This window comes from Xiphophorus hellerii, chromosome 8, assembly GCF_003331165.1.
Source record: "Xiphophorus hellerii strain 12219 chromosome 8, Xiphophorus_hellerii-4.1, whole genome shotgun sequence".
Lineage (NCBI taxonomy): Eukaryota > Metazoa > Chordata > Actinopteri > Cyprinodontiformes > Poeciliidae > Xiphophorus > Xiphophorus hellerii.
The window spans coordinates 12,033,399-12,173,324 of NC_045679.1; the positions used below are offsets into that span (position 1 = coordinate 12,033,399).

The 139,926-nt window shown below is 36.4% G+C and overlaps 5 protein-coding genes across 9 annotated transcripts; 2 read left to right on the plus strand and 3 right to left on the minus strand.

Moving 5' to 3' along the window:
• Nucleotides 1-17,147: 17,147 nt before the first annotated feature.
• On the minus strand, nucleotides 17,148-69,239 carry trabd2a (TraB domain containing 2A). Its single transcript, XM_032568901.1, has 7 exons — nucleotides 68,594-69,239; nucleotides 66,513-67,073; nucleotides 40,943-41,089; nucleotides 40,562-40,736; nucleotides 22,629-22,719; nucleotides 20,042-20,314; nucleotides 17,148-18,479 (listed from the first exon to the last, which is right to left on the minus strand). The coding sequence occupies exons 1-7, from the start codon at nucleotides 68,696-68,698 to the stop codon at nucleotides 18,275-18,277; spliced, it is 1,557 nt and encodes a 518-aa protein (XP_032424792.1). The 5' UTR covers nucleotides 68,699-69,239; the 3' UTR covers nucleotides 17,148-18,274.
• A 15,779-nt stretch (nucleotides 69,240-85,018) lies between these two features.
• Nucleotides 85,019-105,831, minus strand: hook3 (hook microtubule-tethering protein 3). Of its 4 annotated transcripts, XM_032569737.1 has the most exons (26): nucleotides 105,660-105,831; nucleotides 101,201-101,286; nucleotides 101,012-101,084; nucleotides 100,877-100,927; nucleotides 100,626-100,758; nucleotides 100,450-100,517; nucleotides 100,285-100,350; nucleotides 99,364-99,447; nucleotides 98,841-98,903; nucleotides 97,334-97,497; nucleotides 97,105-97,245; nucleotides 96,156-96,243; nucleotides 95,934-96,047; nucleotides 95,692-95,802; nucleotides 95,495-95,579; nucleotides 95,332-95,401; nucleotides 92,678-92,818; nucleotides 92,357-92,444; nucleotides 92,105-92,139; nucleotides 91,900-91,982; nucleotides 91,437-91,537; nucleotides 91,225-91,329; nucleotides 91,060-91,131; nucleotides 89,929-90,065; nucleotides 89,769-89,777; nucleotides 85,019-88,135 (listed from the first exon to the last, which is right to left on the minus strand). In XM_032569737.1, exons 1-26 carry the CDS (start codon nucleotides 105,774-105,776, stop codon nucleotides 88,120-88,122), a joined length of 2,301 nt encoding a protein of 766 aa, XP_032425628.1. In that variant the 5' UTR covers nucleotides 105,777-105,831; the 3' UTR covers nucleotides 85,019-88,119. The 4 variants fall into 4 exon arrangements, with proteins under 4 accessions (XP_032425628.1, XP_032425630.1, XP_032425629.1 ...); XM_032569739.1 differs by lacking the exon at nucleotides 98,841-98,903 and having other exon boundaries at nucleotides 105,660-105,830; XM_032569738.1 differs by lacking the exon at nucleotides 89,769-89,777 and having other exon boundaries at nucleotides 105,660-105,830.
• A 1,453-nt stretch (nucleotides 105,832-107,284) lies between these two features.
• Nucleotides 107,285-113,475, minus strand: rnf170 (ring finger protein 170). 2 transcript variants are annotated; one of them, XM_032570671.1, is made up of 7 exons: nucleotides 113,291-113,475; nucleotides 112,066-112,221; nucleotides 111,684-111,759; nucleotides 111,159-111,273; nucleotides 110,913-110,986; nucleotides 110,442-110,573; nucleotides 107,285-109,575 (listed from the first exon to the last, which is right to left on the minus strand). In XM_032570671.1, the coding sequence occupies exons 2-7, from the start codon at nucleotides 112,203-112,205 to the stop codon at nucleotides 109,306-109,308; spliced, it is 807 nt and encodes a 268-aa protein (XP_032426562.1). In that variant the 5' UTR covers nucleotides 112,206-112,221; nucleotides 113,291-113,475; the 3' UTR covers nucleotides 107,285-109,305. The 2 variants fall into 2 exon arrangements, with proteins under 2 accessions (XP_032426562.1, XP_032426563.1); XM_032570672.1 differs by lacking the exon at nucleotides 112,066-112,221 and having other exon boundaries at nucleotides 113,291-113,471.
• A 250-nt stretch (nucleotides 113,476-113,725) lies between these two features.
• On the plus strand, nucleotides 113,726-116,872 carry gpn3 (GPN-loop GTPase 3). The gene is made up of 8 exons (XM_032568880.1): nucleotides 113,726-113,910; nucleotides 114,065-114,173; nucleotides 114,315-114,482; nucleotides 115,125-115,249; nucleotides 115,362-115,477; nucleotides 115,636-115,732; nucleotides 115,813-115,941; nucleotides 116,518-116,872. The coding sequence occupies exons 1-8, from the start codon at nucleotides 113,863-113,865 to the stop codon at nucleotides 116,581-116,583; spliced, it is 858 nt and encodes a 285-aa protein (XP_032424771.1). The 5' UTR covers nucleotides 113,726-113,862; the 3' UTR covers nucleotides 116,584-116,872.
• Nucleotides 116,873-116,976: 104 nt separating this feature from the next.
• arpc3 (actin related protein 2/3 complex, subunit 3) lies at nucleotides 116,977-120,873 on the plus strand. Its single transcript, XM_032570987.1, has 7 exons — nucleotides 116,977-117,109; nucleotides 117,473-117,572; nucleotides 117,906-117,982; nucleotides 118,982-119,050; nucleotides 119,265-119,391; nucleotides 119,610-119,704; nucleotides 120,651-120,873. Exons 1-7 carry the CDS (start codon nucleotides 117,104-117,106, stop codon nucleotides 120,711-120,713), a joined length of 537 nt encoding a protein of 178 aa, XP_032426878.1. The 5' UTR covers nucleotides 116,977-117,103; the 3' UTR covers nucleotides 120,714-120,873.
• Nucleotides 120,874-139,926: the final 19,053 nt, after the last annotated feature.

The window sequence follows — 139,926 nt, forward strand, 5'->3', positions numbered from 1 at the left end:
GAAGACAGAGAGGGAATAAACAATAGTTCCTGTATTTGTGACTTTCAAGCATAAGAAAATTTTATATATATGGAAGCTCATTTAGTTTTATGGTAATCAGTTTGTATCCATAAATCTCAAAGCTCATTTTTAGCATACCACTTCCTACCAGGGCTCCCAAATGATAATAATCTCTGTTTTCTACATAAACATTAGTAAAATGGCTTTTGCATGACACATTGTGGCAATTTTGATTTTATAGATCTTTCAATATAATCATTTAACTAAAGAGTATTTATAGAATTTGGTTTTAAAACTTTCCTTTTGATTTAGTTTAGTATTTTATCTTAAATTTTTCTGTAACCTTTTTTAACTACTTGGGCATTTTTGAGTTTGTGTGTATATGTTACCACTGTGGGATCCCAGCCAGGGTTTTTCACATAGCTTACATCCTTAGACTCTGAGCAGGTCCTCCTAATGCTAGAGTGTTATTGTGATCTCAGAACACTGAGGGGCAAGTGAACAATAAGTATTGCAACATTATTGATTCAGTCTCTAAAAATGATTTTGAAAAGAGCATTATTCCCTCGGCCTAGGGCTGGGGGATATGAGGAAAATCTAATATCCTGATATATTTTTGCTATATCACAATATACAATATATATCATGATATTCTTAAATGTCGTGATGTTATTTTAAACTAGACTCCTTGCAGCATGTCACCCACGCAAGTTCCTGCCCCCATTTTCCTGCTAGACTTAAATGTAAGCTCATATAAAAAGGGATGCAATGTTTTTCTATGAACTGTCTACACTATGACTAGATAACAAGGTGAGAAATAAGTTTTAACTAAGAAACAAATAGCGAGGGAAAGGAAAGTAGGTCAGTTACGCTTGACTTTGACAAACTTAACAAATAGATGTTCTGTCGAATAAGGTGTGTTTTGGTTCAGCTTAAAAATAAAAAAGGCGACCTACACTAAACTGACAGATCAACAGTAGAGCAGGTGTTTAAATTAGTTAATAAGCCACTGCTGTGTTAGCGTGGCTAATAGCAGCGGTGGCTAATCTACTTACTAATAAAAGCAAAATACACACCAAGTCTAAAAGCATAAAACTGTAACGAACTGAATGTTCTTTTCTAAGTGGGGGTATTGTTTGAGTGTTTTTGGTGCTGAATCCTGATACATAAAGTTGCGTTGTTGTCAGTTGCTATGACAAAGAGTCTGCGTGTATCGTAAAGCCGACAGAGACCGAGAAAAAAAAAAGAATGAGTAGTTTTGAATTATTTTTCCCATTGCATAGCACTAAATGAATCATTTCCAGGTTTCACTTTAACGGACTAGTTCTACCGCGGCGGCGCGGCTATGAACGGCATGTAAAAGAATAGTCTGATTGGGCGGTGAAATAAATTTGTGGTACAACCATTGTGGCAATAGTTTTATAACATGTTTCGCAAATTACCTCATTTTGTTCGACATCCTCCATATAAAATCTGAACCATTGCCAAATTATTGATCCAGCGCTGTTTCTCTTCGGAACTAGACTAGTTCATCTGATTCGTCTTGAGCTACCGTCTCATTCACGTATCACCTCAAACTCTCGCGTTCATCATGTTTGTTTTCTTTACGCAGCGTGATTGGTAGAAAATTTTCAGGCTGGGAGGGGTGGGAGGAACTAGTGATGCATTCATAGGGTGTCGGATAAACCATACTCGCAGTGAATTTGAAGGCGAAAGTTTTTTATTTGAACAATAATTTATACTCTATGGTTGCAATATAGTCATTTTACCAATCGTAAATTGAAAATATCGCGATACATCGAGTATGCTCGATACATCGCTCAGCCCTACCTCGGCCTTCACAGAAGTTGAAAGCAGAAGAATTAAAGTAATATAATATTATGACCCACATTATCTGATTTTATTGAAGAATGTGAATGTGTGAAAAATTGACTTTCAACATGAGAGGCTAGTTCTGAATGTTCTGTCTGCAAACTGAAATGCAGATGACTGCTGTTACATAATAAACTAACAAATGACATGAATTGCAGAGAAGTTGTTGATGGGAATATTCAACCAGTATCAAAAACCCGTCTATACAGTTAATGTTTTGTTTTTGTTTGTTTGTTTTTTCCAAAAAATACACAAGTATAACTGAATTATAGTTATTATTAGTGTTTTTATACTTGCTGGGGGACACACAGGGTGATTGACCCTGGCCCATCTCACAATGACACAGATGAGCAAGGATATTGTAGAAGTCGATTTGATTCCTTAATAACTCTTATTACAGCAAGTGATTGATACTCAAAACTGAATCAACGACTTGGGGATTTGATCAGCAGCACATCAAGTAAACAATGCATTTAGTTGCATTAGATGTTCTTCTTTATTCCCTGCTTCATTGTGTACTAGAGTGACAAATTGATCTTGCAAGTTCTGGATTCACCACCATGAAATAAAAAGGTTTCCGCACCCCTGAATCAATTCAGCTTAAAGCCCCCCATTCAGCCTTGGGCAGTACTGTTTTGTCCTTATCATTTATCAGAGCGGACATGTGTGTGGTAGAAGTTCAACAGAGCACAGCTTCACGCCGGAGCTGGAAGCTTCAACACTGCCACCAACAGGTCACAATACAGAAGCATTTCTAATTCCTCTTGCTAAACATCTCATTCTATTCAAACTGAAACTTTTTTGATTGTACTGTGTACAGTTTGCTGATAAAGAAGTACCCAGGATTTTAAATTTACTTCAGTGCAAACATTTTCAACTGTGTAATCTTGGTTTTAACATATTTTGTGAGAATTTGGTGTCTTATTGATTCGGTGTCCTATTGTGTCAATGCTACTGATGGTAAAATTGACAAACTTTTTAATTAATTTTAAATCCAAAGTGAAGCACTTTCAATTTATATTATTAGAAAGCTTGCCCCTTAATACTTTTTGTATGTCCATTTAGTAATTCCCAATGTTCTGGGTGCATAACATATATAGTCTATAAACAATATTCAACCCCTTGGATGTTTTACTCTTTACCTTTGACGAAACAAAATTATAAAAAAAAAAGTTTAAATATCAAAGTGGAAACTGATTTTAACAAAATGACACTTAAATAACAATATTTACATTAAAAAAAATAAATGCTTAAATATTCACCAGGGTTTAGTAGATTCACTTTACTCAGCATAGTAGGGTACAGAAAGGTTTTTCTAAGACTTGGATGTCTACACAGTGCAGCTTTACTCCATTCTTCCTTTTAAAACTGTTCAACCTCTGACAGGTTGCATGTGGATCCTGCCCTGGGAGTTCAGTACCTTTTTAGACACTGTAGATGTAGATATTATGTGACACAAAGACACATTTCCTTTAGCCACTGGTCACCTGACTGAATGAGAACCCATATTTATCTAGCCACACACACAGTGAGCAGGATGGTAAAGGACCTTAAAAAAGATGTTCAAAGCTCACTGTTGGAGAATTGCAGCACATAGTGTGTGGGCCTGTGTGGGCGTGTGTGTGTGTGTGTAGAGGGGCGGGGGTACAGCCAGAGGTACTTGCAGACTCTTTGGCAGGTTTTTGGTCCTTGATGGCCTGGACACCTCCAAGAAAAAGTGATTTCACACAATATGAATTATCAAATGCATTAGTTATAATATATGTATACTATATGTTTACAGACAAAACATTATTGTATGAAATTTGCTGTAAGATAGTCACTAAGCTGGCAAAATAAGGAGTTGCTTATTAGTACAAAACAAGTTCTTGTAAACAGATTAGTCAGACTTTTTTGTGGCCAACTTGGCTCCTCATGCAAACTCTTTCATTAATCACATAACAGCAAATGAGTAAATCAAATACAGGTCCATGTTTTTTTCGTCATGGTCACTTTTTATTGACTTTGTAAAGTAGCTCATTAAATGTACCGCTTTTATGGCCCAATGAATAAATTGAGGAAGACTAATCAATACTGTTGAGTGCATCTCAGATTCTTCACAAATGTGATCTTACTGACAAGTGTGACTGATATTTGCACAATGAATTGTATGAAAAGCTGAATAAAGAATGTTTAGATTAATAAATGTACCATTTAATGTTTTACTCACTAGCTGACAATTTGTTTGTAATGTGGGGAACTTAACTGGAGTTGGACCCCGAACCTCAGATTGATTCTGCTCCACAGCTACCATCTGACTGTACCAGCATGCAAACCAATTGCATTTGTACAACGTAAAATGTCACAATTTGTTGTTAGAACTCAAAGTAGTGAGGCAAGGTAAAGGCTAAATTATGTTTATAGCATAATAAAAGTTAGTAGCTAATAAAAGACTGAGTTAAAATGGAAGAAGGAAAGTCTAGTTAACTAAATGAATTGTTGCTGAGTGGGGATACAAACTGTAGAGCCGAAGGCAATCAGTAAACAGAGCACGAAATGAGCTCGTCAAAGAGAACCTAAAAATTACAATACAAATCAGAATTTTAATATGTGAAATACTAAAGAACAGAACACCAGAAAACACCTGAAATCTAAAAAGTAAGAAATGATCTCAATATTGAACATCAGGTATGCCAAAACCAAAAGTAATCAGATAAAACAAAATAAAAAACCAAAGTAAACTACAGATCATGACACAAAGAATGTAATTTTCTGTCCCAGCAAAACACAATTTGTGGAAAGAATTTATTAAACACTACAGGAGTTTTCCATTAAGCTGTGTGACTGTGTCAGATGAGTTGAAAATTAACTTTTCATCAGCAACCACCCAATCTGGATCAGGTGTAAAACAAAACAAAACAGAAGCAATATGTAGAAAATAAGAAAAAGTGGCATGATGTTCTGTGTCTTTTCCAAAGATCCAAGGAAACCTATTAGAGAACATTGCATCATAAACAGTTTGAAATATCAAACAGTTCAACATCACATTTTCAATTAAAATTTAACAGCATTTGCCAGTTAACTGAAATTGGTATTTAGCAGATCTTTCACCAGGGTAATGACTTAAAACATACTTTCACTCTGCAGCGATTTACCAAAAATCAAAATGAACTCCTTTCATCATCTCACTTCTTAGACTAAAAAGTAAGAGAAAACCTGTAGGGTGCTGAAGAGAAGACAGCATGACAGGGGTCCAGATTTTTAAAAGATCAGAAACATTTTGCAAAAAGTAATAGTTAAATTTACCTTACTTTATATTCTCCAACCTTGAGTGCAAAATATCGACAAAAGGGTTACCAGTTTTTTTTCTCCCACGTTGTAGCATTTTGCCAAAAAATGCTACTGTACACATATTATTTGCTTTACTATTTGTTTCAAATTGACTCTTTTTATATGTATAAGAACATTGAAGTATCTGGTGAGCACAACAAGAGAAGAAGGCAAAAATAATTTATGTAGATATATTAAGAACAGTAAAATTGTACATCTCTCGTTGTAACATAAATAGGTCAGATCAATATTGGATACTCATATTTTAAGGAAATCACCTTTTAATTTGTGCAATAATAGAAGTAAAAAAGATGAACAACCCACTTAAAAAATTGCAGATTTTTTTTAGCTTGAATGGAAATGCATCTAATTTTGAACAAACTAAAAAGTAGAAACAAAATTAAATTATCTGAAATTATACTGAGCAGACTGTCCTTGAATTTCCACAATTGCACCTCCTCATTGGATTTTATTAGTGCAATTTTAAAAATATATCAGTATTTTCTTTTTGTCATACTCCCTGCATTGCTTTTAAGCAGACTTAGATAAATTGTGTAACTGTTGGCCAGAAACATAAAGAGCTATTCGGTGAGTGGCAAACATGAGGGGACAGCCAATGAGAGGCTAAAACTTGTAATATCTGGAAATGTAACCATTTCTTACTGAAATTAAATGGTTCCACTTGAGTGCTTAAAGGAAAAATAGCTTACTTTGTATACACAGCCATCCCTCTAATTTTTCAATATTGATGTCCCATTTACAGCTTCTATTATCAAACCTCTGAGTTTACAATGAAAGTGTATTAAAGGTTACCCAGTTCTCAGAGTGTTTTAAATTCTCATAGTTCAGTTCAGCTGATTATGTTGCTTTTGAGTGTTTCTCTAAAGGGTCTGTTGTAAAACTGAGGCAGTACCTCAGTGTAGGTCTTTTAATCTGTTGTTTTGAATCCAAAATGCATAACAAATCAAGGTTATAGATCTTTACTTACACTCTGCGACATTGTTGCAGATATGGGTTGAATAAAAATGCATGAGTCCTCTTAGATTTAACTGATAACGCAACTTTAATGCTTGGATTTATAGGAGGCTACGCAATGATAAGATCAAATCGAATACTATTTGACATGTTATTGTGAAATCTTGTGTTGCCTGGAAACAGAGCGAAAGAAAAATGATATAAAGCTTGCATCCATAGACACTCAGTGGTGGCAACATACTGTAAATGCATTAGAACTTTTTGTAAAATCTACAGAGATAGTAAGGCTGTACTATTGCTACACTAAATCTAAAGTACATTGGAAACCGAAGTTCTTGTGAATACCTTTGTTTGTTTCTGCTTATCCAATAATGGGAAGATTGAATCATGAGGTTAAGAGACTAAACCAAGACATTCCTCACCCCAACAACTCTAGTTTACTCAAATGTATCCCAAAATATTCCTAGGCCAGAAGAGATAAAATAGGTAATAGGTAATAGGCAGGTAAATTATGTCTCCCTTAGTACAGATGGTCAGGACTTGAAGAAGCTAACAGAACCACATGCTGTGGAAAAAGGTTGCCAAACCTGACGCCCTCCTCTCCATAAGTTTGACAATCAGGTTTGTGAACACCAAAAACGGGATGGATGATAAGGAGCTGCCCTGGAGTAGTCCAATGTGACTGAATGCAGTCAGACAGCGGTACACATATTCAGAAATAAAGAAATTAGTTATTGCGATTGAGGAGGCAAAGAAAAAACAAAGTGCTTTTGTCGGGGTATTTCAAACTTTACATTAACTTGAGCAGAAGTCCTTGAAACTCCTCATAGGTCAGTCTCACTGCAGCATCCATCATTGTAGTAACCATGACCCCTTACATTTTTTCACCAGTCACACCACCACATTCGGAGACACAAGAAAATTGATTTGCCCAGAACAGCTTTTTATCACAAATAAGCTTTTCCCAAAGAAAATCTTAGATATGTGCAGATAAACATTAAGAAGTTTGAGTTCTCAACAACACTTTTAGGAACACTCTTAGGGTGATTATGAGGGTCTTTGTAGCTGTTCAGAGAAAAGTAACAGTGAGAATACAAAATCAGACAATTTTATATTTAATCATGTAAACACTTTGAATTGCTCTGTTGATGACTAAATTGTCTTGCCTTGCCTTACAATCTGCAAAAAACATTAAAGTAAAAGATGAAAACAATGTTGTTGTTTTGTTTCTCGATTGAAGTAAACTAACCTCACACTTTTTTCAACAGTTTTTAGGTTGAAAGTATACATCGGCATTATTACTCAGTGCTTTCATCATTTACATTCACTAACTGAGGCAATGTTTATATCCCAGAGAGAGAACCTAAAATCAATTGTGGGTTACGTCAATCAAGGCTCAGTGATAATTTAGACGGTAATATTATCCCAATCAGCATCACCAAACAACAGCAATTACCATGACAGCTGGGAAAGTAATTTCAGGTCTGAAGTTTCCAGCAGAAACATAGTGTCAGAGTCCCTTCTAGCATTCAAATCCCTCCACAAGTAAAAACCACCGAAGCCTTTCTTTATATTAAGAGATCATTCTTCTCCCCTTTGCCTTGTTGACATAAATCAAGATGTCATAAACCATACAAGTCAGGTTGTAAAGTAATAATAAATTCTGGACAGAGGTAGCCCTACCTGATTCACACATTCTATCAGTTCTGACATGCATTTCCAAATGCCCTCTGTCAGTGTTCCTCCTTCCTCTCCAGCTCTGCAATGGTTTTGATCAGCGGCTCTTTGGGGAGTCAATGAGCTTCATCTGCTCCAGCTTTTCCTTGTCAGTGTCAGTTATCTGAACCTCAGTCTAGAATACCAGAAAAGCCTCGAGCAAGCAGCTTAATCATACGCATAGCCATGGAAGCTCTAAATAAAGAATCAGTCTTGTTTAAAAGTTAATCTTAGTGTGCATGAGAAGAAAACGATTAAACTATTAGGAGAGTGACATTTTCTTTTTCTTTCTAAATAATTTCTTTTGGAATTATGTACTCTGTATGATACTTTCAGTTCAGAAGTAAAATGGAAATATTTTCTTCTCTGCTTCATTGTTCAAATTCCCATGGAGTATGACCGTCACTTTGAGGTTAACAGGTCAGAATCCTCTCTTTGTGAAATTAATTGAACATATCTTCAGGCATGACAATTTGATAAATTATGGTTTACACATTCTCAAAATCTTAAACATATTCTGGATTTTGGAAATGAAAATGCATTCTCATATTTTAGATTTGAACTGTATTGGTTCTTGTAACAGAGAAAAGAAAATGGCATTCCTGTGTAGATGACAGAAATACATCATTTAGGAACGACAACATCCACTGTGCTAAAAGCCTTTTTTTCCCCATTTCAGCTGCTCTGGATGCCAATCTGGTCAGGTCACGAGAGGTTAGCTCTCTTCATTTCTCCGTTTGCAGTATTGTGCACTCTGTCCTCCACTCACAAATTATCACAATGCCTTAAAATGGAATCTTCTTCCCAACATCATATTTCAATCTTTTCACTCCATTTGGACAATAGTACTGCAATGATTTTTTTTCTACAATTCTCTGAAACAGTAAAAGTCGATAAAAGATATAAAAAAAGATAAATCTCTCCAGATAACATTCATAGCTGGCCCAAGGTTGAATTCGGGCACCGAACAGAATTTGATTTGGGAACCAACTTGCAGATAAGATCTTCCATCAGTCACCACAGTGGCAACCTGCTTAATTGTTTGCACAAGACGATATGTCTTAGCGTTAAATAGTGAACTAATACTGATTTATTTGCCTTGTCTGTATGTCAGTTTACATTACATTTTACATAGAGGCCCTTGTGCTGTAAATAAAGTGTGAAGATTGGGTTATTTCTCCAATTTTGTGCTTTTTTCTTGCAGTCATGCACAGCACAGTACTTTCATACAGAATAAAAGACAGAAAGTATATGTAGAGTGTATTTGATTGTGCTAACAAACACATCAAAGCAATTGCCACTTACTATATATATATCCCATTTAAGTTGTTGATCCCAGTTAGGCTAGTGGTGACCTGTGATCAAACCAAAGTTAAACATAGGAAACATTCTGGTGGATATTAATGGGAATTACATAACCGCATCTCTTCTTTACAGGCAAATAGCATATAGAAAATTAGTTAAAATCAATTGTTGTCAAAGTGGGTATGAAAAATCCCACTTGATGCATGGCCGGTAGATGATTCCATTTGGTACACGAATAAACCTTCAAAGATGCTTGATAATAATCACCTGATTTGCACTGTCTAAGAATGAGGGCTCTTGGACTCCCTCTGTTGACCCGAATGTCCAAGGCAGTAGCTCAGTTTTCTTATGACTTGATGGAGGTCTGATACCATTTAATTAAAAAGAGGCACTTTCTCGTGAAAGAGATAAGATTAATTTCAATACTTTAGATATGACAGTGTCACATCAAAGATATTGGTTTTCATCTCATAGCACATATTAAGAAGCTGCACTGTATTTTGGTCACGATTTGGGAGCTGAAAAACACTTCAGACTAAAAAAGCGGAACTAGCTTTTGTCTCATTTGCAGCAGGATGATAAGATGAATGCTGTTGTAAGCTTTCATTCATCTAGAGTGTGTTACTTTCAAATGCCAAGAAGTGGGAGAGACTCAGAATAGGCTTAATCTGAATCACTGTTTCAAAGCTGTGACGTCTGATGGGCATGCTAACACAGACCATTTCTTTACAAGATAGATTTTGGCACCTATTTAGCAACGCTATGGTTTAGACAACATTTAGCCACAGGATTCTTTTTAAATCTTTTAAATAAATTGCACTCTGAGAATTTGCAGAAGCAAAACCACTATTTAAACTTTGGAAACTTTCTGCCATCTGGTACTTCCTACTTCATAATCTGAGTGACATTGCAAAGATTTGAAGACACGTTGATGAGTTAAATTCTGGTAAAGGACTATGAAGAGTAAGCTTACCAAACACTATCCAGACAATTGCTTTATTTACTGTATTCCATCACAAATTAAATGTTGTGTGCATTATGATAATTTGACATGAGTGTTGCGGAAGGAAGAAATTTACATTTTCCTCCCTGTTCAGAGATATTTTACTTGACTGAAAGATTTTTACATGTTTGTAAAATACTAATTAAATGTGCCTCATTTATAATATAATGAACAAAATTATGTCAGTTACATTGGTGTCTTATATGGTGTTATCACCATCGATATTGATCTTTATAAGCAAAAATAAAACAAAATAAAGTAATATTAAGTTGATTTAAATTTACAACATTAGTTTCATTAAACCTTAATGAGTTTGATTAAACCTGCAACTTAATAAACACTTCATTTATATGTTAATGTTTTCCAACATAAGCAATGACTACTCCTTATTTTCTACTTGTTTATTCAATTTTGAAAGCAGGCACTGGTTTGTTACGTTTTTCTGGAGCGCTTTCATACATTTGTCAATTCAAATGCCGCATTTTCAAAACATTTAACACGCAGGCCTAAACATCAGTACTCATGATCTAAGGGATACATCGTATTTGCAAAAGGCACTAACCATGCCAAAACTTTTAAAATATGATACAAAAGCAAATATTGCCTTCAAACAACCCATTGTAAGCATTCACCTTACAATGAAGTGAGTGACTTCTTCTTATCAGTCATTACATAATGGACAACAAAATACAATTCTTGGTGCACTGCTGCTTGTCTTTGTAGTGTATTGTATCACTTCCATGCCAGGGCCATAGACTGTATTACATTTTCCTTCTCACAAAAAAATTGGATCTAGAATCAAAAATAAACTGGTGTAAATTTTATTGATTCCATTTTTAAGCTACAGTTAAAAACTGAAGTATTTTCAATATTAATGAAAATTCTGTAGACATAAACCAAAATAAAATTCATCAAAATAAGAAATGCAATATCTATCTTCAGACTGGAGCTTTCAACTCTGGAAATGGCTTAAAGGTGATTTCATTAAATTTTGTACTACCTTTGCCATCCTCAATCTAAAAGCCTTATTCTGGTCAAAGCCGGACCAGTTTGTTTTACCCATATACTAGAATAACTCAAACCCAGTTTGAGAACCTTTATTTGTTTTGTGAAAAGTTCAACAAAGGGTAACTTTAGTGTTTGTCTTGCATCTGTACCACCTTAGACCTGGTCTTAGGAACTACAATACATTAACTCTGGACTAGATTATTCTATACTAACAGCAGAATTTGTATCTACATAATCTGTTTTCTGTGTGTTTTAATTCTCCTTTTATAACTTTCTTTAGTTTTGCATACTACTGTAAGCAAAATGCTGAAATCTACACAATTTATATCTGCAGAATTCCAGCACAGCCTCTTTGTTTTTCAGTTGTAGTTGAAGCAAAAACAACCTTCCTGCAGAAATCAGCAGGTCATTAGAGGTGGAATAAATTACATTAAAAGCACAAGTATGAAACGGTGAACAACTCTTAATAGTTCAGGTGCTATTAAGATGAAGGAGGCCTCAATCTTTGTCCTTGCCTCGATGCCACATGGGTGTAAATAACTGCAGGGTTAATGAGGTGTTCCACATGTGGGAGCTTACATTTACTTTCTGATAAACTCCTTGCAGGCAGAACATCATTCCTTGCTTCGTCTAATGGCATTTTAATAGTTATCAGTTCATAATATCGCTTTGCCATCCGTGCATGGGGGGATGACAGGTATTAGGACCATGAGGTGTATATACCTTTGTATGAGTGTTTATGGGGAATGCCAAGTAATTGCCTCTAATGATAGGAGGAATAAAATGAGCTAATAAAAGAAAACACAGAGGGCAGACACAAGATTAATATGAGGGTAGGACAAAACTTGACACGACTTCTATACCTCTTTAAAAAAAATTTTTTTGTTGTTTTCCTGGTGTTGAAGTGACCACAAATTCAGTCTTTTCTTAGACATGAAAACAAAGAGGTTAAATTCCTCAAGGTGTCATGCATTTTGATATTTGAATGCCATAGCAATGCAAGGAGAACAACGCACTGCATTGTGAAGCAATTAGGATATGAGGAACAGCTGGAAAGGGAGGTACACTGGCAAGCTGAGGAAAAGTGAAAGGGACAAAGCTCACAGCTGAGAGAGAGAACATAGAACTAAAAGGAAATAACCTGTAACTAAAAAAAAAAACTTTAAACAAGGAACACTAAAGAACCTCAATCTAAATGTACAAATGAAAAAAACCCTGAAAATAACTAGCACTAGTGTGCAATTTTTTAAATGTTTTTTTTAAAACATGCTATTTTTTTGTTGTTGTTGATTTTACTTCTAAAAGGGAGCTGAGTATACAGCAACATGGCGGACTTCTGCCAAAACAAGCAAAAGAAAGTCAGATATGTTCTTCAATCAAACAAATCAAATGATAGGAAATTACCTGCCTAACTTGGCTAAACAGGAAAAGAAGAGGATCAAAATAAAAATAAAAAAGCAGTCCACCCCTACAAACTCCTCCAAATCACATGCAAATTGTGAAGGTGAATACTGTCTGCACTTCAAATGTAAAGGTATGGCAGCGTCATAAGAATCTAACTTACAAGTTAGATTCTTGTGGGTAGCCAAAACTTTCTCAGAGTGACTGATTTGGCTGAATGACAGTTCCTGACTTTGCAGCCAGAGGGAGGCATTTGACACAGTTTGACTGATGTTTGCTGCCAGGCATATTTCTTTATAGAGATGTCTTATCTTGATCTACATTTTCTTTTAGGATAAATAACAGTGGAAAACATGTAAAGTTATGAGCAAAGCAATATGTTTTTTTTCTAAAGCAGTTCCCTCACACTCTACTTGATTGAGACAATCAGCATATTCTTTAAAAATCCAAACTTTTTAGCTACAAATGTTTTCTCTTCTATTTAGATACTGGGTCTGAAGTTAACTTTAAGAAACTTTAAGGGAAGCAGTTTTTAGTCTTTATAAGGTAGAGTACAGAAAGAGTAAAACTGCAAATAAAATTTTCAAACTATGCATGAAAAATTGGTGGCTTTAGATTGCATCCATTAAGAGCCCAGAGACTCACTTCTGGTATGACGTGAGAGTGTGTGCTTGACTTTTTGGACTAACAGTGCAGTTATAATCATCTATGATTGTACATTTCTTGAGTTTGAGTTTGAATTGTGGGTTTTCTTCTCTTCGTAGCACGTCTCAGAAAAAAAGTCATTCTCGTGAATGGGATCCATTGACCCAAGCTGGAACTGAGTGACACCCTGTGGTGACGTGCCAGCACAAAACCAGCTCATTTGTTTATAAACTGACAATCAAAGGCAGGCCAACCTTGAGAAGCACTGAGAGACACAAAACATGGTTTTGTTCTGAAACCCCAACAAAACCAGAAAATTGATGTTTTAACTGTGCATGAATGACATTTCTTTTGGGTAAGTACTGTTATTTTTTCTACAAGAAAGACGTCCAATATTTGATTACAGAGAGAAATCTTGATTTTAGTTATTCTCTCTAAGGTTTTCCTTTGAGCCTACTCTAAAGAAAAAAGCCTTTCGACTGTGTAAAGACAATAATTTTTGAGGTAACAGAATCCTTCCCCTGGTTGCATCCTTCAATTTTGACAATAAACAAACTCATCAGACTGATTTTCAAGTTTTTTTTTTAAACAGATATGAAATGTATTCTTTTTAATCAATACTCATATTGTTTATCAGTTTATCAGTATGCAATGTTTTGTATTATTTTACATTTTACTACTTCTCTATTGGCTAGTCAGCAGTCAGGGCTGTTTTGACAGCAGCTCTATTTCCCTCCTGTACCGCCAGATCGATAGCCCTCAACTTAAAGGCTGCATCATATAAATTTGAAGAAATTTCTCCGTCGTCCCTGCTGCTAGCATGTGCTTGTTCTAAATGAAAATTAACGCTTTCTTCTTTGATTTCCAATTTTGACTTCCAATGATCACTTCCTGTTAAAGAGTCCCCAGGCGGTTGAAGAAAAATCCAGAGAAAAGCCGCACCGGGCTATAAGCCGCATGATTCAAAGTGTAGGAAAAAAGTAGCGCCTCATAGTCCGAAAAATACGGTACTCTTTATGTAAGATTCAGAGAACTTACAAAGTAAGTTTCACCAAAGTAATCATTAGTTCTATCAAAGTCCAATGAAAGGTGATGAGTTTCAAAAAATAGCTTCTAAGTTTTGAAGTAATTAGTTTGTTTCATTAAAGTTTCATAAAAGTATCTGATAAGTATCAGAAAGTCCTTTGTAAGTTCCGAAAGGTCATCAATATGTTCCAGAAAAGTAACTTCTAGGGTCAGAGAAATATTGCACTAGAGTACTAATTTTTTTGTAAAACAAAAAGACTATTCAACAAAAGCCAGTTTGTTCTGAGGTTTATAAAATAGCTTCACTCTGTTAAAGGTTTTAAACTCTGTTGTTGAGCTGTTATAAAAACTTCACTGAATAAAATTCAACCAACAGTAATTTATTGGGATTTTTTCATCACAAGTTATTGACTTTTAGATTACCATTTCTTTAGGTGAATGCAGTAAAGTATAACCATTAAGGCATTTCTTAAACACACTGTTGATGTACAGGACCAGAGACACAGAAGTTAAACAGAAACACACTGAAGAACTTTGTGCAAAAAAAAAAACAAAAAAAAAAACGACCTTGTGCAGCAAAAATCTACAGTAAGATTGGTAGATTTTATGACCTGGGCTGATGGCATGTCTTTATTTTTGTCTATAGTTTCATGTTTTACAGGAAACAGGAGTCTGCAGAGACATCTGCTTTTAATTTCTCCAGTTTCAGTTGGCCACCCAACCTCCAGTCCAATGTGGTGTGCTTCTGTAGGAACCGAGTTTCTGATTATATTTTCTTGCCAAAATAAGATTTACGCAAAAAAGGAAAATAAATATATATTTTTAAATATTTTTATTTAATTTGGACAAATTAATGAAGTTCTGTTGGTAAAAAAAAATTATTCCATGTGTTGTCTGTGTTTGCTTGAGTTTAATGTGGCTATGAGGTGACTCAATGTGCATTACCCTATAAATTGGACAGTATTTGAAGTGAATACAGTAAATATAATTTCCTCCAGCTAGTTTACTTCCATCATATTAGTGTCCACTGAGCTCTCGACTTTCAGAAAGGTATTAGTTTCCCATGGTATTGAGTTGAATATTTCAACCATCATTGTTTGTTAATAGTTGCAAAAGCATCAAAGTGAAAATATGTCAAAGAAAAGAAGAATCCATCAGTCAAGAGGTCAGCTGATGATTACCAATCTTCCTGTTTGAAGGTAAGACTTTGGTTTAAATTTTAAAGGATTTTTTTATTCTCTACTGCAGGTAACTATTGTGGCTTGACTCCTGACATTCCCGCTGTTCTTCAAGCTGTGTTTCAAATAGTAAATGAGCTATAACATCTGTCAGCAAGAGCACTCAACAGGAGGTAATTAGGGGAGTGACCTGCAACTTTGTTTGTTTGCTCTTTTATGGAATGACTGAGTGACTTACATGGTTTGTTGTTTTTAAGACGTTTTGAGTTACATGGAACAGATCGAAACCGTCATTTAGCATTGCATGCTTCTTTAACATGATGTAAGTTTAATGCCTTGGAGCCATAAGACTGACTTACTGAAGTGACTTAAGCAATACAACTAAAGGTCAGTTTTACCCTTCACAATCACCCAATGAAATGTTCCAGTATTTGATTTCAATGTACTTGTAATTTCAGTGGCAAATGTTTGTAATTAATTACAAGATACAAACAGTATGAAAAGTTATACCTGTCATTTGTATGTTGAATATCAAATTATCATTAGTGTCGAATATAACCAGGCTATGATGGTTCAGCTGCAACCGTGAGGGAATGTTCAGTGAATTATTTTTATTTTAATAAAAGAAACATTCACATAAAACACTTTCTGTGGGGCTCATTCCAGCATTTATCTCTGTGATGAAAATAGCTAAATGTTCAGTGATGTAATTCAAGAAATAAACACACTTTAGTGGTCTATCTCTTAAATCTCCTTATTATCCTGCACACGTAGATAAACCCGTAAAAAGCGCAGCTCCACCTTAAATAAAAGCACAAGCTAAATAGTCAATTAGCTATCTTTTCCTGTTGACAGAACAAATCTATTAACTTTCATTTCCTGTACACCGAAAAGATTCCTTGCTGTTCCAGTTTCCTGTTTGCTCCAGTTTGTTCCCTTGTTGCTACAGCTTCTTTAGTTTGTTTAGCTTGTCTCAGATCTTAAACAACTTATAATATCAGCTTTTATTAGAGAATATGTGAACAACCGGTTAACATGCCATGAATTATCAATAGTAGAACAATGGCAGCAATGTTTACAATCCCATTTACAGGGTTGAATGAGTTTATAATGGAATGCTTAATGGAAATAGTATAACATTAAAAAGTAGTTCCATCATATTTCTGCTATTCAAAATCTAACACTTTTAATTTTGATAGACCAAAATCAAAAGATTTCTGACAGTGATAGAAATAAACATCCCAGAATTTAAATGTCAAACTTTGCTGCATAAATGAATTAAAGACATTAAAAATAAACATTGTCCGACATGTTAAAAAGCTATGCAGTTGTTATAATAGCATAAATTATATCTGTTACCTGAACAAAAACTAATATGAACTATTGGACTTGGATTCAACAGTTATCTTTGTTTTTACTTGTATTTAACTGCTGCTGAATAATAATGTTTAGTTTCCAACCAGCCTTCCTCACATATCTTGGTTTTGTTCCCTCAAGGTTGTTTTCTGTTGTCTCTTGTGTTTTTTCCCTTCCTTACTCCATTTGTTTGTTATGGATTAGAGTCACTGAAAACAAAAGATTTTAATCTCAGAATTCAGATTTATTTTCCTCAGAATTCTGACTTCCGTTGTTCTACATACAAAACATAATAACAGTACCAACTTTCTTTCATTTTAATTACAGTCAAAAAATGGCAATAAACAAAAGAGTGTGTCTAAATAAATATTTTATTGTTGATACTATTACAATTATCTTATTCCATAGATGACATGTGACTGTCCTAAAATACTACACTGTACATGTTCTACATGTGTGGACAGGCTTTATTATAACTGTAATATTATCACTATAATTATCTTGAAAATATAAAAACACACTTGGATACTGTAGTAACAAAAATATTTATAAAAAGTCTGAAAATGTTCTGTATGCTTTACAGGAAAGCTAATGTAGTTAAATAATTTAAACCTAATAATAAACAAAAGTGAGTTTTTTCAACAAACACATCAAAGCAAGAAATAACACTGATAGATTAGATACAATACAATCATCTGTCCATATCACAACTTTAATTTCAGTGTGAAACATGACATGGGCTGTGGTGGTTAGTTCCTGATGTCCTTTAAGAAATATGATGCTCATTTATTTATCAACTCATATAAAAACAATGTTTCTCATATTTTTATAGCCCTAAAATACAACTGTAGCATAAAAAAAAACAATGTACAATTTCCCCAACCAACACATTTTACAACATCAAAGAGATTGTAAATGAAAGAATAAATTAAGTTGTGAAGAACACTTCTGGTTGCAAACACAAGGCGTATAAGAGCTGACAAACTCACCCACACAAGCAAACACAGCATAAACACGCTAACTCATACAAGCACACTAGATACAAATGGTTCAAGTTGTGTCTATGAAGAATTTTTAATGTTCAAGAATGCTCTGAATGATATGCATGTTGCATGCACTAATGGGTAGCTAACATCTGGCAAAAACGCAAATGAGACATGAGAAAATATTCCGGATTTTATTTCTTTCACTCGCATTTTCTTTTGCATTCTTTGTGCAAAGTGTTATCGCAAAGTGACAAAAAAAACAAACCTGTATTGTTCCAAGAAAACATGTAAAATGTTTTATTATTTATTTTTTTATTCATTTATTTATTTTTATCAGAGCATCAGTCCATTGACATCAGTTCCAACCCAGGTTGCTCAAGCCTGACAGTTACATGGAAAATATTTTCTGGTGGGCCTCAGGTTCTAATTAGACCTCATGTTGAAGTGAATTTAAACTCTTTAATGCTTTTATTACTAAAATAATTGATGTCCTGCTAGAGGAGTGCAGACCCTTTCTGAAATACCAAAGCTATAAGTGTGAAGAGCAAAATGAGTAAAACGTAGGGAAAGGAGGTGATGGGTGATGAAGACTGTAAGTGATGGTAGTTGTGCTGGCTGTAGACTTTGTTTGGTGGCTCCACTGTGATGTAGCCATTGATGATACGAACCAAAGGAGGAGGCGGAGACTGAACCATGGAACTGCAGGAGGAAATAACAAGATAACAAGATGAATATATAATGTAACAACACTAGTTTTCCAACTCATTTTCTTACAAAAGTTGGTTAAATGGATTTGTCCTAATTGACTTTATGGTTTAAACACCAACAAACAGTAATTGTAAAGACTAATCTCACATGTTTGAAATGAAAAACCATGTCACACTTCTGAAAAATGTTGGGGGGGTTTCCAGCAAAACTTAGCTATACTGTAGAAAGGAAGTCTGTGCAGACAGGTTCTTTTACTGCATAACTATGCAAGGACTGCATCAGAAAGTCCCTGCTCTGCAATGAACCTGCCTGTGTGTATACTCTGACCATTTCTCCTTTTCAGACATTAAAATACACAGACATGTTTAGAGAGTGCACTTTGTAGCAAGCATAAGCAAACAGTCTGTTTCTTTTCCCATTTAAAATTCAGAGTCTTGCATAAAGAAAGAAAAATAATTTCTACTGACATTATGTAAAGAGCACTTTATATGACGTTTTCATCCTCTGCATGTATTTGTTTTTTCTTTGGGTTTTCATATTTAATTCACACAGTCCAGCTTTGTGTATGTCAGATGAAACTGGAAACTCTAAATGGCCCATAAGTGCTATTTATTGTGGACTGTATTGGTTGACCCCATGATAAATGACTGGAAATGGAGACACTCTGAACAAATGGTTCTTCCAGATAAATGACTCTAGGAAATGGAAGAACAGAGTCTTACCCTTTTCGACAACTAAAATGAAAGCAAAATCTTGCTGTGACAAAACATACAGAAGTTTTTTCACATGGCAGGCAACTCCTTTTTGTCAAAAAGGCGAGCTTGTTTTGTTCTGCGGTTAGTCCCTGCCTAGAGCTATGGTGAGAACCAAGTCGGGTATAATTGTCAGGTAGCTATTTTTACATGTAAGACACTGATACCAGCTCCAGAGAAGCGTGGATCTAATGTTTGTGTTCTGTAACTAAAAGAAGAGGATGTGATTTGATATGTTGGCTGTTTGTTTGGTGATATGTTGGCTGTTTGAGCCCCCAGCATCACATCAGGAAGTTCCCCACAGTCTTCTCACATACTTGATGAAGTAATGTGTTTAACTTCATTCGTTTATAACTTTTTCTTAAACAACTATTACAATTATCAACTATACTGCTGTGGTCAGAAGTTGATATACAATTATCATGCATAAATGTCATGTTAATACAAGGCTTTTGATTAGTATTTGGATTACTCTATTTTTAGGAGATAATTAAACAACTTTAAAGGTTTTTAAAAAGAAAAGATGGATGGACGGATGGGCGGATGGATAGATGGTAGCAGAGGTTCCTTACTTGGTCTGCATCCTGTTAGTCTATGGCCGTATAAAACTTGCTTTGTTGTGGACAGTGATATTAGCTTTCATGTTTGACCTCTTTTTAAAATGAATTCAAACCAATGCACCAATTGTTGTCTTGAAAAACCACAAAAGCTATATGCTGTACATTTTCTCACCCTTTAAATCAGTTTGTAAAAGTCCAAAATAAAGTTGTCATCTTATCTTTCAGCTTTTTGTCTCCTTACCTCTCTTCTATGCGTACCCAGAGATCATTGAAATGTCGATTTTGTTGTTTCTTTTGCTTGTTCCGCCTCTTTTTCTTTAGCATCTTCTTCTCTGCTTTCTCTAGAAGATCCAGGCTGTCTGCAGGAAGGAGCATGTGGGGTAGTGGGTCCTCTTCCAGGAGAACTCCCTGGTCCTCCTCCTTGTGTGGGAGCTCATGGAGGAAGGGTTCCAGAAGAGTAAAGTCATCCTGGTGACCCTCCAGTGCTGGGGAAGCAGGTTTTGATGATGATCTCCTAAGTGACACAAAAACATTAATAAGTTGAAGAACATAAATGGGAAATGTGTTTTAAGCCTTTTATGAAGAGGTTCCTAATACACTTTGATTCTTCTCTGTTTGCTTTGGCTCTCTTTGTGACGCATCAGCTTTGAATAGGTTCACAAATATTTAATTACTTTTCACATCTTTGCAGTTAAAGACTGCAAACACTAGAAAACAAAAATCAGAGACATATTCTTTTTTTCCTCCTGGGAACATGTGGACCTTTGGAAAGTTGACACACCCTGGGAGGAAGTTTTTCCTTTTCTTAGATTTTAGTCAGCCGTGACAAAATGAAGATGGAGAAAAGCAAGACTGAAGAGAGAAGAGATGAATTTTGGAAGTATTGGAAAAGGGTGTGGAGATAATATAGTAAACAAGATCAAGTTTGATAGAAAATACATGTGCATATGTCTGTGCGCATGTATGCAAATACAAATTAAAGCATTTTGTACAGTGTGTATGGGTGTAGTGAAGTCTACACACTTGATCTTCATAACATTTATTGACAGCTTTTCAGTTCCACATGGATCTTTGTCAGGTTAAACATTTGCCAAGTTGTGGACATGTCTCATTGCTTTCTAAATGTTTGACCTGTTGAAGCATTGGAGCATAAGCAATGATAACTACCACATCTGTGGACACATCTTTAACAATGAATGATATCCACATACTGTAGAGCAGTGTGTTCTGCCATCCAGATGTTGTCTTTGTCAAGAAGAACCTATTTAGTTAAGCAGAAACACATTCTGTACATATTACAAATGATGTCCTCGCTGTAAATTAGGCTTAAAGTGGTCCAGAGGTGTCATCCACAGTCAGTAGTTAATGTGTTACGAGCAAAACGTTTTGCAAAAGACAAAAAGTTTTAAAGTCCCCTTTAAGAAGCAAACCATGAAAAGTATTTATCTTAAACTACTCTCCTCAATCCTTATCACCTACAAACTTTTACAAAAGCTGATATGATGCAAATGTTATTTTATTTCAATCTACATAATAAATCGCTCAGTTTCATTTCATTTGCGTTATTACACATAAACAGAGTAGTCAAATTTTTCGGACTCGCGTTAACCCAGTGATACGGGTCAGGTGCTGGTTCATTTCAGGCTCATAATCCCATATCAAACACAGGCTCTTGTGTGTGAAAGTAGATTTACTCATTCATTCGAACACACACAGGAACAAGAACGCAGATTGAAAGTGAGATAGCCACCCGCAGTGCTCCATGCTCGACTGGCTGCACTACATGCTTCGCAGCAGGAGGTACGAGTCAAACTTAGGTTGGACTTTTCAACAATGCTTCATTGGTGGGCCACTGGGGAATTTGTCAGACTTATCAGCTGTGCAATCTAAAACACAGAAGCAGTCCGCAACATGCAAAATCCCTTAAAGAATGAGAGCTGTCAATGAGAATTATTTCTGCTGAAACAGTAAAATGTAAACATTGCATCTACGATATCATGCAGTCCAATTAGGGGACAACCTTTAGCCATATGTGTTATTCTGATGACTTTGGGGGCATGGAGGGTGTGAAGAAAGTGCAACACAATATATAGTAGTTACTATAGCAAAATCTAGTTGTATAGTTGCAGACTGCAGACAACTGAACCACGTATCTTTTTTAGTCAAAATTAAACATAAAAACAATAAACAGCTCGGGAGAACAGGTCTGATTGCTAAGTTTAATGGATATTCTAGTCTTGAACAAATCATGGCAAAAAAAGATCCTACTAACTATTTTCTCCTAACACCTCAACAATTTGTGATTTTATGCAAAAGACAAAACACAAAATTATTCATTTTCTACTAGTCAATTCAAGTTGGTTATTTATATATTCAGTTCATATTCCATTTTTCATCTTGTCTACTTTGATACCAGAGGCAACTATGATTTTAAAAGAGTCAGTGATGCAATTATGAAAATGTTATTAGTTATCATGATACCCTTAGTTATTGTTTTTATATAGGAAATAATGTCCTGGCACAATTATACTAAAAAACAGGATGAGTCAAACTCATAAAGGTTGATGGGAAAATTAATGGGCCAGAATAGAGGGCAATCCAGGAAGAAGACCTATTAGAGGATGCAACAGACTGGAAACATCGGACAGTGACCCTAAACATACAATATTGAGCTTGTTACATAACATTTTCCGTTCATTAGAATGGCCTTGTCCAAGTACTGACCTGAATGCAACTGAAAACTTTCTATCGGTCTATCATATAAAATCTCTGTGAGACACTTTGTAGTGTGTGGTTGTGTTTAACTTGCTTACTACCAGTGTCGTTACCTCTTTATGGGTTGTCCAGCAGGCGTGTGTTCCACCTCATATCCCTGGCGGCGAAGCACATCGATAACTGTGTTGTTGCCAAGAAAGTGACCTGCAATCAAGAAATTAAACTCATGACTCCCCTTTTCCAAAGCTAATGGTGATGCATTAAAGCTAACAGAAGCAGGACATTTGATATAAATGGCTCCAGAATACAGTAGAGTAGAGCAGGAATAAAGCAATTAGGTCTGGAAGACTCAAGACTGCAAGGATGTAACATGGAAGGAGACAGGAAGGACCCAAGGTGGAGGAGACGTTACAGTCATGCAACAGTAATAATATCCAATATAAACACAGTAAATTCAAAATAAAGGGCATGATTCTTAATGTCCATGTCTTTGTTACTTTGAAAATGATAAAACAAAAAGTTTCAGTGGGTTATAGTGTCCAATTAGCTACAATTTGCCTCCGATTTTGAAAAACAAAACAAAAATACTTGAAGGTTAGGGTTATATTTAAAGTTCTCCTCTCTACACCTTCTTCTTTTCTTCACCAACCATTTTGATCTCTCCATTCACAACCGTACTAATCTTTTCCATCCCCTCTACTTGCCTGTCCTCTCTTTCTCGCTGTGACCCTCTCAGCTAGGTGAAGTGGGGCCATTGAGGCTTCAGGTTGCCATGTCAAGAGGTCTCCATTCTTCCTCTCATTCTGACAAAAGGGAGCAGTGGCCTATTGTTTAGGTCTGCTCAGCCGTGGCACCATGGAGCTGTGTAAACAATGAACCCCAGCACTTTAATCTGGGCCAGAGCCACCGATAGAAACAGGCTAGCCTAGATGCACTATAGGTGCCATGTTGCTGCCACCATGGCTTGGAAAAAATGTTTTCACATATGAATGAATATGCAATGTTTAAATATGCATCAGTTGGAATTAGTCTATAAGATATATATATACTGTATCCACACCAAGCTCACAAATAAAAATAGAGATCAGAATGAATCAAAGGGACAAAGTTTCACAGCTTGCTTTAATTTAGAAACAGCTTAACTCTTATTCAAGCTCAAGATTTATTCAAGTCTACATCACAGGACTGAGGTGGGATAAATTGTGCTGCTCGACACAATGTAGGGGAATGGAAAGGTTTGTGGACTTCAAAACTTCAGAGACTCATTAGTATACACATAACAACATGCCTACATAAAAATACAGACATATGCAAACTTTCAGGATGTACCACGACAAAGTATCTTTAGTGGGAGAGCAGCAAAAATAAGTGTCCTTTAAATCTTTGAAAAAAAAAAATATTTTTTTTTTATCTTTTGAGAAAAATAAATGAATGTAAAGTATAATTTCAAAATAGTGATAGGGTTTTATGTGCCCAAGACATCACAAAAGCAAGCAAATTCAAACTTAGTAAGACACTAAATGGCAATGTGAAACTAAAAGACGTTACAGAAAGAGTTCTATAGCTGTAGTCTGCAAATATTTTTTAGATTCACAGAAACTGATGAATTGTTATAAGTCCAAGTATAAATCTGATTCATTGTATATACTAAATTTAGAATTTAACAATACTTTCTCAAACAGATAATCTGCATTTATTTTAATGCAAGATTACATAACCTCTGTGAGAAAGTCAGTACCTTGCTCCTAATTTGTGGCTAACTGAAATTGTGCACTGCTGATTTCACATATGGCTTCATTACAGAGCCATTTTTAGAATCATTAAGTCTAACAGACAGCAGATAAAAATGAAAAAAATAAATAAAAATTCAACATTCAATATTATCTAATGTGAAATCGGAAAGCTATTTTTTATCTGAAGTTTAATGCATTAGTTACAGAAATTTTCCACCTTAAGCTAAAAAACGTGTTTCTCTGGCCCTGCTTTGGGCTCATGGCATAACTTGCACTTGATATTTATTTACAGCCTCTCACTGGAAACAGACCTGCAGTCCTGCAATTTACAGCCCTGCACAGTTTTGGGCGTCCACATCTGGAGTAATCTGGAGCAACATCTGACATGTATTTCCACTGATTATTTACTTAGGCTTATTTCATACATCTTAAATCGATGAAATTGGCCAGGGATATTTGCACCAATGCACAATATGTTCACTGTATGCCTTTTAAGTTGCACCAAGAGAAGGGAGATGGTGGAGATAAAGATACGAGACAGACCTGAAAGCCTTCATTCACCGTGGACTCTCTTCATCCAGAAACATGAAATGGACCACTTAGTAAGAGAGGCACAGATTAGGTCATGTGTTGCTTGGAAAAGCTTAATTTTAATAATGTTTGGTCCAATTTCCTCTAACGCGACAGCTTTGAAAGCAGGCCAAAAAAGGAAAAAACTATAAATAAGTTTTACACAAACACACTATGGTTTGAGAAAGTCTTTATCCTCATTGCCTCTAATATTGAAAGCCAATTACTGATTAAGTCAAATATATTTTAGAGGCAAGTGTTGTTTTAGAAAAGACCTATAAGTGTGGATTAGTCATAAATAAGCAAGGCAATTTAGCAGTGCAAGAAAATTTAAGAAATTGCAAACCAGTCTTAAAAAAATATGTTAACAGGACTAATAAAAGCCAAAAATATTAAAAGTCCAATATTACGATTTATTTTAGACAGAGTGGTATTACATGCTCCGCCAAGATACTTGTTTCAACTCAAACACTAAAGAGGAATGCCATTAGGACTTAAAAGACATTAAACAAAAAAAACCAAACATACTGGCTCATCATGATGTTGGGGAACATATTAAAAAACCTTTTATGCCTAGAAACGATCTCAGTTCATCCACTGGCTTTACCTGAGATTGCATTGTGGATTGTACAGGTTCAAGAGTAAAGTCAAACACACCTTGTCTGTCTTTAAATTGAGCAAACTATGTTTTACTACTCCTCACACCTGTACTTAGAGCTGTGCAAGAGGAGAACCACAGAGGTTCTTCTTGTCAGGAAGATGTGGAATTGCTGCAATCACAGGCTCATATTATTAGAACATATGGAAAGTCTTAAATAGTGTTCCTTTTCCATAGTCTTCAATATTTACACTACAGCTTGAAACCAAGGCCAGAGCAGCAGTTCTCATAGCATTACAGCATGCTGGATAAACAAACGCTATAGTCAGTACTGAGGCCTTTCCACCCCATACAGACTTTTCTTGCTGTTTATGTACACATTATGTTCTGCTAGTCAGTAGACTTCAGCAGCCTGTAGTCATCACCTCTGTCCACAAAACGAAACCTTCTATTGCGGTAGATAACCATGAGGTGTCACCATGCTGTGGAGCATAAAAAGACAAATTAAGCCTAAGTAAACTATTGTCAAAGCTAAAAAGAAAAAAAAAGGACAGAGACATTTGTGATCCACTGTTTCAGAAATTATGTAACAACACATTTTTTTTCTGGAAAACCCCAACACTGGCTTGTAACAGCCAAGTAAAACCTCAGGGTGTTCAACTGTCAAAGAGCGTCAACCATCCATAAAAGTGACAGTCATGACAAAGACAATTACTGGTTATTCACTGGCACAAAAACAACACAGCTTTCTTTGTGTTTATCAAACAAGGCCAGCTCTGTCTAGAAATACAAGCTTTGATAATATGACTCTTTTTTTTTTTCAATTATCCATGATTTACTTATAACGTTATTTGTACTTGATGGGCACAGAATTCCTTCAAACAATAAACATAACCATCATCAATAATCATTTTAGAGATTGTTTGAAAAGAACACAAGAAACAGTGTGAAAGATTAAAGACTTGTAGGATAGCGGGGGGCTTACCCATATGGGGTGATATATCTAAGTACAACTTCACTTTACAAATAGTTCATATTTGGCCAGAAAAATTCTCAGACTTATTCATATAGAGTGGCAATAAACACACAGATATGGTTTGGTCATCAGACTGGTATGACTGCCCACATGTCAAGAGAGTTATTTATTACAAAAGCATCAAACTGGCTCTGGCATGCTCTTGCTATTTCTACCCAGGCAACTATGACAAACAATCTACAATAATGCCACTAATAAAAACAATGCCATGGCCATCCCTTGCAAATAAAGGTATATATGTGATGTATGTATTTAGAGGGGGGTTGAAATATATAGTGTTATATAGTGTTTCTCGTTGTCAGCATGAGCTGGCGGAGAAGTCCCGGGCTTCTTACATAGCCATGAGGAGGAGCAGGAGGGAAACTTGTAAGCAGTGTCTTGAAGAGTTTATTGTTTTACAATAGTTGTAGTGCCAGACATAAAAACCCGCTTAATGACTTGCAGTGAACAGAGGAAAACATGCAGGTTTTAGATTTCTGAGAATAATCTCTTTTGATTGAACTCACAGTGACCGCAGGACATAGTGTTGCACCTGGATTAATCCTCAATAAAATACAAATGTATTTTCAACATACTGCGATACCACATGAAATAGTTTTAGAGCTAATTCAGACTAGACACACACACACACACGCCCACACACAAATGTATATGTAGCCTAATGTTTCTCATAACTAAGGATCAGGGCAGATTGAGAAAGGAGCCAAAAAGCAAGTTTTTCATAATAAGACGCAAAAGCCACAATTCAATCACTGTTCAAGAGTACGTGGAGTCGTTTCATCTTGCATTTGTCCTTCATTTTTGTAAAAATGTCAACTTGTGGTCTATAGACTGCAAAAAGGGTAGCACATGTTTGCTATTACAGGCACCAACAATCTTTACAACTAAACAGAAGATGAACAAATCTTGTAGAAAATAAAAGGATTTGCCTGGAACCCATTTATGATGATGTAACTTGTTGTCATTTTGGTCTTTATTTAAGAGTCCTCAGCATTTTAAATTCACTTAATATATGTGTAAGGATATGGAAGTTCAACCAAACCACTGTCTAAGCTTCAGTAAAACCGTTTTTGAAACACCGACATAAACAGGACATGGTTTTGAAAGTAAGATGCCAATGATAAGCATAAGTCCCAATAAAATATGGCTTTGACATGACTGTGAGAGTTTAAAAGATAAGCTGTGCTGATTATAAAAAGCACACATAACCTATGCCTCAGTTCTACAAAATAAGGATCCTTTATTCTAAAGAATGATAATATTTCAACCAACACCAAAACTATCTTTCAGTGTATTTCTCTCAAGCAGACCGTGACTCAGAAACTGGCCACCTTCAATGGGGTATTGCTTTTCTATAATATTGATACCGATCTCCATTTGCTCCATTTTGAAAGCAGATGGAAAATCTGAGAAGCACTAAGAAGGCAGGCAAGAGGGTGAAAAAAGCAGCAGACAGAATAAAGATAAACCCATAAACAGACGGGATAAGATGAACACAGATTTCTAAACTCAAGACAGGAAAAAACAGAAGTGGAGACAATCGAGATACCAAAACAAGCAAAGGAATGCTAAGTTCTCAGATGACAAACTTTGATAAAACAGGACAAGAGCATCTTGGCTCCAACTTTAAAAATAAACAGTTAAGATTATTTAGTAAGTTTCTGTGTGCCATTGAAAACACAGCTTAAAAAGGTTGTATTGTTAACTTGCACTCCTTACAATAATTTTAACTAATATATTTCTTTGTCTAAATCTTTGCTACATGAATTATAAATCCCCAAAATAAGGAGCACAACAACATGAACAACTCATTGTTAAAATACATTTTTGGCATAACATCTGTAACTATAAAGTTTTTCATCTTACCCTTTATTTGTTTGCAATTTACATAAAGCTGAAAATGTAAACAAATATTCCAGACTAATGTATTTTTAAAATCTACCTTTTTGCAATACATTATGGATTCAGAGAGCATATATTACCAATTTTTTTCCCTTGCAAAACAGAATTAAGCTAAACTATACTGTCTAACACAATGCATTACAGGAAAAGGCAGGTTACCAATACCAGATAATTTAAAGTTTCTAAACTTTAGTCATCAAGTATTGCCAAAATATTTCTTAAAATCACACCAAAATGATTGACGAGTTACTTCCAAAGCTAATAAATGTTATGCTGAGCCATTCAGCTGTTTGCCATTTTGATGAGATGTCAGAGAAAGTGAGAAAGTGTACTGAAGAAATGACTTTAAAATGATTGTTTGGAATAAATGAGAAACAAGGAGCATGAGAGGTCTGTGGTATGAGGTTGTTTTCAAATAAGTTCACATGGAAAATTTGCGGTGGCTCACAGCACTTTGGAGCCGTGTTAGGGATTACATCTGCCAGCCTAAAGTAGACTCTGCGCTCTCTGTCAGTGCAGTCTTCGCTTTTTCTCCCGTTGGTTGCAAGGAAATTATTGTCCTTGACTGCGCACACAGCAGCTGAGACATGACTGCTGTACGAAAAGTTTGACAATTAAAAGTGAGCCGATCTGATGTATTGAAATGGATCTTTGCCAACTCTTAGCCGCTAAAGTAATTACAGCAAGTACACCGAGGGACAGTCAATAAAACTAAGGCAATTCCAACGAAATATAAACAGTGTGAGAGCAAACTTTTCTTATTATCATTTAGGGTCATTTTTTTATCTGCTAACCAATGCTTGTGTTTTACCTTTACACATTCAAAAGTGTAAACCTGGGCTTTCAGAAATTTCTACCTTACTTTGGAAGCGCAGTCTTTAGAATTTATAATTAGGGATGTCCAAATCTGATTCCCAAAATTTTGAAACAATATATAAATCATAGTCAGCCATCTAACTTCACCCTTGATGTCTTTTGTTGACAAACTGACTGATATTTGCCTTTCTATCTGTTTGCTGTACACCTAGTTTTAGCCAAAAGTTGTAGGGCTACATTATGTGATGCCATGTTTTAGAAATCACAGCAAAGTTTTGCACTAACAGTATTCAAAAGTGTGTGGTAGGAAATGCATTACTTTGTCAATTTAGCAAATCTGGGGTTTCCCTGATAATCTGTTTTGTTGTCCTTTACACTGATATTTGTACTGAGAAAAATGAAAAATCAAACTCTTTCATTCTAAAGATATGGGTTTCTCTAGTTGCTTTTGCTTTAAATCAGAGCTCTGCATCTATATCTCACCTTTCATCCTAAATAAGTGACAATGGGAATTATGCAAAGCTTAAGTGTCTCACATTATCAAACTACTTTTAAAAAGAGACAAAGCTAACATTAATAGATACCAAATACAGTTTTAAAAAAAGAGTATTTACTGGGGTAAAATCATATACCTATCTTTATTGAGAAAATTACACAGAAGAAACACATAGAGAGGCAAAAAACTTTCCACACCAATGCATAGTTTGATGTGATGGATTGCCTTGCATGTCTTTGCTAAGTGCTTCAAAACACACAAGTAAAGACACTAATGGAGAACAAGCTCAATCATATGATATTCAATCTTCATGTAGGACAAATTCACATTCAAAATTATTTAAAATACAAAATAAACGGGCACGGATGAATTATGTCTGTAGGCATGGATTCCATTGGCAACAAGGTTTGTAACTCGCACTAAAGTTTGATTAGGTTCATAATATTCCATGTGTTCATGCCAAAGAAAAATAAATCTTGACTCTAGTGTTGCTATATACTGTAGCTGGCGTAATACTGAGCAAGTTATGCTCTACAAACAAAGACTATGTTCTTATACCTTCAGTATGTACAGTTATAACATCAGGATTACCCTGTCAATAGGTGATTAACCATCTATACACTTGAGTAGAAGTGATGGTGGTTGGCTCTAGGATGATTAACGGGGGAGAAATGTAAAACAACACGTTTTTGGTGCACATCATTATTTTTGGCTTTTCAAATGCTGTTTCTTATCTTTGCTTGTGTCTGCTGGCTAATCTCACATCTTTAAACCCAAATAAAACAGCTTGAATATTTGTTTGAGCTGGCGACGCTACACAGACACAATGTAGTCTACAAGCCAGTACAGCAATGTTTAGAGGGGTCATGAGCCAAGATATCAATTTGTCAAATGGGTCTGGGTAGCAAACACAACACAGACAGGGCAGGGATACAAATGAGGGTTATTCTGAGGCAACTAAATAATGCTTCACTAATTTTTACCAAAATCAATTTTTGGCATCATTTAAATTAGGATTAGGCTGTCAGTTGCAAATTTCTTGATGATGATAACTCTTGTTTTGTTTTTTTTTTCTTTATATGATGTGTTTGAATGTATTTCTGCAGTTTAATACTGTAGCCACAAAAATGTCTTCCTTTAAAATAACTTGCATATCTCTGCAGGCCTCAGATCCTGCTGCGAGTTCCTCCTCAGCCTGTCAACTGTCTCCATCCCGAAAAAAGGATAGCAATGGGAGTCGGATGCCCTCTCACTTTTTTAAAAAGCATTCCACACAGCGCTTCCATCTAAAACATGTGGCTTAGAGAGCAATTTTGTGCCTGTTTAGTTTGATTAATCTGCAAGCAATCTTGTTGTCGTCCCAGAAGGCCTGGATATCATCTGTGTTTTAGGTCTAGGTCATAAGTAAAAGCAGATCCTTACAAAGGAGTCTTGTAAATTCCCACAGGCTCTGTTTTTGATGGTCAATCTACCCCTATTTAGTGTTCTGTCAATGATTTTCTTATTCACCAGGCAGATTTTGCTGCTAGACAACTACCTTTGTCAGTTAACCATGTGTTATCCCAGCTACGTTTCTCATCAGTTGTTTATTTGCCAACTAAACAAATCCATCCAACTTATTCCTTGGTGCAAATATATTAATATCATGGTGGAAAGTGGTCATTTCTAAACAACCTAAGTATCTGAAAAAGCTTTAAAGAAGAGAAAGCTGCATTGTTTTAATGACGTGTTGCAATCATCTCAAAAGACCGTTCATAATTTCATCATGATGCCATAACAAACCAAATCATTACCTACCAGCAAGTACAAAACACTGTAGCAACATGTTCTTCCCAAATCATCAGATGTCAAATGAGACATCATGCAGCCATCACTTTGCTTTACACCATTTACCACAGATTCCCAACTTCAGGTGTTATTTCGGTGATTTGACTGTACACTCCCAAAGTTTGACTTCTGAGTCCAGATGTTTGCCTGAGTAATAAAACGTCTAATTTCCTACACTATGCAGGCACAATATAACTGCAAATGAGTTTGAAATCGCACAGCAGTAATATGAAATGGAATGAAAATGGAGTTAAATCCAGATAGTTTTTGTGTTCTGTCCAAACAGTCAATTAAATCAAACTCATTGTTCATGGGTGGTTAGAGTAACATGTTGAGTTTTAGGAGGTTTTACGTAACCATTTACAGTGCAACAATAGTCTTTCCATACAGTAGAAGGTACACTTGTCCTATTTTTTGAGTTTGGATGCCTCTTTCCTGGAAGGATTCATTCATAGAGTTATTGCTACCATTACATACAGTATGAACTCTTACATAAAGCCATTATTGTAGCTACAGCTGACATTGGGTTTGTTTCTGTTTCTGTTAAAAAACATAATTCCTGACTCAATGTTTCAGAGTTTAGTTGTGTCTTTTCTGAACAAAACCATCAAGAAAGCAATTGCTGCCATTTCGTTTGTGGACTAATTCTTTGAGTTCTCATAGAAGGTAGCCCTGTCTCAGTCCTCTTGTATTTTATCTGTGTGTTTTCTATTCTCCCAATCTTCAGTTGGTCGTGGCAGGTTGTAGCTCATATGGAGCTTGATTACCAAATAGGTTTCTTCCTGTTAAAAACAAGCTGTTCCTCTCTATTGACAACACCTACATGTTCAAGAAAAGGAAATTCTATGAAGTCCACAACTCAGTCAGATGGGTCCCTCCTGTTTCTACAAACAGACAATAAATGATCGGTTGAACTGTATTGCATCACATTATACCTTGGATTGAATTTGACTGTGTATAATTATATCTGAATCTGACTTAATGATTTGATTTTACTGGAATGGACTGAATAGACCAAAAGTGAAACTGGACTTAATTTCTTTTTATTTATTTTTTTTATGGTTGACTTAATGTATATATGCACTTAATTTGGGGAATGAAAAACAAAATAAATGCATCTCATAAAAATATACATAATACTTTATGGAACAATAAAATTTGATATGTGAATAAACCTCCATAAAAGCACAAATACTTAAGTATCAGAGAACTAAGGGATAATATATTTCTTCGTATCTCCTTCCCCTCCGGGCAGAACATAAGTCCACTTTATGTTTCATCCTCAAAATGAAAGAGGACAACCTCTTCATAACAAGCCCCATTTCAAATCATCAATAGATGGACGGCTGCTCTCCTGCTTAATATATAATTTTCCTTCTCCTTTTCCCTTTCATATAGTAGTTTGGTATTTCTGGTCCAAATGAAAGTTGGGCCTCTGGGCAGGCACATAAAGAGCATGTTCCAGGTGGATGAGGAAATACTGCGGGGTTTGAATAGGGTCAGGGGTGAGGAGTTCAACTCTTTCAATAAATCACAGCAAGATGTTGTGACAACTGAGAGAAGAAGTGTGGGCTGTATGAAATATGTCTTTTGCGAACAGACACTGTGGCCTCAAACCATATGAGAGCAGAGAAATGTATATATTTAGGAGCTTTTCACTCAGGAGCTTTACAGGCAGTTAGTTATCCAAAGTGGCTGACAGGTTTATCTTCCTTTTATCCCTCTTTAAGGAGGAAGTGGTAGGCTGATGACACATTACAGATGCTCCTGACTTCTTATCTTTCTGGTCAAAGTTTTTCAGCTTTATCTGAGCTGCATTTGGGATTGTGAATATGACTAAAACTAAGATTAAAGACTCCAGAAGAAAAACAAATCTGCTTTACATACAGTACCTTGCAAAACCCTTCATGCCTCCTATACCACCTTGGGTTAATAATTGTCCAAACAGTGCAAGTCTTGTTGGTTATGTTTTCACTAGCTTTACATATCTAGGGACTGAAACATTTGATGATTCCCATGCAGGATAGATCAAGTTCATTCAAAGAGTTTCTTGAAAACCCATTTTTCAAATCTCACAATTAATGGGATTTAGGTCTAGAAAAGGACTGGACAAGGGCTTTCATCTAGACTATTGCATTTTTGCTTTGACTGTAGATTCTTTAACTTGAGTTGTGATTTCTGCAGCTCCTCCAGAGTTCTTGGGTGGTCCTGGGATTAACACTTTCCTTGCCCAGACGGACGATTCAGGTGAATGGCCATGTCTTGGTAGGTTTGTAGTTTTGTTAACGTCTTTCAATTTACTGATGATTGATTGAATAGTGACTGAGAAATCTTCAAAGTTCAGGATGTTGTTTGATAAATGAACTCTGGTTGCTTTAAACGTTCCCACAACTTTATCCCGGACCTGTCTAGTTTGTGTCTTGGTCTTCAAGATGCTGTTTGTTCAGTAATGTTGTCTAACCAACATCAAAGGCCTTCACACAACAGCTGAATTTATACTGACATTAAATTTCACACTGCTGGACTCTGGTAGCTAATGGCTGACTTTTCAGGGCAGTTGGTTGTATTGGATTTTATTTGGTATGTCAAATTAAAAGGGGCTTAATAATAATTATGCAGACATTTATTTTTAAATGGTTTCCCAACTTCCAAATGTGCATGTGGAGCTCTGCATTGGTCTATAGCAAAAAAACAAAATAAAACATCTTAAAGTTTGTAGTTGTAACAGGACAAAATATTTTTTAAAGTATAAGGGGTATGAATAATTTTCCAAGACACTATAATATAGATTATTCTATCATATTGGTTTGGATGTGGCAAAACTTGATTGCTCTGTTTTGTAAGATATGAATTCCATTCTTGAATAGCCAATTGAATTTACAATTTGCCATTAGGCGGCACAAAAACAGATAAAAAAAATAGAGTAACAACAAAATGGATTGTCCTCCAGTTGCAAAAATTCCCTTTGCTACAGTAATAAAAGTAAAATAAGTCTCTTGAAATAAAACATTCGAACATAAAGGTGTCATTCAAACTTAAATCTGGGAGGCAATCCAGGTTTGGCAGACGCTTCAGTCCCTGCCTGTCGCTGTTTCCCCACCCAGTGTGTATGTGTGTGTGGTGGGTCTGGTCTGCATGTTAATAGCGCTGGATGACATGTGTGTACTCGTGTCAGCGACTACCCCAAACAGTTGTAAACTGGCTGTTTATGAGGGTGAGGTGCTGCGGAAAAACAGCACTTTTTTGAGTTTCACACCATCTGGGAAAGAAAAAACACGAGAGAGACGGAGCACAGCAGCTACAGACAGGAGGGATTCGGGCCAGGCATGAAGCAAATTCAGACTGGAAATTACGCTTGGAAATTTAATTAAGAATGCCTATTTATTAAATAATGACTGTCTCGCATACAATGAAGACAGAAGCTAATGCGTCATAGTTTGTTTATTTTTTTTAAATATGTATGTTGACTGGTCTAAGAAACTGACTCTGTACCAGCTGTTCACGAATATTCAAAATGCTGCATGATATCCTCAAAGTCTTGGAAATCCTACTGACTTATGACCAGAGCAAAAGAAACACTTAAATTATTTAAAATAATTCCAATTGTGAATGAATGTTTTAAAATTTAAACATTCAAAAAGAAATCCGAATATGTACATTTATTTCAAGCCTGTTTAAATAAAAACAAATAAAAAGTGACTTTAAGGTGTTCTAAAAAGTTGTTTCCAGAGTTTCTATGCCGGTGTTGGTTTTTGCATTGCTCTGCGTACATAATTAACCTGAAATCTATTTTTCTTATCCTAAGATTGATGATACACTCATATTGCATAGATTAAGAGAAATATATAGCTTTCCACCAGCTTTCCACCAGCTGTTGTACTGGTGGAAATAAAGCAAGTAAAAATCATTCTCATGTGTTTATCTCAACACAAAACAAAATTAAATATCTTCATAACTGTTTTCATAATTTATCTTGTTAATAAATACTGACAAGGAAATAGCTACTCACCTAAACCTTTCCATGTATACTAAAATAATTAAAAATGTTTAGAAAATAAAAGGATTCTAATCTCCATAGAGAAAAGTGGCACATTTTCAGTGTGACTGTACGTCTTTAAGGTAAAAGAATAATTTAGAGTGGGATCTATTACTTATATTAAATTACCAAAGACAAAAAGGGGAATTTCAACATATCTCAAAAATAAATAAACAATGCATAGTACTTGGATTTTAATGTAATTATCCAACATAGTATTAGAAAAATGTACGTGACTAGGGACAATACTTTTAATTTCCATGTTTCACTTTAATGTGCTCTTCCAAGGAAATTTCTTTGAAGCATACTACTGTTACAAAACACATGGTTAGATTTTTTTTTTCTTCTGGCAAGCATTATTTTTTAGTTCCAAACCCCTCCAAATTTTTGATTTATTTATTTTTTTTCACTTGTACCATAGTTTTCATTTTAATTATGGTCATGCCTGTGTGGCTTGATGTTTCACATTTTAGGTAAGTATTTTCCCACTCTCCTGTGCAGAGTTGCACACCAGAAGTCAGAGAGCTCTGGGAAATTTCATGTCATCTTCTGCCTAGAGCCAGGTCAAAGTCCAAGACATCCATCTGCTACAGTCGACCCGAAGCACTAAACAGCTCACCAACCAAGAAGTATTCACTTTAGAGAGCTCCAACCAAGCTAAATAGTGGAAGATCCAAAGGCAAACCCTAATTGTCTGTGAAAGGACTCAAACATTTCAGTGCATAGTAACTGTTACAGCATGTCAGCCACACTGGCAATTACGCTGCCGCAAACATTTAAATTTGTGGTTTTGGAGCAGAGTTTTTAGGAGAAGCATGGTGTGCTAAGCATATTCAGTCAAAACATGAATAGATTCACACTTTTAAACTGGATTTTTAAAAATCAACTTCACCAACATGTAAACACACTCATTCTCTACTCCACAGTCACAGGGTATAGAAGAGAATATGATTATAACATAATGGACTGAATCACAGTACAGGTTAGGTTCTAACATGATACAGAAAATTCTATCAGTTTTCTGTATTTTGTCCTTGTACAGTATTGTATCAGTGGACCATTGACAAGAACTACATCATAATTCAAGTTCACCTGGGTTGAAATTAAATAATTTATGTTAGTAGTTCACCTTAAAACTGAGTTGTGAACTAGTACATGTTTATTTATCATATTTTGCATGAAAGAAAAAGTAAAGATATTTATCTAGGTCATGATGTCATTTCCTCCTTCACTTGGAATGTCTTGCAATCTGAACTAAAACTGTCGGAACTTGCTTTTAAGGGCTGCACAATATATTGTGAATATATCCCCATTGCAATGTCAGTGTTTTCAATATTTACATTGTAAAAGGACTGTTTGGAGTGCAATAATTGTTGACTGAAACATTCTAGGTCTTATGAACTTGCATTTTTCATGGTAATGCAATATTCAGCCAGTTGGATAGAGTGTTATGGCTGCGGATGTTCACGTTGGACACTAATTATGTTTTCCAAAATGCTAAAGATGACAGAGTGATGGAAGCACAGATGAGAAAGAGAGAAGAACAGAAAAATACATACGCTATATAGCAACTGATATTGTCATAACAATATTTACCAGTATTATTCCCAGCCCAAGATTTTCTAATATTGTGCAGCCCTTATAACTTTCAAATAGAGACACAAACCATACTAACATTCACACAAAGAGGTAAGATGACTGTTGGTGATCATCTTTGGTCAGCAAGATGGTAGGAGTGCAGCATAAGTTTAGATGCTATTCAAGTCGCCTGTAATGTTTCATAACACAATTTATGATGCAGGGTTAGAAAAATCTAAGTTTTTTTTTTTCCCAATATCAGTTTAATTTTAAGAAACCAACGACAGAGATACTTTTAACTGTGTTGTATTTAAAATTTTGAATTGTTACTGTAATAATAAGAACTGCATTTTATTGTCAACTTGTTTGCACTCTATATACTTATAGAGTCTATGTTTGTTATTGTCTATTTGTCTTGCCCATTATGATGTGTGCTGTGTCCCTTCTTGGCCAGGAAACTCTTGTAAAATAAATCTGGATCTCAATGGTTAAATACAGGCTCAATAAACATAAATACACAAATAGAATAATATCAAAGGCAAGCCTTATAGTCTTTCTTTTCCAAAACATGTTGCAGCACTTCTGTCGTAAAATAGCAAAGCCTGCAATTTTGATTAAAAGAGAGCATAGCACAGCTGGCTAACAGTAGATAACTTGTTTTATGTATTCAGTGGGACTCTTTCTTTTTTGGTAGTGGCATGTAATGAAAATATATGAAAAGAAAACAGAAATTACTATAGCATAAACACTGCAGGCATTGGGGTCAAGTTTCATAAACACAGATAAGCAGGACATCCAGACCTATTTATATATTTAGTTTTCTTTGGCAAAGTCTGGTCAGTATGAAACTGTGTGCTCTGTCGAGAATTAAATTATCATTTATAAACTGTTTTGTTGAGTTGTTGTGGCAATAAAGCTTACTGCAGGCAAAAATGAAAGCCCACAGTTATTTTCCACGGAGCATCAGTCAATATGCTTTGGCAGCTTCTGCACACTGACTGGATCATTACTTGGGAAGAGAAATATGCTCCATATGCCGCTGGTCCTTAAGCAACACAACTCCAAATTCCACTGACTCAAATGTGGAGTCCAATATTGAGTACATTTCAGCTAATTATGGATTAGCATAAGCTTGAAAATGCATTGCAGAAAGTGGCTAAACCTTTAACCTGTTGAAACATCCTTTTATACTAATTCAACTGAACAAGAGATGGTGACTGATACGTTTCACAGCTGATGGCAACAGAAAAGTGGGTATGCTGACATAATGGGCTCTATTGTATTAGGTGTATGTATGTGTGTGTCCTTTGACCCTTCTATATAATTAAGGACACATTTTAGCCAGGTTAGTTTTGGAAATGACTTCTGGCTGGGGTTTCTGTGTGTATGGGTAGAGCTCACCATACATTTTATGTGTGTTCTCAGTGTGTTTGCGTGCTGCGTGTGTGTGAGTACCCTAATGTGCCCCATCCCATTGCTTGTACATGTCGACCTAACCTGCCCCCTGTATGTCTACGACTAGTGCTTCTGGGCTGATTGGCCGTATCAGTTTCACTCAGCAGCTCACGCACACACACACACACGCACACGCCCCAACACACCCAACCACACACCTTAAGAGACCAAGCCCTTCTAAAGGCACCTCCTTAGGGACACACTGTGAAATATACTCCTTGTTAGGACTTGTGTGTGCGTGTGTGTGTTCGGGTGTGTGTGCCTGCTTTTCTTCAGCTGTTTCCTGCCAGTTCAGAGAGCAGCAGACTGTGAAGGTCTCTCTTTCTGCAAAATTCCCATTGATTTTCTGCTTGGAAATGACCAGGGAAAGATAATAAATGTGATGATATCATTGCAGGAAAATTCGAATTTTGTTTTTAGCCACTAGAACATGATACCCTCTTCTAAAATAGCAGATGCTGCAAAAACCATTAGTTATTCTGTGCAGTTCACATAAGATGTACTTTGCAAACAGTCGTCTCCCCATTCAATGGTATGCCTGATAATCCAATTTTTGAATACAATTATTCCTCAGGGAAAGCAATTCAACACTTAGATTTATATATAAATCTTTTGATAACTGTTACACATTTTGTAGAATAAATACAAATTTCAATAGGTAATAGTAAGTCATTCTCAAATACCTATGCCCGACTGCTGTATTCGGTGGGATGGATGCTTTAATTAGCCAGTCAAAGGTCTCACACAAAGCCACTAGGAAAAAGGGCTGCTTGCCAAAGATATAAAGTTTCTAACCAGAGAGAATGAATAGAATCCACTGAAGGTAGTGGATCTGAACGACAGATACACATCTGTGATTTAGAGGAAAACTATATCACATATTTGAGTCTCTTATACTGACAGAAGAATTTAAAGAATTCTGCTGGTATTTATAATTGATAAAACCTAAATATCCTCTAATTTCTTAGATTAAATTAGGTTTTACAAATTACAAAAAATGATCTGATTAAAGTATTTGGATAAAGAACTGAAAAAGATTGAGATCCAAACCTAAAGCCACTTTTTATCATGATATATTTAAATATAACTCTCTTTAAATTAAGGTTAAATTTAACAATCAATTTTTGTCCAGAACTAAGTAAGCACTATATCACACTTAGATATGTTTAGGTTTTGTAAAAACACATTTTATTTGTCAACTATTCATATAATAATTTAGCTATTTTTTTTACTTATTTGAAATGGGAACAAGCCATGCTTTACTTCTTTTTATAATAATACATGAAGTTAAAACAAATAATTTTATGAGGGTGTAGAGTGAAACTATTGTTTATGTGCAAAATTTGTATACTGAAGTGGCAAAAACTCTGGATTGTTCTTTTTTACAGAAACATATCCAATATTTTTTAAATATTCAAACTGATACAGAAATAGATGAGATGGGACATGTTTGACATAATTTATATTGCTAAAATCATTGGGCGACTTACTTTCACACACCTGGCTTTGTATTCCTAATCTGTAGGGTTTAACATGACATAAGCCCCACCCTTTGCAGTGATATCATCTTCAGTTCTACTGGGAAATCCTTCCACTATATTTACTAATGTTTATTAGGAGATGGGTCTGAAGGGAGGTTTACAAAAATCAATGTCAGTTCTAGAACAAGATGTAAAAACTTTAAACTTTTTGCCAGTTCTAATGATTGTGATCAGGTGCTTATGTAGATAGTGTTCACATTTATCACTGATCAGTTCATCTAACCCACTTGATTTTAAATGTCCAGACTTGGCACTTCCTGGAGACACTGAATGTTAAAAGTGCAGTAAAAGCGAAATACTGTAAATCCCACATGTCTCCTCTAATGTTGGATAGGTCTAATTTTATATCGAGCAATGTCTCAAAAGCAACCATTACATATCTGGAATCACTGCAGTCCATTCACTTGTGTGATCACATTTTGAATCCACATTAGTTTTTATAATAATCAAAGACCAACCTGCACCAAAGGCAAAGAAGAAGCTCTTGTCTGGGTGTTCCTCCAGCAGGGCTTTCACCCTCTTGCCCATCCTCTCATTCCTCTTGTAAATCAGTTCCTGTCGGAAGTAGGCATCGATTTCCTGGGCAGTCACCTGCTCGCTTGGTCGCAGGGTCACATTGTTGAAGTTAGGCACCTTTGACAGGGAATAAAAAATGCCATTCATTTCATAATGATTAAAAAATAGAGATTTTTGAACTTTGACTTGAACTGTAAAGAAAGCAAGGATAATGGCCATGTCAGTAAGATAAACTAAATGTTGATAGGTGAAAATGTTACATGTATTAAGCAGGGTGTTATTAGTAGAAGGGTAGCACAAGTTATGAGATTCACTGGACAGACCTGTGATGTGTCATGATTGAAGATGATGGAATTGAGATCCCCACAGTTGTAGTGTCTGATTAGGTCCTCGGTTGTGTACGGGACCCGAAGGCTTCCTGCTCTCAGTGACTCCTGCTGCAATAATGTCTGGTTCAGGGCAAAGATCACCTAGAGCAAAGCAACCAAATATTGATTTGTTTTTTGTTTGTTTTTTCATTCAAATTTACACCCAAAGTCTTCCTTCTCACAAATACAATTTCAACACACAAATGTTTAACTGTGTTATGCTTTAGCTTTTATATTCCATCATGGGAGTGTAGAAGGACAGTGGCCTGGCTTCAGGCAGGTTGAAAACACTGACCTTTTCTCTTTTAAAACTGAAACTGCATTTAGAAAATAAATGTTTTGGTTTCAGTACAGTAAACTACAGTAAGAAAGCGTTCCCACCAAAATATTTATATAGGAAAAAAAATATTTAAGAAGTTTAGGCAAAAGACTTTTACTTTTTCAGCACACATAAGTCTGTAACGTTAATACAAGTTGGATTTATCTTAAGTTTTGAGGGTAGTTAAAGTAGATGATGCCCAACATTACAACTTTAAACTGATATACTTGCATTTACTTGCATTTAAATTGATATACTTGCAGTTGCCCTGAGACAACATGGCTGTAATTGAATGGGGTTTTTTTGTGCATGTCTGTACAGTTTGTCTTTTTCTGCAACTGAGAAGAAAACTATGTAACACAATTCTTTTTTACTGTAATACTTTCAATGCTTGTGGTTTAAATACTGATCTTGATTGAGCTTAATAACAACTTCACTTGTGGCCATGAGAAAAAAAAAAAAAACTTCTTTGAATTACTAGTAAAAAATATTTAGCAACATATTTTTCTAATTTAGTGCAAACTTGTGCTCTATATGTATTCTTAGTGGATTGTAAGAGATTTTCAGTCAAATACATGTTGGCTTAATACAAAAATGGTGATGCTAATAAGGCAGACCAAAGCAACAGTCCCTTTTTTTTTCTGCGTTCAGTATTCTAAGGTGCTCCGCAGACACTTTTTTATTGGGCCGTCCCATTATGGGACCCTCTATGTTGCCAAAGAGAGCGGGGCAGCAGAGAGCAGATGCCTTCTTGTTACGGGACAAAGAAGCCCTCCATCACCCTCTTTTCTGCGCTCCTTCCAGCTTTCATCAGCCGCGCATCAAAGTGGTGCTCTGCATATGAAAAGTACCCTGTCTTTATTCTTCTCAAATTAGCCTATCACTGCCCCTCCCCAGCTCATTTCACAAAAAACACCCTCACATCTGTGCCACGTCCGTGAAGGAAGGCCCTCATCTGCAGGGTCTCCCCTTTTTCTCCGCTCCCTACTCTTCTCTTTCTCCGCTCACCATGCCTTTCAGCCCCTTAAATTATGGCAGCAAAGAGAAGAGGAGGAGGAAGGCAATGTGGTGGGGGTGAGGATCAGTCAAATTTCTGTATTTTAAAATCTAATCAATAAAAAGGAAAGAAATTTATAAAACTACTGCAAAAATGTAAGGAAAGGAAGGAAAAACAAACTTTAAAACAATTTGGTTTTGTGTTTTCTCTGTTATCTTCCAGTCCTATTAGTGCACTTAGGGTCAGTGGGTGCATTTTCCCACTCGGCTCCTTTCATCAGGTCCCTGCGTTTCTTCTCCTCCGCTGCTGTCCTCTAACTCGCCGCCCCTCTTGCACACACAGAGAGAAACACAGACACACCCCTAGCTGATATCAAAGCGAGCGGAGCCAATGAAAGTCAATAATTGTCCTTTGTCATGGAAATGTCCCCTCTTGTTGAAATGGAGTGGGGTGGGTGTGTGTGTCTAGAGCAAACATCATCACAGTTAGATTCCCACATGTGGAGATTTGGAGTGTTCAGCGGCTCAGTTGAAAGCTCTCGCTCTGGAGTGTGTTAGCTTAGTGTTGGATTTGCCAAAAAGACTGGGGAGAAAGCTTTGTAGAGTGTCTTTAAAGAGACACTGCATCAATTACGGTTAGAAAAATATTATACTGGGATCACCGATTACGAAGAGAAATAGTAACAATTTTTTGTTGAAATCTCATACAGATTTGGCAGCAAAAGCCCTGAATGCAGCTGAGTGCTGGAGGAGCGAACACAATGCACTGACAACGATGGACTTGTTTTGGCGTAACAAAAGCTAACACGCCAACTGGCCAATGGAACATTTTTCCATCAAGTAAAATAAACAATCGCAGACGTTCTGCTCAGATCATTTCAAATGACAGGTAATCAAAGGAAAATAATGAAAAGGCAAGAGGAAAGTTAAAACATATGTGCAATAACATCTCAATCATGTGATTTCCAACTGTACTTCTTTCTAAGACACAGAAATGAAAAACAATTGCTGTCAGTCCATTACGTCACTTTTCTGTCTCCCTGGAAATACTTTGATCATTTTTTAAAGTGTCTTTAATCTGAGTTTCTGCACTTGCAGTTTATGAGCTTTACACCATTACTGTGTGTGCATATTTGCGGCACATAGGTTGACAAAACAGGTCATTTTTGTTGTACAAAAGTTAGGTCACCATAACTGTTTTCATGTGAACTTTTTGTTTATCCAGATCTTGTAAAACTGGTTTGCGTTGTATATAGCACGTTAAGCTGTTACCCACTAACTATTACATGAAATAAAACTGCATGTTCAGTCTGATCATTTACATTCAAGTTGTAATTCTTGAATACAAACTGGACTCCATTTTCCAGAAACTGAGCACATTGTTTAAACTTCTGCAAGTAAATATTTAGGGTTGTGTCTTCTTAAAAACTCTGCATTGTGTATAAATTTTTCTTTTGTTAGCAAAAACCAACATTTCTTAAACTAACTTGCATTTGTCTCTGTTTATCCATGCACTGGCTGCATAGGAATCATGTGAAACAGCACAGTATCAGCATGTGACTGATTTTATAAGATAAAGACCCTCAGAAGAGTATGAACTGTGTAGTAAAATAGCAACAATGTCTTTCTACAAGTCCTTTAATATAATATGTTATCTAGCTAAGCAAATACACAGATTGCTCAGACGTCAAAAAAGTGTGTGGCACGAGTGCCACCACATATTCACTTCTTCTGCACAATGTACATACCTGAACATTGCAACAAATACTTGATAAGGTTACTTTGTCTCTTTCTATACTATGTAGCCACTGTCTGCTATGATAAAGATTCACACACAGTGGCATGCCAAATGATTTCAAGTAACTCTCTGTGACTGTGTAAAGAGCATTAAGTTTTCATCCCCAGAATGACAGTGTAGAATCAGAATATGACTTCACAAATAAAATACCCTAGATGCAAATTCTGAATCATACACCCTTTATCCCAATACACATACACAGTACAGAGTTGAAATGCATCCTAGGTAACCTGCAAACATTCAGTGACAGAACTTGATGTTTCAGGAAATGTTCATTTTGTCACACTTAAACTCATAAAAATTTAGTTTTCGGATACATCAGAATACATGGCATGACAAGAAACAATACGATAGCAACTTAGATGACGAGGTACATAAACAGTATTTAGGCTAAATATTGTCGGCAACACATATACTCTGCACCCAAAAGTACAGAAAATAAAAAGTGAGTGAGGGTTCCTATCAATGAGTGAGTGTGCTGTAATGTGAACAACATGCAAACATAATGATATGCTCCTTGCATGGTAAGGCCTTTGGCTAGCACCGGATTTTCTAATTGCAAGTGCTGGCATTGGCTTTAGAGCACTCCAGTAACTTAATTTCCAATGCAGTTTTAATGAGATTCTAAAGAGGAGCATGTGTGTGCCTGCATGCAGCACATCTTTCTGCGTGGGTGTTTTTCTTTGTCTTATGACTGATAGTGTGTCTGCGTATGAGTAGAAAACCATGTGTTGTAACAAGTGTATCAAAGTATATATACACGCACACACACGTGCACACACCCACACACGCACACACACGCTACTGCAGCCGATTCAATGAGCCTTGGCTTTCTCCCAAGTACAAATGAAGTCTTCCGAACATTGCTCTGTTTCCCTCTGTCTTTCTGATGTTATCACAGTAACACAACTCTTACTTCTATCTTGCACATGCATGAAGATGTTTCAGGCAAAGGGAAGTCCAATGATTTCTACCAGAAACCAGTAGTGCAAAAAAAGTCAAATCAATTATACCGAAAGAAAGGGTAACGAAAAAGGAAAGAGAAAGACTCCCCTTTAAAGTTACTATCGAAGCTTCACGGGACAACACGACAGGATGTTAAATCATCTGCATATTCGTGTCATGCACAAGTTGATGTACACATAATTTTTATCTTCTGAACATGCTTGTCTCTACCTAAAACGATGCAGTTGATCTTTTAAAGAATAAGGACTTTCAAACTTACAATGGCTCATGCATAAAATCTGTCTAGACAAAGAAAGCAGAGAACCCAGCAGTGAATGCATCAATCTTTGTTAAACATGTCAAACCCAAACAGTGTACACGTTGTATTTAATGTTTGCACAGGCAAACATTAAAAAGTCAACGAGCATTAGATCATCATCCAATTATATCTATTAACAGCCTTGTGTGGTGAAACTAATGAGTAAATTCTTAACTCAGAGACATAGTTTAGGGTATAAAATAGTTTATATTCTGACCCATGAAAAACAACCATAATCCCTAACTTTTGAGAGCAAAAACTGTTTTGGTTTTTACTCCTTTGGCAAATATCTTTCTAGCTTTATAGATAACATTGACATGTCTTGGTAATGGAATTTTAAAGTGGAAATTGTCTGAACAGGGTAGAAAGGGATTAAGAAATATTATTTTTGGATCACTGTTCTGACTCTCGGTAGCAGTGGTGGATGTAAGATGAAGATGCTTCCACAGAAGTTTTATGTCATGTCCAAAAATGTCTATTAGCTTGGCTCAGCTGGTATGATCATTATTAACTGTATCAGATGCATAGTAAGATGAAGTTGGATTATTTTGCTAAAACCATATCACCCATCCATAAAAATGGACCAAGTCATATCTACAATAATGTGAGTGAAATATTAGAACATTTATTTTATTCATGAGGCAGTTTTTCAACAGATGTTGTGCTATCCTAAGATGAGAAGTTTCATTGAGCTTTAGTATTTTTCTCTGATTTGGTGTGGTGAAATGTGGTAAAAACGATTTCCTATTGTAGATATGAAAACCCAAATGATTTTCTTTTTTTCCACATTTTGAAAGAAATGACTCCAATAACTTGTGGGTTTTGTGGCTTCTAAAATGCACTCAGTCTTATTTAGCAGGAATCCGCAGACACACAGACACACACACGCACCACATGCATAAATCTCTCATCACTGCAGAAGCTTTCACTTTCAGGCTGAAAACCTACCATTTAAACACAAATACACACACCTGTCAAGTTGAGTTATCTGTATTGTTTCTACACTCCATACCTCCACCCTCAGCCCCCTTTCTTTCTTTATACCTTTCCTCAACACTTTCTTTTTACGTTTCCTCCTTCTGCACCACACCTCCGCTTTCATTCACAAACTCATCTTTCTCTTATTCCTCTCCCTCTCTCTTCTGATCCTATTTATCCTATGCTTCTTTTCCATCCATCTCTCCCTCTCTCTCTCCTCTTCTTCTCCTTTGATCTTATACATCCCCTCTATCAACCAGGTCTTTTAAGATTTGACCTCTACATTCCTCGGGTCACTAATGACCTCCTCACTGCATTTCTGTGTTTCCGTGCATGTAAGTGTGCACACACCTGTACAAGATTAGGTCTTTTCTGTATGCGTCTCCATGCTGGTGTGTATGTGTATGCATTCGTGTGTGAGGATATATTTAAATGTTTCATCATCATAGATTATGGCAGCTTTCACAGAGCTCAAAGTCGCCCTTTGAAGATAAGTTTATTAATATTTTCCAATACGATGCAAAAGAAAGGAAGTATGGGGCCATGATTTCCTCCACAGGAGAGAAAAAAGGGAAAGTAAAACGGAGAAACTGCCAAGCCACATAGGGAAAACTCCCCAGGCCCATAGCTTTGAAAGTAATGATGGCCAAAAATTGTTTCCCCCTCAGTTTGAAAGGAAAATCTATCCCTAGACATAATTGATATATCCTATTCCTTTTGATCGTCAACATTTCAATCTATGAATGTTGACAGGAGCCACTTTCTCCGGCAGGCAAACTTCTTAAGTCTGTGTGCACACACAAAGTTTCTTTCTTTAAGAAAAATGTAAAAAAAAAAAAAAAAAACATTGACTGGAATGGAAATTTATTTTCAACTCTACAATAGCACAGCAGCAACCCTTGATTGCTTTATGGCTTACTACTGTGACAATTTAGATGTTCAATGAAATAAGTGTTAAAAAATTTCAAACTCTACACTGGCAAAAAAGTACATATTTATGATAAGTATTAACATGCTTTGCTCAATAATTTGTCTTATATCTTTCAGGGTATGTTTCTACAAATTAGACACACTTGTTTCTGTTTTTTTTCTATCATGATTTTCTATGGATCTTCTGAAGCAAAGTCAGAGTGGATGGACAGTGTCAGTAGAGAGTCATCTTTCATTCTTTCCAATCACTAGATTGACCCACCGAGTTATCCAAGCAGCTATTTCCATCCACTTAAGTGTACCGCAAAGTGCTAGGTCATCTCCACACCACCAATTCAGGCACTGGAGACGTGTATATGGCCATATGAAATGCACTATGATTGAAGATATATATGTCTAAAATTGATTAATATTGGGGTTGTGGCTGAGATGCAAGACATCCCATATTGTGGCTGGGTGTATAACACCCCAGTGCTTGCTGACAGCAAACTCTCCACCATCCAAATCCAAAATCTCTTAATGTGTTTCTAGTGTCCAAACATAGTAAAGGGGAGAGCACTGCGTAATGCTCCCCCGATGCCTGCAAGGTCCATCATCCCACACCTCAAGATCCTTCTGATGTATGGTGTTGCTTAGGGAGGAGGGTAACATGTGAGGACATTGGGAAGCAGCTCCACAACTGGCCCCTTGCTTGTCCCGTCCATACCCACACATATGTTGCTGACCGGAGCCATGGAACCCTCCACAGATCCCCAAAGATGCCGGGGGGCCAGAGGGGCAGAGAGTAGAGTGGAACCCAACCAAGCACAGCAAGCCCACTGGATCAGAGCAGGTGCACCCAGCCTCCAGATCTCTAGTGTCCACCTGGATGTCTCCCGCATCTCTTCATCTCCTAATCACCTTCACCCTCCTAATCTCACATCTTATTCAGGTATTCAGGTGAAACTTTTCAATTTTTCTGCATTTAATCTGCTAGACTCTGATCAGCTGGTAAGAGTTGCAAAAACAATGGTTGATTTTGTTAACAGTTTCTTGATTGGGGAATAACTTCTTAAAACGGAATCTTAGATATTCACTTTATAAGTTTTATGTCAGAACATGTAAAATATATGTTTTATATACTGTTTTCTTTAAAACATCCATGTCAAAGTGCATCATGTAGTTTCATCCTAACACGACTTTAAAATAAATTAATTTAATGTCAGACCCACTGATATCTTTAAAAGCAGGAACTGTCACTTACACCACATTTATATCCAAGTTAAAAAGCTCTCTTCATCTCTTTTTTACTGTGTGTTCTTCCATTTCTCTCACTTTGCATCTATCCTAAGCCTACCTCTCTCACTCCCCTTTTTGGTCTTCCCCTTGTGCCCTATAAAAACATTCTTGTGGGGTGCATTTACCTTGGTGCCTGGACACAGCCAAATATTTAGGCTGTCACAGGGAATCAGTCTCAAACCAAATAGCCCGATGGTTTGAGGCGGTGTTTTTGTGTGTGCATAGTGGGGATTGTGGTGATTGAAATGCCAACTTCTGAACCTTTCACACTTTCCTACTTCACTACACCCTAAGCAAGCTGGGAACACACCCCAACCAACTTGTAGATATCTGCCAATATGAAGTACTCTGTAATAGTCTATAAAAAACAGGTGGCTACCAAGAGCTTTGAGAAAATCATGAACTATATGGTGATATTTTAGTAATATCATCTTCAAACTATGAATTGACAGAGTGAGGGTGTATATGACACTTCACCTATCCTCACAACCTACTGTAACTGTGACCAAACACACGTGTTTGTAAGAGGAGTGGGAAACCACAAACATTCACAGCACAGTTTCCTTTATTTCTAAATCTTCCTTTTATTCTCGCTCTTATATGCACATGTAAATGGCACAGGCCAGCTTCACAGTCTGGATCTAACAAATGAAGCAAGTTATAAGATATAGTGACCACCTTAATGGCTGGCTGTTGACTGAAGAGACAGTGAATTTATGCTTAAAAACACAGAGAAAAATATAGTAAACCATTCAGTAAACATATACCAACCATATGTGTACATGCCTGTTATACTTTCAAGATATTTCAAGGTATCATGGTTGAGACATCCATAATAATTATTATAAAATAAGTGGACAAATATGTTTCTTCAGCCCAAAAATAAGTACTGCTCTTGTAATAATTAAACTGCACATGCAAATGTGTTTCCAGGAAATATGACAGATCTATGGTAGCAATGCGTATTATATAAATAAGATAAAAATGTTGTGGGCTAAAAAATTATAACGAGATGGTTTACAGCCCAACTGATTTAATGCTCCAAACCATGTTTTCCATCTCTCATTTTAATTGAAGAACATTTTTATATTTCATAAATTAAACCCTTGTTTTTCATTTGGAGTCCAGAATCCAAGATGAAATGTCTCCTACAGCTGAAAATGAGTGCAGTTCCATTCAGACAAGTTCTTGTCAGAAACCAATTCCAAAAATAAGCATCCAACTTTTGGCTCTGCTGAAATCAGAAAGATGCAACAGGAAACTAAAATCTGCAGTGGTGGTTCTGAATATCTGCAATTTGTTTAAACCACTGCCCTGACTAAAAAGACCAATTCTTGAAACAAACAAACACAAATATGTATGTAGTCATTCATATCAATTTGCATGTAAACCCTTTGAGGTAGTTTGTACCATTTCTATTGCTCTAAATGAAAACACTGAAAACACAATATACTTTCATGTACAACAAGCGGTACCTACACACACAGCAACACATATTAAGATCATATTTTCCATGTAATGGAAAATAGTATGAAGTATCCAAACCATCTGAGAAATGGATTTGGTTGTTTTGCTGATGGGCAACAGAGACAAGGGGCCGACAGAGATAAACAGAGGGTGAAAAACAGTTTTGAGAGACAAACAGAGTGACAAAGTTATAGACCGTGACTGCAAACCAAAAAATCAACAGCTGAGAAGCCGAAAACTAAGAAAAGAAACAGAAAGGTGGGGTTATGACTGTGAAGACATTCGTTTGGCCTGCTGCCTGACCACAGACACAAAAAGAGTCAAGAAAGTATGAAAAACATCCAAACTTTGTCATTGTGCATGCTGCTAGGTTTTTATAGATGCAACAATTTGTATTCAATGAAGACGTTGCATGCATAAACAAAAATGTATCATGTGAAGTGAAGACCAAAATAACAGCTGACAGAGCCACAACATAAAAAGCAGCTCACTAAGAAAGAAACTATTAAGAAGGTCTGTGGACAGAGAATCAGTTAGACAAACAAAATTATGGGAGTATGCAAGACATTTTAAAGATTTGCAGCTTCTCAAAGAACAATTGGCTATTTCACCATGAATAACGTCATATTTAGAGATTTTATATGACTTAACCTCCAGTGGGTGTTTTCCTCTTAACCTATCTCTTAGTTGGACATGGAGCGGGTGAAGGAAGGAAACAAATGTGAATTTTCTTTTAAAAATGCTATTAACATTGTTTCATTCTTCCTAATGACCAACTGGTTTCACACCGTTGAAGTGGCGGTTTCAGGGTGCAGACATTACCAACCTTCAGCACTGACATGCAGGCACATGCAGTTCTAATGGAATCTGTGTGTGTTACAATCTCCCAGCGGCGCCTCAATACAACTTTGTAGGTATTATATTTTCGATTAAACCAAGCTGCAAACTTCTTAAACAGACTTAAAGATTAGGGGGTAAAACTGCATTTTGATTGCATTAATAGTTAAAAGATAAATGCAACATTTTTAAAAGCACAGTTCTTGAATGCAAGTACACATCTAAAAACATATGGTTTAAGGTAATAGTCTCTTTTAAAACTTTTTCTTATTGGGTTAGTTGCTATTGTAAGGTGGGAGTAATTGGGGTTGGCAGTAATTACACATCAATCTTATACTTGCTCCACCATGTTTTTCCACCATTTTTGGGGAACCAGAGGATGTCGCTATCATACACTAACCATTTCAAATGGCTTAAGCAAACCTGATTTATAACTTCTATGTCAGGGCCAAATTATGGACAAAATATGAAATGTGACCTAAAAGGAAGTCTAATATTCAAAATATTTATCTCTAGGTAAATTCAAGAACTGGCCAACTCAAAATAGCAAGGTATGTAGTTACAGAAAAGTAGTTATGTGGCACAGTCAAACCAAACAATCGAAACATTAGAAGTGTGACTTCTACCTGTTATTCAATGTGGGGATTTTTTTGTTTTCTTTTTACATCTGTTTCAAACAGTTCTGCTAAGTTGACAGTTAATTTCCTTTCTACACACTTCACCCGGAAAGTCAACATGTATTTTGGTTTCTGATAGTTACCTCATCTTATTTGTTAATGTTCTCCATAGTTATGGTCAAATTTCTTGACACGATGGTACAATTTCACAGATATAAATCTCACAAACAGTAATCTGGTGACAGACAGAAAAAATGCTATGCACATATGCAAACATATACAGTGCTATGCACACAACAGGATTATGCAACATCTCTTCCCTGTATGAATTAAAAACAAGTCAGAGCAACAGACCATCACATTTCCAGTTGTGTTTAGAACAACATCTCTCATACTTCCAAAAGGCAAGAAGTACTAATCATAGAGGGTCTTTCGCTAACAAGATCTTATCAAAAATGTACGACTTCTGACTGCTGAAAATGACAATGAAGGTATTGTCTTTTTGTCCACATAAAGAGGAAAAACTGTGTGGATTAACTGAAAATTTAATTACCGTTTTCAAAAGATCCTGTTAAAGCTTTAAGTGGAGAAAAACGCCTATTTTTTAGGTGAGTCAAGTCTCAATGTATGTTTCCTGAAAGAAAACACAATATCAAATTGTCTCACATGAGAGCTTAAAATTGCAAAACGCTAATGAAGATCAAAATTAGCATGCTGTACCACTTTGCACTGAAACAAGTCTCAGGGAGAAATGTATGCAATCGGTATGCTCGAATATGAAATCTCAACCGTTTGCGGACAGTGTGTGCAGAATCTCCGCAGTTCACAGAATATAACCATCATGCGTGAATATATGGGGGCAGTTTCTTGATTCGGTCCAAAGCCCCTTAAAAATAAAATAGGACAAGGTTGAGTCAAAATAAGTGCAACAGGTGGAAGAGGAAATGGTGGATGAAAGTTTAAATTGTACCTTACCAGAATAGCTGTAGTGTGGATATTTAAAACAAAAAACTAATCAACGATTATTGATATCAACTGATATTGTAATATGTTTTTCAGTCATAATGCCAAGCCCTATTCCCTACACTTCACTTCTGATCCCTAAATTGTTCCTCGTGCAACCACATGAGCTAATGTTTGACTAAATCACTTGCATAATACTTGATGTTAAAAAACAAAATCATTGGTTTACTGTAAGATGAACTCTCACACATTGCCAACTACAAATATATATATTATTTTGAATGTTTTGCTAATTTCCACAAAATCAGTTTGTCTATTGTACATTCACATTAACAATAATTTTTGTATAGCGCAATTTATCATAAGATCAAAATCAAGTACATATTGAATAATAGAGATGCACAATTACACACATTTTCCATCTCTCATAATTGCCTACATAATTGCCTTCATGTTTCTATCGATTACTGCAAATCATTGAAGTCCTAAAGCAAGAAAGCAACTCCAGAGCATCACAATTTTTGCCTGTGCTGTTGATGGCATTTTTACCCAGTTTATGTTTTATTATTACATTAAGAAGACTGTCTTTAATTAAAGCAAGTGAGGCCTGCAGTGTTTTAGATGTCATTATTATAATAAACAGTTGCCTGATACAAAAGTGGTTTCAGTAAGAAAATCCATACCAGTAAATCATTGCACTTCTTACTCACATGAATTGATGCATCTATAAATGAAGTACATGACAAAAAACTAATTGTGGACATGCATAATTTCTCCTTATTTAAAGCCAAAATGTAGTCAAGTTGAAGACTTGAACACCAAAGTGTAACTCCTGTCTCAGAGGTAAGCAATGACCACTTGGCAGTGTAGAATGAAACTTCCTGTTGATGTACAGGACACCTATTCATCAGATTTTTGTTGAAAGTAAGAACATCATGACATTTGCTTGTCTGACTCCGACTCTGGTCAAAACATCTGCAGAGTCTGACAGACCCTCCTGTGTGGTGCCCACCTGTGAAATTCCACTAAAGCCACAAAAACGCAGACTGGAACTGGAGAGACACAAGTGGATTTATGGTCATGTTGGTTCAAAACCATAACTTGCTTTTTTATTGGGTTATTAAATGAATTTACTGAAACATTTTATTAGCATCAACTAACATCAGTGTGAGATCTACTTTAGCCTCACCTTCTCAGCTTAAAAGCTACATTCACAACATTTTTGGAAAAGTTTTATAGGCCACGGAGGATATCTAAAACATGTGCTGTACATTTTAAATCAACTACAAAGAGAATCCATTGTGGAAAAAAGAAAGAGACAAATAATCAATAATAATTCCTTCCAGATTCATATTTGGCAGCAGAAACAAGGCCTTTCAACACTTTATAAGGAGGCAGAAACTATTAATGCTCTGTGCTAGAGCTTGTGGACAGGTTTGGCACTGGGTTGCTCGGCCCAAGTCCAGCCAGGTTTGGCAAGTTACTAGAAGTGCTGGATTGAATTCATATCTGCCACAACTTGCACCAGTATAAAGAAAGCATTAGCACAGGGTTCCCCATGTCCAACCTTTGAGAACTAGTATCCTGCAACCTTTGGATGTATCACTGCTGCAATACACCTTAATAAAATGGCTGAATGCCCTCGTAAGTACGTCATTAAGCACTATAGAGATCTGGTAATGAGCCACTCATTTGATTCAGGTGTGTTGGAAACAGGAAAGTTTCAGAGTATTAGCTAACAAGGAAGTTAGGTACCCCACATTGGCATAACAGTCAAAATTGCAAGTACTGTGCATATTTTTATCACAAAATGTCCATTTAATTTCAATAATATTCCATCACGGCTATTGTTCGCTGTTGTGTTCCCTAACTGACTTAACTTTGGCAAAGCTCTAGGCCAGAGGTGTCAAACTTCAGACCTGGAGGACCACTGCCCTGCAACTTTTAGATGTGCATCTGCTGCACCACACCTGAATAGAATAATTAGGTCATTAGCAAGGCTCTGGAGAATTGATCTACACAAGGAGGAGGTAATTAAGCCATTTCAATCCAGCGTTTTGTACCTGTGGCACATCTACAAACTGCAAGAGAGTGGCCTTTGAGGACTGGAGTTGACACCCCTGCTCTAGCCACAGTAAGAAAAGCCTTACTGTGTAAGGCTTAGACTACTCTTTGGTAACAAGAGCCCTTTCTCCACTGTCAATTGTCACGTTAGCTAGTCGGTTTCTGTTCTAGCCAAGTTGGATGCATCTCCATTGCAGGATGCTAGTATGGGAAGGAACATATTGCTCTGATCATCTAATTTGTAGAGACACTCAGCAATAGAGAACCTCGAGGTTGTGGTTTTGATAAGTTACAATCTGGAAATCCGGCGCCTGCAGTGACTGCATGCAGTGACATCAAGAGTTAAAGTACTGCTGAAGATATTTATTTTTTATTCATTTGTTTTTTCAATAGATTCAAAAGACAAAAAAATTGTTTTGGCTTAGAATAATAAAAGTAAATTTTTCATTTGGAGTCCAGAAACCAAGATGAAATGTCTCCTACAGCTGAAAATGAGTGCAGTTCCATTCAGGTAAGTTTTTGTCAGAAACCAATTCCAAAAATAAGCATCCAACTTTTGACTGTGCTGAAATCAGAAAGATGCAACAGAAAACTAAAATCTGCAGTGGTGGTTCTGAATATCTGCAATTTGTTCAAACCGCTGCCCTGACTGAAAAGACTCATTCTTGAAGCAAACGCGCACAAAGCTGTAGTCATTCATATTAAGTAAAATGTGGCTAATTATCTGTTATTTAAAGCAAGCAAAGCCTAGAGACATAAATACTTTGTTCAAGAGCCTGAAAAGCAAAATATTAAAAAAATGGGATGGGTTAATAGAGCAAAATCTGTACTTATTTAACATTGATTTAAATTTTTATAAAGGACAAGATAAATTAGTACACTGTAGATGCTGAGCTTTTTTTTACTTAAATTACAATGGTTGAACACAGAGAGACAGCAGAATGTGTTTTCGGTGATTTTCCATGAGCTGTTTATCCGTAGCAAGGTTTCCTAATCAGATGCTGGATCAGTGGATGGAAACTGCCTGCTAAAAAAAGCAGTGGCAAAGATATCTGCTATTTCATCTGCAACTACATTCAGGGTTGGTTTCACTTGAGTTGTTTTCTTCCTTGTAGAAAAAAAACTGATAAACCAGAAATTGAGTCATAAAGAGCGAGTACTAATTCTAAAATACTTCTACATCCTTTGGTTTATTAACTGACCTATGTTATAATGGCAGAAAATGCAGAGAAGGAATAGAAGTTGAATGCTGCTTCTCCATCTTTGGTTCTGGGGATGCAGAGCAGTCTACAACCAGAAGACCTAAGTGGTCTGTAAGGTTGATGTTTTTAGGGAGACCTGTGAGGACACTGTTGCAGTAATCAATGCGACTAATGACAAATGCATGCATGACTTTCCCTAGCTCTTGCTGAAACAACCTAAGCATTTGTTCAGTGCTTGGATGGGTTCAGAGTCACCTGGTGATATGGTAATGCAGAGCTGTGCATCATCTACATCATTATGATAGCTAATCTTATTTTCTGCTATAACCTGAGCAAGTAGGATCATATAGATAGCGAATCAGAGGATTTAGCCATGGGGGACCCCACATGTGACTTCTGTCTGCTTTCATGAGAAATAACCTATCAAAACAAAGAAATTCTTGTTCTTTAGGTCAAATTTGAACCAACTGAATGCTGAACCAGATATTCCTACCCAACTCCCCTGTTGTTTCAGTAATATGTCATGGTCAAAAGTGTCAAATTCTGCGCTGAGGTCCAACAAAACCAGCAATGCGGTTCTTCCACTGTCTGCATTTATGTGGATGTCATTAAACACTTTGACGAGGCCAGTCTAAGTATTGTGGTGAGCACGGAAACCAGACTGAAAGACATCAAAGCGGTTGGTTATCGTTAGAAAGCTATTTAACTGTTCAAACATTGCTTTTCAATAATTTTGATGATGAATGGAAGATTAGAAATAATGGTGGAAAGAGTGTGCATGCAGCAAAAATTTTCATGTTTAAGAATCCAAGTTTTATATTTACAGCTGAAGATGAATATTTATTTAAAATTAGACTTAGTGAAACAGATATTCTATACACGTATGTCTGCAACATATTGTGTAATATCTGTCTAATCAGTATTATATAGCCTCAAGAAGTAAAGACATCTCAATCTGTCATCTCATCATCTCAAGCAAACTTGTCATTCTATGATATATATGTTTGGTTTTTAATTCAAATATATAAAGAGAGCTAAATGTAATTTGAAAAGAAATGAGCAAGTAAAATGTATGGATAGTTAAACATATTTTTCTGCTTCATGACAGGAAATAAGGATCAGAATAATATTTCCATAGTGCTAAAGAAAATTCAAAATGAAGATTAAGTCAAAATGGAAACTTTTTAAGCATATCATCAAATACATAAAATCCCATAATTTACAGGGGGTGTACTTTATTCTCACCAAAGCTGTTAACCACTTTGTAGGGTTTTTTTCTAATCAGTTTATAGCTAAACAAATTTGTCTGCTGCCAGTTGAAATTCAGTGACTGTTGCCACAAGCATGTATTGAAAAGGATTTAATGCATAGTAAATGATTCAATCCCATTGACTGGGCTTGCTTACACATTTATTTATTTTTTTTGCAGTCAGTATTGCAAACATAATTTAACTGCATTGTAGTATAACTTGGATAGAACTGGAATGCAACTGAATTTCGATCTCTTTAGAGACTAACTAAGCAGACATGCCAACAGCGCAGACTTCAAAAAAATATGTAAAGTGAAAACACAATAATTTAGTCACTGGCTGTCATGCTAAAATCAAAGATTACATAAAAACATCAAAACCTTTAAACTTTAAAAGTAAAACAGTCAGAATCTGTAACTAATATAAAATGTTGTTAAGAAGTGATGCAAATGAAAAAGTGACATTTTGAATATTTTTGAAAAATTGCATTTTTATAGAATTGTATGCTGACATTATTATTATTATTATTATTATTTTATTTTTATGCAAGTCTTGATTCAAGATTGGATTGTGCTTATATAATATATAATAGACTTTTTTTTTCTCTTGCTTAAATATTTCAAAGCCTGTTTGTGACACAACAATTGTATATCGTCAATATTTTGGCTTGTTTTTATTTTTGCAATTCCAGGTTTTACAAAGCCTAATTGCTCGGTAGGTCACTCAAACCATGAAACATTTGTATGAGCACAATGTTGCTTCTATGAGCTTGCACACATTTTCATGAGCTGGTGTTAAGTCTGAGAAACAAGCTATTCAATCCCCTTTTGAGCTGCAGGAGCTTGCATTACACAACCAGGAAAAGCCTGAGGCACTCTCTACTCCAAGGGAGACATTTACTATGTGTACTTTTGGGCATCTAAAACCTTTTTCTTGCCGCACAATTGGCACCATCCAGTGGTATTAGATTCTACCTTCAATCAAATATCTTGGAAAAACAAAGGAACGCAAACTGTGTCCTGCATAGCAATGGAAAATCTAATTTGCGACATCAATATATCATCGTAAGATTGACAGTGGGAAAGAAAAGGGTACTGTGATTAAATAAACCCAACATTTTGAAAATAAACTGAAGCTAAATATTTAAAGAAATGGAAGACTAATAAACTTACAAATGTTTCACACATGAGATTGCAGAGGTTGGTTTATCGGTCAAACTTAAAACTTGAATTATTAGAATTTATATTGACTATCTTCTTGGTTGTGCTAAAAAAAAGTTGATTCTACATAAAATTCTAACCCACAGGTGTCAAACTCCAGTCCTCAAGGGCCGGTCTCCTGCAGTTATTAGATGTGCCACAGGTACGAAACGCTGGAATGAAATGGCTTAATTACCTTCTCGTGTAGATCAGTTCTCCAGAGCCTTGCTAATGACCTACAGTAATTATTCTATTCAGCTGTGGTGCAGCAGGGGCACATCTAAAAATTGCAGGACATGGGGCCTTGAGGACTGGAGTTTGACACCCCTGCTAACCCCACCATGCCACAGTCCACATATACAGTATATTGTTAGTGATGTCCATTGTCAGTGGGGAACAGAATATTTGCATAATGGGTGTGCAGCTGCTGTTGCAATTAGGATACTGTGTACCAAAATCTCAGAGGAATGTGTCTAACTTCTATGAATCTATGCCATCTCTGCAAAAGTTCTTAAGATAAAAGTGGATGGATGGATAGATGGCAATCAAATTTTGAAAAAGCAAGCACTGATTTTAAAAGTAGCAGGTACATATTTAGCTCACAAAAGAGACATTTATTACACGTGGAATGATTTTATTTCTGTTTACATGAAGCCTTTTGGAAAAGTACAAAGTAAAACTAGGAGGAACTCCGTGTCTTTTTCTCTGGTGTCACATATCCAGACAGATGGACAGATAATGTCGAAGGAAATGCCAGACATAGAATACGCAACTGTTTGGTCAACAGTGGAGAGGAAATAAAGCACTTTGGTGTGACATGAGAACAGAGAAAGGCAGTTGTAAGAACATGTTGGAAATTCAATGATAGAGCTGAATATGCTCATTAAAATATGCATAACCACAGAAAGAACTCATTCATACCCAGGCATGACCTCTTGGAGAGAAGAACAGAAATGCACATATGCATGGAAACATTCATACACACATGCAAACAATATTAAACAGTAATTACATGAGCCAGTACACACTGGACAAATATGTTCCATGCTGTAATTACACATGGAAAGTTTATTTCTACTGATCAAATGCAGTGTGATGCAAAATGAATTATCTCATAACCACAGATAAGACAAAAGAGAAGTAAATATAGACCTAAGATGATAAATAATTTCCTACCACATCAGTGAGAATGACAACACAGCTGTACTAGGAGTCATCAACATAACCTTGGTGTGTATGGTACAATTTTTGTTTTTAAATTACTGCGTTATTCCACTAAACATCTGTTTTCTTGGGTATTGAAAAATACACATTTTCTGTTAATATCTCACATGATGATATTTTCTTGGCATTACCTATTTAAATGTCCACATGATTCATAATTTGTCCCAATAAGGAATGTGTATCTTTTATACCAACGCAATTACTTGGCAGTGTATTTAGCTTTTGCCTGAAGAATACTGTAATAAGAATAATAAATTCAAGCACAGGTCATAATGTATAGCTACCTTAGTCAAATCTTTGGTCACAAGGCCATTAAAGTATGCTGTATATTTCATCACTGCAGGCATTTTGCTCTGACTCTTGCTGAATGGAGGGTCTGGATGGCAGCAGTTCTCTCCTGACTCAGTCTGTTTATTACGGTGTAATACTGTTTTTTCCTGTACAAACTCAATTACCCATTCAGTCATGTACACAAACAAAAGTAATGTTCAAAGTTGGAATGCATTTTTGAGGAATGGTTCACCATTTTCTGGAGAAGAGGATGGAAAAAATCACATTCTGAATCACATTGTATAAATATGTAGCAGTAGCAAACAGCCTGGTTGCAAAAATATGCAGCAAAAGTTTGAATAACAGTGTAGTACAATATTTATTTTTGAAAGGCTGTTATGATTCATAGTGTATTAGAAATTTAAAGATTTGAAATTAGGGTTTGCATCTAACTCATGAAATAATACTTTTTGCAGCAGCTGTCCTTTAAAAGTAATCTTCCACATAACTAGTTGCATGTGAAAGTCACTATTTTCATCTTTTAAGCAAGCCACTCTCAATGGTCCATGTAAACATGTTACTTTGGTATCTCCCTCTCTCTCTCTCTCCTCCCCCTACCTTCTGTTCTCTCCCATCACACCTGCAATTCATTTCTAATCAGCCATCTGGTCTTTGTTCAGTAATCAACCTCCCCAGTATATATACAACTCATTTTCAGTTTTTCACTGCTGGTTCCACCTGTTTAATCATGTCTAGTCATGTTTCTTCCCTGTTATTCCTGGTTCCTGTTATTATTCTGCTCAGTCTCCCTGCCTTTTCTGTGTGTTTTTTTGGGGGGGGAAATTTTTGTTTTTTCATTCTTTATTAAAACTTTAACATCTACTAAATGTCTCAGCGTGCTGCATTTAGGTGCTATACCAGCACACACCATGCCAGGCACATCTAAAAAAAAATTGAATCGTAATCGTTCAGCACTTTCATCACTCATTTCACAAAATAAAACGTATATAAATTTGTTATACATGGAGTGAAATATTTCAACCATTTATCTTATGTAATTTTGATGAACATGGTTTATATAGAATGAAAACTGACAATTTGAACAGACACTAAAATTTGGGTTTTCATTATTTACAAGCTACATTCATCAAAATCTCAAGAAATAAATGCTTGAAATATTTCACTCTCTGCATAATGTATCTGTGAAGGCAGTAGTCACTGGTTCAACACACCTGTATCTAATTATTTTTAATTAGCAGACCTCTACACAACTTTGACATGCTGAGGAGGTAACTGCACCATTTGAGTCAGCTAGAGCAGAGACGCATCTAGAACTTGAGGACAGTTGGACGCCCATAATCTATGTGAAACATTTCTCTGTCTGAAATGAGCAATAAAAAATACTGAACGTTTTCCATAATATTCTAATTTCTTGAGATGCCCCTGTAGTTGTTTCATCAAAAACAGATACTTTGCATTCTTTCAGAATGGCATGCTGTAAATGTGGCTTTGTTTGAGTTTCATCAGACCTTGCATTGTTTGACCAAGCAGATTAAAAGCCCTGTTGTCTGTCAGTTTAAGTAAAAAAAAAAAGTACAGGGGTTTCAACGTTGTCAAACAGAGGTAACATCATCATACCTTTAATGGAGGGGGAGAAAAGCCTTTCTCCTTTAATGCCCCATCTACTGATCTCAGTCGGTATCTCAGCTCTCCTTGTTCTCCAAGTAATGAATGAACTAAATGGGCTTCAAACATTCCTTCTTTGCTCTCACAAACTTACACTGAGACTTGCATTCATCACATTTCCATGCACCATTACACCCAGTGATGGGAGGAAAGAAACAACACTTTCATTAGCAGGTCTGCGCCACTGAGGTGTGGAATGTCCCGTGGGTTTCCAACAACAGTGACAGAGAAAGCAGGCCTTCATGCAGCCATTGTTGTCCTGGAAAAGCTCACTTAGTGTAATGGGCAAGGCTGAGCCCACTCTTCAAAAGACAGAGGGCACTATCCAATAATAAGAGCAGTCATGCTTAGCCAGATTAGAGAACTGACTAAAGAAAGTAAAAATCTTTGTGCTTTGGTAATAGTGAGCTAAATGGGCTTAATTTGTATTGACAAGCAAACGCTTAAATTAACAAATCACTTCGAAAGGCAATACCGCTCACTTTTAAACCAATGAAATTATGTAGTTGAAGACATGATTGAAAATTCACCTCTAAATCTAAATATTTTGGGCCATTTTTACTCTAAGTTAGGACAGTGATGATCCAAAACAATGAAATGTTCATCTAAGACCAGTGATGAGTTAAGTCAGTTTTTATGAAAGAAAAAATAAATTAGGCTTTTAAACTCAGTCCTGCATGTCCCTTTGATAGAATGTAATATACAATATTTTTAACTGACTCAAAACGATTAACATTAATAGTGATAAAACCTGAAGAATATTATGTTGCCAACTGATGAAGGAAGAGAATTGCTTTGCACCATGTACATCTGCCTGAAAAATCTGAAATTAACAAAAAGAAATCATAGGATTTTAGTGAATGCAAGTCATTTATAAAGCTCAGTTTTTGAAATTGAACATTTTGAATCATGCCCATAGAGCCATACCTGCACTTCTATATATAGATGATGACAAAGTGTGTCGCAGTGCCATTGAGAAATCTTACACGGGCATCATAAAATGAACTGTTTTCTTGACAAAGAAGATGTTTCATATTTGAATATATTGCAAGGAACGTCCCAACAGTTACTCTACATCCAGAATAAAAGGATGTAGTGAGTGATTTTGAAGCTAAGATCATTTACATAAGAAACATCGGTGAGCTTCGTGGAGGTCAAGAAGTGAAAACAAGAGATTTCGCCAAGCCCACAAAAAATAGCTTCTAAGATTCAAGATTATAAAACGATAAATTCTTGAATAAGGAGGAAGAGGACCAACTCAAGACTCCGACAGTTAATTCTACAACAGGGGTAGATAAATGGAGCAGGGAATCAGCAGCCCTGAGGCTTCTATGAGTATTGTTTGTGAGGAAAAGGTTTCTCATGCCAGAAAGTATTGCTTTGTATGTGGTTTTTATTTTTAAGCTGTTGCAAAAGGTATGTTGATGTATGGAGATTGCATGATTGAAAAATAAATTACCCCTCACGTATGTTTACCCAACAATAATTAACTTAAGCAAAGAATCAGTTTTTATTCTTTCATATTTGATGTACACATACTGTCTGAGTATTTTTCCTTCTTTTCCATCCATTAGACAGAATTAGCTGCTAATGACGTTTTACCATTGGGAGACTAACTGTAGAAAGAATTACAGAGTGCAAGTGTGGTGACAGATGGTCTGTTCAGAATAACATTTTGACTACTGTAGTGCAGCTTTACCTAAACAAGGAATGGGCTTTGTGTAGAAAAGTGACACTCTGACAAACACTGTTTGTCATAGTTTGAGAAAATAAAATAGGCTTTTTTTTGTGGTGTAATTGTTTAGAGTAATTGGAGTGCTGACACATAGGCATATCAGAGTAACAACGATAGTCAGAACAAGAGCAGAAATTGCAACATTTAATCTGAAAGCTGAGTTTTTGTCACAGACGTCCTTTAATCACGATGATGAAATACAAGCACACTGGGCTCACAACTGAGAAATTTTAAATGCCTAATGAGGTGCTGATTTCTCCAAGCTACTGGGCTCAGATAACATTTATTCTCACTTTCTGCTCTTCAACAGATACATTGCCATAGAAATTGTCATCTCAGTAGCTTACATTGCTTTCACTATTTTGTCTTTAGTGTCTGCAATTTTATATAATAGTGCAAAACTAGATGTTTTAAACCAAGGCTTTTCAAAGTGTGGGGTGTCATCCCCTATCCCCATAAGGGGCGCCAGAGCACTTCAGGAGGAGCGCGACATGAGGGGGAAAAAATTAAGCACCAAAAGTAACTGCAAACATTTAGCCAACTTCACCACGACAATGCCGAAAACAAAATGGATAGATTTTAACTACCTAAAGGTATGGTAAGTAAGGAGACAGAGTCTGGGCCAAGGAAAATAAAAAAGAAGGAAGTATGACCATGATTATTTATGGTTAAGATTTTCAGTTGTTTATTTGCTTTCTGAAGGGAAGGCTAGCTCTCCCACACTTTGAAACCCCCTGTCCCAGACGTAATGCGAGTACAAAAGTTGTGTTCACAGCTGCCTTTCTGTCATGCTTTTTGAAATAAGCCTGAAGACAACTGCAAAAATTGTGATATATGCCCTTTACTTTCCATATCTTAAGCTCACTTTAAGTGGGTGCTGTACATGAAAATATAAAAATGAAACGTAACTACAGGGCCAGCTTGTCTAAAACTTTGTCAGAACTTTATTTCAGAACCCTAAAGGAAAATGGAAAGGAATTACCAAGTGTGGAAATCTAACTCAGCTATCAAGTGATTATCTAACCAACTATGCAGATTTTTGTTGATGTTTTGCAAAACATAACAAATTATGGTTCAATAGTGGCCCCAATTTTTTTTTAAATTGCACATCATAACCCAGCTATGTAACTATGCATGATATAATTCTAGATATATCCTTAATGCACCCATGTGTTTTTAAGAGTGTCAAATATTTTCATTTTTCATTTTTAGCCAGTAAAAACATATCAGAGGCTATAAAAATGTAGAAATGGGGCTTCCCTCTCTTTCTTTGCAGCCTGATAAAACGTTTTGTTTCAGTCAAGAATGACGATGGGGCAATACCTTTTCACCAAGCATGTCTGTCACTCATCACTCTCTGCATAGACGTTTTACAGTTGAGTTAAACCAAAAGGCTTTTAATGGAACTGGCCCTTTCAACTATAATATGAAAGTGGGAGATAGAGGTTTACTGGAATATAGAGACAGCAGGGTGAATGTGTCTGCTGAGCTGCTGGTAATAAGATGGAAACTGAGTGTGAATATTGTGAAGTTTCAAGCTGTGCCGTATTTTTATGCAGCGTTAGGACAGAGGCTTGTTATGTGGTAGTGAAATTTATTGTTGAGCCTGGGGAGCTTTGTATGCCTTATTGAAGCAAAGCAATGATGATGCAAGGTATGTTCTTTTTTTTCTGCTGGCAATCTCTATTAACCCGAGTTATACTTCTAATAGCCAGTCTCATGTGTCAACGCAACAAAACACACAAACCCTTTGAAGAAAATTGGTAAAAAAAAAAAATACAAATGACATTTGAATTTTTTTGCACATTACTAATCTAAAAAAGCTTGTTAGATAAAGGTCAGTGAGGATGTTTCTAACGTTTCATCTAAGACTATTTGGATCATAAACTTTTTTCCCATGGAAGAAATTACATCCATTCAAAAAGCTGTGCAAAATTAAAACAAGATCTCTATTTCTGATTTTATCTCTGAAGGATTATACTGCACTGTTGAGATATCTGTTGAGGGTCCAGTAAGACCTACTTTAAAATAATTCTATTCGAAGCTTTTAGGGGTTGTGCTAAATGGCCAGCAACTCCTTAACTCATGACCAGCACAGCAGAAACTCCTCAGTAATATGGAACATGATTTCATAGTGATGGCTACCACTGAAATATGTTTATAAAGCCTGAGAAGGTCACAAGGGCACAGAGTAACAGACAGACAGGTAGTCAAGGGTACTTAAGTGTAGCCATCCGAGGAACAAGGCTGCTTTTCTGTGGTTCTGACTGGAGTTGTTAGGATCAATTTTTACTTAATACTAAAGAACATAAAGGAGCAAGTTGTTGAATGTTTATACAACTGATTATTAACAGCACACCTTCTACCACTTTAATAATACGAAAAACAGCCTCTGTTGGATCTGTCTATCTATACTCTCATCTGATCTGCATCAGTTTTCAGACTTAACAATTGTTTTGTTTTGTTTTTTTCAATATGAGCAAGAGATTGATTTAATAGTTACATTTCAACAGGCACAATATATAATCTCCACAATTAAGTGAAATGAGAAAGACCTGTAATTACATATGTGTGTTAATGAATAAGAATATAACACACTGTATGCTTATTAATTATGATGAAAAAGTACATCAATTGAATTAAGATAAAACTAATGAAGCTGATGTGTTCAGTGCTTTATACTTAATTGTCAATACTGTTTCAGCATGCTTGACAACACATTCGGGTGTATAAATAGTGATGCACAGACAAATCATCTGGTGAACAGAATCAGTCGATTATTTGTTTTGAAGGCTTTTTGAATAAGGAGCTCAAGAGAAAGGAAAACATATATATTTTGTTCACATCAGTGAATGACTCATTTATTGGTGCTACCAGGTACTTTGGGTAGGAGGTACAGTTTTGTTGGCTATAACAAAAATGCACATGAGAGAAAGTTGTTACTGAGGGAGGAAATCTTAAGCTTATCTGCTTTCTGTATCAGTGAGCTGTTTAAATGAACTTAGATGGAACATGTGGATGAAAGACGCAAATTAAAAAAAGAAATTGTACTTTTTACTAAATGTGTGAGATTCATTTAGGTTGAGAGATCAACTCTCAGCAGATAACAGGAAGGCAAAAGCAAACTTACACAGTTTTATTGTTTTGAGCTTTCAATTCAGCTGTCGTTTTATTGTCAATTTCACCTTTTTCCTCATCTACTCAAGAAGCCAATTAAAGAGATCTCCCTCTATCCTGGTGGTTTTATTAGCAAAACACATTCAGCTCAGTTACACTTTAAGGCTTTTTTCAATTTCTTAAAGCTCTGTGTACATTATGTAAAGAATAAAAGCAAGAGATCTATCCTTTGTAAGATGAACAACATAGTCCTAAATATTCACTCTGCTAAAGACATGCATGTTCAGGAGAAGTAGCTTTAAAATCAACGCTCAGAAAGTATCAAACTCACCTGGGAGAAATTGAGACCGTTGAGTGGATGGCATTGTTCCTCCACCTTCTCTACTGCTCCTGTTCTTTTCCTCATCCTCTCCGCCTCCTGGGCCAAGTACAGGTCCAGGACAGGCACCCCTCGCGTCTTGATGTCTGCCTCAGTTAACGAGTTCACCATCAGCATCACCCACACAGGACGCTTCCTTTCCCAATTCCCAGCTATTGCATTAAAGAGGTAGTCAGCGTAGAGTCCCTTCCCTCTTTGATCAGGGGTCATCCAAGAGGGCATCATCAGTTTTACGTACTCGAGGTGTCTTTTAAGTCTCTTGTAGATGTCTCTTGGTAGGACATCCTGTAGGTTTTCCCCATGGGGGAGCAGCTGACAGCTGGTCAGGGCCGAGATGGTGTACGGGTCAGTCAGGTCCAGCTCAAAGTAAACAATGTTGCTCTCCTGGAACGCTTGCTTGGAATTTTCAGGGATGAAGTCCCAAACACGGGTGTAGGGAACATGGATTGTACCATAAAAATAGGAAGGGGGATCCCGTTTGATTGTCCAGAGAAAGGAGTTTAGGTCAGCTTGCTGAGGGAAAAATGAAAAATATATGTTGATGTTTTCAATTTGTACACAATGAGACAAACCATTTATTAATTAGCCTTTTCATAGGAATAAACTCAAAATATTCAATGTGGAAATAAATCCCCAGATATATGTGAACTGGATTCAGTAGTTCCTCGTCATTAAACTTGATGCCATTTCACATTGGCCAATTAATTTACGAGGTTCTCAAATGTAAGTTAGGAACACATAAATCCTATAAGAGAGGCAAGGTTTGAATTTGCAATTACTTTACAACCAACACCGAAATTGTCTGACACCTAGAACCTCTTTGTCTGCCTGTTAGTCTGCTAACAGACTGATAATGACTTTTTAACAGGCCACTTAGAAGCCGGGTGCCAAAGAAACAATACACATGTGGGTAATTGTCTGACTAAAGGGCTGTTGCCCATAATGTTTTGCCTTCCTGTTGCCACTGAATAAAACTCCCTGAAAGGTCAAGGAAACTGTGCAAAAACAGACGTACTGTTAAAGTGACTAATGGGTAATCAGCAAAGAGCAGATAAAATAATTAGAAATAGAGAAAAGACGTCTTAATTTGAAACCTGTTTCCTCAAGGCTAATAATTAAAGCATAATGTATTTAAGTATCTCAACTGACACAACACTGACCACAAAAATTGCGCTCCCTTTGCACTGGCTGTATGTCTTTGAAAGTTGGCTGCCACACATGTAAAATGTGATGAGAACTGCAGGCTTTAGTTATATACTTGTAATTCTGACAGCCTGTAGCTCAATAAATTTACTATGTAACTTTCATAAATGTTCATTTACTTTGTGAACATATAACATGGAAGAAAAAAAAACATAGTTTTTGGCTTTTAATGAAAGTTACCACTACAACAAATAGCAAATTCCTATATTTTCCCACTTGCAACTAGAATTTACTCAACTCAGTTGCGGTGTTATTCCTCAGAGATAAATCTAACATATCATTACCACAATCTCAATTAAATCAACTCTTACCAATTTCGCTTCACCCACAGAAAATAAGCAACCACACAGCATCATGCTGCCAACACCATGTTTCACTATGGAGATAGCATATGCTTAGCATGAAGTGCAGGGCAACTTTTTAACCACAGTGTTTAGCTGTGTTACTATAGAGAGTAATGGAGGCTAAATACATATATACACTATTTTTATTTTGTTTTATAATATTCTTTGCACTAGATGAAATACTTTGTCTTGAACAATCACATCAAATACCCATAAAATTGCATTGCTTTATGTGACTTAAATAGTGCAAAAGCTAATTTGTACTTTAGCAGTCTTTGTTATAATTATTCTTAGGCTACTCAGATTTTCTTGCACGTCTAATGTGATGAGTAAACAAAATATTAAAAGTTCATACAATGAAAACAACATTCGGAATAAAAAAATAGTGAATAATTATAGTCAAGGAGGAGTTCAGGTGGCGCTTTCAGATTCATTAAATTACAAATTTTAATCAAAACAGACTAATTCATGTTATAAAACACTTACCTTCCTATTTAACTCGCAGCTGGAGGAATCCTTCAACCTCCACTGGTCTGCACGTACCAGCAGGATGAGACAGGACTGAATGAATGCGCCCAAAGTGCCCTGCATTGTAGCAAACTTGTCCAAGACAGCTCCAACAACGTGTTTGCAACAGCTCTGTTTATTTCTCCAGCATACATGGAGAGCGGTCCTTTATTTCCGCAGCCCCGGCACCATGCGGTCACGTAAAATGAGCTGACAAGTATCCGACAAAACCGCCGGACATGGTCATGTTGACTGAAGCCTCCTGGACGCTGCTGCTTCTGTTGCCGTTTCACGTGTTGTTCTGGGTGAGGGAAGAGAGATATCCTCCGGGGCTTTACGCAGGGTCAGATCATCCTTCCACCGCTCCGCTATAAGCAGATTTCTTCACTTCTAAAAAGCTCTGTAATGTTTCTTTTGAAAGACAATTTGATCACAGGCAGAAGTTGCAAGTGAGTTTGATCCAACAGGTCCGAATTGAGTACGCGATTCAAAGTAAAAAATATACAAAGTAAAAGTCTGTGTTGCAACTGTTCGGTTGCAAGCCCAAAGTAAGTGAGAAAAGTTCTTAGACCAAACTTCTTTGCAGTTTGCGCTGCAGGCTCGCTGCTCAACGTTTGTGCGTCTCTGTGTCAGTGTGAGAGCACGCAGCTCCACTACCCCCTTAGTTTACCCGCATAATCCCACCATCACGACCCCCATTCCACCCTCTCTCACACACACGCACACTCTCAGAGGCAATAATCTGATTAAACATCACCTTGTGCGCATCATTCATATAAACTATGTAAACACACCACAAGCGCATTGTCCACATATTTTGCATTTACCCTTGGTTTAATCAACACCAATATTGGCAAGTTATTCCAAGTTAGACTGATCTCTTGTTGTGAGGAGGGCCAAGACAATCATGGGTGACAGAAAATCCCGGGGATTACTTACAAACTACAGGCATTATTAACATGAGAAAACCTGCAATGACAATGTTTTATTCTGGGGGTCTGAGGACAAAGATCCACCTTTTCAGACGGTATAGGCTTCTGCTCCTTCGTCATGTTGGACATCTTTCTTGGACACAATCATGAGATGTTTAAACATTAAAAAGAAAAAAATATATATTGAAGAATGTGCTTTAAAAGCAATGGTTTAGCACTGATTGAGAATTTGGATTTCATGGAATAGGATTAGAACCAGATGAGCAATATGTTTCTTATTTGAAAAATGGCCTTAGATCATTGAGGGGCAGTGACGTCAGATGTATGAATAAACACACAGCGAGTTGCTAACGTGAAATTATTCAGCACACCCAAATTAGTTTGACCAATTATGGAAAGAAAATGTTACTTTTAAAATGCCATCAATTGGCATTGCCAGCGATGTTAGTCTATTCTCAATTTTTGCATACTCTAGATGACTACCTCTTATTGTATGTTTTAAATTATTTTGAATTATCCCTATAATTAAATTAAAAACAATAGTTATAATGAGCACACCTGATTACATCAACTGGTGTTTTGAACACGAATCTTACCAGGTAAAGTGCCACCTAGGGTGAACCGTTTTTCTAGCATAAATTTAAATCAATATATGACTGAATTTTTTTTTACATAAAATAAAGTATAATATATATGGTGAGGGAAGAAAAGGAAAGTTGTGTTTACTAAATGTTTTGTGCTATATGGTCCACTCCCCATGCATCATGTGAAATGTTTGTGTTAGTAGTCCTTTGTCTTGGAATATAAATACTTGTTCTTGTGGCTGCTCTTCAAAATGGGAAACACAATTACGTGCCTCTGCCTGTTTCCTTAACACATAAAACGTCGCTAAAATCCATTGCTATTCTTTTCAAATATACTATGTTGGTCCCCTAATAAATTGTTTACAAAGTCCTAAAATTTATGTGTCTTTTACTGCAGTATTATTATCTATCACCAGTTCATGGATTAAAAATCTAAACGTTTTGTCCAGAAATGGTCTCTGGACACTTGACTTCTTTATGGATAAAAATACAATTTAAAAATAAAAGGGTTGGTTTTTTAAACATAAGAAATATAATTATTTTATTGATTAAGAAATTGGTCCTTTACTTTCTGCGTTGCAACCCTCTCCACATTTATAGGCTGCCCTTATAAAAATATGTAACAATCATTTATTTACTTATTCTGCAGCAACATATTCTCATATTTTTTATAAAAAGCTAAAAATGCAACTTTTAACTGCTGTCATTGAGTAAGCAAGGCAAAAATAATAAGTCCAACATTGATGATGATGATTATTATTATTATTTATATTTATTTTTTTTTAATTATTGGTGCTAAAGAAAATAAGCCACAACCTAAATATATTTATCTGAAGCAATTTTGGAGGCCTGCCTCTGCCAACTATTCTTCAAAATGGAAAAAAAAACGAGAGAACGCATCAGTTAAGAAAAGCAGATGTGTGTCAGGAAATGACATCACAAAAGCGGCTTCTCATCTAATCTAACAAGGCTGGACAAGAACCCAAGTGTATCTCATCAACACACACAGTGAGGTGGATGGTAGGAAAGGTAATGACGATTTGTGGGAGAGTGGCAGCAAATGCTACAGAAATATATGATACATTTATTTAAGGCTTTTTGCAAATTTTTCCAATAAGTGAACAGTGACTGCTATCACAGCAGAGATACCTTTTGACTTGTACATCTGCAATATGTTGAAACATTAGAAGTAGACAGACATAAAACAAAATCGGAGTCTATAGTTTTTGAAGACACTGCATGCCAAGTTAATTCATAGCAGCTGTTAGAAGCTCACACAAAAAAACAGAACTACAAAAATGTACAAGTGTGTTGATGATGGTCTTTTTTTTTCCTATGCTGTTCAGGATTAAAAGATGACCATCTGTGCATCTGCTGCTACAAACACGCACCTGGTCTTCATCTCCTCTGTCAGGCGGCTCTGTCATCCTCCTCATGCTCTGTTAAGAATCATAGGCAGTACGGTTTGATGGAGAACCTGCTGATTGATGTTTTATTCACAAATATCATGTATGATTCTGGACTACAGAGAAGCAAAACCTTATGCTTTACTTTTCACTCAGGGTTTGGTTTGTGGCTCATAACTCCTTGACCAAAGAAAATCTATGAAGAAAAATGAGACTATTAGTGAGCTTTGACCCAATGGACTATCTTTAAATCTTAAACTAAACTTAGATTATTGAAAGGCCGGTGAATAATAAAAGAAAAAAATAATTTTATCTTATATTTTGCTGGGGTGGCTGTATACTTATGATTGTTAGTGATCAAATTTAGGCTTACTTAAGACAAGTAAACCAAAATTCTAGTTTGTATTTTTGAGAAAATGGCAGCAAAATCGCATTAATTTATTTAATTCTTGTAATAACTTTAAAATAAAATATTTTAAATAAAGCCTTTGCAGTTGTTTCCTATGTCAAAACTGCTTTCCATAGTGCTGTACATTTTCACATTGGAACATCAAACAGGAGGAGGGTTTTCCAAGTGTTCCCTATCAAATATCTGATTCTGCCTCAGTAGAAGAATAGTCAAAAGGATTCTGCAATATGAAAATGACTACATATTCGTCATCCTATAAACACTGTGTGGTGAATGTCTTTTATCCTGTGTGGTGAGTCCTACTCCTGTCTTTTTGACTTGTCCCCGAAAATAACATTGTGACAAAAAAAAAAATTGTAACCTTTTTTGTGACAAAGTGAAGACATCCAAAGTCACTCTTAAAGTTATAAATATGGTCAATAGAATCCATCCATCCATTTTCTGTACACTCTTTGGTAGAGTAGTCGTCTTGCGATCGGAAGGTTGTAGGTTCGATTCCAGCTTCTTAACAAGGCAAGGCACTTAACCCCAAATTGCCTACCGATCTGCATATCGGTGTATAAATGTGTGTGTTTGTGAGTGCAACTGGGTGAATGTGACTCTAGTGTAATGCGCTTTGAGTGGTCAAAATGACTGGAAAAGCGCTATATAAGTTCAGTCCATTTACCATTTACTGGGGTCTGGAGGGGTGCTGGTGCCTATCTCCAGTGAACGTTTCGGGTGAGAGGCGGGGTCACCCTGGATAGGTCGCCAGTCTGTCGCAAGGCAACACAGAGACATACGGGACAAACAACCATCCGCACACACCTAGAGAGAATTTAGAGAGACCGATTTACCTGACAGTCATGTTTTTGGACTGTGGGAGGAAGCCGGAGTACCCGGAGAAAACACACAAGTAGAACATGCAAACTCCATGCAGAAAAACCCTGGGCTGGGAATTGAACCCAAGGCAACAGTGCTACCAACTGTGCCACTGCGCAGCCCGGTCAATAAAATAATTTATTTAATCATACTGTGTTGAGCATGTTTGCCATCACTGTTAAAGATTTTAAGATGCATTTATCATTTATCAGTCGGACTACTTAACTATGACAAATTTGGAAAAATCCAACCTTTAGTTTAAGTACGTTTACAGAGTCAGGGGAATTGTCTAATAATTATCCCAAACAATCCATTTAAAATAAATCAATTTAAGTATAACCAATAATGTTTTGTAGGAACATTATTAAAAAATAAATTAGTTTATGGAAAATTGGATTTCCTATTCTGTTAATTGTTCCACCGTGTGGCTCTAAGTAATGGAAATGGACTATTTGGGAACATTAACTTTTCAAACACAGTGAAGACAATTCTGGTTTCCCCCCTGCAGTGTTGTGTGTCTGATATGACGACACTACTTCTTCCATCAAGGCACACAGTCAAAGTAGCCATTGAGAAGGTGAAATTCCTGGAAGCACTTGGAGTACGCTTAGTCATATTTGACATGCATATATGAGCTACCAATACTTCTGTCTTGTCCCCGAGCATACTCCATATGCTTCTTACTACGTCTTTTCAGTCTTCCTGAGTTATTGTGGGGCTCCTCCTGATACCAAACAATATCCTTTGTCATGCCAAACAGTTGACCTATCAGACTGAGTACAGTAGAAATCGAAGGACAGTTGAATAGAACTTCCTCAAAATCAACATGACTCGTCTGTCGGCAACTTGCTCCACAGGCCATTTTGGTCAGATTAACTGTAGTTTTCAGAAACTACAGCCAGAAGTTGTAAAAATTTAACAATTCTGCTTAAAACTTCTTGAAATTGACATGAAATGTAGAGGTAGGAGATAAAGATTTAATAGACTACGTTTCACTTATCAATTCACTCTCAAAAAGATTTGTTTCCCCCATGCTTACTGACCTAAGTCATATGAGAAATCCAGCTTTCCAACAGCCGGTTTATTACAACTAAACCAGAACAAAAAACTGTAACACGGTTGCATTCAGGCTTGAAGAATACAGACAATTGCTACAAAACCAGACAGATCAGTTTTATATCATGCAAAATACCAGAACAGCATAATGTGGTTTTGGTGCTCAGACAAAGGTCTGATTATGATTACATGGATCCAGCTGTTTTCACCAAGTTATAAACATTAAAAGGCTCTCTAAAAGGCATTTGATTTTCAGAAATCATATAGTAATAGAATGCCTCTTCATTCCCTCCAAAAAAACTGCCTGGCTCAGTAAGAGGACATTGGTCTTGCTAATTCCAGCTGGCTACAAATGTGGCTTAGTTATACAGTGTTGGCCATAGTTAATGACACCCCTAGGAAAGACGGGTAAAAAGGCAGAAAATTAATTAATCTTTTATTTCAAACCACTTCTGGTCATTGTGCAACATAATTGGTGCAATTATCCCATCTAATGTCTATTTAGTTTATATGCCTGCATAATATCTATTTATATATATTTTTGTCCTCACACTCAAACTCTCTATTTTAGAATCAGGTTCTTATATATACAGTACATTGTCTTGCCCTTTAACAGGAACAGGCCCACAGCATCACAGAACCTCCACCATCAACAGTGAGCACGAGACACTTTCCCATTTATTCATTGTTAATTTAGTTTTGTTTCGTGCAAAACTCTCCAGCATTGTTTTTTTTTTTGCCAAAAAGCTCAATCTAAGTCTCATCTGACCAAAGCACACAGTTCTAGTTAAAGTCTTAGTAGAGTTCAGATACACTCACATATGCACGCTTTTGATGGTAGGACAGAAAGGCTCCCAGCACCACCACCAAAACCATCAGTTGGTATATAAATAGTATGTGTTTGTCATACAGACTTAGTGAGCCCAAGATCCCACTAATTTCTTTAACCTCACTTACAATCCTGCCCACAGTCTGTGGTGACAAAACAAATCCAGCCTGTGGCTAGAAATAAGGGAATGTCTGATCTAGTGCAGGCAGTCAACTCACAAAGTATTGCTATTTCCCAAGTTGATATTTCTCTAGCTATACAGAATATGTCAAGCATACCCTAATAATTTGAGCAATCTATAGTATTTAAGCTGCAAAACATTCTGCTGTGCTCTGCGTATCATGTGCTCTTATGCCTGCTGTTGGCTTCTGAGTGGGTCTCTTCAGACCATGTATGGTCAGAAACCCTCTCCTCAAACTCTGACCAGCAGTAGCAGACAGGTTCACAGATGGAGATGCACTCATCTATGATATTTCAAGATGCATTTATATTTATATGTGAGATATCCAACTAAACATGCTGAGCTTTTTGTTGTGCCACAAAGTTGCATACTTTATTTCCACATATTCTGGATGTTTTCAGGTTTAAAATAACACTATTTGTCTAGTACACATAAATACCAAACAGGTGTTGCACTTAAAAATAGAGAAAATTACTTGTCAAGATATTTTTTTAATATACACTACCAAAATACTGAATATAATCATTAGCATCCACTGTAAACCTTTGGTTTGACTCCTAATTCAAGTCAAGTGGAAATGAAAGAAGAAATAATCACATCCAGTGTCCGGTGTCTTTCAGGATACAAAAGTTTTTATCAGGTTGCTTCCTGCTGAAGGAAATTTTAGTAAGCTCTCACTATCAAAACAGTGACTCAGACGTAATTCTGGTCACGGAAACTTCACAAAACTTCCTTGTTTGGAGTGCACTGTACAAATCTTAATCTATGCAATTTCAGGAAACTCAGATTTCCCTGAATATTTTTAAATTAAGTTGGGAGTTAGACTCCTTGCTACAAAATCTTGATCTGATTAGAACATTCAGAAATGCTTGGCTGGTTGACTTTAACAAGCCTGTCCATCGTTGTTCTGTGATTTCATAATTTTGAGGCAACCATAGATATTTTCCTTGTGTAAAAAGATAACTTAATTGTTTTTATGTTGCTTATTATAGCTGCCACTTTTTGTAATTTGTGCCTACCCAACAGGAACAAAAAACTGTCCATATGGCTCAGGTCCAGTATCATTTGTGCGCTGACTTTCTGGTTTTAGCAGGAAGACAAACCGCATGATTGTTGTTGCTGATATTTACGACACATTGAATTATCTGGTTCTTGTAAACATCCACAGTTTTGCATTTCCAAACCAAACATGACATAAATTAGAAGTGGCACACAGGGCAGAAAAATGCGTGCCTGCATGAGTAGTTATGATGGAAGTGGTTGTGTGACAGAGGCATTAGTCACAGCATCAAAGCACAAATGGTGTTCAGGGGGAAAAACATTTACTGGAATCCGGAGTGTCCTGGCGGCTCTGTGGCCAAGCGTGCATTCCATGATCTGAAGCTCTGATCCCAACTTTATGGCCTCAATTAGTTCACCACTACCTTCCTCCCATTCTTGTCTGACTCCAGGAATATATTTGAACAATTTCTAAGTTGAATTTTAAGCCATTTGCGATATAGAAAAAAAAGTATTGCCTGACAATAAATGGTAACTGGACTGGATAAAGTGGCTTGACTGGAGGGTTGCTGTGATATCTGACTTAAAGGATCATTAACAGATCCTTTAAGTCCCGGTATTTAAAAAAAAAAGCTCTTTAGTGAAGGTCTCAGATCTTTATTAGAGAACATAAGTAACAAAACAGCATCGTAAAGACCAAGGGAGACGGTAAAAAATCAAGAATGAAGAGTTCAAATGGGGTTAGGCTACGAAAGAATATGGTGAAACAATCTGTTGTGCACTTTCTATATATTGCTTTTATGGAAGAGAAACAGGGAAAAATCCATTAGAAGTCCCATCTAAAGTTTTCCACAAACAATGTAAAGGACATAGCAAATGTGGAAGAAGCTGCTCCAATAAGTTCAAACCAAACACATCACACTGAAAACCTCATCACTACAGTAAAACATGGTGGTAGCATCATGTTGTTCGGATGTTCGTCTTCAGGAACGATAAGGAAGCAAGTTAGAATGAATTGAGCTGATCACAGTGCAATGCTGGAAGAAAATATTTACCTTTACCTTTAAGTTTGTATATTTGCAGGGTAGCAACCCTAAACCTAAAGCCGGAGCCGTAATAGCTTATTTCAAACTGTAGAATGATTAAATCAAAGTCCAAACCAGAATCCAATTAAGAACTTGTAGCAAAATATGACAGTTGTTGTTCACAGTGCTCTCCATCCAATATAACCAAGCCATAAGCAATAAGTAATGGTAAATCCTTCAATAACTGGATGTGCAAACCTGATAGAAAGCTTGTCCCAAACATTTCAAGGTATGACTGGAGCAACATTTAAGTGAATATAGATGCATGACAAAGTTTTGGGGGTGACGGTGACTCAGGGTACGAATTTGTCATGTCATACAGTAGGTAGCCAGTTTGAACACACCAACATAACAAAATATGAAACCACTGGCCTGACATCTACATATAGCATTGAGAAAGAACAATGAAAGTATAAAACATTTTAACAGTTTAAAATACAGTACCTTTTTCAGACAACTTATTGTTTTGTTGAAAAATACTTGATGCAAAATAAAAGTCTACTAAAGTAGTTGCATTCCACTAGCATCTGTGTGTCAAAACAAGCTAACACTCCTTTTTTACCCTTTCATTGCTCCTCCAATGAAATAATAGTAGGTCATGATTACTGCAGGAAAAATGTTTGGCTTGACCACTGCAGAGTGGGGACATACCACAGGCCTGTTGACAGGTGCCAATCAAGTCTTCATAGTTACAAAGTTCTTCTGATTCCAATTCTTTGCTTCAAAGACTTCACAAAATTTAAACTTGTCTTTTTTTTTTTTTTTATTTATATATTTTTGTGTTACGTAGCCTACACTAAAAGTGGGGAAAATATGCAACTCAGAGAAATAAATGTTTCAATGAGGTCAAAAGTTGACAATAAAAAAAAGATAATTACTTTCCCGTGAATCATAATCCCAGCTCCACCCTGAGTTACTAACAGAGTTCAAGATGCTTAGCATACTTGTCTTCACATAAGTCGCTTCAATGAAGATGCATAAAATGCTGCCTGCTGCTGCTGAAGGATTGGACCTTCTTAAAACCAACATTTGTTTTCATTTTGCCAAGTAAAAGCAAATCAAATTGTCGGAAACTATTTCAACTGTTTCAGTAATTTTGATTCCCAAATTTACTGCTGCATGTATTCCCAAGACTGAATTACTATTATTTGTCCCATTATTTTTGGATCACTGCACAGCACCAGTGCAATAATGTAATTGCATATGTGAAACTGGAGTAAAATCCAGGATGGTAGTTGATGGACCTCATCTGTTTAGCATTAGCGCTGCAATGGACACTTCTGCCAGAGTGTTTTCCCTCAGGTGTAAGATCTTTCTTCAGTAACGACTTGATGAAAAGCGGCATCTGAACTCCAACAGCTTCTCAGGGGATTGCAGCAGCAGATATTCAAAAAGGACGCTGTCAGAATAGAGGAATGTCAAACGCAGAGATTTGCAGAACTTTTCTTGGCTCAGTTTGAAAGCCATGGAAATGTACTGAATCATTTAAAACTCATATTTCTTTGTAAGGAAAATTACACTCCCCCGCCACTTTTTTTTTCTGTTGTATGTCACTTGTACAAGAATAATTATTCCCACTTTAAAAATGAGTTACAAGACAACATTTTAATGGAGAGACAGTCAAGCTTCCATTCTTCCAGCAATCAATCTTTAGGTTCTTGCCAAAAGTAACACTTTTAGCTTCAGGTTCACTTGTAGGTTAATCAGAAAAATTGTCTTAGAAATGGCCAACTCCTTATTTGTGTGTATGCATCAATGTAGTGCAATTTAATCAATGCCAATAAGATGCCAATCAACTGCCAATAAGAAAAAGAAAAACAATAGGCCTTCGCAGCGCTTCGCTGCTCGGGCTTAATTATATACTTTTTTTTGGCAGTGCAAAGCTGAATTAAATACCATACGCATCATTTTGTAGATCTAAAAATATCGGGTTCTGTTCACAAGTTAGGTGTTTTTTGTTATTTACAAAGATGCTCATTTACTGTCAAAGTCATGAGACCAGATGTCATAGAACAGCTAAGTATAAAGCAGCTGAACCAAAGTTTTATCAAAAGTTTACAAAGTTTATAGTCATAAAAGTTTGAGTGTATATTAGAAACTGAAATTGTATTAAAATTTGTTATAAACCCAAATCATCAATGAGACATAAAACAGAGTAAGCAATACTAGTGTTAACCTAACAAAGACTTTATCAGATAGCTCTGCATAGATAGATCAACATGATCAAGATGTGAGTTTATTGAAAACTGTGAGGAGTCAAATATATGTATAGAAACTAAATGTTGTTGTGCAGAAACAACTGCAGAAAACCAGCTAGTGGAGTGTGAAGAATATCATAGGTGGCATGCCAATACTGATGAAATGCTTATGGTAGTTTCAAGTTTGTTTCTTTTTGAAAACTACACTTTAAACATACTGTGTTTTTTCACAGTATGTTTAAAGTGTAGTTTTGACAAGGATTCACACTTGTGCTCAAGATCTGCAAATATTTATTGTAAACTGACTGATAACTATCACGAAGAAACCAGCAACCTGTCATGCTTACCAGCATAACATACTATAGATTTTTGTTAGATTTATATAAAAACAGAAAAAAGATCATTCGTTTTGTGGAATATTGGCAATTTCATATTATCATCACTGCATGTTCAGTAAACAATATGCAGTCTTTCACTGCTGTTTTTGTTTTATACAGCTGGAATTTCCATGCTTGTCACTGGAAGACTGACGGCCAAGCAATGTATGACTCAGGTGGTTGAGTTGGAAATATGAAAAGAACTAGAAGCTACATAATGACTCATTCAAGCAGTCATGGGCCCAATAATCAGCAGCAGTTGCTCCTATGAAGCTTCTTTCAAATTTCTCAGTTTAATTTTTCTACTCACCTGGTCATGGGCAAAAAACAAATTAACTCACTTTTCCCAGTCTTTTTTTTTTTTTTTAAATTAAACTTCAGCCACAATGACAGAGCCTGGACAGGTGGAGGGGGTCGCAACGATAGCCAGAGTTAACTTTACAGAGCAGACAGGGGAAAGGATGAAGAGGTGTGAAGGAATGTAGCTGTTCAAACAGCTCTTTGATTTAGTGGTCACACTGCCCGGTGTGACTCACTGTGGCTCAAACACACAGGAGATCACCTCAACATTCATCCCTCTGGTCCAGCAATGATCAGCTCTCTGCTTGCCCTTTCTTTGTATGAGGAGGAAATGACAGAAATGTATCTGTCTTAATTTGTTATTTACAAAAAGAGTTTAAAAAAAACAACATTTTTTTATGAAGGAATAAAATGAAATCACATGGAAACAGAGATGAAACAAAAAAGATACTATAGACAACAGTGAATTGAATCAAATTTTCTGCCTTTTTATTGTCCAAGTGTCATGTTTCTTGAGACCATCTGCTCTTGATAGGAAAATTGAATATAACACACTAGACAAAATGAAAAATGGCAATGAAAGGACACAGCAGTTTCCTATTTTCTCCTTTAGTATGGCAGCCTTCAGAAGTGCGGAAATATCCTGCAAACCCAAATTGAACAAATTGGCACATATTAAATGTACATTAAAAAAATATCTTATCATGTTTTGTCTGAGTAACAATATAAAATACAATGAAGGCAATATGATCAGCACATGTTGAAGGTGCCTAGCAGCATTTTGCTGGCGCACAACATTTGGCTTTCTACATATGAAGAAAAGCATTATGGTACACCGTAATGTAGCCTACCATAATGGGGTACCATGTGGTACACCATTAATAATTATGGATTCTAATAAAATAACAAAACATTTCTTGTGTGTTTTATGAATTCAAATTAATTCCAAATTAACACGACTAGATTTGTGACAGAAACCCCAGTCTTTGATAACATTAGTTGTTCCTCAAAAAAAAAAAAAAATGTTTTAGTCTCTGTGCCACTGTGCGTGTTATTGCATATTAAAGTGTATATGAAGTTTGCATACTTAAAAAGACATAAGTGTTTTTGAAGGGGTGTCAAGTATTTGTTGAAATTAGCTATTCACAAGCAGCTGTGGTCCTCAAACCCCTGGTCCACTGTATGTCTAAATATGTCGGACACAGGCTATTGTAGGGTGTGCACATATTTTCACATGAGTGGACCTTTTAAGTCTGTTTGGATAGCAAATCCTCCTCTATGCTGAGTCTTGAATTGGTTTGTGAATCTTTTGCCTTCGTGACCTAAGAGCTATTTTTAAACTACTTGCTGATTTGAGCTTGAGCGACATTTTATTTTCAGTGAACAAAAATTTGACTTCTGTACAGTAGAGTATCTCACAGAGAAGCCCAAGACAAATTGTTTGGTCTACCAAGTAATACCACTAAAAAGTCAAAGGACTGTGACATTTTATGGAGTTAATATGCTAGCCTTGAAACCTATCACTCTGTCAGAGGTGTAAAAAGTCTAACAAAAACACAGATATATCTTTACGCAAGTAAAAACAAAGTTTTTAAAAGATTCCAACTTGTGTCTTCTGTTAAATGCTTACACACAGAAGCTGTCTATCTGCTCTACTTTTGTCTACTTGCTCAGCTGGAGTCCGTAGACTCTAGAGCTACTCTGCAGCACTTTTAATCTGTAATTGTGTCAATAGACTAAACACTTGGACTGCTGAGTGTAATTCTGACTTGAAGTCATGCCAAAAATGAACATTTAAAATTGGAGATGTTGCTTTCTAGCCCACAGTGAAACCTCTCCTTGTGTGTCAGCAGGTGATATGTTTAGTGTTCAGGAATATGTCAGAATCACATCAGGTTGAGGCCTCTATCAAAACACCAGCTCATCTGTTTGTCTTAGAAAATGCCCACTTGACGGCCGTACTTGTAAACTGAAAGTATCATAAAGTCCATGCTGTGCACCAAACACTTAGCAATGAAGAAATAATAAAAAGTTCTTTCATTAGAGAGATGACAAATCTGGCACAGTACGATGTTACTCTCAGTGGAATGTTTCCATGATTATGTCAATGCAGAGGAAAAAGTAAGACAAAATAAAAGAAAAAATAGCACACATCTGGGACAGATGAGTTTTGTTTTCTTCTATTTTTGTTTTTAAGACAATATTCTTTCTATTACATTAAGAGTAATGGTTCTGAACAAAAAACAAAACAAAAACGTTCCAATGCTCACATCGACAGATGTCTTCCACTTTTAAAGGAAAAGCTGAATTTATTGCTATAAAAAAGAAAGCAACCCCTCCAGTTTTTTAAGATATATTTTTTAATTAAGCTGCAAATAAAAATAGTTTTTATCAAAGTTGAGGCTCCTTTGTTTTATGAGATGAGAAATCCGTTTTATATCCCATCAGAAACAAACTTTTAGCTTGAATGAAAATGATTTAAAATCTAAATCTGCCAGGGGAGTAATTAATTTCAGCCTTAACTGTATTTTAGCTTCAACATGTTTCAAGTCAACACCTGTTTCATGATTGTTTACATTTTTTACAGTCTGAGATATACTAGTAAAATGGTGTAACGTAACATCCATACTTAAATATTGTTCTCTTTCATCGTTTTGAGCCATTCACAGGTAGACCTGTTGGTGTGTTTCTCATTAGTAACCTGCTACAAAACTCAGACCTGTGTGCTTTAGCATGAGGACACAAACTGATGGCCCAACATTCTCCTTCAGTATGCTGTGGCAGACATCAAAATTCAATAATTCAGCATGTCGTGAAGCAGCAAACACAAACAAACAGCACAAACAGGAGATGTGCACCTTCTAATAAGTTTACGTTTTCTCATCAGTCCACAGAATAATCTCCTAAAAGTCATGGGTCCTACTGATGTTTTTAGGCAGTTTTGAAATGAGTGTTTGTGTTTTTGCTCTTCTTGCTCAGCAGTAGTTTTCAACTTGAAAAACTCCCATGAATGCAATTTTTGCAAAGCCTCTTTCTGAAGAACAAACATTAATCTTAACAGAGCCAAAAGAGGCCTGAAGTGCTTTTTATGTTGTTTTTGAACTCTCAAATGGATTTTGTTAGGCTAGTCACCCCTGGGAAGGTTCAATAGTGTTTGATGTTTTGTTAATTTTCAGTTATTGGTTCTCACTGTGAATCACTAGAACCCAGTGTCTAACAACGGGTTTGTATCCCCTTCCAGATATATAGATGTGAATAATTTGTTTCAAAGCTGCTCTTGAATTTCTTAAATCAGGTAGCGAGTTCCTATTCTTTACCCAATCTCCTACTTTAGCCTGCTCCATGCTGTCTGCCATATACCTTAAAAAATTAACTGCACCTTCCTTTTTTGATTTTTTGAATCTGTTACACAAACAATATAAGAAATAAAAAAGTCCATAAAGAAGCAAACACATTTCACAATGCTGTATAGCAGTTTTTTCAGCTAATAAATCCACGGGAATTAAACTTTTGTTGCAAAATATTACTTTCCAGTCCATGTTATGATATTTTTCAAAGATTCAATGAGAGAAATGGGAAGAAAAGGTAAAAAGATCCAATTTAAAATTGGTTTTCTGTTACGTGTTGACATCATATTAGCTCATCTTTTGAGGCTAGGAGCCTTTTATGCTTGAATGAGTCACAGGTCAAGTGGCTACCACAAAAAAACAATTCTCAGCTAAACAAAAACCTGGACTTAAAATTGGTGGGGGGAAAAATGCAATTGAAAAGTATTTGAGGTTTTTTCACTTTTGCACAGTACTGTATGAATGCTGTATTAGCAGAGAGCAAGAGACATACAACATTTGATTAAACATTAAATGTACTTCCAGAGAACAGGAACACCTCTGTTTTGCAGACCTAACCACATTAAGTCTTTATTTCATCCTGAAATGTAATTTGATATTACCACATTGAACTGTAACCATCAGTTCCCCTCTTTTCACTTAGAATGTCAAAGACAGAAGTTAGGGGGTAACCAGAGAAGTGTATTTATATTGACTCTGGACCTCTGCTGGGACTTGTGTCAGGAAGCACCCAGAGGCTGAGGTTAGAGAGAGAGAAGAAAAAGGAGCTCTCCGGAATGAAGAATAGGACACTGATACAGGGATGTTCCGGTGTCCGCAGCCTCGAGGGGCATTCAGGCTCCATTTCCCAGGCTGAGCCCAGTTTGTGTCAGCAGAGAAGAGGAGCAGTTCAAAGTCTGAACTAACAGATTTTTTCCATTGCTTACAGAGAATAACAGAACAGACAGCAGAACTATTTGTAAGATTAGAGATGGAATGCTAGGTTGGGAAAGGTAAGGTAAACATAACACTGTACAGCCCCACTCTAATTCTGAACTGAGGATACATTCAAGAATGACAGGCCAGTTTAAAAACAAACTGTTTGCAATACTGCTTTATTTTACCAACACCAAGTTGTATTTCATAGTTTTTGGTATCTAAGGGTGTTAGATGTATATACAATAGTTGCATGTCATTATCAAGTAGTACTGCTAATACGTTAGCAGTACTACTAAAGTTGAAGTAATTTCTTTCTCTGGAAGAGAAAAAAAACTGCGAAAGATCAAGCTGTTTAATATTACAGAATTTAAATTGTTTCATATTTTTCCAACAGAGCACTTTCCTGTCAAACTTCAGATTTTTAGATCCTAGTTTATACAGTGGGATAAACTACTAATTGCAACTATAACCCATTCTCTGTACCAGTGCCTCTGTTCAGAAGCGTTTTATTTCTGAAAGGGGTAATTTTGTATAATCTATTTCTGTAGACAAAAAGTTACTGCTGCCATCACATTTGTCAGGCATTTTCTACTTTTTAAAGTAGCAAAGGGTAACTGATGGAGCTACTCCTACCAGTAACCTTTAGTACGCTCTTTCCACAGACAACAGCCCCAGACCACAGCTTGTGGTTTTTCTCTCTCCTCCCTTTAATCAAAACCACCAGTCAATCTGTAGATAAGTGTTTAAACCAAGTTTGGTTCTAGTGGGACAAATTAAATTCTATGCAACTGGACCATTTGAGATGACATTTGTTGGTTATTAGCTCTATACAATTTAGATGAATTAACCAACAATTGTCCAAAAATGCTAAACTGTTTGGGAAAAAGTGTGAAAAAATCTGAATAAATGGGACAAAACAACATGTTTTATACAAGTTTTATTTACAACGTGGTTTCTAAGTTTCATGGTGTCGGAAGCACATTTTCATCAGCGTAATCCTTGTTGGATAAATGTGAGATGAAATCTACCTAACTAGACATGTTCTTCTGATTTCCTCAATCGCAAATATTTAAACAGCCCTACGACACGACCACAAATGTTATGTACAATTTGTCTTTCTATACAAGCAATATAAAATATTGGCAAATAGGACATTATTTGCTACTTTGGGATTCATGGAACAATAACCAGACAAGGCCCCTTGTTGTTCATTTCAGCTTTCTAATTCATTTGACAGAGCCTTAGTGATATTATCAGCCAAATTAAAAGAACTCTAGGGAATACGAGGCATGTAAAAATACACGATAGTTTTCAATGGGTTTCAGCATGTTTATGTAAAATATTTGTTCTTTGAACACTGAAGAGTTTCAATGTTTTAGTTAGAGCAGCAGACCAGGTTTTTAACCCCTTCTTTATTGCCAAGAAATGTCCATTGAAAAAGACCACAAATTGGCCCCACCTGTAATCAGGTAATGGATGCAAAGGCAAAATTACAGTGGGTGGTTTGATAGGGATGCAAGGAGGAAACCAGAAAGCCTGCTTTTCTTTTTTTCCTTTTTAGATGAGTGTTCTTAATGCAGGTTTGTCCAAATCCCTCACATAAATGTCAACAGGTCAACCACAATGTGGATGCGTTTGCAATATATACAAACCATGTTCTGAGGATGGACGGTTAAAAGAGGTCTGTGTAACATTACTTGAAATACAAACAGAAAAATGGTTAATGTTGCATAATTTACAAAAATATGATTCATATATATATATATATATATATATATATATATATATATAAAATCCTGGAAACTTTAGTCATCCATGTTATTTCAACACTGTTTTTGAAAAATAGTTTTATTTGATGATCATTTTTGCTACCATCATACCAATCTCACGTCCATCGTTCATAAACTTAACAGGTCATTTGTATGAGTGCTGCAAATCTTTCTGATGTGAGAATTAAAATGTGGTTTTGTTTCTTTTGTTCAAGAGAAAAGCATCATACTCAAATACAAGTGCAAATTTATTTGCGCAGTGTTTAAAATAAAAAGGAATTTTTTTCCCTGTAAACACTGTCGGTACAAGAACCGTAGCTTTCACCCCTCCAGTTTATACTTGGAGACAAATGCTTTAATACTAGAAACCTTCTCCTTTAGTTGCATATGTTATGTAACAGTATTTTGATCTCAATTACATCCATTGTAACAGTATAAATGGTAATATAATAATACTACTAATTAAAAAAAATGTAAAACTGCTGTACAAGCAAAAAATAATAAATAAGCCGTTAGGATAAAATGCATTGCATGGATTAAACTAAGATTAAACAATAGAAGAAGTATGAGTAAAACGTTGGGGAGAAAAGCTCTCATTAAGCCAAACTTAAAGTTAAGTTATTGTCAAGATAAAGACAAACTGAGTTTTTTTTGCCGTAAATACTCAATAACTCTTGTAACTTATTGAATCCAAACCTAAAAACCTTTTGATAGTCTCATAAACAAAAGGCACTCAATTGGAGGATTAAACCATCTCTTACTTTTAGGGTTTAACACTTGCAACTTGTCCATACTGTCAGATTCTGGATAAGATTTTTAATGAAGTCTGGAAAATAAAAGTTAAATAAAACATTTACTAAAACAAAACTGGAAAACATACATACATAGCTGACAGAAACATGTAAATTTGCTGTGAAGTGAATGAACTGCAATTTATTCCATGAACACAAAATGCCAAGATATTTTGATACTGCAAGTCTTTTAGCTCTGATAATACTGAAAACCAGACATGAAAGGAAGGTTCTTCTACTTTTGCTGGTTTGACGTTTTCCTTAAAGGAAGTTATAATTAATGCAACCTTTTTCTGCCTTTTCCACATCATTTCACTGATTACTACTCAGCCTAAACATGAGGTTCACTTTAGGCCCTAAAGTGAACAGACTGCCCATTGGCTTGCCAATGCAAATGCACTTTTAATCTAATATTGTAATTTTAAATTATGAATCATTAAAAAAATTTTTTAAAAAGAGATAAGATTTTTGGTATAATTACAATCATTTCTAAAATTATGGCCTACACTCAAAAAATAAATTAAATAAGATGAAAAAAAATTCCAATGTGGAAAAAGGGCTGGAAAGAGGTAAGATTAGGCTTAATGAGGACTTTTAACTCAAATAAAAACTAATCTGTAACAAGACTGTTAATATAGCACACATTATTTACCATCCTCAGCTCATAAAAACAAGGCAACAGAGGAAAGCCCCCCAAAAATGTTGCTTTGTTCAAAACTTGCCGTAATCAACACCTGGATTAAATTAAAATAATTAAAAAAAAACATCTTGAAGATCCAATCCAACAAATAAGAGGTCAGACGTGATGCAACAGTTTAAAGGAAAACTCTAAATAAGACCAATTTGCAGGCTGTACCTCTTAAATAACACATTAATCCTCTCAGTCATGTAGACTGAAATGGATCTGTGGAAATATGTCACTGAGATATTCTGACACAGCCAGACGAAGACAAGACCTTTCATAAATACTAAACAGGTTGATGGAGAGGAAATACTGGTGTGCTCTGATCCCTTCTGGGATGCTTGAAACACACACTGCATTGTAACAGACTTGTTGCATGTGAAAGCACTAGTGGATGTGTCCATCAGGTGTAACAGTGGAGTTAGAAGGTATGAAGGAGGGAGGACAGGGACATTAACATCAGACTATTGGCATGGAAGGTGGAAAAGGGAATTAATCGGATAATTTTTCTTTTCAGATCCCAAATCCCTCATCAGACTTGCCTGGAGATTATGCTGCATAACAATGCGGAAGGGTTGTTAGTGCTCATGCTGCTGCAGCCGATAGAGGGACGGGTTATTTTGAAGGCTTGAAATAACACAGAGGGGTCATGCAAACAGTAGGCAGGCAGGTTCATGCATCAGGTGCCTCAGCCTAGCCTGGCCCGGGGTCAGGGCAGGCCACAGGGGGACAAGGCCGGGCCCGGCCGCACAAGGCTAGGAGTAGCTCACTGGCATACCAGTCATGCAGTGATATTGCTGTAGGAGGAGGAGAGAGAGATGTTATGGTCAGATGGGAGAGCTGGTTAGCATAAAAAGCACCGTGTCAGTTTAAAATTAAAGTTAATAGAAGACCTGTCATGAAATATTTGGGTCAAAGAGAGAATGGAAAAGGAATCTGATGTAAAACAATTTGTGCAACTCCTGCTAAAGGAGTATCTAAAATTCATATATGGAAACATACAGTAGATCATCTTCTTCAATTCAGAATACTTCAGAGTTTTCCCCATAACAACGTGATTCAAACTCTGAAACAATGGCATGGATAAAAGCGTGTGAAGTATTTTATCTTGGAGGAAAGTCCTACAAAATGGTTTGTTGAGAGGAACAGACAGTAAAAAATCTATGGCACACAAACTAGAACATGCTGGTAAAGCTAAAAACCAGATCCAGTGGTTTCGCTCCAGAATCCTGTTATTTACTAAACAAGCTAACCAAAATCCTAACACACAGAAACATTTAACAACCTACAGTGCAGGTCAGAAGTTTGCATGTGTTCATTGTTGGGATGATGAGAGACAGGGGAATTGCAAACATTACCACAATACATGTGTGCAACATTGTAACTGTAAAAAACTGCAATATTTAGTAATTTACTCTATTCCAAATGTCTGGCATATCTATTAATTGTATATTTGGAGAACTGAAAGCAGTCTAACTCCTATGACACATTTAAACTACATTGGTAGCAGCTGAAATCCTGACGCTCATGTATAGTGGGGGCATTGTGTAATGAAGAAGGAAAAGCTTCATGAAAAATGTCAGTTAACAATACCACTGCAATTTTCCCAATACTCAAATATATCCAAATATATTTGATCCTGATATAAATAGGACAAAATATTCAAAGTTGTACACTCCTGCTGAAAACATTACTTGCGTTTTTTTGCTTTTTAAATACTCCTTGCAAAAAAAGAAGAAACATTCCAAACAAACTAGGAGCTGAAAATGAAATGAATTCTTGTTGACGATAAAACGTCTGACCAGCACTGTAGCTAATTATGAATTGCACCTTCTGAAGCAACTTCAAACCGCTTTTTTGAAAAAAAAAAAGAGAAAAATTCCCAATTATTGCTTTCGTTTTCCCAACTGTAGCCTAGTTAATCTAAAAACCATTATCACCTTATTCAGACATTTACAGGAAAAATAAAGTCAACAACATAAATCTTCCTATGGATCAGTTAATTAAGACCAACTGTAAAAAGATATATAAAATAAAATTTAAACATTAGACCTTGCTGCCAGGTAAACCTTAAGCAGGACAGTCATTCTCCTATAAAAGTGAATGTCACAGGTAGAGAAGTGCATAAATACTGCATGAAAAGGTAGAGCTGTTCCTCATCAAAAACAGATAACGTCTCATAAAGATGCAAGTCTTCTGAGTGCCTCGGTCCAGATTAGCTGATCGGTAAAGTTTGTCACACAGAACAAGTTCAACAAGAGGTCAGATGGAAGGGCGTTTGGAGTGATTAGTCAATATAAAAAAAATATGCTGGGGTTCAAATAAGGTAGAAGTCTTGCATCACTGGATGGGAGTCAAGGTTAAAATAGGATTTGGCAGGAAGAAAAAAAAAGGGTGCAAGATTTGGGCCTCCTTGCCCTGAATCTTTACCTCATGGATCTGATTGAGAAGAAAAAAAAAAACAGAAAATCAAAGGCAGAATCCATTAGAGATAAATGAAAATGTTGTGCCTCAAAGCAGGTTTGCCAGTTAAAAGCAAGTTCAGAGAATTTAAAAAGCAGCTATCTTTTAGTGCCCTGGGGCCATCTACCTTGCGGTAGCTGGCTGGACGTGGCCTGGGTAGGAGCGACGTGTGCTGGTGGCTTGTCTCTGTCTGGCCAGGAAGGACTGACCAGAGCCGGTGTTGGCAAGTCGGTCTTCAGCCGCCTTCTTCTGCAGAGACATGCCCTGGTAGGACACAAAGAAGAAGACCTAATTCTGGGAGTACCAAACTGTGCTATTTGAGGTTGATGCACATTTTGGCATGTTACAAGAACAATCTTCAGTTGCATTATATTGGTACCTACATACAAAACACTACATCATGCTTAATGCACTATCCTAAATGTAAAAATGGGGTCAGCTTCGTGCAGGTTAGTCATTTAGAGTTGAAGGTAAATTCAAGAAAGAATACTTGTTAGAAGCTGCAAAAGCATGAGAGAGAGCCCCATTCAGCCAGAGTGATGATGGGATCGATTCTATTACATTATTATGTGTTACAATAGTCCAGTCAATATCCAGACCATAATCCTAATCAGAGCTTCAGCTATTTTACAAAGAGTGAGTAAACGAAGGCATATTAAATTCCTACAAAATTACATTGAAGGTTGGGTAGTAACATGACAAAGTGTGAAAAATGTAATCAACACAGGAAACAGCAACTTAATTTTCATAGAATAATGCAGCTAATTTAATAATGTGTTATAGCAACATTTAAATGTAGAGGCAGATCTAGAGGAGACAGGATACTTCCCTTAAAAGAAGCACATGCTCTCATACCAGAGCTCACCTGTTTCTATAGTGTTTCTAAAGCAGTTTTGCTGCCCTCTACTGTTACTTTTCATTAAATTATTTTTAAAAATGAAGGACTGTGAATAACACAACATAAAAAAATAATGATCTTCAAGAAAACTGTTGAAAACAGCTGAAACCCTGACTTCTTTTAAATCAAGGCTAAAAACCCACCTGTTTAGAGTCGCCATTGATTTATAGTAACTGGAACACTGATCAACATATTTGATGTATATTTGCTTGATGATTGTGATGATGGCGTTAGACAAAATGTAATGTTTATTGCTTGTTTCATAATTGATGACCTACATCATGTTTTATGATGTAAAGCCCTTTGAACTGCCTTGTTGCTGAAAAGTGGTACACAAATAAACTTGACTTCATCTCTTACCATGTTGTACCAGGCTGAAACAATCAGTTTCTCCTCGTGATCTCGCTGGCTTTTTGTCTTGTCCATTTCTTTCTGTTTAAAATAAGCACAAAACATTAAAGTTACATTTAATAAAGCTATTGAATAAATAATGTTTATATAACCCTTAAGTGTGGGCTCATTTACCTCCAGTGAGAGCAACATCCTCTCCTTCTCCTGGAGCTGGTTTTTCAGGGCCTGAACCTCCGGACCGGAGCCTTGGTTCTGTTTCGGGTCCAGCGTCCGAATAACCTGCAAGAGTAAAATTCAGAACCCGTGTCTGGATGCGTCCAACCACAGATGCTTGACGTGTGTAAATATAGAAATATAAAGACGTTTTTTACTGAAACTTCACTCACACTTTTTGCTTTTTCAAGATATTTCTTGTATCTCTCCTCCATCTGTTTCATCTCTTCATCTTTTTTCTTCAGAGCTTCTTCAAGCTCATCCACTCGTTGGGCTAGTATGAAAATATCTTTAAGTTTTCTACATATCCCGCATAAAGTAATACAGTTCTACATAAGCACATAAAGACGCCAGGGTGAGCTGCTGGAAGACACGTCTACCAAGGCAGACAGTGCTGTATTTTGGATTGTATTTAATAAAAAAAGATCCCAATCTGAGCTGCAGATCTTAGTTTCTGCTAATGCTACAGTTTTCCAAAGTTTTATGAAATTTTGCTTTGTGGCGATTTTTTTTTTTTTTTTGTATTTCTGCTGACAAACGGCAGTGATCACATTCCTCCTCCACAGCTCTTGCCTTGGCAGGGAAATGAAAGTGAAAATAAAGCTTCAAACATTTCAGCAGTTAGACCAAACTCACAGCTGGCATTGTATTTAGGCTCCATTTCATCGATGATAGCATTTTTCTTCAGTAACTCATTGTTCACTTCTTGTAACTTCTCCCTAAAACAAAAAAAAAAAAATCATAAAAAGTGAGATTTTGGCCAAATTAGGTCAGATGGTTTGTAGTAAGCCTTCAAAAAAATCTGAATTATACATGACTGCTTTATTTAAATGTAACTTACACATGTTCATCATATTTCTTCTTCAGAACTGATGACTGAAACAGAAACAAATGAAAAATGTTTTACAACAGAAACAGAATTAAATCAATCATTAATACACAGTCATACATTTGAACTGACATGCACAATGTTTTAAAACTTTTATTTTTATTAGGACTTAAAAGTTAAAGATATGTGGCATTTATCATCAGTTTAAAGCCCTCCTATGTAAAAGTCGAAATAAAAACATAAAAGAGCATTCAGCTCACTTACATCATCTGCTTTTGAACCCTGTTCCTGCACCGTCTTTTGGAGCTCTTCCACCTGACTCTGCTCCTCCATCAACCGCTGATTGATTAATCTAAATGAAAATAAATGTAAACTAATATGACAACAATGTTTTTAACACTGCAATGAGAATACTGAAAACTACACAGAAGTATATAAAATATTACAGGTCTTACAAAATATACAGGTCTCATGAGATCAACAGATCAAAATGAGAGAAAATTGATGCCTATTCCATCTTGAATTTAAACTTTAAACCGTGGGAAACAAATTTGGGGGTTTTTTTGGACAGTTTTCTGCACAAACCTGTTTTCTGTCTCCAGTTCACTTTTTCTTCTGTTAGCATCTTCCAGCAGGCTCTGCAGCAAAGCAATCTTCTCGTTGTCCGATCCTTCCTGGGCCAGCTTCAGCATTTTGTTTTCATGCTGAAGGCGAATCAGATGTTCCCTGTGGAAATGCACCGCAAGGACCAATTAGGTCAGAATCAAAATTATTATCAGTAATCTCTAATTAACTTAGGGCAGTGGTTCCCAAAGTGTGGGGCACGCCCCCTAAGGGGGCCGCAGTGCCATTGCAGGGGGTGGGGGAAGCCGTATGAATGAATGAAAAAAAAAGTTACACAAAAGTGTTTCACTGTAAAGATGGTTTGTAGTGTGTTTTGTTGCAACCTGAAGTGTGAAATAAACTTCAGTGGAGTTTGAAAACAAAATATGTGTATAGGTTTATGTCTTATTGAACGATGTGTGTGCCAAGTTGATTTATTATTATTTTTTCTTTTTTGGGGGGGGATTTTATTGTTATCCATAGGGGGGGGGGTCCAAAAACCTCTGGGAACCACTGACTTAGGTCACTAAATTAGGGATACATACAGTATAGAAACAAAAACAACCAAATTCAAAAGTGATGGAGTGTATTAATATGGTGAATGTAAAGAAGTTTGCAAGAGTAGTCAATGTGCTTGGTCGTTTGGTTAAAAGATTATGAAGTAAACTTGGCTTTGATTTGGACAAACTCTGCAGAAACTGTAAAATGTCCAACTGAAAACAAGAGTCAAGAAAATAAGAACACCTTTTCAGTATCGACGAGATGTTTAGCAATGTAGTCAGAAAAAACACAGAAGGTTTTAAAACCCAGGTAAAAGGAAAACACATTTTCTACAACATTTCAGGACCTGTTTATGCATAACTCATGCAGCATAAAGAAGAGACTTACAGCAGATAAGAGGGCAAAGGAACACAGTTCAACAAAGTTATTCTATTTGATCTCTTTTGAGCTTTTAATCTCTGGAACATACTGGACGGTGAGGGTCTACATTCACCAGGGAATACACACAGACACTGATGTTTACTGTGAAAACGGCTAACATAAGATGCTTAAGAGTTTAAAACATAAACTGCCTTTTCATGCACACAACGTGACGTCAACTCTGCTCCTAAAGTATTAATAGCTCACAGCAGGACTGCTAAAAACACATTTGCAATCCTGTTCTAATAACTTCCTACTTCATAAATCAGAATCAGCAGGCCAAAGCTGATCAGTCCATCTCTGGTATATATGTTTTAATGAACTCACATTAAAAAATACATTTATATCACCTAAACTGCAGACATTTAAAATGATTCTCAACATATACTTAATGAAAAATCTCAACAGAGGAATCTTTTTCCATTTTGGAAGACTCCAAGATGATGAGACATCCTCAGAGAATTCTCCTTTCAGTAGATTTTGTCTAATTGCTAGAGTTGTCTGAATTTGGGTTAAGCAGCTTTTCAAAGATTTGAAATTCAGGATTTTCTGCATAATGGCCAATTGTTTTAGGTTCATAAGGGGTGTAAAAAACTACAGAACATAAACCCAGGCACAGTAAGAACCTCCCTCGGAAAGCTGTTAGCGAGCTGATGCAACTTGTACAAAGTTGTTGCACAAAGCTTTAAAGCGAACTATCTCATTAAAAAGAAATAAGAAACTGTAACAGAAGAAAAGGCTTGTTGAGGATGAGGTGAAACACATACAGTTCTGCAGATGATTCTGTTAAGCAACTATAACATTGTGATTAACTACCTGCTACCTAATAATAATTAGATAGTTTTGCTGCCAAAACAGCTCTGACAAGTCAGAACACCGACTGAACAGCTGAGGGCCTCTGGAAGATTCACACAGAAGTCTAATAACGCCTCAGCCAGAACAGCAGCAGACAGAATGAATGAAGTATGAAAAAAGCAATGAATAAATGTTGAACTTTCAGAGCTAACTGAAGGTAATTTAAAACCCCTTAGTTGTCCATGTAAGTCAATGGACCTCATCATGTCGGAAAAGAGGTTAAAATTCTGTGTGGGAAATATTGGCCTACTCATGCCCTATTAAAGAACTAAAATTGAAAAGATTTAATTTAAAACTTTAATTTCTAAAAGATATTTAGCAATATTACTCTATATAATGACTATATAATGGTCCGAGTAGTGCTTCTAAGAAGTTTTAGTGCGCATCATCAGGGACAAGAACTTTAAAGATGAATGTGCTAAAATTTTAAAAAAGGGGTCACATATAGCTATATACTGTTGAGCTGTCACATTTTCAATCTCAGAGAGGTAATCAAGTCCCATTTTAACAATGCCAATTTGTTCCTATAAAGAAGCCCGAAGTTTGTGGATTTCCAGCTTAGAACAGGTGAGGTCAAATAAATATTTTCAAAATATTTCTTTGAAAATAGGCAAAAAGGCTTTTTGTTATCTAGGGGCACATGGTTGCCGCTCAGGTGAACCAAACAGGTTCTCTAAATTTAATAGAATGCCCTGAATATAGTTTGACATATAAATAATTGACTGATTTGACTGTACAGTGGATGGTGGGCCAAAGCAGGAGAGTTAAAGTTGGGTCAGGAAACACTTGACTGCTACAAAGTGACCAGAGACTGCAGACAAAACAATAAAACATGGAACTAAAAAGTCTAATTTACTTACCGGATTTCTGGAGTGGTGATCTCAGCAGCCAGGGAATCTGAGCTTTCATTGCCCCCTAGTGGGAACAAACCTGATAAAACAGACAATAGCAGTTAATTTTGTAAAACAATTGTAGAATAATGGATTATGTTTGTTAACATTTTATCACAAAGGTTTTCTCTACTTGATGTAAGTTGTCCCTCTTGAGCCTGAACGCAGTGGAGTTCCTCAATAGTTTCCTTAAGAGAGTCTCTCTCTGTTCTCATGCGCTATTTAGGGACAGAGTTAAAGACGTGTGAATAGGGAATATATTACTACATCAAACAGAAAATATACTTTGGAGGGCTACATTTCCCTCTAAATTCAAAAGACATTACATACATCTTTTTCTTTTTGTAGAGAGTCCACCTTCTCTTTGAGGCGTTTGTACTCAAACTCCATCTTGTCGGCCTTTTTAGACTCTTCTGATAGTCTGTTCTGTAGTTCGACCACCTGAGGAGAGACGAGGGAGTTCCCAAAAACACCCATCACAATTTCTTAAAAGCTTGAAAGAGCACCACGACTGCAAATACAAGAGAGTTTGACTAGGCTCTCTGTCAGTAAAATCCCAGCTGGTCAGGTACCTGTCTCTTGTAAGTCTCTAGTTGGCCCTTGGCAGCATTGGCCTTTCGAAGCTCCTCCTCCAAGCTGACATTAGTCTGCATTAACACTGTGTTCTTCTCCTCCAGAAGCTTAATCTGGAGCACAGAGAGCAATATAAGCCATATTTATCACATCTGCTTTGCAGGTAACTTTTTAGGCCGACAAGCAGGTGATAAAAGACATTTGTCAATGTGTTACTGTACCTGTCTCCTGAGTAGCCCCATGTCTTCCAGTTTTTTCTTGTAGTGTTCCACGGTGCCCTCCAGTTTGGAAACCTTGTCAGATGAATGTCTAAGAAGAAAACACAAAGTCCTAAATTATTGACTTAGTTTCTCAAAGTATTCATACTCATTCCATGTTACAAAAATAAATGTGGTTTTACTGAGATTTTATGAGACAGACCAAGGCAAACTAAACATTTTAAATATTCTTGTAAATGTAACTTATAAACCTAATCCATAAATCATTTTTGGCTAACTTTACCCTCCCCATTAAGTGACAGCATTGAATTACAGAAAGGTGGGGTAGTATGCTATACCTAGTTGACCTTTCAGAGCAATTGGTTGCCGTGAATTGTATTTAGTAGTTTATTATTTATCTTTTAGGATCGACGTTAGCAAGGCTTTACATACAGCTGCTCTTCCTGGGGTCAAAAACACACAGTAGATATATAGCCGATGAAAGATTGAACATACCTAGCAATAAAATGAATCACAGTTCATACAAAATGTTGAGAAATATATAAAATACAGAATAATTAACCATTTCAGATTTACGCATGTCGCTCGTAAAAAGTTTTTCAGCTTCCTTTTTGAAAGCTGACTTCTGTTCAGCTTTTATGAGAATTATAGACAGATATTTCCACGCATTCATTGTTCTGTAATAAAGGTACATTTGAGAAAACTAATGGTGTGTGAGAAAAGGGGTAAATACAAACCATGTGTCACTCTGTTTATATATTTATTTGTAAAAAAGAAAGAAAGAAACTGAAAACAATAAACCTTTTCTCTTATAATCTACTTTAGCTGGTCAATCACATAACATTCTAATAAGTTACAATGACGTTTTTGGTTGTACTGTGATGATTTTCTTCAATTATTAAAAGTTCTGTTTGTTTCACTAAGATAACTTCCGTGTGCCTCCGGATCCTACCTAAGCACATCCATCTCGTCCTTCAGAGATTGGGCTTCATCTGCCAAAGACGTGAGTTCTTCATTCTGAGACTTCACATCTAGAAGCTCTTTCTCAAGCTCCTCACAACGGATCCGGTAGTCGTCTTTTGCCGCCTCCAGACTAACAGAAAGAATAAAAATCAACACGTCTGTAAAGAAAACATCAACTTCAGTCTATTCAGTCACTAGTTTGTGAAGCTAGCTCTCACCGGAAAGTTTCTTCTTGTAACTGCTCCAGCTGTGTCTGCAGCTGGAGATGTCTACGTCCAGCAGGGCTGTTTATGTCCTCGATAGAGTCAGACTGGTTAAGTCTCTCCATCAGGACCTGGTTCTCTGCCAACAGACTGCTCTTCTCCTCTTGCAGAGCCGCTACCTGAGACAGTGAAGGTGTTGACGATGCAGGCAAAGAACAGGAAGTGTGGGATGAAAGGAGGAAAAAGCAGGGAATCCAGAGAGGTGAACAAGGCAATGACATAAAAAGCAGTTAAAGTTTTGCAACTTGAGATACTTAAAATACATAAATTACACTTTAGTTTCACAGAATTTAGTCTATTAGTTTCCCAATCACTGCATCAACATTTTACTCTGGTAAGTACACACCAAACACACATCAATGAGGCAAATAAACAAATTCCAACACAGCGGGAGGGTTGTATATGGGGACATGTTTTCTTTTCAGTTTGATAACCAAGGAATCAAACTCCACATGAAGCAAAGCAGAAGCTGGCTGCCGTCCTTTTCAAACAGCAAAAGCAAGAACTCACCATATGTTTTAAAGAAATTAAAATATTTTGATATGGTCAAAGGCAAAATTACCCATCATGCCATTTTGATCATTTTTCAGTTCTCATATTTGACAAAGATCAACTTAATCTTTAAAAAACTCAGAGCTACACACAACGATCATCAGAAACGACAGGAAAATGGTCACTGATCTTCTTTAAACCGTCCGGCATTGACGATTCCTAAACTTTAAACTACCGGCATAAACTATGTCACTGTGTGTCTAGTGAAATTATAGTTTCACTTTAAGTTCATTAGACCTCAAAGTGAACTTATTTTAATGAGCTATTAAAATAAATTCATTTCTTGATGATATTTTAATATACTGAGATACACCCATAAATGGCTTATGATAATGACCTCTAGGACAAGATGCATTGCTGCGAAAATTCCAAGATCGCAACAAGAAAATACTCCAACTAAGGTGTGGGTGGATAGAAAAAAGCCAGAAATAACACAAATGTCTATATTCAAAATAAGAAAAAAGTTTTTGAAGAACATAATCCCTATGAAATTTCGAGATTCACAAAGGCCAAAAGTTCCAAGATACAAAAAATAACAGAAAGTCTTAAGGGGAAAAAAAAGGTCTTGCTGTAAATGTTTTTTTTCCCCCCGCCTTTCGTTTCAACCACTTTCTCTTGCCGTCTACTGCTGCTACTAAAAAGGATGAAACACACTGAGGTGCAAAACGCTCAGGATCATTAGTGCAGGACACCACCTGACACACTCAGACAAAACTGCAGCTCTAGACGGTGTGCTCCAAAAGCACCACGTGTAGATGTGTGCACAAACGTGTGAACGTTTGCACGTGCTCACACAGTTTGGAGGAGGAAAATCTGGTGCAAGCAGGCTGAAAACAACGGCAGGACTACTTAACACGGCAATCAGTGTGGATGGAAGGTAGACAAGAGAAAAAATGAAGTTTGGATTTACCCTCTCTTCTAGCTCATTAAAGTCTAACCTCAGTCTATCACGCTCCTCTTGGGCATGGAGGGCCTTTAAAACAAGCCACAAAGTGTTGAAACAAACAGAAAAGAAATGGAAACTACTTAAAGACAAAGAACAACAAGTACAATTTTAGATCCACAGCTGCTTTTTTACGTTTTCCAGATCAGACTTCAACAATGAGGCTAAAAAAAAATGATAATAATAAAAATATCACCATGAATTTTCCTCGTGAGGAACAAACCTATCAGTTTTAATGACATGAAATAAAAAGTAATAAAGAAAAAAAAAAGAAAGAGCAGATTCTTTTTTCATATGAAACTGAATAACATCTGTTAAATTAGGAAGCATAACACAATCAGTGTATATTAAAGAATTTACAAAATATATAAGAAAACATGAGAAATGTTCTCCCAGTGTTGAATATTTTATAAAAGTTGTCTGGACTTCAAGTAGTTAAAAAAATGCATTGTTATAATAGTTTTTTTTATTAATATCATTCTAAAATGACCTGCAAGTCAAGCTCGCGACACCGCTGAGCAATCTCTTCCTTGGTTGCCAAAGCATCATTCAGCTCCTCAATCGTCTTCTTTAGCTAAAAACAGGGAAAAAAAACAACATATTAAAATTGCACTGATTTGTCTGACTAAACTGATGACAGATGGCTGGGTCACAATCAAAATCCTCTCAGATATACACGGTTTTCAAATAATCTGTCAATAATCTGAGTCCTTTTGGCTTTAGAAGCCTAAAATCCAAAATGAGTCACGAAATGTCTTTGGGAGATATGCAGGTCATATATGAAAACGAAAATAAATAATCAATGGAAGACCTGATAACGTAACCATACTTAAGACTTTCAAAAGGTTTAAAATAAACTTTTTGACTGTTTAAGACCTGGACTGATTCTCCCCTTGCATAAGCTCAGCTGAAAGCAGATATTTATATTGTGTTAAAGACATGACCATTTGTTGCTCACTGGTATGAAAACAGACAAAAACTTCTTCTTTAGATCAGATACTAGGATAAACAACATTATGTCAATTTGTAAGAATAATTAGATTTTTTTTTCTATTAATTCCAAATGTAGATGTTTATGTAGTCTTAAAATACTGTGCTTTTAATCAGGTCAAAGAAGCAAACTAAAAAGTCAAATAACAGCTTGAAAAGGCACTATGTGATAAAGATCTTCGTTTTTAAGACCATGGTTCAATTAGAACATGTTCCCTCATGTTGTAAGGAAGGTTTACTCCAGAAGGCACAGATCCACTTTACAATATAGATTGTATCATGTGAAAAGAACAGATTGGACTTAAAAACTGACAACACCCCTTAATATACTGCTGATCTCAGTCCCTCATAAAAGAAGCTGTCATTCTTCTGGCATCCAGCAAAATGTAATTGATCTTGTTAATAATAAAACTGTCCATACCTCTCTGTCCAGATCTACATACGAGTCATTTCCTCCAGGGGCGACAGCAGTCTCTTTACTCATCAGCTGCAGGGGGGGGGGGGAAACACCCATTGATTGTTTACAATAAATTAAAAATACAAAGGATGACTCAAAATAATATAAATGTCAGAACAAAACGTCCACCTCCTGAATGGCGGTCATGACGACATGCTGTACTGATTCCTCCATCACCATTATGGTCTGGATGTATTCTACACAATGCAAAACAGCAAACAAAATCAATCAGACCGTGCTGCATAGACACAGTTCATCTGCTGATAATCTATACCAGCTTTATTATCAGAGGGTGAAATAAGCACCTTGTTTCTGTTCGCAGTTAACGGCACAGCCCAGAATGAGTTGTAACATTCTCCCGAGTTCTGCAGCATCAGAGTGCTCTCCTATCAAATTTACATCTGGTAGTGTGAAATCATTGATGTGTTGACCTAAGACCTGAAAAGAAATAAATATTAAATATAATATTAAATATTAAATATTTATTTTATCTATAACAAAATCATCTAAACCTGAGAGAGACTAAATCAAAACTTGCATAGTTGCATGTTCTTACCTCCTGGTAATAGTCCAGTATGCCTTTCAAGATTTTCTTTAGATTGCTGACCTGTCAAAACACAAACTTGGTTAAATTTCTTCATTACTACCATACAACTCCATAGACTTACTGTTGAGAAAGGGCAGCGCTGACCTTTAACCTCCAGTTGTCCCCGGCGTCTGGCTTGATTCTGGTAATCCAAGTATCATTAAAATATGATATATCTCTAAAAAAAAAAAAATCAAAGAAAATATTAGTGTTTGGCAGCATAAATGTGTCAAGACAAAAACATAACAGTGAAATAAACAAATAAATTTAAAAATACATTTAAAAAAAGCTCACATTTTCTGCAGGACTTGGGCCATTACGACCCCACTGGTCAAATCTTCAACTGTCTTACATGGTGTTTCTACTCCAAATGTTTGGATCTGTGTAAGCAGTAGGCAAACACACACAAGCATTTTTAGGGTAAGCTGCCAACAGATTAACCAATGTTACTGTTTAACACAGTGGAATGTCAACATTTTGATTACTTTGTAGTATGCAAACTAAAAAGAGAATGAAACAGTTTTTGTTTTAGAATAAGGTTGTGAATTTAAACTTGTTTTTAAAGTTTATTGTGCCCTCTAGTGGTTCATAAAACAACATCGGCATTGTTGACAGGTCTGATAATATTACTGTGAATTTGGGTGGAAATCTTCTTCATGCATTTTCAGAATTGTGTCCAAAATATCTGCAGTATGACACAGAGTATTATGCTCCTAACAGTGGCAGGGAAACAGGTGGAAAATATCTGTCGTCAGAGAATTTAAAGACATGTTTTTGTGCCATTAAACACAAGCTAAACCGGATGTTTATTTGCCAGTAGAAGTAGATATTTCAGAAAGAACTTACTGAAAGTACAATCTGAGTATTTACACGCACTGTCCAAGTCCACTTTGCTTCTCCTCACCACTTACTTCCTGTTCCATCACCTCAATAATTTTCGGATCCTATTCTTCTGTCCACACTACCTCACATGCCATGTCATCACTGTCTTTTCCCCACAGTTGCAGTTTTCTCCTGCTAGTACAGGCAGAAAGTATGCAGCTGTAACGGATATTATATTCTTCAGTGTAGATGCCAATGAAACATGGGAGGAGGGAAACTTGTGGCAGGAATGCTGGAATTCAAACAGTAAGAAAAAAGACGAGGTTTGAAGTCTGATTGTTAGGTTGCCTCATTTTTCCATACTGGGAGGAAATGTAAGAAGCAGCTCTAAGCTCTCTAAGAACATAAAACATACAAGAACATACATCCATTAGCTTCTCTGTTTTATTTCATTTTCATTTTTTGGCTTCAGGATCCATTTTTATGAATGGGTCTTTTCAGTTTTTGGAATTTCAATTTCAATTTCTAGCTCTAACTGGCATCAGAGTACTTGAAGAGCTAGATTACCAAATCTCAAATGAGGCATAGAACTTACTCTTCTATTAAAAAAAAGTCTGTCATATTTCCCTATAGTTAAAGCTCTGTCAATGAAATGCCAGTCACCCACTTCTGTACCCCCAACCCTTTTCACCTACTGCTGCACACTGCTGCTCAGATGACTGAAAGAACCTTTGCTTATAACAAAGCAAAAACTGGATTCCCCGTTCTTCCTCATAATACATGTAAATCCTCAGCTCAGCTTGTAAACGTAGTTTTGTGCATCATCTCAAACTTGTTGTATTATAACACACTGTAGTAACTAACTAAACTTCTAATGTTAGAATATACTTTTTAAATGCATCATTTAAGAAGCAAAATAGCAAAAAGACAGCAAACTTGGTGAAAAACACTTGAAAACTACTATCATGCTTAGAGGGAGCTTATGTTCCATATTTATTATGGGTATGTAAAAAAAATATTCTTAGTTTCTCATTTACTTTAAAAAACGCAGTTACACTTCCCTCATCAATCTATCTAACTACTGAAAGTAAGAACCTCTGCTGATTTAAGCGTACACATTATCTTCTCTAATGTCTATGCTACTCACTTTTCTCCAGTTTGAGGTACTATGAGGAGAAACAGATATTGCTGACTGAGATCACAGATGGTAAATAGTGGAAAACGGTGCATCTCAAAATGATGTTCAATTCCATATTCATTCTGGGGAGAGAACTGAAGCACAGCCATAAAGTAGGCAGTGGGAAGAAACATTGTTCTAAATGTTTTGAGCTACAACATTTGCTCTGCATCATTTCCTTTTGCAGGAAAGATGAGGAAGGAAGGAAAACATGGGATGAACTGGCACTTAAAACACTAATGGGATGCAGAGAGACGAAAGGGATGAAAACATTTTCACATAGGGAATAACCTGATTGACAATCCTGGAAACTTCAGCGGCAAATTGGAAAACAGAGCAACATCTGCTGTTGCAGAGTTAAACATATTCAGACAATTTGAAACCAGCCGCTTAAAAAAAAAAGAAAATAAAAAAAATAATCATACAAACTCACCAGTTTTCCTATGTTTAACGCACTAAAAAACAGTGATTATAACTAGTAGTTCACATCTACTGAACTGGTACACAACCAGATAAAGTATTTAAGCAATTTGATTATCATGTGGAATCAATGGTATAGAAGTAGCAGAGAGCGATGCAGGTGGCTTGCTTTACACATTGTGTATCTGTGAATTGGGCCTCATGTTGCTTTATAAAGCTTTCTGTGCAGTTAGAGCCGGAGTACACACACTTTCAAATGGTTTGTCTGAACATTTCTCTGGTACTGGATCCACTATAACCCCAATCTGTTACTGACAGCCTTTGTGGTGCACTGATAACTAAGCAGCAGATGTCAGTCTCATAAAAGACATAATGTAAATGTTTACCGTTTATAATTTACTGTTTACTAAATTGCCTCTTGGTGATATAATAAAGATGCATTGAAATTAGCATAAACCGATATGCTGAATCAGTTTAATTAATCTGAAACCTAACCATCATGTAATGTGAAACATTCAAAAGGCTCAACATTCGCACTTGCTTCAGATTACATCCAGTTTGCTTCAAGCACACTGCCCAGCACTGCAGGATAAACGGGCTCAAATAAAAAGCTAGAAGAGGCTTTAATTATATCAACTAATTCACAATGGAAATTCTCGTCCACAGCTAGCACAGGTCAAGTAAAAACAGGGATACCAAATCCAGCAGGTTTACGATGGACTGCTGAAACTGAAACTAAGCCTACAAATGTTCAAATCGAAGTAAACACAAAACTGAAGGGTCGAGCGAGGTCAAAGAGGAAATCCACACCTACAGGTTTGTGGAAACAGCTGGGAAAATGAAATGTTCAACCATAGGAAAGGGAATTAAAACAAAAGACTGCAGGTTAAGTAACAGACAGTAATCAGATGTGTTCTTCAGTTTGCATCCAGACAGCACAACGCACTCGACAATGCTGAGCAATACAGATACAACAAAGCAAGAATATATCAAGCTCTTCAATCAGTGCCACATGCCTGTCTTTGTTACACAGGTTACTGACCCATGCAGGCGGTTTGTGTGACAACATGTTTCTTATGACAAGTTTCCATAACAAGACATATCTGACAATCCATAATCAGTGTTGTCTAAATAAATAAAAAAATAACACTGGAAAGTTCTAAATTGCATAAACAGATGAACTTTTGCAGTGAAAATAAATATCTTTGTAAAGAATAGATGCACCAATCAACCACTTCCAGGTTGATACCAATTTATGTTTTGTATTTTTTTTTCTTTTCTTATAGTTCTGAACTGGCAATCTTGATTCTTAACACATGCTACTTTTTTTCCCCAAGTACCGTAACATATAAAAAGGAGACAAAGTGCTGCAGGTTCTTTAATAAATGTTATAGTTTTACAGCAGACATGTACCTACCAGTCAGTCAGTAAAGAGTTCAGAATCAAATTGTTTTCCCTTCATCGGTTCATAATCAGTAAAAGACAGTTTCAGTGGTGAAAATTTCAAACATTTCTTTTACCTGGACAATAAGAGATATCTGAATCTGTAGTGTAAATATATACACTTTCCTGAGATGTAAACATGTGACGAGCAATTTTGACATGTTTTCTGAGAACATTGATCAAATGTACAACAACAAACATTACATTTCTAATTTACCAAACAGGGTGAGCAACAGCAGAAGTATTACATCTCTGACTAAAGGGAGCTGGGAGATTTTCTCCAACAATGTAAACATGAACGACAGGAAACCATGTGACTTTGGGGTCTGACAGCTTTTCAGCCCTGTAGTTTAGATCTATAATTCCAAGTTTGGCTAGATGTTGAGAGAGTACATATGAATGCCTAGGGAAGCTTCGTGTATCTGACAGCTGGATCAGTAGAAAGAATAAAGAAGAACGAGTGAGCGTCATGCTACATTGACAACAATGACAGGAATTCAGCCTCAAAACTGACACGTTTAACAATCTAAGGGGAGGGGAGGCTTCGCCAAAGAAATGCTAAACTAAAGAATATTTAACACCGATGTTGTCCGAATCTACTGTTTTTACATACAGCTGTGATTTCAGAACCAGAAAGTTGAGCTAACATTAAGTAACAGCATATTTGATTTGTGCTGGAATCGAAATTCTGGTCACACGATGGTGGATGGTGGCTAAACACAGCAAACAGCTGGCCTGCACACGTAACCAAAGTGTCATTTTCCTTTAGCCAGCTAACGTTTCCTCTGTTAGCTCCAGGAGCTATCGCTAGCTCTTCTATGCTAGCTAGCATCGCCCCGGCGCCGGAGAGCTGTCTGTCATTATAAAAACCAGTCTGATTTAATTATTTACCCATGTCAAGAGACTTTCGCAGAGTTCCATTCGATCCAATGACTCTGATGTACTCATGGTTAGTTCACGTAGGCTGGCTGAGTCTGCGGGGAGCCCGAACTTAACAGCGAGCTTCATACACTCCAGAGATCTCTGCTGCTTTTTCTGTGTCTCACCAATCCGTCGGCCAGTGATCGGGTTCGCTGCTTTGCCCAAGCCGGCGCCTTTCGGAGGCGCTGTGGGCGGGCAAAGTCGGCAGAACTGTTAGGTTTTTTTGGGGGTGTGTGGGGGTTGTTTGTTTGTTTTGTTTTTTTCTATTATTATAGAGTATGTAATATGTGTCTCAGACAGATTGTTTAGGAAACAAAATCATTACCAATAAAAGGAGCATTTGTTTTATAAAATTCGTGTTTCGCTTATTTTTACTTTTCAGATGTAAAATATTACTGAAATTATACCCTACACATACAGTAGATTGTAGGGCAATATGGTGTTTCTAAAATAATTAATATCCATAGAGATTTTGTTTTCGTACAGTTTGTTATCGGAGTTTAAAACACCTCGAAGTTATGAATAATTGTCAAGTGGAAAAAAAAAGCTTAGTTTTTCAAAAGTGGTTATAAAATTAAAACTACTTTATTTAAACAATATAAAGGAGTGGAAGGGCTGCATTTGTATCCAGCTCTTCTGAATCAGTACTTTGCAGCTCCTCCTTTTACCTCTAGTTTAATCAGCTCAGATAAAGAGAATTAAGATCCATTTTCAAGTCTTACTAAGGATTTAGTTCTTGACTTCAACTGTAAAAGTTCTAACTCTAGAAAATGGTCTATGTAATTCCATAGGTTTAGATTAGATAAAAAATGTATTGATCACTAAGAAAAGCAGTTTCCAGTAGCAGTACACAAACAATTTTGTTTGCATTTTCCTTCAAAATTCTATTTTGTTTGTTGTTCCAATGTGATAAAACGTAGAAGAGTTACTTCTTTCTTTTTAGAAATTGCCTTCAAACCAATTAATGCTTTGATCAATCTGATCTGTGAGGGACAACAAGCTTGGTAAACAGCCACCGCTGCTTCTCCCATCCAGGCCCATAACGAAACTCGCACTGATTTGTCATGGTGAGCATTGACACACCAATATAATCATTCCATTGCTATGACAAGCGCCATGGCTATAAAGTAATTGTGAAATACATGACAGAAGGCCACTGGATTAATTTAAAATAACTTACAGACTTTGCTGTGGTGGATAAATCTTAATTTTGACAATGCGTAGGTGCTGTGCAAAGTTCATCAAACTTTTACTTTTATGAATGTAAAAGTTTATAAAGTTTATCAAAATACCTTGAAAAATACAGATTTATGTATATTTCAGTTAAGACTGAATGCACATTTGACAGAAAATCTGACATCCGGCATTTTTTAATCACTTATGTGAAATTTCAGGGCGAGAACTGATTCCTCAGAGGTGTTTCCCCATATGAGTTTCTCTCCCAACCAGTTCTGAGGTCTAGAAAATTAGGTGTGATAATACTTAATAATAAGCGGCTTTGTTCTTGGTGTTGAAACGGAGGTGGAAGTTGCTGAAACACCACTGAGACAAAGTAGATGAGCTGCCAGTCAATAAAAAAAAAAAGGTTTGCCACATTTTGGCATGTGCAACATATTTATTGGATTGAAAAAGATTTAAAGTTAATGCCACAATTGTAAACAGAACTTGACATTTACACAGCAGCTGACTTTCTCATAACTTGTTATGGAAGGATTTTTCTTCCAAGTGGAAACACAGGCAAAATGAGTTACAGTTAAGCAATGCAAGAAAAACCGACTTTGTGGAAATAATAGCATCAGATTAAGATACAAATGCAATGCATGTATTGGCATGTGGAAGGAGTGTGTGAATAGACTAAATCTTTTATTGTAGTAGTATAGTCTCACGCGCACACACAAAGTGAAAAACGTAGCCTTTGATATTTGGAGGGCATTTTCTGTCTGGATGAAAATTAAGATTTTTTTTTTTTAATTATCCAGTCCCTCAATTATCTGTACCCTCCACACCTCTGATCCACTGGCCTCTATGCAGGATGAGGACACATATTCATTTTGACACCATGAACAGTGAGGTAAAAAGGAGGAAAAAAATGATCCAAGGCTTAATGCTAGGGAACAGCTGCAACAGGCAACATTTAAGTCAAGACTAAAACTCTATAATATTGTCTGTGCACATTTGTTGTTTGAAAATGATGCAATCAAAAATAAATACAGTGAAGGATCTGTCATTCTGAGCTTTTTTCAACGAGGTGATACAAAAATCCATCCAGAATTCACTAAGCAGATATCAGCCTCCATCCACAGCCTTGTCATTCCACAGACCTTAAACATATGGAAAAGCTGATGGGGGCATAAAACAGGACCCCAGATTCTAGTTAATATTTGGAGATGCTCCAACATTGTGAAATATTATGAGTTTAATAGGAGTAAATGTATTGACAGGTAAGGGAAGGCTGTGCAAAGTATTGATCGTTACACCAGAGATTTTTTTAAAAGCAATTCATTCTTGAAATACATCTTTTTTCCTACTCAGTAAATGTACTTGAATTGAAAGTTCAGATTTTTTTTTAATATTCATCATATTGTAATAAAATAGGATTTTAAGATCTTTTGCAAGAAGTGGCAATTAAAGTGACTTTTGAAAGCAAAATAGTTGGTCTGTGTGGATTTAAACTGAGACAGTGCAAGCCAGTGCTCTTCAGTAGAACACAGACATGGCGCCTTTCATTTCACCCTCTGAAGAAAATACACCTATACCACTGATAAAACTATTTACAAACAAAAAAAATATCTGCATTGTACATGCTAATACCAACAGTATACTGAATACAAAAGTACGCAAACTTTTGAAGAATTGACCATGTCATTCCATAGCTCAAACCAGATTTACTTTTCACAACAGAATGTTAAAGTAAACTTAACAGAAATGACTTCACATTCATTTTTAGGTGATTTACATTCAAAATTGTCCAGGATTATCCATTTATTTTCAGAATGGCTTGTTAAAAATGTTTATGTAAGACGGTGTTAAGCATTCCCCCTACGCATGCAGGAAGCAGGTTTTGATTACTGAATTTAAACTGTTGCTTAAAAAGATTATTCAGAGAATTTTTCCAACCGGTTTAACAAGCTGTGCTTTAAAAGTTATCATAAAATATGCATAGTTACACGTCATTATAATGACAACAAGCTCAAACAGAAACTCTTATACCATTCAACACTTGTTTTTTGAAGTGAAAATTCAGATGGAATCATTACATATTAACCCATAAATGCAAGACTTTCAAGACGTCGTTGTATGGCACAGTTGACCATATTATGTTGATATTCACATTACTGAATAGATTTCTTTTTAAAAATGGGTAAATCTTGAAGCAGTACATTGTTCATACATGTTCATTTGATCGTAACTTGTTTGCCTGAAATCCTTCACCTAGTAAATTTCAATGGGAACTTTTGTAGCAAAAGCTGATGTTCACAATGTTTTGCTAACCTCTGCCCAGTCAGACGCTCATGGTCCATTTAATTAAAGTGAAGCCCTCTGAGAAAACTCAATGTTTTTAACAAACTCTTCTCTGATATTCATCTCTCTTTTATTCCTATATCTGTTTGTGGGCCTAGCCATTAAGCCTCTGCGTAACCACTTCTCTGTACATGATAGAGATGTACACAAACAGGAGGAGGATCACAAAGAAGTCGTCCATGAAGCCCAGAAGGCCGAAAAGAGCTTCCGGGAGAACGTCGAGTGGCGAGGCCAGGTAGGTGATGGCACCGACGAGACAGAGAAGAATTCGAATCCGGAACATCCAGAAGAGTCCGCCCACAGAAAACATCTCCCTGAAGGCATGACGGAGCAGGGTGGGGACGTCCCGCAGCCTGTCCATAAGCTGACAGGAGGAAAACAGACAAGATACAATATTATGAAAAGGCGTCTTGTAAACTCAGGCCACATTCACCGGCATCCACTGCAGCTATGAGTAAAACAAAAACAGCTCTAAAAGTAGAAAATATGCATTTCCTGCAAAAATGAAGTGTGAATGATGTAAACTGAATGTCACTGCTGAAAACATCAAAACTACTTGAAGTCAAATGCAGTTGCTGAAATAAGCAGAAGCAGCAGAACAAAGTAAAACAGTCCGAAAATCTTACACAGCAAAACTGCCTGCCTAAAATGGATAACAACTTTTAAGTCGATGCTAAAACCTCGGATAATCAGTTTAAAAAAATGTTGCAGAACATGCTGCTCACTGACCTAACGTGTAAGATCATAGCTAACATTAGCTAAAAAGTTGATGTTAGAATAAATGCAAGTATTATACTGGCTAACACCAACATGCCAACTGACATTAACTAAGCCTTTATAAAGTTCTAAAAGTTGTATCTTAAAGTTGTCTATTATAGTGTTGGGTTTGTCTTCTTAATGAAGAATAAAATAAATACATACAGTCAAAGTAAAAGGTGAATTTTTTTAAATAAAAATTTCAATTGAAATTATGCTACTCCAAAAAAGAATAGATTTCCTTAAGGTTACACAACTGAATATGACAGACACTGTATGCTACTCTAAATTCCAGGGCTATGTACTGTATACATTAGTATATTCTTTACATGTTTTTCTTCATACGGGAAATACAAATAAAATATTTTGAGGAAAGGCAATATGAGAATGATATTTCAATACTTCAATTGTGATATAATTTAAAAAATCTTTAAAGATCTCCAATGCAACCTGTATAAGAAAAAAAAGACTCACAGATCTTGGCTGACCAGAAAATCTTCGGTTGTAATCGTTGATGTCTCGTAATATAAGCTGAGGTTCGGCCTCGCCATCCTGAACCCTCTGAGGAGCAGCGTGCTCATGAAATAATGGGAACAGAAGCGTTACCTAGAAAAACACAAACAAAATACATGTCTAAGACAAACAACATAATCCAAAAACACAATCTCACGAAACATTTCTAAGAATCACTGAAATTAAACAAACTGTTGATCAAGTGTAACAGATCTTTTATAATTAGTAGTTTATTTTTACAATGGTATTCAAGCTTTTCAGACAAACTCAAAAGAATTGTGCAGATCAGGCAAAGCTTAGTCTTCATAAGAAGCAACCACTGCACCTCTTTAAATTATAAAACCCACAAGATTTGCTTTTCCCCACAAACTTTAAAGGCATTAAAACATAACAATGGCATGATTGGTAATCATATGGCATTGCATCAATCACCATTTGTCTGCAGATTGGGCAGTTGATCACACCCAGCCAGGTGCCGTACCTCCAATAAGCTATAAGGCAGGAGCCTATGCAAAAAAACAACACATAAAACAGCAATATTGAGAACACCAATGTTGTATAAATGTGAAGGAAAAAAAATTGACATTAATGATTGTACCAATTCATCGTTTCTTCTGTTTCTTATTATACTAACCATGCCAGAAACACATGAATTTGTAAAACAGTCCACATAATTACCACAGAAAAGGTGTCCACAGTTGGTCTCCACAGGCAGCACAGCCTGTTGTAAACACACAGGGCAAGACATGTCTGTGTAATACTGCTGTCTAGCCTCTGCCTGCGGATTTTCATCCTGAGGAGAAGAAAAGTAGAAATGACTCAGTCATTTGTACTTTATACAAATATATAGATGTAATTGAAATGATAGTAATCATGGCATTTCAACAAAGCTATACCTAAAAATTATTAGTTTTTTTCCCTCACCCAAATAAGATTTAAATAGAGCTAATCTTCCCTGGCAAAATCATCAAGAATAAATACAAAAACTAAATTTATGTAAAAAAAAAAAAAAAAGAGCAAAAACATGGGAAGCACTTTTATTGCACAACATATTCAAATCAAAAGTTTAGTTTTATGACATGTTAAAATTATTGGAAAGAAATCAAACTGATTTCAAAGTAGTCTTTTTCCTTTTTCATATTTCCTATATTTCCAGTTGCAAATGTTTAGTTAGAAACATTTAAGGCTCGTATTCCTCCTTACCTGCTCAGTTTGAAGCTGCTGTCGGACAGCTCGAACGTGCTCCTGATTTTCAGGATGGATATTCTGCTCTTCCTGTCTGTAAAGGACAAAAGGAAGTTTTTAGTAACACAGGTTTCAAACAAGATCACAGGAAGATTAAAGATGACTTCTCTGACTGCATGAGGAGACTGCAACTGGGATTGTTTTGACAACTGGTTTGTAACATATACGCATGTGTTGGTTTCACAGAAGTCTATGAAGTATAAATCAGTAAGAAAGAAATACCTAGCTGGATTTTTATATTAAAAATTATACTTCTGTGACCACTTATTGTGCACTTGTTATTTTTTTTAACAATTTTCTCAAAACAATTTAAATGAACCAGCCTGACTTAGTGGTTTACCTGCAGAGCAAAGTAAAGATGCCTGCAAGGAAGGTGAAACTGACAACCACTACAAACAAAACCTGGTTGCTAACACCCTCAATGATGGTGTCCTCATCTTGGATCAGGTAGTCCAAGTCCCCACCTTGACCATCCTCCATTATCCACACTCATAGCCTGCAACAATGAACACGAGAGGAAAGTGTAGGTTACCGTCTTCACGGTTTTCTTTTGACACTTTTATTTAGATCAAGGAATCATATCACATTTGTAACAAGCAGAAAAATTACATTTTCAGAACAATTAGAATGTAAGATGCAGAAAGCAAAAGTTAAGTATGAAAATACAAAAGGAAATGTAGGTGAGTGGTCCCCCAGCAGCTGCTGGATTTAACTAAGGGCGGGGCCCCAAATTAAGTTGCGCTCATGGCTTCATAAAACATTTAGCCACCTCTGTATAAAACTTTACATTTTAATGAATTCTTGTTGCAATGCATACATTTTATTAAAAAAAAAATTGAAAGGACGAACTGGAAGGGTTGCTTACATTATAAGCAGAGTTAACCCTAAAGGTATTGTCGCAATATAACGACAATACTTTTTAGCAGGGGTGTCAAACTCCAGTCTGTCCTGCAGTTTTTAGATGTGCCACAGGTACAAAACACTTGAATGAAATGGCTTAATTACCTCCTCCTTGTGTAGATAAGTTCTCCAGAACCTTAATGACCTAATTATTCTATTCAGGTGTGGTGCAGCAGAGGCACATCTGAAAGTTGCAGGACAGCGGCCCTTGAGGACTGGAGTTTGACATCTGTGTTTTAGTGTAATTCCAGGAACGAACAACACTTTAATCGCATACTGAGTTTCATGTCAAAACAAAATGGGGGCTAGATTGTTAAGAAGTATTTTAGTGGTTGCGTCATTGACAGGCTCACTGAACACCAAGGCCGAAATTATATTTTTCGAAACTAAAATAAGTGTACTGGGGTTGGCTCGTTAGCAAAAAGCCATGTAACGCTTGAGAGTAGTAAAGATGCTTGTTGAGCCTTGAACGTTTCGTTTTCATAAGCTCAGGAGTTTATACGCCAAGGAATGAGACAATTAGGTTGTTATTTTTTAAACTATCTAAGCATTTCTACACAGTAGCTGTGAAAGAGTCAAATAACTACAAAGTTTTACTTAAGCAACATAACTCAAAACGTTAAAATATAAATTACAAGCTGAACTTACACCGAGACGGTACTTACCAATAAGAAGCCTACTTTTACCCGAATATCTCTCTGCAACCGTAACCTGTCAAGTCCATTCACCCTGTCCAGGCATTTTATTATGTATTTTAGTAAGTTAGCCAAGTGACCATATCACATATCTTTGCATGGACAGCTGATAGCAGCTCACTCTGCTTCCTCATTCTCTTTGTTAGATTCTTATTATTGGAATGTATTACCGCCGCCTAGTGTGCTGGAGTGACACACCGAAGGAATGTCAGTGCAATCTTCTTCTTCTTCTTTTCTATTATGGCGGATCGCAAGCTCAGTGCAATCTTAATCCTGCCTTATAAATATATACTTAATAACATGATAATTTTTTTTATGGAGTTATTATTACCCAGTTAAACATAACATTAAAATAATCATTCTTTTTCAAAGAATGATTATTCACAATTTAAGCACTAGGTGGCAATAGCGGTGCATACAGCGTGGTATCCTCGAACGAAGAAGTAGTCACACAAATACAGCGGTGTCCAAACTGTAGTAAGCTATCGTGGATTATAAGAAAAGGTGAACTTCTCTTGAGCGGACTTCTCCAGAGGTAGAAAATGCCTCGTTATGCACAGTTAGTTATGGGCCCAGCTGGAAGCGGCAAGGTAACTTTCCTGGTCTGTAGTGAGAGGTTGTGCTATGTTGTTCGGCTAACATGCTGTGATGCGGCGTGAGGCTTTCCTGTCTTCTACACAAAAGTAAAATGTGCTAGTCTTTGTAATACAGTTTTGTTTTTTTTAATTATTATTATTATTTCAGAGTACCTACTGCTCCACCATGGTTCAGCACGCAGAGTCGTTAAACCGCTCAGTTCACGTGGTGAACCTGGACCCTGCTGCAGAGTATTTTAATTACCCTGTTATGGCAGGTAAGTTTTACTTTGGATGGATGTCTAACAGGAATACACATTACCAAGGAAATATGAATGAAATTAAACTAGGAAAATGTTAGTGCCATAATATATTTAACACACCTCGTTGTAAGCTATGTTCTGTTTCTGTTTTCTCAGACATCCGTGAACTCATTCAGGTGGATGACGTAATGGAGGATAACTCTCTGAGATTTGGCCCTAATGGAGGCCTGGTCTTCTGTATGGAGTACTTTGCCAACAACTTTGACTGGCTGGAGGAAAGCCTGGGCCACGTAGAAGATGACTACATATTGTTTGATTGCCCAGGTAAATGTTCTGCGTTGGATTCAAGTTTTAATGAATGTGGAGACTTTATTAGGTTAGAGTTTATTTAAATAACTAATTTAATTTCAAAGCACAGTGTTTTTAAAATCAATGTTCATGTGAAATGGGAAGAAAAGATGGAAACTGACAAGGAAAGCAGCGACACTGAACTAGCTGCTTGAATTTCTTGCAAGTACTTTTTATGTTGTAGGAGTAACAATAATGTTTTATATTCTCTATATATCAGCAATAGAGCTGCAAGACTCAATCCTTTTCTTCCAAAGAAACTATTAAAGTCTCTCTTAAATCTGCCCAAAACCTGTAGGAGAATATGTTATGTTCTGATCAGACCTAGCTTGAACCATTAAGCCATTTCAAAAGTACGCTTAGAACAAAAGTACAATAAAACATGGTGGTGGAAACTGTTTTTCTGAAATTTTAGATTTATTTCTGTTTCATTAGAATTTTTACAGGATATGTGTAAGTTGGAAAACGTTTACCAGCTATTGAACGTGGTCACGTATATATACTGAAAATATGCCATTTTAATAAGAGTCTGTGCAGTTCTTAGATCCACCTTAGCTGTTATTTATGGAAAAGTGTCAGCTATGCATGACTGATGCAACTCTTCTCACACTTTACCAGGTCAGATTGAACTTTACACACACCTCCCTGTGATGAGGCAACTGGTGGAACAGCTCCAGCAGTGGGAGTTTCGGGTTTGCGGGGTCTTTTTGGTTGATTCACAGTTTATGGTCGAGTCTTTTAAGGTAACTTCCTCTGTGGTCTTTTTTCTTGTTTTTCTTTTTTGCTGAAGCAATATTCAAATGAACCTACCTTACTTTCAATATGCACTGATGTTTCTGTTGTCTTGCACTGAAGTTCATCTCTGGAGTTATGGCGGCCCTCAGTGCAATGGTGTCATTAGAAATTCCTCAAGTAAATGTCATGACAAAAATGGACCTGCTTGCTCCAAAAGCTAAGAAGGAAATTGAAAAGTAAGTTAGTAAGAATTAAACACTGAATGCTTGCCAACTTCAGTGATGCTGCATTTTATTTATCAGATTTACGACAGTACATTATCTGCTTTGTTATGAACCTTCCTGATCCTTCTCTTCATACTGAGTTTTAAAATATTTTGTTATATATTTACAAGGTACTTGGATCCAGACATGTACTCCATGATGGAAGATAACTCTGACACTTTCAGAAGCAAGAAGTTCAAAAAGCTTACTAAAGCAATTTGTGGTTTGGTAAGTAGAGTCCTAGTTTTGGTGTTTAATGAGATTCTTGTAGTTTATATTCAGAAAACTAAGATTGTTTATGTCTCCAGATAGATGACTACAGCATGGTAAGATTCCTGCCTTTTGACCGTACAGATGAGGAGGGGATAAACATAGTTCTGCAGCACATTGACTTCTCCATACAGTATGGAGAGGACCTGGAGGTTAAGGAGCCTAAGGTAAAATGACAAAACAAAACATTGGATGCTTACTGAAACTGAATAATTATTACACAGTTCCTTGCAATAGCGCTTTGGATCAGTGTCACTGTGCAGTGATGTTTGCTCCAGAACAATATAGAATTCACAGCCTTTGAGCTTTTAACATTTGTGTCCAAAGGCAGTAGACCAAGGCAAAGTAGTATATTAATTTGGAACGAAAAAAGAATGCATGGTTCTGAAACTTTCAAGTGTTGCGTTTTCTTAAAGGTTTGCCCTGTATTTAGCTTCATCCATCTTCCCTTCAAACATGGTATTTTGTATTTAGGCTAGACAGTTCAAATTGGGGCTCTTAGTGTTACTGAATACATTTTAGCTGGTTCTCTAAAAGGAGTGGTGCTTGGTTAACTGTCAGCTCATGTGGACATGCAGGTTTACAGTTACCATACTTAAAAACAAAAAGTCGAGTAAATTACATTCAAGTTTATGGTAGTAATGCAATAAAATGTGAAAAAAGTCAAGGTTGTACGAATAATCATGCAAGGCATTGTGTGTGTTTATATATAATCATGACTTTTATGCTTTTCCTATTGACAGGAAGTTGACGAAGAGCAGTCCAACCTAAATTATGACGAGATCTTTCAAGACAAAGTCAGCAGCTGAGGACAACTTCACTTCCCTGAAGTGGAAAAATGACTTGCCATGAATGAAGTTCAACTTTAATGCTGGATATTCGTTGCATGAATATTTGAAAAAACTGACTGGACTTGCATGAAAGTATTTTGTTTCTTCTTTTAAATAACTTATACAATTTAAAGGAACCTCAGTTTCATGTTCTGTTATTTTAGAGTGATGTACACATGTAAATCTTTTGACTTTTGGTTGGTTGATTTATTATAAATTTAAAAAGAAAATATATATTTTTAAAATAAAATATTTCATACACCACACAGACAACTTGCCCGTGTTTTTTAATGTGCGTGTGTGGGGGGAGAGACATAGACATGAATACGGTGTTCATGTGGGGGAAAAAAGAGCTTGTGCGCGCCACCACGTGGCTGCAACGCAACACGACACGTGGCCACTTCCTGTAAAGCTGAAGGGTGGAACAAGCGGAAGCAGAGGCTTCGGGGGTGCCTGTACGTTTTTCCTGCTGAGCAGTTGGATTTATATTTCATTCAATATGCCGGTGAGTATATCCTGTGCGATAAACGACAATTATAAGCTTTCAGTTCACTGTTAGGAGCCAAGACTCTAGAAATACGCAACTATATGTTGAATCTGCTTTTAACATTAGCTCTCGAGACAAATCTAGCACAGTACGCTAGCTACTTTAGCATTCGCTTCATAGCTGCTAGTGGCTGACTCGCGACAGTACACAAATTCATCTCTGTCATTGTACTGTTTTTAATAAGTTTAGCATTTTATATACACGTATATACAACGTTTATTGCCACCGATGAAAAGCCGCGCTCATTCCAGGGGACTATAAATTAACAAACGTACTCGACAAAAATGACAGGGCTTCTCTTTTTTTTTTCTTCTTCTTCAGGCTTATCACTCAAGCTTGATGGTCCCTGAAACCAGGCTGGTGGGAAACATGGCCCTGCTTCCAGTCAAAACACAGTTCAAGGGACCAGCAAGAGGAGACGGTGAGGGTTCCTTCATCCTTGTTTTTTTTAAAAACGTATCCACACAGTCTTAGGCGTTCTGCAGAGTTGTGCGTTGTTGTTGCATGCATTGAGTTCCTGATTCATGACTGAGCTTCACTTCCTTATATGGTCTGAAGAATGCAAACTAAAGTGGCACCTTTCCCTTTAACTTCTGCATTTTGATTTATACGTCTCATAATTGTACAGTTGTGACGTCTGTATACGTAATTGAGTCATTTTCTAGTGATTCAATGGTAATCAGTACTAAAACAAAGATTTGTATAAGAAATGGGATAATATGTCTAATGAAAACATTTGTTTTTATTATTCCAGGCATAGATTCTGACATCATAGATGAAGCAATCTACTACTTCAAGGCCAATGTTTTCTTTAAGAATTATGAAATCAAGGTAAGAAATCACAACAAAGTTTAATTATGAACCTTTATGCACTCTTGACACTGTAATATTGTTGATTAACTCTCTGTTTTCTTAAAACTATACAATGAGGTTAGGGACTTTAAAAGACACAGACAAAGAGCTATATATCCCAAAAACACTTAAGATAATTTTGGAAATTGTAACCAAATAGAGCTCAATAGTGACGCATACAGCTTGTGCCTCGGTTATCTTTGTCTTGCAGCAGCTGAGTATTTCATGTTTCTCCACATGCCCTGGCTTGCTTTATCTCATACTTTTTTAAGAACACAGTCCTGTAGGAGTTGCTTTGGATTTTTAAAGGCATGCATCATCATTGAGCCTTTTCTGTCGTGCTTGTCACTCTTGAGTAGTTATATTCATTGGAATCCTGAAGTCCAAACATTTGTCACCAGAATAGTTTACTTTATATTACAGATTCATGCACTGGTTCTGCAAGTTTTATTATTCTACAATCTACATGTAAGAAAATGTTTTATTTTTGAGGATTTAACTCTTTTACAAAACCAAACTAAGAGGCTGTTGTCTTGCAATTTAGTGTACAACAGTCTGGCTTTTGCCTCTGAGGGTTTAACTCTTTTTTTTGTGTTTAACATTTTTCTGTGCGCTGCATACGGCATGGAAAATTGTTGGGCTGCATCAGATAGAAAATAAAACTCATGCAGCCCTTAAATATTGTGGTGAGTGGCACTCACTTTTTATTGTCCATCACCACATGCCAACTGAGATGCTCCAGCTTAAGCATCTCAGTTGGCAGGATCTATGTTGAATGCTTGTAAAAAGGAGATGAAAATCCTTCCTACTGAGCAAATATATTTTTGGCAAGAAAAGTTTGAGGTGATATTAAAACCTGCATCCAAGCTCTTCCTTGCAATTGCAGTATTGCACACACACTGCTATTGCGATACATTATATTGTGCAGCTCTACATCATTAGTTTTTAATAATAAAGTTATATAAACTTGTTTTTCAGAATGAGGCTGACAGGACACTGATCTATGTTACACTCTACATCTCTGAATGCCTAAAGAAGCTACAGAAGGTAAATTTTTACTGTGCAGCATGACCAGTTCTTGGAGCTTGATGTTTTAAATATATAGTAGCACTTAATGTTTCCATTAAAGTAGTTGTGTCTTGAACAGAATATGACAAGCCTTTGTATTTTTTTTATGTTCTTGCACACTTTAAGGCGTGTGATTTAAATGAATTTGGACACCTTAAAATTGATGATTTGGGATTATGTATAAATCTTGCAGTGCAGCTCTAGGAGCCAAGGAGAAAAGGAGATGTACACTCTGGGTATCACAAACTTTCCCATTCCTGGAGAACCTGGCTTCCCTCTTAATGCTATGTATGTCAAGCCCGGAAACAAGCAGGAGGACGGTGAGAGAGAGCTTCAATATTGTGATAAGCGTAAGCTTATTTGTGTTGAGGTTTTAACACTGGTGGAGATGTTCTGCTGCTGTTTAAAGGCAGGGAGCATACACCTTGATTAGTTTAAAAGTTCCTGTCTAACAGTCTAAACAATAACACAAAAATTTAAGTTGGCACTGCAAATAATGGTTTTGAACACAATAAATTAATGAATTCTTCCGTCTCAGAGACAATGAGGGCGTACCTGCAGCAGCTTCGCCAGGAGACCGGTTTAAGGCTATGTGATCGTGTGTTTGACCCGCAAACAGACAAACCCAGCAAGGTAAGTCTCATACTTTTGATTTATTTGACTTTTCTTTCTGGTGTCAAAGTTTACCTTATTAAATATATGATTCAGTCTGTTGCTGCAGTGGCTGTGAAAATATTTAAATTCTCCAGATGCCAAAGAAAGGTGTTTTAGTTCTTCTGTTGACTCCTCATTAACATTTTTTTTCTGATTTTTCATAAAATGAGAGGCTAGTTGTTCAGCTCATATAATACATTATTAGCAGAGATGGACTCAGATAGGAAAAAAAACACCCAAAATAAGATGGGCCAAAGACCAAAAAAAGAGTAGACATGTATTAGCTTTTTTCCTGCGGGGCTGCAATTTGAAAAGCTAGGCAGGCTCTCTGTGTTTTGGTGTCCTGCAGTTTCCTGTGTGATTGAACTTTCAGCATAGGCTAGAATGTGGCCACTTTCTGTAGGTCAGCCCTGAAACTAGACAAAGTAGACAGGAGAGGCTGGTTATTCTGGCTCTAAATTCATGATGTCATAAGATGAAATGACTAAAGCAGATATTTTAAATGCTTCTGTTTTCCTGCTTACAAACCAATATACTTCCCTTTTGATTTTAAATATATACTGTTGTTTTCTTTCTGTAATAAAAGTAAAGAGCTTTATATCATGAGAACTCAAATTTTGTACTTTGGAATTTTGTGTTACTGAAATACTTGAGAGGATACCAAATTCATATAGATCAATTTTTATGTTAAACAGCACTATTTGAAGTCTCTAATGCAGTTTTGATGTTAATTAAAATTGGTACAATAAAATCATTTTGCCAGCTTTGTCCATACATTGAGTCCTTTACGTAATCATGTTAAACAGGTCTTTGTTTCCTATTTCAATTGAAAGACTGTGTAGACTTTTAGCCCATCAATAAAATTGTACAATTTAAGAATGCCAGTGTTTGTCCTAATCTGTGTTTGTGTTTTTGTTTTTTTTAGTGGTGGCTCTGCTTTGTGAAGAAGCAGTTCATGAACAAAAGTCTCTCTGCTCCTGGACAGTAAACCAAAAGGGACACAGAGACTGCAATAAAGCAAGTTTTGATTTTCTGTTGAAATTTTATACTGTTTGACTTAAAAAAATAAAATTATATGTTCACTTGTCTGGATGTTGATCATATTGGGCTGGTGTGTAATACAATAAAGAAGTTTGAGAGATTGGTAATGTTTGTTTTTGTTTTGTTCTTACACATTTTTATACTTGACAAAAATAAGCTTCCTAGGTATCCTAGTATCATATCATGTCTTTGAAAACATTTGAAGGCAAATTGGAAAAACAGAATCGGTTCTTTGTATGTTGCATATATTTCCCATTTTTTTAATATTACTGTAACTGAAAATAAATGTAGTTGTTAAAATACATCAATCTATTCACAAAAAATTGCTCGTACCTGTATATTAGACTCTTTATCCAATATGTATTCTTTTCTTATCAGAGGTATCCTGATTCCTACAAATTCTCAACTTATGATATAACTAATACATACCAGACATAGGTTAAAGAAATATATTCCCAGTCAAGAATATGACTAGTTTATATGTATCTAGCATATATATATATATATATATATATATATATATATATATATATGTGTGTACAGTATATATTGGAAGATTTGTACATATTACTCTGACAGGGCTACCAGGCCAGCATTATGTTGTAGTCATTGGTAGTCAGCTCTTGTCTCACTTTCTATAGTCACGCTTGTCCTTACCAAGTTGATACAAGATGAGAATATAAACATGATCATATTTCTGCCTGCTGGCATAAAAGAAGGCATAGCATAAATTCCACAGGACTGCTGGATTTGACACACTCTTTGATGCCAGTTAAGAAAGGACAAATTTTATCAAAGGATTTTTTTTTCACCTGCACTGCAGTAGCATGGAAACTGCTTCTGGCTATGCAGCCACTGTCCTGGTGTGTTAAAATGTGGTGAAGCTTACACACATTGTTCTTCAATTTTATTGATCACCAAGACAGCTGCTTCAGTTTATCTGAAATATATCTAAATTAAAATGGCCATTAACATCTTATTAGTAATATTTAAGCTTTTCTTTATGAAGGAATACTTAAAAAGACAACCTCGTCACAATGCTACAATGATTGAAGATGCCTAAATTCAGGCCTCAAGAGCTTCTCTGTTACATTCCTGCATCACTTCTCCAACACACCTGAATCAAATGGCTGAATTCCCTCACCAGCATGTCAGTCAGCTTTGCAGAGGCCTAGTAAGACTCAACTGTTGGATTGTAGCTCTCTAGCACTTGATTTGGGCATCCCACATAATTTTTTAAATAGACAAATGCAGGTGTACTTTAAAGCAAACTCTTTAGAATGTTGTTTTTTATATATATAAATGAGGTCTAAATTTTCAACTCTATGCATATTGTAAGTTCTAAAAGCAAAATAAGTTGACCTTAACATTAAGCCGCATGTAAAACATATTCTCTTGTATGTTAATTAGCACAGGGGTGTCCAAGTTTAGTCCTCAGGAGCTACTATTATACAACTTATGATGTAAGTTGTATAATAACTTACATCATAAGTTGTATAAGTATATTATACTTACTTATAATAAGCATAATATAAGTTATTGTACATGAATAATATAAGTTTTTGGACTCCGGCTTCCTCCCACAGTCCAAAAACATGACTGTCAGGGTGATTGGGTTCTCTAAATTCTCCTTAGGTGTGTGTGTATGGTTGTTTGTCCTGTCTGTCTCTGTGTTGCTCTGCGACAGACTGGCGCACCTGTCTAGGGTGTACCCTGCCTCTCCCAAAATGTCTCGCTAAAGATAGGCACCAGCACCCCTCCCGACAAGGGGGTGTACAGAAAATGGATAGATGGATGATGCATCTCTCCTCCAACACACTTGAATTAAATTCCCTCATCACTGGTCATTTGGATTTACATAGGCCTGTTAATAAGTCAGTTTGATTCAGGTGTAGGGACATACCCAAAACTTGCAGAATTGCTGTTGGGCAGAGTTGAACATCTCCATCCAAAGTCCTGACTTAAATCCAACAGAGATGCTGTGCCATGACCTTCAGATAGCCTAATAGAGCAGCTGCTTTTTCACAGTTGTTCAAAATTGTCGGAATAGCTGATTTCTCAGTAAGTTAAAATAAGTTAAAAACTGATTTTTGTATTTCTTCTGGCTATCTTTAAAACAAACAAACAAAAACATGAGAAATCTGGCTTACTTTTGTCACAACATTGTACTTTAGGATACTTTCAGACATTCTTATACAATTAATTTCACAGAGTGTTCTGTGCTCCTAGGACTTGAATGAAAAGCAAATTACTTAGCAGGTCACATTAATGCTGATGTATTGTGTTAAACTGTCTGGTACATCTAGGTGCCAGACTTCTTTCATAAATATAATCCTATAGGACCATGAAGAATTGTCTCAGGAAGAAAATGTGCTTTAAACTCAAAAGAAGCTTGTGTTACAAGCACACTGGAGATTTGGGTGAAGTGGTAAAGTCACAACTCAACTAATGAATGTGAAATAATGATGTGAAAAGAAAATCCCACAGTAATGTGTCTTGAGGCCCAATAACAGCCACTTCTCACAGATAGATGTCATAATCGCTTCCAACATCCACAGAAATGCCTTCCGGTGGGTTCTTATTAGGCTCAGAAGATAAGAAAGAATGCAAATTGTTTAAACAGTAGAACCTCTAGCAACCTGGATTTGTAAGGAGAAAGCAGCAAATAATGTAAAATGGGCCAACAGAAATTGTTGCTTGGTCGTCTTTTTTTTTCTTTTTAACAGTCATCATAATGGTTGGATTGACTGCATTTTACTGTCGTAGAATAACTTTCTTTGGAATTGTTGAACTTAATATTGCCTTTTAGCTTGTTAGAGTTGACTTAAAAAGTTAGAGACTTTGCCGGCAGGTGTCTGTGAAAACCCCCTACTAATTTAAAAATAGCAAAGTTAACCTTTGCTGCAAGGTGGGTTAAGCAACATCTGTAGAAATTGTGTTGTCTCTTAATGTGCTATGTTTATTCTAATTACCCAAGATTCTGCACAGATAATAAAGATAGATACAGATTCTGTCACCTAGGCTTCATTTGTTTTTCTCCAGCAGCAACTACATTGAACAAAAAATGATGGCCTATATGACACTTGGGCATTCCTCCATTTTTTGCTCTTTTTGACCCACTAGCAGACAACGCTTAGAGGCTGCTTAAAATAAGCTGGTTAAGAAACAAAATGTTATTTCTCACACAGGAAATGCAGAGCTTCCAGACTTTTCTCTGTTTCTCACTATCTTACTTGTGACTTGTGCATTAAAATTCTTCAGCAAAATAAGAGACTTATAGGTTGTCATCATCAATAACTGACAGCAATTATTACCAGCAAGGGTGGCACAAGCAGCTAAGCTTAGGGGAAATTATATTAACATGCAAACTAAGGTTCTTAATAAATAAAATCCTAATTTTAATTTTTTTTTTCCTAACATTTTTGAATGAAAAGTGGCTTTGAATTGAAAGTGGTGTGATCAACTGAAGCATTTAAGTGACAAAAAGAATAATCAGAAAAATATTAATAGCACTGTACCTTCTATCCTGGTGAGACACTGCTCAAGAATCAGCAATCACTGTACTAACATCAAAATCTGCATTCCTGCTTTCCTCAGTTTTCATATCTGGTTTTTATATGTTGACTTTTCACAGTGCCACTTAATCATTTTCTGCATTATTCAAGGTCCTAAGAAAAGCTTTTGTTGCAACATTAGTATTCAGAATCAGCAACCTTCTCAAGCCATTTTCTCTTACAGCAACACATTGTAAATGTGATGTCCTACATTCCTCCTATGTACTTGGTAGCAAGGCTTCAATTGTGATTCAATGCACATTTCGCACATTATTGTTTGATATATTTTTTATCTGTGTCCCTTTAGAGTTTACTGTCTCCTATATGTGTTTAAACTCTTTAGCCTGTAAACATTTACTATGCCGCGCATGATCGTAAACATTGCAGCTGTCCATTCGATGGGTCTGCATGAACCTGGGAATACATTTAATGGTTTTAAAATAAAGAATTGTGTTTCCCTTGACATTTTGCAGCACTTCAATTCATCTTCCCTTTGCCATGTCCATACTAATTTAAATGACTTTGGTGGGTGATCTAAAAAAGGTGAGTTCTTCTGTGTAAAACATTTGCTGGATCAAAACTATCTTTCCTTATACCCACAATGTTTACAGTCCATTTATTTCAGGAACTTTATCACTAAGTGAAACGCATTATATAGATTAAGCACACAGACTGGTGTTTTCCAGCCTTTATTTCTGTTAATTATGATGATTTTCCACTTGCAGTTAATGAAAACTGCAAGCGAAAAAATTAGGATATTACATCAGACCAATAAAAAAATCTTTTAAAATACAGAAATGTGGGTTTAATGAAAAGTATGTTTGATACCAATTTAAAAGTTAAAAGGCTTTCTGATGATGCAGAAACTATCTAATGTATTGAATATGACTGTAAACCTAATGGGGCATTATTTAAATACCCCAAAATATCCTATTTAACCTATCTAGGTTTCTATAATTTCACTTAAATGGCAGGTTTTTGGACATTATGAGAACGCTGAATTCTCCTCACTAAAGTCTAGACTGATGAAGATTTCAATCAACGAGCCTCTAAGGGAGACATTTTCTGCTACACGGAGTTATGCTGCTGTCATCTTCACTGCAGTCTCACATCCCAAAGGACAACTTCAGTTTTTATCTAGGTAAAAAAAAAAAAGTTTGATTTGTAAAAATCCCTCTGCTTGATTGTCATATGTGATGTTTGTTCAGGTGGAACAAGGAATCCTGCTTCCACTGGATGATTGGCTGTTTTGTTCACGCATCACAAGCGTTACCTTAGTGTGCAGATGTTTGGCCAAGCTGGCAATTTAAATCCAGTCAATACTTTGGCTCGCTTATTATTTATACCAGGTAATTATGTCTACTTTTCTGTAGTTTATGCTGCAGTCAGGGGATAGAACTTTACAGGTCACTAGTGCATTACAGAGACAAGTATTCATGCACAAAATCACTAAAGTTAAAAGTTAATTGGGAGCTACAAAATAACCTAAAATGCATGTTTAGTGATTTGGGAGACAACACACATGTACATAAAGAACATGCATAGGCTGTAGCCTGCAGTTCTCAGTTCTAGAGTCACCATTATCTAGCCCTGGCTCTTATTGTCCTTTGGCTCTTGTCTACGTTTTCAGTTTCAAACAGCCACTTGCAGAGCGATAGACAGCTCGATTTAAAGGAATAGTCCTGATTTTTTGAAGTGAGGTTCTGTTAATATGCTATAAGCAGTTAATATCTTTTGGTGTTTTGATTTGATATAAAATCCATTTTCAGTACATGTTTTGCTGGATTTGTCTCCATTTATTAATTTGGTTCTTTTGTCCAAAATCAATGTACAAAGTGTGCAAGTGTCAGAATTGATTGATGATAAATGAAAAAAGGTGCATAGCTGTGAGATCGTCCCTGCATGAACTGTAGGGACTATCACAACTTGTTGTAGTAGTGTTGGACCCAGATGCAGAGAAGATTCTGATATGTGCAGGATGTTTGGATCTGATCTATGCTAACTGTTTGTATTGTTACTTTAAAATAGTAACAATACAAGGCAAAGGCAAAACATGTCTTTGTATTTTACGGTTTTAGAAGCAGAAGTAATAAGGTACTATAGATGGTAAGTGTCTTAAGATACATTCTGACAGAAGTGGAGGTCATTGCTAAGGCTATCTTTGTTTTCTATATGTGTGGCAATTATATTGTATTTTTATTTCTGGGCTGTTGAGAAACAGCCAACTTTAATTTCAGTCTTTTTCATGTGGACAGCTACAGTACTTCTCTTAAGTTAATTTATGACAATGAATTAATTTGTATACAGTTTAAAGTTAATAATTAATGCAATTATTAACTTCATCTTATTCATCAGATTTTATGCCTGATGAATAAAACCTGATGAATTTTAGTCAACCATTTTTACCCATGGTTGAAGGTCTATATCAACATTTTGCAAAAATAGTCTGGTCATAATTTAAACTCTCCTATGTCACTTTACGTTTTAAAAAAATCATCTTTGTTGCCTCAAGTAAGTTTTTAGTGTCCCATTTTGAATTTTTCTTTTGTGTGTTTGGCACTCCACTGTTTGCATCAAACTGTAAATTGTGCAAAGGAAGAAACTTTAACAAATTGTCACAACAGATGATGCTGTAAGCAAAATGCAGATTAAAAAGTCCCTGTCATCGCATTTATCTTTTACAAGGTTCGAGTAAAGAAAGACAAACACACAAGCTCTGGCTCCAGGGGAGGCAAATACTGCACCATTTAATTTATAACTGAATGTAATGGGGCTTTTGGGAACTGTAGCCTTAGCTTTGAGTAATACCCTTACCTCTCACATGAGACAGGAAGTACACTTGCTGTGTATGTATGCTGGGCTCATTTGTGTGAACTAATGATGCTATTAAATGCTGTATCATTAGCTTATGATGCAGCGTATTAATATAATAAAACCCTGCATGAGTTTTTGTCTGTACAAGTGATCAAGCACTGCAGCAAAGCCAACTGGAGAGAGATAGAGAGCCCAGGCCAGTGGCTAATAGAGGGTAATATGTAGCATTGATTAGACATGTCTGAGGGAAAAACCACAGTGAAGAATGCAATAGATACAAAGTGAATGAGACCATTTCTGTTTAGTTTGAGATCTTTTGTAGCAGGTCTTTGGAAGTGCCCACAACTTACAATGTGGCAGAGTGTACTTGTAGAAGCCTGAGGGCAATTGTTAGATTAAATGTCAAAAAGTTTGATGACAAAAACAAAAGTAATTGGATTTGATGAAATATTTTTCTTTCATGTCTCCTTTTTTTGATGATAAATCATTTCAGAGAGAGAAGCCTCAGACAAAAAGGACACACAAGCACTTTCAACATTTTGGTCAGGAACTTTTCTGTGCTTTGATATCAGATATTCATCTGTTTTTGGTCCCAGTCTTTCGTCGTCTCTGGACTCTTTTTCACCTTGCTAGTTAAAAACATCTGAAGACTTTTTTTTTTCATGACGCTCGCGGAGCGTCTGACTCTCTGAACTCCGCAGGTAGCGCTGCATCTTTGAATGTTGAAAGGGATTTCAGCTAACTACAAGTTGAGCCGTAGGCATATCTGCTTAAGAAAATAGTCCAGATGGACCAGCACATGTTGATTTAAGTGCTTCTCTACACAGATGGCAATATGGTTCCAGAAAATTCTCAAAACTCTTGGTCCATGCAGTCTTCACAGAGTTGTGCATCACTCATCATTTCTTCTGAAAGACTCAGCCTTGCAGGGATACTCTTGTTAAATCTAAAATATTACTTACCTGCTGCAAAACAAGTTTTGTTCAAAAAGGTTCCCATGTTGAATTATGGTTCCATTTTTTGTGAAGTCTCCTTCTTCATTGGTTTTATGAATTATGCATTGCATAGATCCCTCTAAAGTACAAAAAGATGCATGCGTATCACATATTGCACATTTAACTTCATACAATGTCTTGTAAAAGTATTTATACCGTCAACCTTTGGATTGTGTAACTTTATAATCACAAACTTCAGTGTATCTCATTTGAATGTAATTTGACATATTTACAGTTATTTACTGTAAATATAGAGAAGGATATGGGGTAAGCCTCCTTCTCTTTTCCATCTCCAAATAAAATTAAGGACAAGTAGTCACCAACAGGAGACACATATCTAGATATAAAAGTCCTTCTGTGTGTAATTTAATCTAGGTATAAATACAAATAGGCCACAAATGTTTTGTAGACAACATTAGTAAATGAACAACATCATGAAGGCCAAGGAAGAGAGCAGATAGGTCAGAGTTAAAATTGTAGAGAAGTTTATTTTGGGGTTGGAATATAAAATCTCATGGAGCAGTTTTCAGTGCAGACCTACAGAGACATGGCCACCCTAACCTGGAAGATTTTCAAAGATCTGCAGCTCTGGTGGGAGAGCATGTTGACAGGACAACTCCACAAATCTGACCTTTGAGCGTGAAAGTAAAGACATTGTTAAAGAAAGAACTCTTAGTTTGCCATAAGCCATGTAGGTAACACAACAAACATGAAAAGGTGCTCTAGTCAGAACAGCAAAGTTTAAACATTTTTTTCCATATGCAAAATGCTAAATGTACATTGCACATTACACAGTACCCCAGTGAAACATGGTGGTGACAGAATCATACTGTGGGGATTTTTGAGTTGAGCTTGCATTTCTCCTGTGCTTTCATGGGTTCTCTCCTTGACATGCAAGGATTAATCCTTATGTGAGCACACATTAAAAATGTAATCTCTCATACACTGCCTGGCCAAAAAAAAAGTTGCCACCAAAAAATGGTCACACTCTCTAATATTTTGTTGGACCGCCTTTAGCTTTGATTACAGCCCACATTCGCTGTGGCATTGTTTCAATAAGCTTCTGCAGTGTCACAAGATTTATTTCCATCCAGTGTTGCATTAATCTTTCACCAAGATCTTGTATTGATGATGGGAGAGTCTGACCACTGCACAAACCCTTCTCCAGCACATCCCAAAGATTCTCAATGGGGTTAAGGTCTGGACTCTGTGGTGGCCAATCCATGTGTGAAAAAGATGTCTCATGCTCCCTGAACCACTCTTTCACAATGTGAGCCCGATGAATCCTGGCATTGTCATCTTGGAATATGCCCGTTCCATTTGGGAAGACAAAATCCATTGATGGAATAACCTGGTCATTCAGTATATTCAGGTAGTCAGCTGACCTCATTCCTTGGGCACACAATGTTGCTGAACCTAGACCTGCCCAACTGCAGCAACCCCAGATCATAGCACTGCCCCCACAGGCTTGTACAGTAGGCACTAGGCATGATGGGTGCATCACTTCACCTGCCTCTCTTCTTACCCTGATGCACCCATCACTCTGGAACAGGGTAAATCTGGACTCATCAGACCACATGACCCTCTTCCATTCCTCCAGAGTCCAATCTTTATGCTCCCTAGCAAACTGAAGCCTTTTTTTCTGGTTAGCCTTACTGATTAGAGGTTTTCTTACGGCTACACAGCTGTTCAATCCCAACCCCTTGAGTTCCCTTCGCATTGTGCGTGTGGAAATGCTTTTGCGTTCACAATTAAACATACTCCTGAGTTCTGCTGTTGTTTTTCTTCGATTTGATTTGACCAAACGTTTAAGTAATCACGGATCACGATCATTCAGGATTTTTTTCTGACCACATTTCTTCCTGGAAGACGATGGTTCCCCACCATCCTTCCAATTTTTAATGATGCGTTGGACAGTTCTTAACCCAATTCTAGTAGTTTCTGCAATCTCCTTAGATGTTTTCTCTGCTTGATGCATGCCAATGATTTGGCCCTTCTTAAACAGACTAACGTCTTTTCCACGACCACAGGATGTGTCTTTTGCCATGGTTGTTTAAGAAATGAGGAGTTACTCATTGCATCAGCTGGGGTTAAATAACTTGTTGCCAGCTGAAAGATAATCGCCTATGCAGTACTTATCCAATAGGAGGCTTGTACCTATTTGCTTAGTTAAATCCAGGTGGCGACTTTTTTTTTGGCCAGGCAGTGTATATGATTCTGGTCTTAGCCAATTCTGTTCTCATAAGCATTGGGACATAAGCATAATCTTGGTTAAAAAAAAGGATGGAAATTTCTCATGGCTTTTATGTAGGCCCAAGCTGAATTAGGTTTAGTAAGAAGCATCTTTGAATACTAACTGTAACCTTTTCAGTTAATTAATAAATGCTTATAGAGCAGCTCAGATTATTGTACTGTAAGAAAAAAAATCCCACAGTGACTGGAGTCTCTAAGGTGCAGTAAATCCTGTGTTGGTGGAAAGTCACTGTCATGGTAATGAAGCAATTAGCAAAAAGGTTATTACTACTGCAACAGAGAGAGTAGGTGGAATTGATAAATCCTCTTGAGAACACAACTGTTCGGAAAGGGTCACAACCATTCAGAGAGCTGGTATTTTCTTTCCCCATGCCTATGGGTGGTTATTGAATTTCATACACCTTTATTTAGAAAACTAAGTAGAGTAATTAATGGAACAAAGCCTCAAAGGGTCAGAAATTATACTCTCGCCTCCATCTGTTTTTCCTTTTTTTAAATCTTGAATAGGCAAAATAATTCCCATAAAATCTGCAATCCACTTTAAGGTAGGCCTACCCGTAGAATAATCATAAATCCTTTAGGATTGCATCATTGGGTAAATCTACAAATTATACAACTACATGGCTTTTAGTTTTTGGTTGAAGTATTTCTGAAAGCACTACAGTAGAAACAGATATTTATATGTACTTATCATGGGCACATAATGTTAATTTTATTGTTTTAGTGATTTATTTCAACCTACTTTTTCCAGATTATTCAACATACAAAGCTATGTATACATATTCTTAATGAAGAACTGGAAATCCAAACGAGTCAAACTTTTATTTACAGGCTCAAATATACCCACACACCTAACAACTCTTGAATAATTGTCCCCCACCAACAACAATTTTTTCTTCAACTTGCTATAGAAACTATTAACTATAACATTGCTTACCCGGAACTTTTTTTACCTTGATAATTAAGGTCTAAGTTAGCTGTGGGCATAGATGAATTACCACTAGCGGAACAAGTCAGAGTCGGGCCGGGGGCGGGGCTAATGACCGGGCCCTTTATACCCAAATAATAAAGCCCATGATAATATAGCTTTACAACATAAACATGACCGCAACAGCGGAGCTTACAAGTTTCACCACCACAGACAGCGACGATGTCATTCTGAAATCCATCTGACATGAAGTACACCAAACCAAGAGAACAACAGAAACATCAGGCTACTGGTCTGATGTTTCAGACAACACAAATTCAAAGTAGTTCAGAACCGCGGATAGCGATCGGATCATTTTCCACTTTATCAATTTCAACTCAGAACCTGAAGCCTGGTTGACTCGTTCAACTGAGTACGCAGCAGCGCGCGTTGAGGTGGGTAGGCAGAGGCACGCGCCGCACGCGCAGCGTGTGGCGGAGCTCATCTTTGGATAACTTGGCGCAGATCGCGCGCGCCGCCGTTCATACAAACTGGACGATCTGGGAGATGCTCTTCCAGATGGCTCCAATGTAAGCCTTCACTATAAGCGCCATACTGCTGTCTTGGCTCAAAAACATGCTGAACCCGAACTGTTGAAAGCGACTATAACTCAGCCATCAGTCCCTGACATCACTGCTGTACCTCCGACAGAGAGAAAAGGGGATGTAAGCTAGGTGGCTGGGCTGATACAATTTACAATCAGTCTACAATTAACTCACATTTTGTGAATAATGTCAGAGTTGATACCTGTAACTAGTCCGGCTCCTTCGCTGGCCTGGCAGTTTTGGCAGGTCTGAGCTGCCAACAAAAAAGTCCAGTTCATCTCCAAGATGAGGAGCAAAATGTGCGTCCAGTTTTTGGCTTTTCCTTGCTCTTTTTTTCCATCCTTTTCATTTTGCCGCTCCATGAAGCTCCACTCATGTTAACTTAGATCGTAAAAATGCTCTAGCTAGTTTGCCATCTGTTGCCAAGTGACTGATGATGACGCTGGTGGACGGCTGGTGACAAGCTTTACCCAGAATACACTTGGAGACAATATGGATGATCCATTTGTAATTTTGTGTCATAAAGTTAAATGTAAGAGTGAATATAAAGCCAGTCATGTAGCACAACATTTTATTCAATATTTTACACCCACTATGTCACTAAAATTAGTCGGTCTTGTAAAGTTTTTAGCAACTATGAGTCAATAATGACTGCGGCAGTCTATATTAAGTCATATTTTGCCTTCCATGCGGGGCCCCTCTAGGCCCGCCGCCCCCCCAGTACCCCATGAAGCTCCGCCCCTGGGAATTACAAATCCAGAAGAGGGACTAAATATATCATGGGAAAGTTAATTTTCTATGCAAGGCACCTCAAATTTTACATCTGTCCAAATATTATATTCCAGGAGCGTTTTTATTTTATGTGACACATGCTCGCATTGTAATGGAAGTTGTAATTTTGCCAATTGTGCAGCTCCATTTTGGGTATATTTCTGTCTGGATATTTGACAGCTCTTCTGTGCAGAATTAGGAAAGTTAATGGTTTCATGACATGTACAAAGCGTTAAGGCATCCATTCAAAAAAGCCCTGCTTTTATTGTTTATTTTACTAAATAAAATATTTTTTATTAAATTACATTTTGTTGTAAATGTAATCTTGAAGTAAAAACAGATAGATGAACTGTATACATTTAACATTTTTTAAATTAGATTAAAAAATAAATTTCATTATTGTAATTTCTAGTTCTGCATGGATTTATTCGAAACCACTTAATTAGCAAAGACAATAAACTCCTTTCAAAATACTTTGATATGAATAATAAATAGACACCAAATCAGTTGTTTTTATTTACAGCTTTTATGTTTTATGCATATTCAACCAACTCAGTTAGAACTGAGAGCAACATTGATTTGATATTCAGATTTCTTTATATCTGTAAATAGAGAAAAATATAAATGCGATGCCAAGAAAAATAAGGCAATTTCTGCCCAATAGGTGGCACTGTGGCCCATATTTTAAATGTGAAGCATCTCTATTCTCACACGCATAAATCTGACATTACACAGTGAAACTTTGAGCTATTTGAATGCTATGACATTTTTCTCATTTATCTGTTTGTGTTTCCACAGGAGGTTGCTGAGTGGACAACTTTTCTGAGCAATCCTGCAAGACAAACACACCGGAGAGCAGCCAACTGCAACGAGAAGTGATTCCCTGTGAGTAAATGTGTGAGATAAGAACATCACTTTCTCTGTGCAGCATCTTTTAAGCTCACCAGGGGAACTACTCCGGCAGATTTACAGCCGCAGAATATAGGGTTTCCTACCTCTGAAGATACACCTTCGCATGGAAGTCTGAAAATTACAACCCAAGACTAAAATATTTTTTAACTATTTTGAGTTAACAGGGTCATTATAATCTAATAGGCAATATGTTTCATTACTCACTGAGGGCTAACAGGATCAGTGGCTGCTAAGACTTTTCATGTATCCTGCCTTATAAAATATATTTATAGTTCTTGACCATTTTAACATTTTGTCACATTACAATAACTTAAGTGTATTTAAGAATTAGAAGAAACAGTGTATTGCTGATTTCTGTTAGTACAAATGTTAAGTGTGGCATGCATATACAGGCAGTCTGTTTTACATTGATCCCACTAAATGAAATACAGTACAACCAAATACCTTCAGAGGTCACTTCATCATCCTAATCGAAGCAGCTAACAGGGCCATATTTACTGTGGAGCAGCTGCAGAGATCCACAGCTCAGGCAGGAGCTGATTGGACACACGCAGATACCACAAATCCCAGCCTGATGGAAGAGTCGCAAGAAAATAACCATTGTTGAAAGAAAACTGAATATCATTTACAATTTGGAAAATTTTGCACTGGTTCAGACTTAAGTGAAACATGTTGAACTGCATTAAAGATACCATGAGTGGCAGAAAATGAATGTTACACATAACCCTTAACACATTCTCTCCACTGTGAAGCATAGTGGTGGTGGCATTATGCTGCGGGGAAGCTATTTAGAGTTGTTGGGAAGATAGACTGAGTTAAATAGAAGCCAATTCTGGCAAAAATGTGAAAAAAACATGTGACTGTGGGACAGAGTTTCACCTTCTAGCAGGACAATGAACTTAAGCATAAATGCAGAGTTCAAATTGATTTCTTTAGGTTAAAGCATACAGTATTTGACAGATGACCAAGTCAAAGTCAAGAGGTTAGTCTAAATAAGAATATGTTGCAAGACTTGAAAAGTCATATTAATTTTCCATTCTGTTTGAGTTTGAGGAACTTTGAGGACAAATGTGCAAAAATAGTTGCCTTCAGATGCTAAAATACCTCAAAGATCTGCAGTTGCAGAAAAATGTGATTCCACAAAGTATTGACTTAAGGAGGCTGATACACTCCAATTTCTATTTGTAAAATAAATATCATTTTCTTTCACAACTGCTGACTACTTCGTTTAGATCTATCACATAAAATTGCAATATAATACATTGAAGTTTGCACATAAATGTGACAAAATGTGAAAAAGTTCAAGGGGTATAATTTCTTTTGCAAGGCATCATTTTATATAACTTTGAACTTAAAGCACATTCTCCAAACCCAAAGTTTCATTAACATCTGGATTTCACATGTATTATCTATGGATTTGGTATTCATTACTTAATTTATTATATATTTTAGTTTCAAATAAAACATGGTTCTTTAATTTTGTTCAAGAAACGTGTGTCAAATATTGTTGTATGTTATTACAATGACAATAAAGAATCTATTCTAAATCTAATTTAATCTATTTGAAATCAAAAGTAAATGTTTTAAAGACAGCAATACTCTGTTAACTCAAAATAAAACCAGCAACTAAAAAGACACAGACCTGTTATTTTACTGTGATTACAAATCTGCTGATTTGTGCTTGTTTCAACATGGACAGCTCCGTGCATCTTCAGCCATTGCGTGTTATTTTCTCATTTATATGGTCTGCTTTAAATAATGGAGTGTTAAATCCCCCGCGGGTTGCTCAAAACCCCGCGTGGCTGATTACATCCTGCTTTGATTTAAATTCGCTCATCCTTTACAAACACGTTCGGAGCCCAGTCACTCTGCCCGGAAATTAGTGGGCTGGTTGGATCGATTAATAAATGGCTTGTAAATAAAATAAAATTTTTGTCTCTGTGGATGACACAACCACACGCTACATCTGTGGGAGGATTTTGCCTTATTCACAAAAGTCACCATAAAAACATCTGAATGAGCAAATTCAAGAAAATCTAAAAATATATTAATTACATTATTAGTCATTCTTTTTCCCTCAGGTTGGACTTATAAAGGTGCCTCATCAGGTCTTTAAAAGAGCTTGACCTTTCAATTTCAAATGAATTATAGACAAAATAACACGCAGCAGCTCTTAAATTAGATAAACATACTTTTATGGAAAACAGATCTCTGATGTACTTTTTTATTGCCTGCTGACCTTTAAAACTGGCACTGTAAATACATTTAAAAGCAAGGCAATATGCACTGCTTTGCTTATGAAAACCAATTGCCCTATCATTGAACATTTTCACAGGAAATAATCGACACTGGGGACAGCAATAGCTGCTTTTCTGATTCTCCTCTCTGTTGGTGGCAGCTGTGTATGTTTTTAATGATCATCAGCTCTCCTGTTTATGCACTTACATGGATGCACACAGTTCAAGAAAACAGAATTGATTAATAAGATCACAGCGTTTAAAAACTAGATCAAGCTGGATGATGGAGAATCTAGCTGGAATAGTTCATGCATGCAAATGTCTTGCAAGAGGTGCTGGATTTAAATCTTGTTTAATATCCTCCTGAAGGAGAGTTGATCTTTAAAATATTAATCAACTTCGGGGGAAAGGTATGATTATGTCACATCACGCATCGTTTTGTTGGGGGGGGGCCTTGATCTGTGGTTGAACAAATGGCATTGATTTTAGATGGGAGACTTTCCCTTGCCTCGTCTTCATGCATCAAGTGTTTTAAAGCAGATCTATGTTAATCATGGAGATAATTTTGTTCTTGCTGCAGAGTTCGATAGGCATTTGCATGAGTGGGTGATCATTATTCCCACATGATGCGTTTTGGTTTTATTTCTCTATATGCACTAAAAAGTTAAACCAGGTACTAGTACATAAGTGTATGTACCATTGAAGTTTCAGAGTGTACATTTGGTAAGCTATGAACTGAGAGTTAGAAGTGAAAAAAAAAATCATTTCTAATCTCTGTGAAACAAGGTTTTGATGCATTACCCCACAACCTGACTGTGATGAACACAGCTGGTGCAATCGGAACAATGGTTGTTGTAATCGAGTTTTGGATCTTGTAACAATATGTCTGTGTTTGATGTCATCTCAAGCTATGAATTCCTAACAAAAAGATTCATTTTCTCAAGTATTAAAAATATCTATATCAGTTTCACTTTTATTCCTTGCAAATATCTCCTAAAAGAGCAAATGGTATGAATAGTACTCATTCCATTCTAAGGTTGTTGTTTCATTGAACCACATATACTAACATCTCTTCTTTATGCTTATATAAACCAGTTATTGATTAATTATGGTTCTTACAAAGAGACAAACAATATACTAGCAAGTAAACTGCTTTTTGGCAAAAACTAAATGTTTTGTTGATGTCTGGAAAAGAAGCCATTTCAAACCACCCCCCCCCCAATTACTAAGGCACAGTCGGCAGAAACTGCCCTTCACCTAGCAAACCTGGAGTCTGAGCAGAAGTACTTTGTTGTTGGCTACTGTTAACAACATGTATCCATGCACATTCTCCCAATCACAGAAGACAGAGTTACTTTTTAATTGCAAAATCCCAGCCACGTTACCAAAGAAAATTATAGTTTGTGTGAATCACTTCAAGAAGTAATTTGAAAACAACTGGCCCTATATGGCAGGATTTACCATCTGACCTTGACTGAAGGAAAGCTCTGCTCCCACTGCCTGTTGCAAATCTGTATACTAAAACTCTCCCACAGCCCAGGCCCGGCATTTCCGAAACAACAAAATTGGAAAAGCACATGGTCAGTCCAACCCTTCCAGGACCATGCATAGGGTCAAAAGCTCACTCAAGTCCATTCGATCCCTCCTGGGTCTGCAGAGAGGTTGACTTACCATTCTGAAACTGTTCACTGCATCTATTATGATCTGACCTTAGAGCAGAGCAGAATTTTGCAAATTTCCACAGATATTTTGATTGTTTATCTTTGGTGGTGGTCTTGAGGTCTTTGAAGTTGCATGAAGTATATAATCTGTAACTTGCTTCACATATTCCTTGTCAGATTTTGGCTAGGTCTCTCCAGAGCAGTAAAGAGGAGAATCATGTCACTAAAATTTAATAAAAAAATAAAATTAAAAAAAGGCACCATAAACCAAAATCTGCCAGAGGCACGAATAATTTTGTCCTTAATTTTACTAATCAGTCATGAAAACATAAAAACAGAGCCACTTTAGAAATGAGATAAAGTATGAAAAAATAAGTATGCTAAAGCATGCTTTAAAATGCACAGTTTTAAAGCAAATGAATCTGAACAATCTAAAAGTCTTTCTGTCCTTAAAATCTAAAATGGTTCCAACACATTTAAAAGGCAGAAAGAGTTTTAAGTAGCTGGTTTTTGGTGGACAATGAGAAATCAACAATCTTCACTTTTACTTTTTCACCAAGGAAGGTGAAACCTTCTACCTTCTACCTAGGAAGGTCTTTTCTACATTGACAGGAAAAAGCTATGTAACCATTTGACATATTCTTGTTTGAAAGTTTTTTCTGTTGAGAGAACTGCTTTCTGGTTAAAACAATAAAACAAAATTGCCCTGTAATAACATGAATCAATAGTCTACAATCTATTTTATGACAAGTGACCTCCAAAAGGCTCATAATGTTTCAAACAAGCATGGTTTACTTGACTTTGCTTTCCCAAACTGTAGAAAAATTAATTGAGAAGTTTCATTATGTGTTGTCGCTTTTAAGATTTCTTGGTTTGTAACACCAAAATATGATGGCACGTGCTCTTTAAAATGCTGCATAAAGAGCGAAGATAGAAGAGTTCTCTGAACGACCTTAACTATAAATTCACACTCCAATAGCTCTTAATCCCTAAAAAATTAAACAGGAAGAGAACAGTCTGGACCTGAAACTCTGTGCAAGTAACAGTGACTGTCTATCCAATAATGGAAGAATAAGTACAAATGAAAATAAGATTACCTGATTCATGAGAAGACTGTGGCTTCACCAAAATAATAATATAAAAATGTCCAAACAGCTGAAAAATAAAATGTTATTTTAATCTTTTGATATTTTTTTCTTTTGAAAAAAAAAAATCTATTTTCTAAAAGTTCAATGCCATAAATTATGTTTCTTTGCTGCAAACTCAAAAGTAGGTTTAAAATGTTATTTGCTTTGACTAATAGGATTGATTTATTTTGCAGAAAGTTACAGATTTCAAATGAACTCCACTTACACTGAGCATTTCCAGCCATATTAAGTTATTAAGGGGCTTTTTACTGCCACGTTTTCTCACAACACTCACACATCCATAAACTGGTGTGCAGACACACACTAACTGTAGACATACAGCGGTGTTTGCTTGTTTATGTAAAGGTGGACGGTTATAATTTACATTTTCTGTAGCCATCAGTAAACCTCTTGTACATTGCAGCATGACTGTTTTCACCTCTCCTTGGTAGATTTTTTGGCGTTAATTTAAACTGGTTGTTTTTCTGAATTTCTGAAATGAGTTCCCTTCGCAAGGTGTCTGGGCTCTCCCTTAAGCCTCCCCCATACTTCATCTGAAGCCAAACTGTTGATGTGCGGTCACAAGGTTGCGGGATGTTCCTATTTGCACCTTTCATACATGACACAGACCACCTGGGGGATATCCCTCCCACTTCAGTATATGTCATGCTCCTTCCCATTGGGGTCTCTACTCCCTCCCTGCATCCTCTGTTTTGCTTTTACAAAACGGTCAAGAAGAGAGTGCCACAGTTTTCTGCAGACAGCCTCCTCCTTAGACCACAATGTAACAATTCCCATCCAGGAGTTTTAAGCCATTTGACAGTCTTTGTGGTTATTTAGTGAAGAACCAGAAAATGTATTTAATTTCTCATCACATCTGAAACATTCTGCAAAAGTATTCACATGCTCTGTGGATAAAAAAATACAGATAGTGGAATCAGACTACGCGACTATGTCAATGAGAGCCGATTTTGTAATCAATTTTTGGTTGAAAGTATGGAAGAGCCTTTAGAGTAATCGTCTCAAACAAGAGTCCTGCAACTTTTAGATGTGTCCCTTGTCCAACACATGTGAGTTACATGGTGAAATTGCCTTACTGGCATGCAGTCAAACCATACAGAGCTCTGCTAACAACTTAATATTGGAGCTGGGTGTGCTGAAGCAGAGGAACATCTAAAAGTTGCAGGAGTCTGACCCTTGAGAAATGCAGTTTGAGACCACTGGTTGAGTGATAGGGTGAAAAGCGTGGTAATCAGGGAGGGGCTCAGAGTAGAGTTGCTTCTCCTAAACATTATCAGGAGCCAGTTAAGGTGCCTCCCTGGTG

Excerpts from the sequence above, each read along its gene's own strand:
- rnf170 (XM_032570671.1), bottom strand. The coding sequence starts at position 112,205 with ATGGAGGATGGTCAAGGTGGGGACTTGGACTACCTGATCCAAGATGAG. Across the intron at positions 111,760-112,065 it reads ATCTTTACTTTGCTCTGCAG|ACAGGAAGAGCAGAATATCC; the intron begins GTAAACCACTAA and ends TGTCCTTTACAG. Across the intron at positions 110,987-111,158 it reads CTGTGGACACCTTTTCTGTG|GCTCCTGCCTTATAGCTTAT; the intron begins GTAATTATGTGG and ends TTTTTTGCATAG.
- arpc3 (XM_032570987.1), top strand. Across the intron at positions 117,573-117,905 it reads GGGACCAGCAAGAGGAGACG|GCATAGATTCTGACATCATA; the intron begins GTGAGGGTTCCT and ends TTATTATTCCAG. Across the intron at positions 119,392-119,609 it reads CGGAAACAAGCAGGAGGACG|AGACAATGAGGGCGTACCTG; the intron begins GTGAGAGAGAGC and ends CTTCCGTCTCAG.
- trabd2a (XM_032568901.1), bottom strand. The coding sequence starts at position 68,698 with ATGCAGGGCACTTTGGGCGCATTCATTCAGTCCTGTCTCATCCTGCTG. Across the intron at positions 41,090-66,512 it reads ACGGTCTCAATTTCTCCCAG|GTGATCTTTGCCCTGAACCA; the intron begins GTGAGTTTGATA and ends GCTTTGCTCTAG. Across the intron at positions 40,737-40,942 it reads TCAATCATGACACATCACAG|GTGCCTAACTTCAACAATGT; the intron begins GTCTGTCCAGTG and ends TCCCTGTCAAAG.
- gpn3 (XM_032568880.1), top strand. The coding sequence starts at position 113,863 with ATGCCTCGTTATGCACAGTTAGTTATGGGCCCAGCTGGAAGCGGCAAG. Across the intron at positions 114,483-115,124 it reads CATATTGTTTGATTGCCCAG|GTCAGATTGAACTTTACACA; the intron begins GTAAATGTTCTG and ends ACACTTTACCAG. Across the intron at positions 115,250-115,361 it reads TTATGGTCGAGTCTTTTAAG|TTCATCTCTGGAGTTATGGC; the intron begins GTAACTTCCTCT and ends CTTGCACTGAAG.
- hook3 (XM_032569737.1), bottom strand. The coding sequence starts at position 105,776 with ATGAAGCTCGCTGTTAAGTTCGGGCTCCCCGCAGACTCAGCCAGCCTA. Across the intron at positions 92,819-95,331 it reads ATCACCACTCCAGAAATCCG|GGAACATCTGATTCGCCTTC; the intron begins GTAAGTAAATTA and ends GCATTTCCACAG. Across the intron at positions 92,140-92,356 it reads AGGGTTCAAAAGCAGATGAT|TCATCAGTTCTGAAGAAGAA; the intron begins GTAAGTGAGCTG and ends TTTCTGTTTCAG.